General features: G+C 42.1%; 3 protein-coding genes, 1 long non-coding RNA gene, 1 other non-coding gene and 1 pseudogene across 11 annotated transcripts; 3 read left to right on the top strand and 3 right to left on the bottom strand.

Annotated features, from left to right (window-relative positions):
* Nucleotides 1-12,111: 12,111 nt before the first annotated feature.
* On the bottom strand, nucleotides 12,112-12,549 carry LOC139705822 (guided entry of tail-anchored proteins factor 1 pseudogene; annotated as a pseudogene).
* A 24,632-nt stretch (nucleotides 12,550-37,181) lies between these two features.
* Nucleotides 37,182-37,254, top strand: Trnaa-ugc (transfer RNA alanine (anticodon UGC)). Its single transcript has one exon. It is a non-coding gene; the product is annotated as a tRNA-Ala (tRNA).
* A 14,194-nt stretch (nucleotides 37,255-51,448) lies between these two features.
* LOC114080841 (zinc finger protein 809-like) lies at nucleotides 51,449-78,767 on the bottom strand. Of its 2 annotated transcripts, XM_071611909.1 has the most exons (4): nucleotides 78,689-78,767; nucleotides 66,186-66,312; nucleotides 61,341-61,433; nucleotides 51,449-51,516 (listed from the first exon to the last, which is right to left on the bottom strand). In XM_071611909.1, exons 1-4 carry the CDS (start codon nucleotides 78,692-78,694, stop codon nucleotides 51,485-51,487), a joined length of 258 nt encoding a protein of 85 aa, XP_071468010.1. In that variant the 5' UTR covers nucleotides 78,695-78,767; the 3' UTR covers nucleotides 51,449-51,484. The 2 variants fall into 2 exon arrangements, 1 of the variants encoding a protein (XP_071468010.1); XR_011707530.1 differs by lacking the exons at nucleotides 51,449-51,516; nucleotides 61,341-61,433; nucleotides 66,186-66,312 and adding an exon at nucleotides 68,506-68,582.
* Nucleotides 78,768-78,884: 117 nt separating this feature from the next.
* On the top strand, nucleotides 78,885-112,728 carry LOC114080820 (zinc finger protein 39-like). 5 transcript variants are annotated; one of them, XM_027922436.2, is made up of 5 exons: nucleotides 78,885-79,014; nucleotides 89,535-89,678; nucleotides 101,030-101,156; nucleotides 108,283-108,375; nucleotides 110,212-112,728. In XM_027922436.2, exons 2-5 carry the CDS (start codon nucleotides 89,664-89,666, stop codon nucleotides 111,969-111,971), a joined length of 1,995 nt encoding a protein of 664 aa, XP_027778237.2. In that variant the 5' UTR covers nucleotides 78,885-79,014; nucleotides 89,535-89,663; the 3' UTR covers nucleotides 111,972-112,728. The 5 variants fall into 5 exon arrangements, with proteins under 5 accessions (XP_027778237.2, XP_027778238.2, XP_071468005.1 ...); XM_071611904.1 differs by lacking the exon at nucleotides 78,885-79,014 and adding an exon at nucleotides 79,059-79,267; XM_071611905.1 differs by lacking the exon at nucleotides 78,885-79,014 and adding an exon at nucleotides 79,268-79,353.
* A 14,324-nt stretch (nucleotides 112,729-127,052) lies between these two features.
* Nucleotides 127,053-133,668, top strand: Btnl10 (Butyrophilin-like protein 10). 2 transcript variants are annotated; one of them, XM_027922425.3, is made up of 6 exons: nucleotides 127,053-127,432; nucleotides 128,115-128,201; nucleotides 128,427-128,780; nucleotides 129,358-129,639; nucleotides 130,116-130,334; nucleotides 132,618-133,668. In XM_027922425.3, the coding sequence occupies exons 1-6, from the start codon at nucleotides 127,396-127,398 to the stop codon at nucleotides 133,211-133,213; spliced, it is 1,575 nt and encodes a 524-aa protein (XP_027778226.2). In that variant the 5' UTR covers nucleotides 127,053-127,395; the 3' UTR covers nucleotides 133,214-133,668. The 2 variants fall into 2 exon arrangements, with proteins under 2 accessions (XP_027778226.2, XP_071468008.1); XM_071611907.1 differs by lacking the exon at nucleotides 127,053-127,432 and having other exon boundaries at nucleotides 128,113-128,201; nucleotides 128,431-128,780.
* Nucleotides 133,669-136,459: 2,791 nt separating this feature from the next.
* LOC114080818 (uncharacterized) lies at nucleotides 136,460-138,541 on the bottom strand. Its single transcript, XR_003580660.3, has 2 exons — nucleotides 138,073-138,541; nucleotides 136,460-137,037 (listed from the first exon to the last, which is right to left on the bottom strand). It is a non-coding gene; the product is annotated as an uncharacterized lncRNA (long non-coding RNA).
* Nucleotides 138,542-144,179: the final 5,638 nt, after the last annotated feature.

The following is a 144,179-nucleotide window of genomic DNA, read 5'->3' as shown; positions in this document are numbered from 1 at the left end:
GATGGTACAATATACGGAAATCAATAAATGTTATTCACCACATCAATAGACTTAAAGATAAGAACCATATGATCATCTCAATAGACGCAGAAAAAGCATTCGACAAAGTACAGCATCCCTTTATGTTCAAAACATTAGAAAAACTAGGGATAACAGGAACTTACCTTGACATTGTAAAAGCTATCTATGCTAAGCCTCAGGCTAGCATCATTCTGAATGGAGAAAAATTGAAGGCATTCCCTCTAAAATCTGGAACAAGACAGGGATGCCCTCTCTCACCACTTCTGTTCAACATAGTTCTCGAAACACTGGCCAGAGCAATTAGACAGAAGAAAGAAATTAAAGGCATAAAAATAGGAAAAGAAGAACTTAAATTATCACTATTTGCGGAAAACATGATTCTATACCTAGAAGACCCAAAAGAGTCTACAAAAAAACTACTAGAACTAATAAATGAATTCAGCAAAGTGGCAGGATATAAAATCAACATGCATAAATCAAAGGCATTTCTGTATATCAGCGACAAAACTTCTGAAACGGAAATGAGGAAAAACACTTCATTCACAATATCCTCAAAAAAAATAAAATACTTGGGAATCAACCTAACAAAAGAGGTGAAAGATTTATACAATGAAAACTACAGAACCCTAAAAAAAGAAGTAGAAGAAGATCTCAGAAGATGGAAAAATATACCCTATTCATGGATAAGCAGAACTAACATCATCAAAATGGCGATATTACCAAAAGTTCTCTATAGGTTTAATGCAATGCCAATCAAAATCCCAACGGCATTTCTTGTCGAAATAGATAAAGCAATCATGAAATTCATATGGAAAAATAAAAGACCCAGAATAGCAAAAGCAATTCTAAGCAGGAAGTGTGAATCAGGCGGTATAGCGATACCAGATTTCAAACTATATTACAGAGCAATAGTAACAAAAACAGCATGGTACTGGTACCAAAACAGGCGGGTGGACCAATGGTACAGAATAGAGGACACAGAGACTAATCCACAAAGCTACAACTATCTTATATTTGATAAAGGAGCTAAAAGCATGCAATGGAGGAAGGATAGCATCTTCAACAAATGGTGCTGGGAAAACTGGAAATCCATATGCAACAAAATGAAACTGAATCCCCTCCTCTCGCCATGCACAAAAGTTAACTCAAAGTGGATCAAGGAGCTAGATATCAAATCAGAGACTCTGCGTCTGATAGAAGAAAAAGTTGGCTCCGATCTACATATTGTGGGGTCGGGCTCCAAATTCCTTAATAGGACACCCATAGCACAAGAGTTAATAACTAGAATCAACAAATGGGACTTACTTAAACTGAAAAGTTTTTTTCTCAGCAAGAGAAACAATAAGAGAGGTAAATAGGGAGCCTACATCATGGGAACAAATTTTTACTCCTCACACTTCAGATAGAGCCCTAATATCCAGAGTATACAAAGAACTCAAAAAATTAGACAATAAGAGAACAAACAACCCAATCAACAAATGGGCCAAGGACCTGAACAGACACTTCTCAGAGGAGAACATACAATCAATCAACAAGTACATGAAAAAATGCTCACCATCTCTAGTAGTCAGAGAAATGCAAATCAAAACCACCCTAAGATACCATCTCACTCCAGTAAGATTGGCAGCCATTATGAAGTCAAACAACAACAAGTGCTGGCGAGGATGAGGGGAAAAGGGTACTCCTGCACATTGCTGGTGGGACTGCAAACTGGTGCGGCCAATTTGGAAAGCAGTATGGAGATTCCTGGGAAAGCTGGGAATGGAACCACCATTTGACCCAGCTATTGCCCTTCTCGGACTATTCCCTGAAGACCTTAAAAGAGCGTACTACAGGGATACTGCCACATCGATGTTCATAGCAGCACAATTCACAATTGCTAGACTGTGGAACCAACCCAGATGCCCTTCAATAGATGAATGGATTAAAAAAAATGTGGCATTTATACACCATGGAGTATTACGCAGCACTAAAAAATGACAAAATCATGGAATTTGCAGGGAAATGGATGGCACTAGAGCAGATTATACTTAGTGAAGCTAGCCAATCCCTAAAAAACAAATACCAAATGTCTTCTTTGATATAATGAGAGCACCTAAGAACAGAGCAGGGAGGAAGAGCAGGAAGAAAAGATTAACATTAAACAGAGACATGAGGTGGGAGGGAAAGGGAGAGAAAAGGGAAATTGCATGGTAATGGAGGGAGACCCTCATTGTTATACAAAATTTCATATAAGAGGTTGTGAGGGGGATGGGAAAATAATCAAGGAGAGAAATGAATTACAGTAGATGGGGTAGAGAGAGAAGATGGGAGGGGAGGGGAGGGGAGGGGGGGATAGTAGAGGATAGGAAAGGTAGCAGAATACAACAGTTACTAATAGGGCATTATGTAAAAATGTGGATGTGTAACTGATGTGATTCTGCAATCTGTATTTGGGGTAAAATTGGGAGTTCATAACCAACTTGAATCTAATGTATGAAATATGATATGTCAAGAGCTTTGTAATGTTTTGAACAACCAATAAAAAAAAGAGTGTGTTTATGGGAAAGGAAAAGAAAAAAAATAAATAAATAATGCAGCAATAGTGATGTGTGACTTTTCTTAACTTTAGCACCAAATAAAAGCCAAATATTTTTAGACCTTACATGGATATATATGACTAGGTTGATTATTTTTCTTAAGTGCTAGAAAAATAGACATTTTAATTATTAGTAATATCTTAATTTATATCATCATTATTGATATTATTTTTGAATAATCTCAAATTATTCTTTATTCATGACTCATGTGGCTATTTTATTTATTCTTGCATCTCAATACATAAATTCAATGGTATCTATGAAATTCTCCATTTTTATAATATTGTCTGTGGCTGGGGATATAGCTCAGTTGGTAGGGTGCTTTCCTCACATGCACAAGGCCCTAGATTCAATCCCTTGGGATATAAAGGTAAAATTGAGGTACTATTAACAAATATGGTAAAGTAAAAATGACAAATCAATTTTATAATAACACAGTAAACACTTAAAATTAAGTATACTGGAATAAACTATGTAAATTATTGAGAAAGTCAAAGATATTGTTGTATAAAAATCTAGTAAAGTTCCAGACAGAAACTGTCATTGTGTGTTTGAGAAACAGTTGTAAAAACTTTTTATTTACATGACAGTATTGAGGACAGTGAGATAACGGTTTGGCTATGTAGATATTTTCATACTTGGAAAGCCATAATATTAGGGAAATATTGGGATAAATGTGGTAGGCAAGACACAAAAACCATTTTTGAAGAGTGTGATGGTTGGAATGTAGTTAGTTCAGTTATTATAGAAGAAAGTATGGAGAGTCCTCCAAAAACTAAAAATAGAGCTACCACATAATCTTGAAATTCCACTATTGGGGGTACACAAAAAGGAATGAAATGAGCATGGCAAAGAAACACCTGCACTACCCTACTGATTGCAGCACTGTTCATAATAGCCAGGAAATGAAAACAACAGATGTGCCCATAAACTGACAAATGGATAAAGAAAATGTGATATATACAAAGAAATATTATTTGACCACAGAATTAAAAGAAGTCCTGTCATACACAACCACAGAGATAAACATGGAGGACATTAAGTTAAATAAAATAATCCAGGCACAGAAAAGCAAATATTACCTGATTCCACTTATATGTGAATTCTACAAAAGTCAATCTCATAGATGTTGAGAGAATAGTTGTTACCAGAAGCTGGGAAGAGTGTAGAGGGTGGGAGAATGGAGAGAGATTGGTCAACCAGAACACCATTACAGTTAGGATGAATAAGTTCTTGTGTTCTATGGCAGAGGAGGGTGAATATAGCATTGAATAACTGAAACTAGGTAGAAAGGAGGATATTTAAAATATATTTACAATAAAAAAATGATAAAAGTTGAGATAGATATCACCCAGGAATCAAAGTAATTACATTGTACATACTAATATGTACTTATGAGGTGTTAAACAATATAAATTTTGAGAGAAGAAATATTGCCTGGGACGTCAGAATAAATGAGCAGAAAAGCCAGGCACTGTGGTGCACACCTGTAATGTCCGTGAGTTTAGAGACTGAGATAGGAGGATGCCCTCTAGGGAAGAATACAGGTGATTTGGATAAGGCAGAGGGGAGTGAAGGGGGTGGAGGAGGGTAAGAGGGTAGGAAGAAGAGTGGAATGAATTAGACATTATTAACCTATATACATATATTATTACATGACCAGTGTGAATCTACATCATGTACAACCAAAAGAATGAGAAGTTATACTCCATTTATGTATGTCAAACTACATTTTATTCTCAATTATAACTCATATGAACAAATAAAACAATCAAGTATGCATCCCTTTTCTCCACTTATACCATCATCATTCTAAACCAAACCACTAGCTGGGGCTTGGAGGCCCTGGGATATGTCATAGAACTGCCGTGGGAAACCAAAATTTACACATTTAGTTTCCTCATGAGAGCCCTCATTTGCATTTGGAGGTATTCTAAATAGCAAAAACTATGAAATGAACTTATACAAATATAATCAACACTCAGAAAGGTGTTCTACATAATTGAAAATCAAAAGTGACAGGATTTCAAAGCATACACACACACACATATATATATATGTTGAGGTGTAGCCACAACCCCAGCCCAGGAATTCAGGGATACATATTTTAATGGAAATATGTAAGCTTGGTTGCATCTGCTACACTTAAAAACACTTCTAAGAAATGATACTCCTCATATATTCTCAATCCCACTGTGAAATCCCAAAAGTAAAAAAGAATTAATTATAATAGTGCTGGTTAATGTTAATATTCTTAATTGCCTACTTTGATGCTAACTTGTAAAACCCCTAAGTAAAACCTCGTTATGACAAATGACCTTGTGGTAAAAATAAAAATTAACCCTAACTTTGCTACCAGCTTCTTTTATCAGAATGGTGATCATAATAAATTCCCACCTATAGAACATGAACAGAGGCTCAAACATATCGAATGATGAAGTGAAAAAATAGAAAACCTTTTTTTACTAAAACTGGTTCTATGAACAAAAATATTGACATGAAATATGTGTGTTACTATAAAGACATGTACTTACAAAATGCATGTCTCAACAGAGCAAAATGTTACCAGAAGACAAATGCCTTAAAAACCTGACCATTTCAACTACAGTTTATCTCCCATTTTAAGACAAAAACAACTGATAATTAAATTTCCATGAAGCTTGAGTAACACACACTGGACCAAATACACATCAAAGTATTTCAGAATGAATATACCCTTTGCACAGCAAAAAGGGAAATGCCAATGGATGAGTAATTGTACTTACTGGGAAATAGTGAACTAAAAAGCAAAGTAAATGAGGACTTACAAAAATGGTTTCCATAAAAATGATTGATTTAAAATATGAAAGTCATTGATGTATAAACAATGAATCATTACAAATCACCTAACTGTAATAAAATATAAGGTACGAGAAAAACATATAAATTATATGTACAGAATGTAGAGAATAGACTTACACTGAAAACTTGCAATTTACTCTTTTGGGGGGACAAACAAAAGAAAACACTGGCAGATAAAGTTGAGAACACAGCTTTTAAAATGATACACCATACACACAGCTTTACAAATGATACATGTGTACGCCCATTTAAACCAGGTGTTCCACTTTCTCCCTTTAACATCCTCCCATTCAGGCCAGCCCCCAACCAAAGTTTCCCTTCACACTTACTCCCCCAACAAGGTCCCACTACTGAAGCCAGGTACCGGCCCTAAAACCTCCACCACACAAACTCAGCTGCCTCCAGGAGCACCCAGGAACAGCACCCAAGTGCCTCTGCCCCACTGCCCTGCAACCTCTGCCACACCCACTCAGCTCCTGCCAAGAGCACCCAGGAACAGCACACTAACTCCTATGCCCCACTTCCCCACCTCAACAGGCCTTATTAGCACTAGTGCCCCCTCCAGGCACTCCCTCACAGCAGGCACCCACTACCCCACCTAGCTGCCAGTCCCCCTGCACCTCTCCAGCCAGGGATGAGCCCCCAGAGGCCTCACGACGTGTGTCTGCCCCAGTCATCACCTTGCAGCCACAGGCACTGAGTGCCCCCTCCCCACACACTACCCCACCTAGCCTCTGGTCCCAGGACACCTCTCCTGCAAGGGTCCAACCCCCCACAGGCCTCAGAAAGAGGCTCCTCTCCAGGAACCACCTCAGAGGGGCCAGCACAGCATGCCCCCTCCACACACACTACCCCACCCAGCTCTAACTCATCCAGCTCCAGTCCCCAATGCCTCTCCAGCCAGGGCTGCGCCCGTCCCCAGGCCTCAGCATGAGCACCCCCTCAAGTAACTGCCTCCCAGAGACAGGCACAGTGTGCCCCATCACCACACATTACCCACCGAACTCCTTCACCACCCAGCTCCGGTCCTCTAAAACCTCTCCTCCCAGGGCCATATGCCACATACCACTGGGGACACTGGAGTCCTCCCTACCTGAGACTGTCCTCATAAGTCCACAAAGACCAACCGGAGGTGGTGATGAGGGCCATGCTGCCCCTGTGGGAGGCCCAACATCCTCACCCATGAATGAGAAAGGACGGCAAGGACACCTTCCCAGAGGGTGACATAGTTTAGGGGCAAGACTGGAGAAGCCCAGGCAGCCATCAGTAGAAAGGATCTCTGTGATTTGAAGGCCCCAGCTTCTCCACAATCTGCATTACACTTTTAGGCTGCCCAGAAATCCACTGTGCAGACGCAGTTTGGGATAAGTCCCTGCATGAATCAGTGAATGTGTGCAAACTGCATGCACATGTGTGTCGAGGGCAGGGCTATGTGCAGGGATGTTCCCAGGCCCTACCTCACAGTTATAGAAACAGTTCAGCCCTCCCAAGGTACTACCTCACCCAGCTCTTGTCCCCTAAGACCTCTCCAGCCAGGGTTGTGCCCCTACAAGCCTCAGGACGACTGCCCCCTCCAGCTACCCCCTAGCAAGAACAGGCACAGTGCACCTCTCCCCACAAAAGTTCCTACCCCACCAAGCTCCACCCCATTCAGCTCTGGTCTCCCAATAACTCTCCAGCCAGGACTGCACCCCCACAGGCCTCAGCACAAGCACCCACTGTAGGCATTGCATTGCAGCGACAGGCACAGCAAGTACCCTCCCCATGTACTACCCCATCCAGTTCCTTGTGCCCTAACACCTCTTCAGTGAGGGCCTTGTACCCACAGGCCTCAGCAAGAGCGCCCCCTCCAGGCATCTCCTCACAGGTACAAACACAGTGTGCCCCCTCCCCACCAACTACCTCACCCAGCTCTGTTCCCCTGAAGCCTCTTCAGCCAGGGCGGTGCCCCCAAAAGGCCTCAGCATGAGCATCCTCTCCAGGCACCACTTTACAGAAACAGCGTGCCCCCTCCTCACACACTACCACACCTAGCACCTACCCCATCCAGTCTGGACCCCCAACACCTCTCCAGCCAGGGCCATATGCCACACATTGCTGAGGACACTGGAGGTCTCCACACCTAAGCTCTGCTCCCAAGTTCAGCAGGAAGGATCTCAGGTACTTGAGGAACATGCTTCTCCACTGTCTACTGGTCACTTCTGATGCCTGGAAACTCAGAGCACAGAAACAGTTTGCAATATGCCCGCCCAAGCTTGTGTGCCCCATGCACTCGCTTGTGTGTTGAGGGTGGGGCTTTGCCCAGGAATGTTACCAGGTAATGAATGCCTAGTGGCAACAGGCACAGTGAGCCTCCTCCCCAGACACTACCCCACCCAGCTCAGGTCCCCTAAGATCTCCAGCCAGGACCCTTCCCCCACAAGCCTCAGCATGGTCACCCCTTCAGTCACTGCCTCTCAGGGACAGCACAGGGCATTCCCTCCCCTCCATTATCCCACCCAGCTCCTACCCCACAGAGCTCCTACCTCACCCACCTCCTACCCCACCCTGCTCCTTGTTCCCTAAGAACTATCCAGCAAGGTTCCTATCCCAAACAGGACTCAGCAGGATCGGCGCATCCATGAACCTCCTTACAGGGAGAGAGACACACTTTGCCTCTTCTCCATGCATTATTACCCAGCTCTGGTCCCATGACGCCGCTCCAGCCAGTGCTGCACCCCACAAACTGCTGGACACACTGGTGCCCTCCCTACCTGAGGCTCTCCGCCGGGATCCACAATGTCCAACAGGAGCACAGTGGTGAGCGCCAGGTTGCCTTTGTGGGAAGCCTCACATCCTCACCAGGAACCGCAAAGTGGAAAGCCGGAAGGGACTTCATCCCAGAGGGCGACAAAGCTTCTTGGCAAGGAGCAGAGCAGGCCAGGCAGCCTTCGGAAGGTAGGTCCTCAGCTACTTGAAGACACGTGCTTCTCCACCATCTGCCTGAAACTTCTAGGCCTCAGGAAACCCACTGCGCAGAAGTAGTTCGCAGTGCGTCTGTGCATGCGTGCGTACGTGCGTGCGTGCGTGAGTCGAGCGTGCGCGCGTCTTGCGTTCGTGCGTGTGCGCATCATGCATTCACTTATGAGTTGACAGCAGGGCTGTGCCCAACAATATAGAGGTGGGGCCATGTGGTGTGCAGGGAGGGTGAGCTGGAAGCAGAGTTCCCGGGAGGATGGCTTGTGTTGCAGGAGGGGGCGCTGCAGAACTTGCCCAGGAGGTGGCGTAGGGTGCCGGTTCCTTGTCTGGGCCAGAGTGTAGGAGGCAGTGCAGGAATGTTGTGTCATCCCCCCCTCCCCTGCAGTAGCGCTTGAGGTTGGGGTCCATGCACAACTTTTGCTGTTTGGAGCCAACCAAGGGAGTTGTCAGAGCCCTCCTGGCTTCAACTTGTGGGAGGACTGGAGTTCTGGCCAATGCGGTGCTCAGGAAATATCAATATTCATAAAAATGTATGTGTTGTGATATGTATAATAACATATATAAGCATGCAGGTTGTGACACAGGAAAGAGTCAAATGTTAGTCAAGTGATTAAAAGTTCTGTAAATATGGCGATGCAAGAATATATCTCATAAAATATGGGTAGTAATATAAATGCAAATTTAATATTGATACATATTATGATTACATATGTGAAATACACATAAAATTTCATATTGGTATACAAGATTTTAAATAAAATTTGGTTTAAGTACTGAGGTAAGGTAAGTTTTTATGTAAAATGTTTTTAAGTTAGGGTTAAAGAATTAACATACATATGAGGATATATGAATATTCATTAGAATGTACATGTGAAATTCTGTATGAAAACAGATACATACATGTTCTGACAAAGGGAATAATAAAATGTGAGTCATGTGTTTACATATTTTATAAATATGGGAAATGAAATGATATATACTATAAAGGATTTATTGTTATAAAATATGTATACTAGATATTGAAAATTGAGTTAGAAGTAAAAATACCCTTTAATATTGATATAGATGTACATGGATTTATATAAAAATTGGTTAATATGTAGAGGTAAGGTTAGGGTTAGTATGAAATTTTGGTTTTGAGTTAATGTTAGGATTAAAAAATTAGCATGTATATGTGGAAATATCAATAGTCCTAAGAATCTACATGAAAATATGTACAAAACATATATAAATATACATGTTGTGACACAGAGAAGTGTAAAATATCAGTCATATGACTACACTTCCTGTATATAGGGTGATTGGAGGATATATACTATAAATGATATATATTAATATATAAGCAGATTTAAATTTGATAATTAAAAATGGAAGTCAAAATACATTTTAAAATTTATATTGGTGTATTTTGATTCAAGTCAAATTTGACTTAGATATAGAGATAATGTAAAGGCAATATAAATTTTGGTTTGAGTTAGGATTAGGATATAGAATGGACAAATATGCTGGAAAATATCTGTATTCACATGACTGACATGTAAAAAAAAAAAAACATAAAAGATACATGTCCTGACACAAGGGAGAGTGTTTTGTAAATAATGTGATTAGACATTTTGTAAATATGGAGTTAGAAATAGATACCCTATAAATGATATAGTGATATGTATGTAAATTTATTACTGAAAATTGAAAATAGAAGTCAAAGTACACTCTAAAATTCTTATTGGTGTATAAAGGTTGAAGTAAAATTTTCCTTTCTTATAGAAGTAATATAAGGATCAATATAAAATTTTGGATTGTGTTAAGGTTTTAGTGAAAAAATGAATATTTGAATTGGGAAATATCCATATTCATAAGAATATACTGTGAAATTATGTTTCATAACATATATAAACACACATGTTGTGACACAGGCATGAGTAAAATGTAAGTCATGTGATTACAAATTTGGTAAACATGGGGATGAAGAATATATCCTATAAACAATATATACCAGTATATATGCAAATTTAATATTGATAATTGAACATATAAGTTAAAATACACGTAAAATTTTATCATAGTTTACATGCTTTTAATAAAATTTGGTTTAGTAATTGAGATAAGTTAAGTGTTTACATAAAATGTTGGTTTGAGTTAGGGTTATAATTAGCAAGTGTTTGTGGAAATATGAATATTTCTAACAATACACCTATGAAATTATTTACAAAAACATACATGTAGTAATACAAGGAAGAATTAAAAAGTGAGCCATGTAATTTCACATTTTGTAATGATGGGAATGCAAGGATACATATCCCATAAAAGATGTAGCATAATACAAATGCAAATTTAACATTGATAATTGAAAATAGAAGTCAGAATACACTTTAAAATTCATATTCTTGCCAGTCACCGTGGTGAACACCTGTAATTCCAGCCACTCTGAAGGCTGAAATGGGAGGATTATGAGTTTCAAGACAGCCCCAGCAGCAGCAAGGTGCTAAACAATCCTGTCTCTATATGTAATTTGGTTTACATATAGAGGTAAAATAAGGGTTAATATAATCCTTGTTTGTGTTAGGATTAGGGGTAAAGACTGAATATGTATATCAGGAAATATAAGTATTCATAAAATTGTAAAAGTGAAAATATGAATGAAAACATAGACACGTCTTCTGACACAATGAAGAGTAAAATGTTGAGTCATGTGATTACATGTTAGAAGTCAAATAAGTATCAATTCAAATTAATTTAATCAGATTCCCTATTTTGTTTCTCAAATTCATTCCAATCTATACAGCAGAAATATTAAATGTTTATAAAACATACTTAATTTGAAATGCTTTCAATACAAAACAATTCAATCACAAAACAATGCATTATGGTCTCATCAGTACATTTATAAAACACTGTAATGAAAAACTAACAGTTGCAAATAAGTAGATGATATACACTATAGAAATGTTCATCCAACTAATGACTTTAGACACAAAGAACACACACTGTCAATTAGTGTTATTCTTTCAATTTTACTACATGAGACAATAAACCAAATGTTCAAGTTCTAGTAGTTGTAATAAAATTAAGCTACTTTCTAAAATAGATATAAAAGTACTTAAGTTTGGGCTGCAGTTGTATCTCAGTGGTAGAGCACTTGCCTAGCATGAGTGAGGCACTGGGTTCTATCCTCAGCACCATCTACAACTAAAAAATATATAAATTAAAATGTTTTTAAAAGCATTCAAGTTTTTAGAAATTTTTGACTTTCCAGTTGGCAACAGGACCACAATGTGCCAATAGAGCAAATCAGGAGTAAGGCATGTAGACCCCCATCCTGTTTCAAATCTGGTGTTACTGTAGATTACTGTAGAATACTGGGATTCTTACAAGAATCTCACATAAAGCCCAAGAACATATTCAATACAAAACTACCCTATGTACTTTGGGTTTTTTTGTTTTGTATTTTTAAGCAGCAATCAGACTTTTAACCTAATAAGAGAATCATTTTAGAAGTCATAATAGCTGGGATAGGTGTGGTGGGGCACAAGTGTAACTCAAAAACTCAGGAGGAAGAGGTATGAGGATGGTAAGCTTGAGGTCAGGCTAGGCAACTTACCAAGAACCTGTCTCAAAATTAAAAATAAAAAGGACTGTGGCTGGGGTTAGGTGGTAAAGAACCTTTGAGTTCAACCCCCAGTTTAACAACAACAACAAAATCCCACAGTGGCATTCATCTTTCTTTTCCAATGAAAGGGTAAAGTACAAGGGGTCACCACAACTTGTTACAGACTAAAATCCAACTAGTAATTCCAACACCACCTGCTGTTCTAGCAGGGAAGGCTACCAGGTGGTCTAGTGGTGTTATCCATTTCCTCAGCACAACAGTCACAGGGGCAGAATAATACTTCCAAATGAGTGACATCATCAAGGTAGCTTGCAATGTATAGAAAGCAACACTTAAAAATCATTTTATCTTGGCTAGTTGAGCAGTCCGTGCTTTCACATAAGTCTTGAGCTGGTCCACCATCTTGTTGATCTTCCATTCCAGCCTGGCATATCTGGCAAACTCATCCATCTTGTTGACCATGGAGAACTCTTGCTTCATATCCTGGATCTCTGCCCTCATCTGCGGCTGTGGCTCTGCATCATTCTGCAGCACTCTGGACATGAAGGAGGACAAGGTCAGAAGGAGGATCAGAAGGACATTGCATCCAAACAGGAAGCAGAGGGAGGACCAGCAGGCACGTCCAGCTGTGGGACTTGGTCAAGTTCTTCCAATCTTCCCAGATACTCCCTGCAGCCCAGGCACCTCTAACAGAAGCTCCAAGGGGACCTCATCAATAGGCACACCCGCAACTGTGCAGTGACTCCCACTAGCCCTGCTTTCTTGAATGAGGTTTGTAAAATTTATTCCTACACACATTATATTTTTGATGCTTTCTTTAATTGTTATAGCCCAACTTAGATTATGGATCAGCCCAATAAGCACCCTATAAAATGGAGGATATTAATAGATAAGACAAGATTAGATAATAGGATAAATAATGTTAAGTTATCCTGACTGTACTTAAAAGAATTTAGCCTTTGGCTGGAGTTGTGGCTAAGTGGTACAGCACTTACCTAGCATTTGTAAGACACTGGGTTCAATTCTCAGCATCCCATATAAATAAAGTCCATTGACAACTTAAAAACAAAACAAAACAAAACCTTGCCTAAGTGACTCCATTTGGAAGTTCCAAAATGTAACCTTAGTTATATAACTTATTTCTTGTAAAAGTTGTTTATTTTTGTACTGCATGTGTTTGGAACAAGGATGTGGTTATATGCATTGGGTGGCTGATTGTTAACTTTAGCTTCTGTGTCCTCCTTGCTTGCTTGCATCTACATTTTCGAGAATGTTGATTTTCCCCTTATAAACCCCATAGAACTTGCACCCCGTACTATTCCTGGCAGAAACAGTTTGGGTCCATCAGGGAGCAGTCGCCAGCTAGCTAAATAAAGACTCTCCAATTTGGAAAAAAATCAGTTGAGAGTGTTTTCCGAGCTATAGACCCACAACAGAATAGTATCTTTTTTTTAATCTCTATTTATGAACATACACTTCTACCATATATAAATTGATTTTTATTTGTATGTTGATCTTGAATCCTGCAATTTTACTATTACTTCCAGACATTTTTAAAAGATTCAGTGATTTTTACTATAAATGTTCATGTTTTCTGCAAATAAAGTTAATTTATTTTTAAATTTTTCATTAGTATGATTTTTAGTGTTTACCCCCCCCCCCTTAACTGAGTACATCAACAGACTCTTTAGTAGCAAACCAAAAGAAATGATATGTACAAAACCCCGTTTGTTTCTGAGGATTTGGTTAAGTATTCGGTCTATTGTCATTAAGTATTGTGTTTCTGATAAGTTTTTAATAGATTCCCTGTGTCAGACTGAGGCACTTACTTTCTATTCCTAGTTTGCTAAAATTTTAAACAGAAGTTGATATTGGGTTACTAGGAAATATTTTTCTACACTTATTGATTTTACGAATATATATGTGTATATGTATATGCATATTACATATATATGTCATTTTATATCATTGATATGAAATTGCATTGATCAATTTTGGAATGTTAAATCAACTTTGCATCTCTATGAAAAACTTTGGTATGATATATTAACCTATTTCGTATATTGTTGAATTTTCTTTGCCAAGTTTTGCTTAGAATTTTTGCATCCAAGATCATTGTGTGGGGGGGGTGGGGTGGGAGTGTTGGGGGGAATCATTAGGGGATTAGTGATCTTAGTTTGTAATAATATTCTCTTGCAATGCTCATTCCTGTTTTTTGTTTTTCATGAGAATAATACTGGACCCATTAAGTGAGTTGAAAAGCACTTCATCTTCTTTATAGTTTTGTGTAAAATTTTATTACTTCTTCCTTTTGTAATTGGAATTCAATATTTTTGCCACTTGAGATTGGATTGGTATTGGTAGAAGGGTTTTTAACTAAAATTTCTATTTCTTTTATAGATACAAGACAATTGACCAAATCTATTTCTTCTTGAGTAAGTTTTGGTTTATTTTGAACTTTGTAAGAATTTATTCATTTTATAATAGTTGTCAAATTTATTGGCATAAAGTAATTCATCAAATTTTCTGATTCTTTTTTTTGAGGGAAATGTGGTTGAGTGCTTGTTTGTAGATATTCTGTCCATGGAAATAGACATGGAAGCATTTCCCCTGGTGAGCAAATTCCCAGGGGTGTTAACTGGTGCCCTGATTCCCACAATTGGCATACCCAGCCTCCTCCCTGTGAGGTAATTAGACAACTAAGCAGTCACTATCTATTTATAATCCCACTAGAACTAACTATAGATCCTGTTTCCTTGTAAATAAGAAGTTCTAGGTTGCTTGTGGTGATTCAGCATGACATAAGTCTGTCTACATGAAAGTATGGTTGTCACAGAATTTAAAATGTGACTCCTATCTGAAGTTGAGGGTTGGTAACCAGAAGTAAACTTGAAACACTAGAAGACATTAGCCTAATCCTGGGTAGTCTTGAGAAAAATAGATGTGTCTCTTTTTACCTGACTTTCAAACCTACATACTCACAGATTATCAAAATACAGACAGTCTGGGACTTAGAATAGTTTGACTTATGATTTTTTTCAGCTTTATGATGATGCAAAAACCATATACATTTGGTAGAAATCATACTTTGAAATTTTAATTTTGATCTTCTCCTTGCCATGCAGGTTTATTGCAAATGCTGTCTTAGTACTAGGCAGCAGCAGCCAGCTTTGTCTCCTAGTCAGCCCTGTGATCACAGGGGAAACAACAAACACTAACACCTTGCAGTGTTCTGTGAGTTCAGTGGGTTTTTTGGATACAGGCATTTGATAAATTAAATGAGATATTCAATGCTTTATTATAAAATGGGTTTTATACTAAAGGCTAAGGTACATGTTCTGAGCATGCTTAACTTAGGTGAGGGTAAGTTATAATGTTCTGTAGATAAATTAGGTTTGTTAAACAAATTTTCAACTGTGATATTTTCAACTTATGGCAGGTTTACTGGGAGGTAATATCATTGTAATTTGAGGAATACCTATAATTTAAGATATATTTCTCCCCCTTCTGTCAGAGCAAGTACCTCAGATGGAGTCTACTTGTTTTAGATGCAACCTCCTATACCTGTAGAGTATATCTTTGAACATTGGGAATAATTTTTCATTTGAGCATTAATGACAATTTGAACTCAACTTGAACCAGGGCATGTCACTCCATGAATGTTAAATATGGAAGGAATGTCTTGCTTATTGGTCTGAAAAGCTGGGAGTGAAAATAAATTTTCTTTTTCCTTTTATAAACCAAAAGTTCTTGACCACCAGCATGCTGAGTTCCCTTGAGAACTGAACTGAAGGCACTAATTCAGTCAGTGTTTTGCCTATATCTTGATTCATTTAGCATTACAATCTGTATGCAATATTAGCTGGAACTGTTGTTTTCTCATGGATACAGGTTACCGTGTGTGTGCACGCGCGCATGCATTCGTGTATGTGTATACACACATATTTATATATTTGTGTATACATATGAATATATACATATATGTGTGTGTGTGCGCATATATATATATATAGCTTTTTTGTTGGCCAAAACTATTATTAAACACTTTTTTTCTTTTGTTTTGGGAGGGTGGCACTGTAGACTGTGAACCCAGGGCCTTGCACATGCCAAGAAAGTGCTCTGTACTGAGCTACACTTCCATCCAGGTTGAATGGCTTTTAAACTTCTACAATGCAATATGTACTATTTTCTCCAATTAAACAAAATAAAAGCAAATCTCTCCTGATATTTGATGCTTAAATTTGATATAGATGAAAAATAAGACTGATTACAAATTTTTTACCACATTTTTAAGTTAGAAGCATTACATGGAAAGACTACAAGAAATTTTTTTTTCCATTTAGAGTTCTTCTCCTAGCTCTAGGGTTACACAGTTTCTTTCTGAATTCTATTTCAGAGTTAATGTCATCAAATATATTTTAAACATCTAACCTAAATACTCTTATTCTTGTTTTAGCTCTTCTAACTCTCTAGAGCAGGATCTATGATTTTGGGGGGGTCACATTAGAAATATGACGTACGTAAGAGAATTATGAGTCCCCCAAACCAAGTCACTAGTGAGAGATCAAGCAGAAAGGAGAAAGCTGGTTTGAAGGTCATTTGTAGGACTTTATGTGCTCATTGGACAAGGAATACTAAAATATGATAATTAGATGTAAATTGAACTTCAACAGGAAGTAAGACCATATTTTATTTGGAGATTATCTCTCCACTGGGCTATTAAATGACATCTGGCTGGGCATGGTGGTGCATGCCTATAATCCTAGCAACTTGGGAGGCTGAGGTAGGAGGACATGAATTCAAAGCCAACTTCAGCAAAAGTAAGATATTAAGCAACTCAATGAGAGCATAACTCTAAATAAAAATAATACAAAATAAAGCTGGGAAGTGGCTCAGTGGTTGAGTGCCCCTGAGTTCAATCCCTAATCCTTGCCCCAAAAAATAAAAAATAAAAGATAAATAACTTCTGTTCCTATCCTTATAAAACTGTAACCAAGGAGTGAGATAGCTGGGTCAAATGGTGGTTTCATTCCAAATTTTCTAAGGAATCTCCATATTGCTTTCCAGAGTGGTTGCACCCATTTGCATTCAGTCCTGCAAGCAATGTATGAGTGTACCTTTTTCCCACTTCCTCACCGACACTTATTGTTTGTATTCTTGATAATTGCCATTCTGACTAGAGTGAGATGAAATCTTAGAGGAGTTTTGATTTGCATTTCTCTAGTTACTAGAGGTGTTGAACATTTCTTCATATATTTGTTGATCGACTGTATATCAGCTCCTTAGCCCATTTATTATTGGGTTATTTGTTTATTTTTTTGGTGTTGAGTTCTTTATATATCTTTATATATCCTGGAGATTAGTGCTCTATCTCATGTGTGTGGCAAAGACTTTCTCCCACTCTGTAGGCTTTCTCTTCAGATTATTGATTGTTTCCTTTGCTGAGAGGAAGCTTTATAGTTTGACTCTGTCCTATGTATTGATACTTGATTTACATTATTGTGCTTTTAGGCAAAAAAAAAAAAAACTTCATTCTTCATACATACCAGAAACATATTTGAGGTTTACAAAAGAGAACTGTCCTTTTTTGTGCCTGATTACTAAATATTGTGCTGTTGTTAAAATGTCCTTTGGCGGAAGTTGGTCACATGCTCAACTTAGATTCAAAGCCGAGATGTAGTCTGTGCCTGTGTATGGAAAGATCTGCAGTGTCACATCACAAGGGTGTGAAAGGATGGAGTGGAAATGTGTATCTGCCTATGGTCATTGTAAGCAGTTTATATCCTGGTCATGTATGAAATCAATCTTATGATTTTGTGAGAAGCAAAACATTTTTCTGATAAAGAGAAGCATTGAAAATGTACCTGTCACGAATGCATGAGAATTGGTAGCATGTACTGCACTTACTGACTTGTGGTTGAAAGTTAGTTGACCTTGAGAATAGACTCCACAGTCTTTGGTCCTGTTGAAATGTTTCTGTTGACTGTTATCCTTCATCTTTTCCTTTACTATACTAGTGTGAGATGGACATTTTATTATGACTGAATGTGGAAACAGAAGTGTGTCTATACTTCTTTAGGTGTTTGCCAAGCTACTGTGAACATGGGGGGTAAATGTTCCCAGTCTTGGGACACTTACTTGCACCTACACTCACATTCGCTATGTGGGAACCACCTGCCATTCCTGTAAGTTCCACTACCCACTGACTCTCCTTTCTGTTCTAATGTCCCATTCATTATTTGGTACATATGTGTTTGTGTCTGTGCACCTATGTACCAGAAAATAAGAAGCAATAGTTTTTCACAGACTCATTTTTGGCTGGTTTAATTTGATCAATTTTATTTCCCAATGATATTAAAGTAGCTTCAAAAATTAATAGTATCAAATACAACAGCATAGGGAGAAAAAAAGTTTAAAAAAAAAAGAACCAGCAAATGGAAAATAAGTGTAGTAAAATAAAATACAATGGGAAGTTAAAAATAAATAAACTGCAACCAGAACACACAGTGGGATATCTTGTTCTATTCCTCAATCTGAGCACACAGACAAGGTGTGGCCAGGATGTCAACATGAAGTTGAATGAGGAACACCTCAGAAGTACCAGATAGGGTGCAAATGTGGCAGTAGCTCTCGATGATGAAGAGAAAACAGGTAAACTTTCAGATCCTGTCCAGTATTGCTCTTGTTTGATGGCGAAGGAGATGGAAAGAATTAACACATCTGCAGAATTTACCGTATGCCTGCCCAGTTTTAGTCCTCTGCATATTTTAACTCCTTGAATCCTCAAAACAAGCATAGGAGGTAAAGTCATTATTACTTACACTTTGCACATGAGGGAGGAAGGAGGCTGAAGAGATTGACAGCAACTCATAGATCTGAACCTGGAGCCAGGGCTGCCACCCTGGCTGCCACCCATCTTCTTCCTCAAGAATTATTCTGTCAGTTTTCAAGCTAACAAAACTTTATTGACCACTAATTATTAGCTTCTAGAAGCATATGACAGAGCCCCTGAAATACTCATGTTTTTCTAATTATTGACTTTTATTCTGTTCGCTTTAGAATTTTTTTTTATTTCTTTGTTTTAAATTTGTGTATCAGTCCTGATGTTTGGAGTCCTGTCTCTACAGCACTTCCCCTCTTCTTTGGTCTTTAGAGGAGGAGCATGACATTTCAAGACTGCCTCCTTCAGTTCCTCCTGCTGGGGGAATACCACCATTGTACCATTAAAAACCCTTCCATGGACCTGGTGCATTAGTACATACCTGTAAGAGAATAAGACAAGATGACACTAAGTTCAAGGCCAGCCTTGGCAACTGAACAAGAGCCACAACAACTTAGTGAGATCCTATCTCAAAATAAAACTATACAGGACTGGAGATATAGCTTAGTGGTGGAACACTTTTCTAGTATGTATAAGGCCCTGGGTTTAATACCCAGAACTGGGGGGAGAAACCGAACTATCCCATGTGAATGAATTCTATTCCCATATAAACTGTGAGATGTAATGCAGAGAATGTATCATCATAAATCTAACTTTGTAGGAACTGAATCCCAGGAATCTAGTGTCAGTTTGGAATGAGACCCCTGGGTTTCCAAATGTGGGAGTTCCACAGAGAAGCAAAAGAAGGTGACTCACCCCACTACATATCCAGTGATCAGTTCCATTTGTATGTCCACTTACTTTTACTTTTCTAGGTAAGAATTTGCTAAGGAAATCCTCACTTAAAAGGGACTGGACATCTGATCTCGGAAACTTTGGGCTAAGGATATGGCCACAGTCGCAGAGTTAGAACTAAGATGGTTTCTTTTACTCACAGCCTCTCCCATCACAGTAGAAAAGTGTCTTAGACAAAGCAGATACCTACTAAATGTGTTTGTTATCAGTAGCTGATCTAAACATAATTCCATGTAACACTGAGGAAAAATGAAAACTTGACTGATAAATGTGAAGGATCTTCCCTCTATGGCCCATGATTTGGTTTGTTAACTGATTCAATTGTGATTCTTCTAATGGTATACCAAAATAAAGTTGGATAATGCCAAATCAAAACCAAGTGATCATGGAGCCATTATTTTTTGGTGGAGTACAGGACAGGGATTGGAGTTCCAAGTATAAAATTAATGCATACATAAATTCCCATTTAGATTATTTTTTCCCAATCATTCTTCCTCTCCCTTTGTTCTTATAGGCAATTTGAACCCCAGCCCAAATGTGTGCATGCATCACTCTGGGCTATTTTCCTAGGTGGTTATTAGCATGTTTCTTTACTCATAGAATGTAAGTGGCCAAAATTCAAGCATGATGGGGGAGAATCCATGTTTTCTGTACTTCCATCAGTTGGAGATGGTATTAGTTGGACTCCTGATTTGGAGTTCTCTGATTTGACACATTGGATCATTCCTTTGTCCTCCTTATTCTGTGAGATAAAGAGAAAAGTAATTTCTATACACATCCCTGGGTCATTCTTAACTATTTGAAATGAGGGGAATATATATAATGTTAAACTATATATATGTTATAGTTATATATGTTATATATGTGTACATATATAATATATGCAGATGCATATATTTATGCATATATAAATACACAGTACTAAATAAATACATACTATGTGTGTGTGTGGATGTATGTTTATATTGTATATATACACATCTGCATAAACATACAGAGAGACAGGGAGAGCAGTCACTGTGGAATGGCCTAAGTTTGTATTCTAGTCCTACTAGGATCTCTTGTCTTGATGTCACTTGCATAACCACTGCCCAAGTCTGTCTGTGTGGACACCTCATCTGATGCTTTTGGCAGCTATGGCCTGCATTTGAGGTTTTCCAAAGTGTTTCCTGGCAGCTATGGCCTGCATTTGAGGTTTTCCAAAGTGTTTTCCCATCAAGGCAATGTGTGACCCACACAGGAAATGTCATAGGTTGACTATTCATTTAAAATTATGCTAAATATTAATTAGGTTCACTATCTGGAGATTTTAATCACTTGCCTTGTACATAGCAAAACATTTATTGGTTGTGAATCAGGATAAATTAAAATGAAAAAGAGACAAAAATATTTTTTTATTTCATTTTTTGATAATCATTTGCAAAGCATTTAAGAAAGTATCGTTTTAAAATGAACTTAAAAATGGCATGAAGAGTTGCTAATGTGTACAGTTCAACTCATTGGAAAATTTGTTTTAACATATAAATTGTTTTAAGTAAGCAAAAGGTGTAATTACTGAGTAAAGTGTAAAAAAAATCAATCATCATTAGATAATAACAGTATTTAGGCAGGTTAAGCCAATGCACTTGAGATCCTTGGACTAGACTAGAATAAGTCTAATTTGCTTGATTTTGAAAATAAGGATATGTAGGATTCTGATCACAGTGATACCCCAAATCTTTCACTCTGTGCCTCTGAATCTTCCTGCTGCATAATTGAGATGAAAGGACACTGTCCTAGAGAAGATGTGACCAAGAATAATGCAGGATGAGTCTTGTAGGAGAAAAGTTCCACTCCATGAGCAACATGGAGGGGCCCATTTTCTCAAAGCCCTCTGTAACACTGTGTCTTCTTTGTGTCCCTGTACAAGTGGTCATCTGAAGTCTACAAGCACAGCAGAAATTCTTCAGGCCTCTACTACATTGATTCAGATGGAAGTGGCCCTCTGGGACCAGCTCTTGTGACAGGTATGTTAAGCTCTTCTGTAGTAGTTAAATTCCTATGAGTGTTTGGTGTGTGCAAAACCAAAATTAAGAAAGTCAAGCATTTACTTAGTTGACATGCTTGTTTAGATGTGCATTGTGATTACAATGTAATGGCCAAGAAATATTAAGAAAATGTTGGAAAACAGTTAAAATGTGGTATTGAAGGACAGTTTGGGTGGGTATTTTATTATTGGTCAGAAAGTTTACTTTTGTTACTGTTGTTTTGATGCCAACACTTTGAATGCTTTGGTTAATAATCCACTAATATTCCTTTAAATATTACCTTGTATTTGATGTTCTCCTTTTAAAGTTTTTTCTTTGCCTCTGAGAGTTGACAATTTGATTGCCATCTGTTTTTGTTTGTATTTCTTTGGATTCATGATATCATGACACATTGAATTTTTTGAATTTCAATATTCATTTTCTCCCCCATATTTAGGAAGTTTATAACCACTATTTCTTTTTTTTAAGAGAGAGAGAGAGAGAGAGAATTTTTTAATATTTATTTTTTAGTTTTTTGGTGGACACAACATCTTTATTTTATTTGTATATGGTGCTGAGGATCGAACTCAGTGCCACGCGCATGCCAGGCGAGCGCACTACCACTTGAGCCACATCCCCAGCCCACCATTATTTCTCTAAATAAAAAAAAATGTGGTGTTCAAAAGGTTGTGTCCTTATTTTCTGCAAATGTCCTTTCCTTGTAAAATAATAACTGATACATCTTTGCTTACTAGTCTAAAAGGAAAAAGGATAAATGAGTTTTATTACATCAATAAATGTGAAAGACTTCAGTGAATCTTTACTATTTTTTTTCTATAGTGATGGAATGGAGATGGAGCTTGCAGCTTCACATGTGCTAGGCAAATGCTTTACAGCTGAACTTCATTCTGAGCCCTCTATTCACTTTCTAGATTAATGAAAATGTCCTCTTTACTTTCTTTTGAACCTTTCTAAAATATTTTATTTCATTCTCTGGATTTATTGAGGTATAACTGACAAATAAAGTGATATGTACTTAAAATATACAACCAGACATTTTGAAATGTGTAAACATGGTGAAATGCTTGCCCTTGTTAAGCAATTAGCATAGTTATCACCTTATACCTTTTATAATTCTTTATTTCATTCTTTCTTTTCTTTGGTGAGACAATTGAGAATTACTCTCTTAGTAAATAGCATCTAAACACTACAATGCTGTTATTATAGTCACCATACTGCAGATTACATTATCAGAGCTAATTTATTCTTCATATCTGAAACTTTGTACTCTTTGACCAACATCTCTCCATTTCCCCCTTGCTCACGCCTGGAAACTGCCACTCTACTCTGAGTGTCTTATTTAGATTCACATAAGCACATGAATTTTTCTGGAAGATAATAAATGTTTCTAAATCATACATACTTCATGTAACCATGTATTCATGTGCAACAATGAGTAAGTAATACCTAGAGAACCAGTTATAAAATAATTGTGTGGTAGAGAGCAATAAATATATGTTGTACAAAAATTCTTCACTCTTCCTATTTGACATCTGCTTCTATAAGTACAGGAGCTCAGAAGGACTAAATTATCAAGTCTAGTGGATGACAACTAACCTAACTTAATTGGTGTGAGCCATTGCCTCTTTGAACGTACAGTTCTTGTCCATTCCTCTGTAACTGTATCTGTGTGTTCTTCTCCTCCTCAAAATTCTTTTTTTAAAGAGAGAGAGATTTTTTAATATTTAATTTTTATTTTATTTTATTTTTTTAAATTTTTTTAATATTTTTTTTTTTTTAGTTTTTGGTGAACCCAACATCTTTATTTTATTTTTTATGTGGTGCTGAGGATCGAACTCAGTACCCTGCGCACACCAGGCGAGCGCGTTACCGCTTGAGCCACATCCCCAGCCCCTAATATTTAATTTTTAGTTTTCAGAGGACAGAACATCTTTATTTGTATGTGGTGCTGAGGATCGAACCCAGTGCTGCACACATGCCAGGCGAGCGCGCTACCGCTTGAACCACATCCCCAGCCCCTCAAAATTCTTTCACCAACCAAAAAGGAACAACCCTTCTTTGGGGAGATGTTTCTGTACTACCCTAGTGGTATAGAAACAGGTATTTTAACCTCTGCAGAATTTGACACTGCACATTCTGAGATAATGTTCAGAAAAATATCAACTCTAGGTGATACTAAGGTAATTATAAGTTAGCTATAATTTGGTATTCCTGTTATTACTACTATTTACTGCCCTGATAAAGTTGCAATTTTGTTTTGCTGTTCTTTCTTCCAACAACAACAACAAAAAAAAAAAAAAAATGCCACAGCCTTACCATGAAATGAGACTGTTGAACAACAAAGTACAAATGCTCAGAACCTGGCTAGGTTGCCTTAATAGTATAACATGTCTAGAATGATAACTTTGGATCTTTAGGTGCCTCTTGACCCAGTCTCTTCATTTACTAAACATGGAAATTGAGGCTCAGAGAAATTCATATTTTCTTTTCTAAGATTATAGATAATAAGCCATACTTTTCTATTGACAAAGACATGGTGTTCTGTCCATATCTAATTTTATAAGTGTATACACAGTATTCTCTATCAACAAATGGTTTTGCTATAATGCCATATGGAAAGTTGAAATTCAAAGGGTGACACTAATAATAATACCATCTGATGTTAACTGAGAATTTGGGATATGCCAGGCCTGGAAAGAGATCAAGCACATATGAGACTGTCTCAAGAAAGCAGAAATCCTTCTAAGTGTAAAAGTAGACAATCACATGTATGAATGACCAGACCCTCATAATTTTTTTCAAAGTGAAATAACTAACCTTTGAATGTCCATGGAAATGAGGCTGTACTGAACAGAAAGCTTTTCAGGAGAGAGCTGATGAGTGATAGTGATATCTAGGTGCATCTCATAGCATCTACCTGTGCTGAAAATATTCAGGTAAATCATGGAAAATCTCAAGACTCCAGAATTATGACAAGAAGGGCAGTCCTTGAATGGCCCTAATATAAATACTAATTTAGAAGGACCCCACGTGTGGGGACATGACAGGTGTCACCCCTGTGCTTTCCCAGGGCTCTGGGGTCAGAGCTGGGATCTGAAGGCTATCACTTAGAGCCTGAAAGCTATCACTAAGAGCTGATACCCTTCAACTCAGTAAGGCACAGATACCAAATCATTCTTGGCTTTGATAAATGGACAATGTGGTGGGGCCCAGTAGCTCTGAGATTTAGGACAGAGACAGGAGTGGGTTGACCAGTGTCTTTATGTGAACATGAATGTACATGATCTAGTTCAATTTTCTGTTTCCTCCTGGAGTTTTGTCATATGAAATATAGGATAGGGCTTAGTTGGAGAAGATACCTAGGAAGTCCTCAGACCTCTGCCATCTTTGAACATCTTTACTAATTCAGAAAGCTCAGTGACTAGCCCTAGGTTGCCCAGAAATGTGTGGTGGAGTTGAATTATTTTGTTAAGTTGGGTGAGTAAATTTTTCTAGGCCTCCATTTTCTCATCTGTAGAGTAAGAGTTAAGCTGAATAAAGGATATCAGCTGGTGTGGGGCTGTATTTCTCAAAGGCACAATACTGGGACCAACTTTTCCTTATAGATACAGGATAGCTGCTAGTGATTTTATTATCGAGTCTCTGTTAATGATTCTGAGCGCAAGTTTTTGACCAGTTCTTCATCTTAAGATAGAATATGACAAGTTACATCATCTGAACACACTGCTGTCCTAGCCTTCTCTAAACTTGTACACACCTTCTCCATCAGAGGAAATGTAGGCAGGTGGCTTCATTTCCAAAGAGGTAATGTGTAGAAATATATTGGGCTTCTTTTTTATATACCTTTTTTTGAATCAATTCCCAAAGTGACAGAATCAATTTCCAAGATTGACAGATCCATCAATTTTAAAGACATCGTATTTTTTTAATGAAATATTTCTTCTTTCTTTTGCGGGAGGTATACATGAGCATAGCAGGTATGCTTTGAATGTATGTTTGTCTGAATGCATAAAATAAACATGTTTCTTTGTCATTAAGCCACTTTTTTTCCTGTAAATGTTCCTTACATAACTCGAAGGTTTATTACTCGGTGTAGAAAGTTTCAAAAATTGGAAAGCAGACATACTTTAGCAGAATAAACAGAAACCAATGGATGTTGTATGATACAGGATCAGTGTTGTTATTTATATCTGGCTTAATCAAACCAAACCATCAAGTTAAATTAGCTGCAAGTTTATTTGCCTGAACTTTAGAGAGTGGATTAGGAGCCGCCAGTGGTCATCCTGTATGAGTGCAGATGAAAGGGGCTCCAGTGAGTTGGAGGAACATGTTTTCATGTGGTGGGATTTGAGGATAGTTCAAAAATCCTTTAAAAATTTGTTCACAGTTACAATCAGTTTCTTCAGTCTTAATTTGCTATTCAGACTACAGAGCAGCTATTTGTTGTTCTAAGGTGTTTTTCTCTTTAATTATTTGGTCTGTTTGCTCATCCTTGAAAACTAAGAACAAATTATGTGATCTCAAAGTTCTCTGATAGGTAATATTTTTTTGAGATTTGTGAAAGTAATGTGTTGTGGAAATGGTGTGTCTTACTTGGGGTCTTTTAAATAATATCACTAGAAAGGGAAATCATTTAAATTATGATTTTTTTCAGAAGAATAGTTTGAGAGATTATTATCAGTCTTCTCCTCTTCTGTATGAAGGTATTTTTAACATTTTAACCATGCAAGATCATAAATCTTTCGCACTGACCACTAGTCTGTATGATATGTTTAGGCACATCATTTTTTATATGTCAAAAACCATGCAACTAAATGACAGTATGGCATTGTAATTGATGAGCTCCTAAGCCTCACACAGTCTTCTCCCTATTTTCTTTTACACTGGTAAATCCTTCTGCAGGTGGGGTAGGTAATCACAGAAACTAAATGCCTAGCTCACTTAATACAAATTGCCCAGTGAAAATATGATTAAAGGGGAAAAAAGTAACTATGGAATTCAAGTGGCTATGGGAATGTTCACAGCCTCCTTTAGCCAAGAGAGAGAGAGTGAGATAACCTCTTAAGTCTTTTTTCTAATGCAATTGAATATAAAATGGACATTAGTCCTGCTAAGTTCAGTTTATTCCAGTTCTTACTAGTTTTTGGATATTTTGTAACCTTGCTCTTCACAGGCTTTGAGCCAAAGTTCTTTGCCCTGGCCATTGGAGTTCTTGGATTTCTGATTGTATCTGCTGCATTTTAGGCCTGTGTAAACAGCAGTGTTGCTGAAAGATTTGTCCCTTGCTACATGGTATGGAAGATGAGCCAGGCATTGGGTCTCCACAGCAGGGGCAGTGTCCTGTGGGGACTTATCAGAGGGATCCTTGCAATATTGTTTTGGTGTTTTAATCTTGTTCATGTAGAAGTGATAGCATTACATTTGTTCATATAGCAGCACAAACTCTGCACAGCTATTTTGTGTCTTCAGTAACTTGGAATGTTTCTATACAGAGAAAAATTCATCATTTTACCAAGTTCACATTACATAGAAGTGGTCATGTGACTTGGTATTATAGACAAGAGTTAAGGCAACTTCAAGTCTCCTTTATACCACTGAAATATAGTTCCTTTATACTGTGTAAGCTTTTATAGGTTTATGATATAAGATGAATTGGGGGGAAAGTGAGAGAAGTCAAAAGTTTTTTCTTCTGTAAATATTTTGGAAGGCATTTTAATTTTTTCTAATTGTTTTCATTAAATGAAACAAGAAATATACAGGTAATATAACAGAAATCTGTCAGAACTTTGCAGCTGACGTTTGTGTCCCTATGGTTATTACCAGGAATAGATATATTAGATGTTCAAATGTCTCATGTATTTTAGTGTTGGCCACAGAATGAGTTGCTGATAGCTTTTTGGTCAGTTTTAGTCAAAAATATTTATTTTAGGGCTGGAGCTGTAGCTAAGTGGTAGAACACTTTCCTAGTATCCACAAGACCCTGAGATTAATTCAGCACCTCAAAATAATTACTTTATATTGTGTTTCATGATCATATAGCCTTTTTGTTCCTTAGATGTATCTGTTATACATATATTTGATTATTCCAGAAAAAAGATACTCACTTCAGAAAGGACTATGATTATTCAAAAGATAAATATTCATAATTTGTGGTATTAGATCACAGAAATTCAGAAATGGACCCTTTTGTAATGTTGACTAAATTGTCAAACAGATTTCACCAAAGATAATTACTGCAAATATATGGTAATGTAAATTTCAAATTTTAATATTGGTATCTTAAGAATTCCAGTTATGTTGATCTTAATCTCAAAGAGATCTGGTGATTAAAAAACCTTAATTAGGATAAGAGATGCCTCTGATGTTTATACTCATTTCATCCTAGTCATGTTCTGCTTCCTCCCTCCCCACCCCTTTCTGCCCACAAGACCCTGAATGGACTTGAGTGCAGCATAATGGCTCCCACCTGAGTCAAAATCTCTCATGGGAGAAAGCCCACAGCCTGTGATTTTCAATTACATGGCTTGCAGGGACCAACTCCAGGCTGTAATTAACCAGGTGGAGCACTGCCAACAGGAGCTGGTTTTCCACTGCAGGAAATCAAGACTTTCAGCTCACCTTGGTAAGTCATCAGCCATTGCAGACTTTACTTCCCAGGAGCTTTCAGGAAGCAGCTGTAGATTCATGAGACTCCTGTATCCACAGCACGAAGGTCACAGCCTGGAAAGAGCAAAAATGCTTTTGCCTGGGGACAAAGAGCCAGGGCAATAGTTGCTCCTCTTTTCTGAAAGCTGTGAGTGGTCTGAAGTTTCTTCCCAGCCTCATTTGGGGAACTGAGTAATAAAGACCTTCTGATAAGGCCCTTGGTATGCAGTGTTCATGCACTATGAGGGGCAGTGTTGCCTCTCTTGTGTTTTATCTCAGAAAATATTGCTTACAGAATGGCTTAGTTATTTGAAGGTGATTATTCCATGAGATTCTCTCTCAGACTGAATGCAATTAGTGTTCTGGATACTTGGTAATTAGAGAACAGAGTTAGTGTTGTATAGTTCTTTCAGGACTCCAGGTAATTCTGTGGATGCCTGATTATTTATTTTTAGTCTAGCCTGTAAAATTCTATTATGAGTTTTATATCTTCTTTCTTTGAAGCCATCCAATTTGTGAATATGTCAAACCCTGCTGCCTTGATGAAACCTCATTGGTTTTCTGGAGGCTGGTCTGTGTTCTCTGAGGTCATATTTAAAGTCTGTTACTCAGCAGCTTGAGTTTGGTGTATCCTAGGATCTTTATGAATTTTTAGAAGATACCCATCTCTCTAAGATTTAGTAGTGTAGCATCTATAAAGCATGTGAAGTAAATGCTGCTTATTCACAGCTCTGCAGTGTGTTGGATTTATAGTTACTGCTGGGAGTCTTAGTACTTATTGTTAGTTCTGAGAGGCTTAGTACTTATTGTTAGTCAATTGCTACCACATAGATCACTGAACTAAGATTGTATATTCCCAGAAGAATGAGAAAGTTGGCTCCTCGAGAATAAATCAATGCTATAGAACAATCAAAGTTGGGTCACTTAAACAGAGAAAATGAGGTAAATTGAGTAGTTTTTTTTCTGACTATTAGTTAACAAATAACAGTCAAAAAGAAAAAAATCACCCAGTGAGTCAGGGAGTCAAATTCATGTGTCTCCCACATGTAATCTATTCCATAAGTGGAGCAGTGCCCAGATAGGTAAAGAATTACTGCATGAAGGACCAGTGTGTTCCTAGTGATTTGCAAGTGTTTGTTTGATTGTTATCATTTCTATGTACATATTTAAAACAACAAGAGTGACAACCAAGTATTTTGTTGGGCTTAGGAGAAAATATAGACAGAGAAAAGAATTTTAAATTTGTTAAAGAAAATAAAGGCAGTACATTATACACACTCAAAATACATGAATTTTTTACATGCTGTCTTTGGAGAATTTTTAATAGACACTTAATTCAAACAAATTCAGTTACAGACCCATGTATCTCCAGAAGCTCTAAACTAGAGATAAGATAGGCAGCTACTATAGCCTAAAATTCCTTCAAATCCCTGCACTAATTGGCTTTGTATCATCAATCAATGTAAATAGGTGTGCAGAACATTGGATGCTACTCTTGTTCAGAAGGAGTAATGTCAACCAAAGTCTTCAACTGGAGCCTTCCTTAGAATGCTGCAGAGTGAGAACACCACAGGATGACTGTGATATAGGGAGCAAATAATGTCAGGATAGATGGGCAGATGACATTCAAAATATAGTTCCATTTTATTTCCAGAAATTTTTATGAAACAAATTCTCAGGAAGTATTGGAAAAACAATACCTTGAATAATCACAAGAGGAGACTCAGGAACAGCAAGACTACAGCCATAATTTAGCGATTTTTTTTTTTTTTTTTTTTTGCGCAACTGGCCTAGAGAGGAAAGGTTGGGCACCAAGAAGGTGAATCTTTATTAAGATTCCAAATAAAGAGCCAAGCCATGCCATAAAGGAAAAAGAATTAAAAAGAAAAAAAAATGTGTCTCTATGCAATTTTTAACACACAATAGGGAATGTCAGTGTTATAAAGATGCTTTTTGTCTTCCAGCATCTTCCAGGTCTCTGTTTTAGAGTTTCAGGGGCACAACCATGGGTGGCTGAAGAGGAAGTGTGACAGTGTTGACACAGTGGAATAGTATTTAATCGCCACATTGTGAAGAGAATCAACTCAGGGCCAACATACTTGAGGAAGTAGAGCAGTATTCCTTGTCCATTGATACCTTTCCTATTTCTCTTCATTTCAGCCTCTGATTCCTTTTGATATCTTTTTAAATTATTCTCCATAGAAATCCTCTTGGTGAAATAAATCTTGAATGGAGTCAAAGGCATTCTGTACCTTTAAAAACATTCATTAATTCTTAATTTATAAATAAAATGATGAACTCCAATATAAACACAAAATTGTTCATTTGTATATAAGGATTTCTTTGCTGTTCAATCTATGAAAGAATAAATATGGAATAATTATGTTTTTAAAATAGAACTTTAGAACATATATACCAAATATGTGTTAAAATATCTGCTCCCTAGCGATAAGTTTGCAGCACATTTTAAAAAAGGAAAAAGGTGGTTGGTACTGATTCTTTGCACATGCTTCAGCCACTGGTCCACAACAAAGATGTTGTGTCTGCCAAAAACTAAAAAATAAATATTAAAAAAATTCTGTCTCTCTCCCTCTTTAAAAAAAATTGACTAAAAAAAATAAAAATAAAGGTATTTTGTCCATCTACAACTACAATATTAAAAATAAAAAAATAAATGCTATCATACTTAACATATTTGCATATGTTAAAGGCCACACTATACATATTAAGTTATTTCATGATAATACATTATTAATATAACATTAATAACTAAATACCACAGGTATATAACATGGATTTTGTTATGTACAGTATAAAAAACCACAAGGCAGCCACATTATCCATTTTTTAAGCTATAATATGGATATTATATCAGTATTGAGGGCCACAAGGCAGCAAGCTTTAATGTTTTTGATGCTGTATTGTGGATTTCATGAGTATAAAGTCCATAGGGCAGCTATGATGTCATTTTTATGTGCTATAATTTGGATAACATCTCAGTATGAAAGGCCACAATGCAGCAATTTTATTGGTTTTTGATGCTAATTTAATTTGATGCTAGTACTGAAGAGCACAGTCCTGTAAACAAATTGTTATTTTAGTACGAATGTCTACAAAACATCTCTTTTCTTAAATTTGGATGCTATAACATGAATATTATATTAACATTAAAGGCCTAAGGGAAGCTATAGTATTAATTTAACTTGCTTCATATTGATAACAAAGTACTACTAAAACCAGGATAAGTTATTAAATTATTTTTATTTGCTAAAATATGAATATTTCATCAATATCAAAGCCATAGAGAAGGTATTGTATTAGTTTAGATTCTGTAGTTTGGATACTATATTAATATTAAAGACCACAGGAGATCCATAATAATATATTTAGAGGTCACAGTATGAATATTATATTAATACTATAGCCATATTCTAGCAGTTACATTAGTTTATAGTACTATAGTATGGATATCATGTTAGTATTAAGGTCCACAGGCAGGTATTACATTAATTTTATATACCACAATATGGATTTAATATTATATAATATGAAAGGCCAAGAGTACATGTTATATTAGTGTTAGATGCTACTACATGAATATTACACAAGTACTACAGGTCACCATGTGGTTATTATATTAGTATTAGTGGCCAAAGTGTGGACATTATATTAATCTCAAAGTGAACAAGGAAGCTATTAAACTAGTGTTAGATGCTTCAGTATGGATATTGTATTAGCATTAGAGGCCACAGTGTGGACATTATATTAACATTAAAGACAATATGGCAGCTGTTATATTAGTGCTCAAGGTCATCTATGGACATTGTACTAGTATCACAGGCCACCTATGGACACATTAGCATCAAAGTTCACTAGAGATAATGCATTAGCATTAGAGACTGCATATGGATGACACATTGGCATTATATCACCACCATATCTGCTAAGAGCCAAGTATATGATGCATGGCATTTTTAGTCTAAAGGTGACGCCAGCTAGCCATTGAGATGATATGATTATGTTAAGATTTGCATTCATATGGATATTGGACTCCTGCTGTTCACCTAGGCCGGCTACGGGACTCCTGGAGAGTTCCCATTGGTTGGGGAAGTACAGTAGGAGGGAGTTCCGGGGGAGGAGCTCTCTCTGCGGGTCCGGGAGGAGGCCGCGTGGGTGGAAAAAATCTTCCCAGGCGGTACCAGACATTGGCGGCAGTTTCAAAAAATAAACTTTGTTCCTGCTTGAGTGGCTCGTGATTTTGTGCCCAGCCAGACTGCGGCACATATCCATATTATTACACAGCCAAGTCTGGGAAGGTGGTGTGCACCTTCTGGTAGTCACTGGAGCTCAGCACAGGATGCTGCAGTTCAGTGGTACACATGAACTCCATTCTAGCATTCCTGAGAAATGAATGATATTCAATACTGTATTTGGTTTATTTAAGACCATGATTTTGTAAATTCAAACTGAAATGAAATGTATTACCCATGATTTTTCAAATAGTGGTGTTTGAACAAGTTTTTGAAAACTAGATTAAATGAATTAATGTATACACAAACTGAAATTCCTACAAAAATTGACTCATAATAGCCCAAAAGTAAAATTTGAGAAAACTGAAAAATTTCTAGAAGAAAATCTATGTAATCTTAGACTTAGTGATGAAGGTGTTCTGGTACTAAGGATCAAATACAGGCCCACATACATGCTGGACAAGCTCTCTAATACTGAGCTACATCCCCAGCACTTGGTGATGAGTTTCAAGTCACAATACCAAAAGAAAATGGATAGAAGAAAAATATTGATAACATGGACTTTATAAAAGTATTTACTATTAAATATTTATTTAAGTGGGGGTGTTGCGTGCCTATAATACCAAGTTCTCAAAAGGCTGAGGTAGGAGTATTGAAAATTTGAGGCCAGACTGGGATGGATTGTAGCTCAGTGGTAGAACATGTGCCTAGCATGTTTGAGGACCTGGATTAAATCCCCAGCACTACAAACAAAAAAATTAAACTTTTTATATTCCATGAGAAAGAGAACAAAAAGAAAAGTCATGCAGGGACATAGTCATATCAATGTTTATAGCAGCACAATTCACAATAGCTAAACTGTGGAAACAACCTAGATGCCCTTCAGTAGATGAATGGATTTTAAAAATGTGGCATATTTACACAACGGAATATTACTCATCAATAAAAGAGAATAAAATCATGGCATTTGCAGGTAAATGGATGCAGTTGGAGAAGATAATGCTAAGTGAAGTAAGCCAATCCCAAAAAAATAAATGATGAATGTTTTCTGATATAAGGTGACTGAATCATAGTTGGGTGGGGAGAAGGAGCATGGGAGGAATAGACCAACTCTAGACATGGCAGAGGGGTGGGAGGTGAAGGGAGGGGGCAGGGGGTTAGCAATGATGGTGGAATGTGATGAACATCATTATCCAAAGTACATGTATGAAGACATGAATTGGTGTGAACATACTTTATATACAGAGATATGAAAAATTATGTTCTATATATATAATAAGAATTCTGATGCATTCTGCTGTCATGTATTTAAAAAATAAAAGCAATTTTAAAAAAGATTAAAGGGGCTGGGGATGTGGCTCAAGCAGTAACGTGCTTGCCTGGCATGTGCGGGGTGCTGGGTTCGATCCTCAGCACAACATTAAAAATAAAATAAAGATGGTGTGTCCACCAAAAACTGAAAAATAAATATTAAAAAAATTCTCTCTCTCTCTCTCTCTCTCTCTCTCTCTCTCTCAATAAAAACAAGTCACAGATATATTATTTACAAAACACATTTCTGAAATGGAATTTTTATTCAAAATACACAAAGAATTGTTAAAAGCCAACAACTAAAAACCCAAATAAAATTGGCAAATATCTGAACAGACACATGACTAAAGAAAATACAAAGATGGCAATAGTTATTCAAAATGATGTTCAGCATTACATATCATTAGAGAATTACAAATTAAAATAATATGGAGTAGCATGGCATAGCTATTAGAATAGCTACACTCCAAGAAATGGCAGTGCATCAACAGCTGCAGGATGCAGGACACCAGCACTTTCAGGCATTTCTGGGAGAATATGTGGAACAGCCACTTTGGAGGGCAGTGTACCAGGTCTTTCCAAAGCAAAAGAATTCTAATCTATGACCCAAAATTTTGCCGATAAATTATCTGCATTTAAATAAGTACTCTGAAAAATCATGTCCAAAAAAAACAGGATGTCATTATGCACAGCAGCTCTGCTGATGCCAATCAGATCAAAAATCAGAATGTCCCTCCATAGCTGAATGCACAATCAACATAGAATGTAAAGAATGAACCGTGAACCTACACAGAGACACATATGAATCCTAGCTGGTGTGCTACTAAGTGAAATAAATCAGGCTGAAGAGGTATGACCCACCTTTTTTGACATTCTAGAAAAGTCAGAATTACAGTCAGGATATGCACAGAATGAGGCCCAAGAGGGTTCCTAGTGCAGGAGCCTCTGTCCACATGGAGTTGGGGCACACAACCTTCCCTGTGCATGGAAGTGTTCAGCAACTCAAAAACTCCATAAGTCACTTTTTTTAGAGAATTTGGTGAAAAAAATGAATTAAATCATGTAGATATGATGTATTATTAACTTAATCTCCAGATTCTTTCCCCAAAGGATGGGGCAGGGGACTGAAAGTTCCAAGCTTTTAATCATTGCTTGGTCTTTCTCATGACCATCCTACAACCTGACGCTGCCCTAGATCCCAATAAGAATCCTTATTAGAGCAGAAGATCCTTCTCCCACCCAGGAGATTCTAGGCAGTTTAGGAGTTTTGTGTAAGGAACCAAAGTCAAAGTACAAATGTTAAGACAAAAGATTATTTTCATACCCTTATTACTTGGGGAATATGAAGGTTTTAGGAGCTCTGCACCAAGAACTGAGGACAGAAACCAAATGTGTGTTTCTTATTATGTCAAAATAGTACATATAAGTCATAAAAACTATAATATAATAACCTATAGTATGGAACAATAATGAATTAATTGCTCGTAACTGAAGGATGAATTAATTAAATGGCAGAAGCTAGGAGCCAGGTTTCTCACAGCTGGAGTGAAAAGTTACAGATAAGCAAGGAGTGAAGGCACAGTGATCTATATCATAATGGATAAAAATCCACTTACTGCAGATAAGTATAAACTCATGTTTATCTTAGTACAAACACAGATGGTTCCATATAAACAAATTTATAATGGGGGGGGGGGGTATAGATTATAACACACATACACTTCCTTGCATTGTCAGTTGTGAGGGTCAAGATACAATGAGCACATTCAGCTGCCAGATCAAAGCTTTTAATATCACTTTCTAATACAAGGAGCCAGGGCTCTTTACAGAAGTGGCTGATACTAGAGCTGAGACAGTAATACATGAGTAAGGGTAATCTTCAAGTATAAGAGAGGAATTTGGGTCAAAAACAGAAAATATGTTAAAAGACAACAGGAGGCAATGTAAAAAACTCCCAATGGCTAAAGCAGGAATGAATTGAGCAACAAAATACTAAAGAATTTGATAATAAACAACAGCTTAAAGTAACTATCCAGACATCTACACTGGACTGAACACATAAACAAATGGGGTCACCTAGAAACCTCTTGTGCAAAAAAATTCCAAATGATTGAGGTAGATGCTTATCCATCAAAGAGGTGGAGCTAACTCCCTATTCCATAAGTATGGACACTGCATAGTGATTTCCTCCAGAAAACACAGATAATGAGGAATGTAGAGAACAGTACCTTCACAGTGAGAAACTAGTGAAAGATACAACCTCAGCCAATTGAGACAATCAGAGCTAACATGACATTCACCTTGAGGGCATGAGATAACAAAGCAGTTCTCCACCTCTCTGACCTGCTTCCCCCAACCCACAAGCCCAGTCTAAATATAAAAAAATAAGGAAACCCCAATGGAGAACAATCTTAAAAAATACCTGACAGGTTTTCCTCAACACTAGCAAGGTCATTAGAACAAGGAAGGTGAGAGAAACCGTCACCCAAGAAGAGTTATGGAGACATGATGTCATGTGAGGTCCTGGATGGGGTCCTGGAACAGGAAGCAGCAGAACTGAGAATCCAAAGGAAATACAACTTCAGTTAGCAGTAACATACCAGTATTTGTTCTTCAGGAAAAATCATCTAAGATGTTAACACATCCAAGATAGTACACATAAGTCATAAAAAGGGAAAAACCAGTTGAAGCTACTGGGGAAATCTCTGCACTTTGAATTTCTGTATAAAGACAAAACCACTCTACGGGCTGGGGTTGTGGCTCAGTGGGAGAGCTCTTGCTCAGCACAGGAGAAGCCCTGGGTTTGATCCTCAGCACCACATAAAAATAAATAAGTAAAATAAAAGTATATTTAAAAAAAAGATAAAACTACTCTAAAATAAAGCCTTAAGACATGGTCATATTTTTTCAAACATCTACTTGTTTGATTATTTATACAGTTAATTACAGGTAACTGACACTCAGCCAGTTCTATATTTTATTACGAACACAAAATTAAATAATTTATGATGACACAAAATTAAATGATTCAAATATTTAATTCAAGATATGTGCCTGTTTTATATGTTTTATGTTGAACTAATAACACAAACTTATTGAAGTAATGTGCAAACTTATTATATTTTTATACTTCCACTAGGTCCTGGGTGTGCCTTCTAAAAACCTGATCACTTTAGAGAAAAAAAAAATAACATTTTAGACACTATTTCAACTTATGGCTAAACTTTCTCAAAAGAATGACTGTTTAAAAAAAAAGTTCCAAGGGCTGGGGATATAGCTCAGTTGGTAGAGTGCTTGCCTTGCATGTACAAGGCCCTGGGTTCAATCCCCAGCACCTCCAAAAAAAAAATTGGGGGCTGGGGATGTGGCTCAAGCGGTAGTGTGCTCACCTGGCATGCGTGTGGCCCGGGTTCAATCCTCAACACCACATACAAACAAAAATGTTGTGTCCGCCGAAAACCAAAATAAATAAATAAATATTAAAAATTCTCTCTCTCTCTCTCTCTCTCTCTCTCTCTCTCTCTCTCTCTCTGTCACTTTCTCCAATGATAAATTGGCTCACTGTGACTTTGGATCCCTTATCCCAAAGAATCCTTGTCTTTATTTTGTTTCTATTCATACTCTTGGGCATAATAGAATCAAATAATTGCCACTGGGACAAATAGTCAAAGAAAAGAAAAAGGCAAATGGAAATTGCAACCACCACTAGTGATGCCTCCCAAGCAGAAGAGTTTAAAAGGACACCAGCATCCATCTCTTCCATGATGTTCTGCAGGAAGTGGTGAGCCCAGAGGAGGAGCCCAGGAGTGACCTTAGATGCTGCTATGCTGTGGGAAAACACTGTACCTTCTAGAAACCACAAAGAACTGTATACCCAAACTCTTGTATGATTCCAAATTTAGTTTAATTTCTAAGTGATTTTATCATCTCTATATCCTATCATGAAGCTAATGATAATTAAGCTTTGGGGCTTAGTAAAAGAGTGCTTGCCCAGCATGTAGGAGACCCTGGGTTCAACCCCTAGCACCACCAAAAAAAAAAAATGAATGAATGAATTTTTGCCTCATTTATATACAAATAAAAAATGAATAATCACTGCTCCTTGGAAACATGTTGACCTAAAACACAGTTCAGACTATCAGAATCAAAATACTCTTCTTACTATTGTGAACTAGCACAGATAGCACAGCTAGACTATCATGAACAGCAGTGTCACATAGTAAAGTATGTTCACATTAAGCAAAGCATCAAAACAAAATAAAAGCTTTATTAATATTGAAAAAAGAAAAATGAACATAGTTTAGCTTATGAAATTATTAATACTTTGGAAACTTATTATACTAATATCAAAATCCTCCAAGACAAGCCAAACACTTTGACACACACCTGGAACCCCGGGTACTTGGGACACTAAGGCAGAAGGATCACAAATTTGAGGCCCTCCTGGGCAATTTAGCAAGAAAAAGGGCTTGGAATGTATGTAGCTAAATGCTTGCCTAACATGTGCAAGGCCCTGGGTTCAATCCCCAGTGTCAAAAAATTCTCAAGACAGACATCTGATCACAGACAATCATAGCAGGTGTAGAACAGAGCAGAAACCATTATGTCAATCTCCTCAAAATAATTAAACTAAATTAAATTAAACTGGGAAGACATGGAGGATTTCCTCCTAACTAAAGACATTGCAAAATGATACTAAAATAAGAAAATTACAAATCAATCAATTAGAATAAAAAAGCTTGGACTGGTACTTAGAGATCTCCAGATGGAAAAGACCCCAGTATCACCAGGGTTTACAGCTAAGTGTTACTTGACCTTCAGCAAATTCTGATTTTATTTCAAATGTTTATGATCTAGAGAAAAGAGAAAGAGGTGACTTAGCTAAATTAAGTTTATAGTATATCAAAGCCTGATACAATCAAGACATTTCATTCAATGTAAGATGTCAAAAATGTTTATACAACAGACATTACAAACATACTGCCAATTAGTTCACTGAGGGTGGCAGCAAGGGTAGGGGTGGCAGCGGGGGTGCCCCCTTGTCTTGGCCCAACAGAGCTGGACCTAGAGGAGGGGTGGGGTCTAAATGAGGGGAAGATTATAGGGGGGTGGGGTCAAGAGAAGAGGTGGGCCTGGAAGAGGGCAGGACCTGAAGGAGGGGTGGGAGGGTCAGGTCCTAGAGAAGGGGTGGAGTCTGGAGGAGGGTGAGGCCTGGAAAAGTGAAGGGTCTGGCAAAGTGCCAGGGGCCTGAATAACAGCAGAGCCTGGAAGAGGGACAGGGTCTGGAGGCGGTGGGTCTGGAGGGATTCTGTAAGAGGAGGCTGGAGGAGGGTCAGAGGGACCACAGATGGTGAGGAGCAGCGGCCTTGATGGTTCCTAGCTCAGAGCCCTTCAATCTACAGCCTTCCATCACCATATCCCACCCAAGGGAAACAAGCTGGAGCTGGGTGGAGGCAGTGACAGCCTGCCTGACCAGCCACCCACCATCACACTAGTCACCAGCAGCCACCCTGAATCTGGAGACAGTAGACCCTGAGCCATCCACCACCTCTACCTGCTCTCTACCAGCTGGTCTAAAAGTGCTATGGAAGTGTCAGGTATTCATTACATAATGCTAAGAGGAGAGGAGCCAGATATGGTGGCCCATCTATAATACCAGCTGCTAGGGAAGCTGAGGAAGGAGGATTGCAAATTTGAGCCAGCCTGAGCAATTTACCAAGATCATGTCTCAAAGAAGAATCAGGGATGTTCACTGGTAGAGCATTTACCTAGGATACATGAAATCCTGGGCCCAATTCTCAATACTGCAAAAGAAAGAGAATGCATTGTTTTTTAAGCCCATTTCCTTTTATTCTACCTTCTATGTCATTTTAATATGTTTTTAAACTATTTTATTTATTTACTGTTTTAATGTGGTGCTAAGGATTGAACCCAGTGCCTCACACATGCTAGGCAAGTGTTTGCCACTGAGCTACAGCCCCAGCCCATGTTAATACAGTTTCATGTTCATGAACAATGAACTATTTGGGAAAAGCTATAGAGCTCTTAAAAACTAAAATGTAAAGTACTATTTGTTATAGATCAATCAATCCAACATAAAGAATTTATAAAATTAAGGTGTAAGTCAGTGGAAAAGCTTGATTGGGCTCACAGAAAGCTGACTTTGGCACAGACACCAAGTTCCTTAACAAGACCCATAAAGTTCAAAAAATAAAACTGACAGTAAGTGGGAAAACTTCAAATTATAAAGCTGCTGCCCAGCAAAGGAAACAGGAGCAAGAAGAGAGCCCTTTGGAAATAGAATAAAATCTCTGCCAGCTACTCTTCAATAAGGGATTACTATTCAGAATGGATAAAGAACCCAACACACTTAATAAAAAATTAATAACTCAATAAATGGGCAAAAGAACTAAACAGACACTTCTCAAAAGAATAGCCAACAAATATATGCATTTTTGTTCTAACTAAAAATAAAAAATGTTCTAACCAAAAATTCACTGAGATTTCATCTCACTCCAGTTATAATGGCAAACATCAAGACTACTAATAATAAGTGCTGGTGAGGATGTAGGGGAAAAGTACACTCACATGTTCGTGGGACTGTAGACTAGTGCAACAACTCTGGAAAGCAATATTGAGATTCCTCAAAACACTAGGAATAGAACCACAATATGACCCAGCTATCCCACTCCTAAGTATTTATCCAAAAGAACTAAAATCAGCATACTATAGTGATATGGGCACATTAATGCTTATAGTAGCACAATTCACAATAGCCAAGTTATGGAACCAGCCCAGGTAGGTGTTCATCAACACAGGAACAGATAAAGAAAATGTAGTGTATATACACAATGGAGTTTACTTAGACATAATGAATTAAATTACAGCATTTGCTGGTAAATGGATGGAACTGAAAAACATCATGCTCAGTGAAATAAGCCAGACTCAGAAAGGGTCAAATGTGTTGTCTCATATGCAGAAACTAGAGAGAAATAAGGAAATATAAAAGGGTATGATCCCATGAAGATAGAAGATAGGTCAGTGGAGTAGACAAAGGGGATAGAGGAGGAGGAAGAAGGAGGGATGGGAAAGGGAGGAACTGAGGAACAAAATTAATCAAATGATTCTATGTACATGCATAAACAGGCCACAATGAATTTCACCTTCATGTATATCTATATAGCACCAATCTAACAAAACAATAAATATATAGAATGAATACCAGTAAAGGAGGGGGAAAGGAGAGGGAGAAAGAGAAGAAAGTACAAGTATTAGGGATGAAATGGAGCAAATTATAGTTCATGCATGTATGCATACATCAAAATGAACCCCACTATTATGTATAACTAAAATCTGCTAATAAAAACATTTTTACAAGAGGGAAAATATACAATTAAACTGACTTTATCAACCAAAAAAAAATGTGGTGTTTGGTTCCATGAAAGCCTTGAAATAAATTTTTAATAAATTCTGACTGTGTTAGAAATAATATATTTACTTAAATAACTTTGTGGGTTTAATATATTTACTTTTATATTTTTTCAATATTTTTTCCTGCTACTTTAATACTGCAAGACAAAAAGAACCATTAAACCATTAAGAAAACAAGTAATGCAGTGTGCTGGGGCCCCCCCTCTCATCAAGATCAGGACCCTCCCTGAGAGTTCCTCCTTCCTCCCTGCCAGGTTCCCCAGAAACCACCCCTGGATCACTATGTTAAGATGATGAGGGTAACAGCCTGAGGAAGGAGCACTTCTGCACAGTGAGCCTGGATGAAATAGTGAAGGAAAAAGTGAGATTAACAGACAGGGTGCCCTTAGGTCTCAGGCCCAGGACAAAGCTCTCTCCACATCCTCTCTACCTTTACATAACCTGCCACCTGTTCATCCAGAAGCTTCTAGAACATATTCCTGAGGCTGGTCTGAGGAGAAGGGAGCTCTCTGTGGCAGGGAAAGAGGCATTCTTAGAGACATGACCAAGGAGGCTCCTGAAGCAAGGTGTCTCCCTCAGGTTGCTCTGAGAAGAAAACCCTGGACATCCTAGAAACAGGTCACACAGGGGTCCTGAAGCCAGGTACCTCTCTAAGACTGCTCTGAAAATAGGGGAGCTCCAGGCATCCTTAGAGACAGGACCCACAAGGGTCCCCAAACCAGGAACCTCCCTAAAACTGCTCTGAGCATAGAGGAGCCCTAGATGTTCCTAGAAACATGACCCATGACCCACCAGGGTCCCAAGGCTAGGTGCCTCCCTCAGGCTTCTCTGAGCAGAGGGGAGCTCTGGGTGTCCCTACAGACATGATCCACAAGAGTCTCCGGGCCAAGCACCTCTCTCAGGCTGCTCCAAGGAGAGGGGAGCTCCAGGCATCACTACAGACAGGATCCACAAGGGTCCCCAGGCTAGGCAGTTCCCTCAGGCTGTTCTGAGGAGAAGGGAGCTCCAGGCATCCCTAGAGACATGACCCATGAGGGTCCCCAGGCCAGGCATCTGCCTCAAGCTGCTCTGAGGAGAGGGGAGCTCCAGGAGTCCCTAGGGACAGGACCCACGAGGGTCCCCAGGCCAGTCGCCTCCCTCAGGCTGATCTGAGGGGAGGGGAGCTACAAGCATCCCTAGAGACAGGACCCACAAGGGTAACCAGGCCGGGCACCTCCCCCAGGCTGCTCTGAGGAGGGGGGAGCTCCGGGCCTCCCTAGAGACTTGACACACACGAGGGTCCCCGGGCCGGGAGTCTCCCTCAGGCAGCTCTGAGGAGAGGGCAGCTTCAGACATCCCTAGAGACAGGACCCATGATGGTCCCCAGGCCAGGTGTCTGCCTCAGGCTGCTCTGAGGAGAGGGGAGCTCCTGGTGTCCCTAGAGACAGGACCCACGAGGGTCCCCAGGCTGCTCTGAGAAGGGAGTTTGCCCCTCCGTGTGGGGTGACGCATCATGTCAATGAGCCGGGGCGCTCCAGGGTTGGTCCTTAGGAGGGAGCCAGATCTTGACCCAGAAGGAAGGGGATCAAAGATGGCAGTGTGGCCACGCCCCATCGGCCACGCCCCCGTCGGCCACGCCCAATGCAGCTGCTCATTGGCATTTCTGCTCCTGGCTCCAGGGTGAATCTCAGCTCCCTCTTCCACCCTCAGCTGTTACTAAATAAAATTTGTTTCCACTGCTGTAATTAGGTCTGGCTGTGTTATCTGTGGCCCATGAGGAGTGGAATCTCAGGAGAGGAGAAAAGAGTATTGTAAGGACAAATGAGGCAAGGCACTGAAGATAGCAGGAAATAGTTTTATTTGGCTGCAGCCAGGGTCAGAGGGCACAGCTTTTGCTATAATCAATAAATCCCCTGAACCCTGAGTTCAGGGAGTTTCAGAGTTTTATACCCAGCGTGTAAGGGGAGGGGCTCAGAAGTTCACAGTCTGCAGAAGTTCACATAAAAGCAGCTTTTTCTTTCACTGTTCTTGGCAAGTTAACTCTTCAAGGACAACACTTGAGAAGGGGAGAGCTTTTTCTTGAAAGAATTCCCCACGCAAAGACACTTGGCCGGGAGAATTCCAATTTTATTGCAAAAAGCTGTGTGCTTATATAGAACTAAGGGGGAGATGATAGGGCTTAGATAAATGGCAGGCAACCCATTTATTGGCAAGTTCTTTCAGATATCAGCTCCGGAGCCCAGGAATTAGTTCTCATTGGGGCTAAGATTCCCTGCCAGCAAGATTTGAAATTGGCGCCTGCGGGAGAGTTCACACGGGTGGGAACTTTTCGCGCCATTGCAGAAAAGAAGAAGGTAGGAAGAAGAGGTCCTTTAGGCGCCATGTTGGGGTTTTTCTCTGGGGTATGGCTGCCATTTATACTTTTCCCAACACTTCTCCCCTTTCTTTCCTCCCCCTGCCAGCTGTTACCATGGAGCCCATTTGTAACTTATCTTAAAAATGTAGACATCTTTTGAAGCCCCAGCTAAAGGCCAGAGGCCTTGATTGCACATTTCTTCAAAGTACTATACTGGATATGTTTGTGAAAATCTAGTAAGGGGGTGTCCAGCACCTGAAGTTCTGGTATCTTCTTGGCCAGTGGCCAAGTAAACAGGGCGACATGAAAATAGGAAGTTTATCTACAATGGACTCTTTTGCAGGGACTCTTTTGCTGACAGTCTTAAAATCAGCCATGGTGAAGAGGGCTTTTCTGAGGAGAAAGGGGGTGCCACTTCAAGAGAGTCCGGAGAGCCCCTCTCCACACCCCAGCCCTGCACTCCACGAGGCCAAGCACTGCTGCAGCCAGCAACCAGGCCTGCAGTGGTGCTGACAGATGCAGGTGACACTTCACTCATGTGCCCAAGGACAGAAGGCCAGAAACACACCACCACAGAGGTTCTTGGGAAGTGTAGTCTTTGAGACAGAGCAACATAGCCAGAGACTGTCCCATTTTAGAATCAGAGGTTTTAAGAAAAGCTGTTACATCCCAGCCCAGGGTGACCATTGTAGGGGGTTAGGAGAACCTAAACTCAGACCAAGCCCCCAGAAGCTTCTGGGAGCTGCAGGCAGCATCCACCTGCTCTGGAACATTCTAGATAATTCAGTCTCTCTTGCTTTCCCAGGTCTCACCATGGATGCCTCCGGGAGCTGCAGTCTACACATTCAGAGTTCCCAGGGATCCTGGACAGTATAATCTAGTGCTTTGCCCACCCAGTCTTTGTCCTGCAGGACCATGGAAGCTGTGTGCCTCACGCTGGCCCAGGCAGTGGTGGTAGAGTCTGGTGTTCTACCCATGCAGTCCTCACCCCAGAAGCCTAGGGGCTGCAAGTAGCACATTCACCCTCATACACCCAGAATTCTGGGTCTTCCAATTGTAGTTCTCATTGCTCTGAGGCTTTTTTTTTTTTAAGCACATGTTTTTTTTTCTTTTCTCCCTTCTCCTCCTCCCTAACAAGATTAGGGAAACAATGTTATCTTTTTCTTCCCCTAGTTAATTGCCCTTGAACACACCCACTATAGGAAGGAGATGCCTGCTAAGGATCTGGGAAGTGAACAGCTCCGAAATTAACAAGTGAATCCTAACAAGCCATCAGGGTGGCCACTCCCCATAGGAGCACAGAGGCTGAGAAGGGCTTCCTGCTTCCATCCAATCTCTTGCCATTACCAGGAGGTCCAGTTGAGCCAAGACTCAGCTCCAGGGACTTTAGTCCATTTCCCCCAAAATGAACATGATGTAGCTAGTGTAGTCATAGTTCTAGAACTTTCATGACTGAGCCTGTGGCGTGCCGGGAATAGAAGAGTGCTCCTCATGCAGTTCGTGCCTCTGACCATGACCAGCTGTTAGGATGGCCTTAGGCCTGAGCCTAAGCAACTCCATTTTAAAAACACCAGTTTGAAACCTGCAGTCTCACCAGGCAGCACCCACAGATCCCTCCAGCATGGCCTCAAACAAGTTACTTCCCTTCACCTGATAAACAGAGTGAAGCCCCTGGCTTCTGATCAGGCTGTTCTGCCTGATCAGAGGGAAAGGCGAGAAGATCAGGGTGGAGACCACCAGACCAGATGTTTCTGACCCCAGGGTAAATGATGTCACTGAGAAATCTAGTGGTAGCTGATAAGAATTAAAAGGGGGATCAAAAGCCCCCAAATTTAATATAAAAGATAGAGCAAATGAACAGGGATTCAGCCAGCCAGAACAAGGATGCACTCAAGTTGGAGAGTCACTTGGTCTGGACCCTGGTGAGAGCCACAACTTCTCCCTATGACCCTCTCCTCAACTGGTCATCCACTCCACGCCAGGAAAAGCCTGTCTTGGTTCCGGACCTGGTCACCGCGGTCTGAGTGAGTGTGCATTTGCTGGACTGAAAGCCTAAGGCTTAAGACATTTGAACTTAGCATGCTGAGGAAATGTCTGTCATTAGCTTATCATGATTAAGTGTGTTTTGCAGTGCTCAGAATTAATCTAGAATTGTTTGCTGTGAATGAATTAATTAATCTAGAATTGTTTGCCATGAATTGATTATTGCAGTGCTTAGCATTAAGGATTGTCATTTTCTTGATTAAGAACCTATAGAGTAAAATTATATTGAGTAATTTGAGTGACTAAAGCATTGAAAGGGGCAGAAGCGCATGGACATTCTTTATTTCTCCCCTCAACTGCATAAGTTGCAATTGTGCCCCCTCGTGACACCAGCTCCCTCAAAGGTATCTCCCTGATGGGACTCTGCACCCTGCTGGCTGCAGGAAGGTCCACAGGCCAAAGCTGGGATGTGCCACAGACTTTGTGTGTTTTCTGAGAGGGCCGAGGGCTGGCACCTCCTGTTAGCAGCCCAAGGCACAGTAGTCACTGCCTTCACCCTGGGAGTCTGGGGGAGCTGGCCTGGTGGGGTACCCAAAGGCCCAATCCTCCTATTACAGGCAGGCAGTTGACTGTTCTCCTAACTCCACACATCCTGCTAGTTGCATACCCACTGAGCCCAAGGCTTCTGAGAGGCTAGGACCAATGCCCTCCTCCTTCCCCCAGGCTTGAGGATTGCCTGAAGCATGCAAAGTCATAGGTGAGCAGTGTGATGGCCATCCAGATACTGGACTGTGAGGCTTCTTGCAGGTGTTGACACAGTCCTGAATCAGCTGTGAGCTGGCTCCCTGGGTCCCTATCCAGGTCTGGAGAAAGAGTATAGGGAGGAGGGAAGGGCTTAGGCAGCAGGTTCAGAGCTCACTCTGGGGCAGCTACTTTATCCTGGGCAGGCCCAGCCTTCTTCCTTCTCCAGGAAGCTCTCCTGCCATCCACATCCATAGGCCAAGAGCACCTGTGCCCAGAACATACATCAGCTTGGCATTGGCACAAGACCTTGAGTGCTCCCTCAGTGCTCCCCAACCTTGAGCCCTGTGCTCACAGCAGCCTGAACCAGGGTAAAGATGATGATAGGTGCTATGGACAAAGCTAACCTCTGAGAGCACACTGCAGTGCTTTCCAGAAGCTACAGAACCTAGGCACCCCCTACTGAACCCCACTTACACACAAGGCAGGAAATGCAGTCAAGATCCTCTCTGGGACCACTGGAAGCCCTTACCTCCAAAATGAATCTGTTCCCTCAGTAGAACAAGGAGCTTCCACCAAATGCACCACACACTACACACCACACCCTCCATCTGCTTCCTGGAGATCTGACTTGTAGCACCATACCTATACCCCCACCCCACCCCTGGAGTCTGAATAATGCCTGGCAACTGCTATGGTTCTGCAGTGAAGGGGTCAGTGCCTGTCACTGGGATGGCACAGTCCAAGGGCCAAACACTTCTGCCTATTCAGCCTGTCCTCTTGACAGGACACCTCCCTGAGCTCTTGACAGTCACATCCACTGGCTTGGGGAAGAGAAGGATTCCCTCCAGAGCCAAGTGCCCAGTTTTGATCTACAACTTATACTCTTGGACAACAGAAAACTGGACTCCCTATTGAGAGGAAAAGGGGTGTTTTTGCATACTAAGCTGGAGACAGTGTGAAGGGGACATCCCTGTCCACAGGGTGGAGCAAGACCCTGGCACATCAGGAGGAGAGACCCTGAGGAAGAGCAGGATCAGCTTGGCCTGGACCCTGGGGAAGGAAAATAACACTGAGAGGGAAAGACAGAGACCACCATGGGAGGTTTTCCTCTCCCCACCTCCTCTTAGGGAGCATGAGCTGCCAACCCATCAGCGATGGGGAGGGGGGGGGCTACAAAGATGATCTGATGTGGCCCTCCAGGTTGCTCTCACCTCCCTATGGCCTGTGGGAGCCCAACAGGCCCACAGCGGGAAAATACACGGTACAATCATGTGCAGTGGTACCAGGGAGTTACCCAGGGGCCCAGAAGGGGCCAGGCACTTCATGGTGTCCACCAAAGAAGGAGTCAGGGGTCCTGTTAGGGCCACATAGGGAGTACAAGACCCTTCCCCAGAGCCACAGGACAAAGACCTTTGGGAGGGAGGAGGTGAAAAGAAGGAAAGAGATGGGGTGAGTGCAGACAGCCCACAATATGCACCTTGAACTGAACATTTCCCTCAGTAGCAGAGCAGACAGATTAGTCCGGAGAAAGTTTAGTTTTCCCCTCAAGAATGGAACTGGAGCTGGGGCTGGGCTAGGGCTCAGCTCACCTTCCCTGACCTACCAGGGCCTAGCCCCTGGGTTTCACCTCAGGTGTCACCACTCAAGTCCCAGCCTCTCTGCCTAAGACACTGGCAACTCCCTCCATGGTGTTCTGTCTCCTCACCCTCGCTCAGTCAAATTACCCATATCTCAGTGGTCCATTCTAAACACATGAATCAATTGGCATGGCATCACATGCTGCGCTTTTCCAGTGCTCTAAGGAGAAGCTGACATCCTCTCCATCCCCTTCTGCCCTTTGTAAAACCCTCTCATTCTTTTCACCATTTGTCTGCAGCTGGACAGTCTCCTCCCCAGTCCCAGATAAGTCTCCTGTGACCTCATAACCTTATATGTGATACATAAGGTGTGGGGGCTTATCTTGCTCTCTGAGGCATCTGCCAGGACTGAGAAGAGGGTCCTGTGCAGCTCAGTTGCCCAAAATAGCACTTCCATACAACATGTGAACAGATGAGAAAACCAAGGAAAATCCCCAGTGCCAGGAGACAAGGACCTCAGGTTCCTGAGTTTCAGGGACTCTGTGTCTGTCCACAGTTGGTGGAGACTAAGCTGGCTACATGTTCAGCTTTACCACAGCACCCCCTTTTCTCCTCTCCCCTGTCAACTTGGGGACACACAATGGCCCAGTATGGACACTTGAAAATCCTACTACATTAAGGACCAGACAGTGGAGAGGGAAGGAAAGGAGGAGGGGGGTTGGCCCTGTGTCCCAGACACCGCATACCTACACATGCACAGACTGATATGCCCACACACATGCACACACACTAAAACATGCATGCACTAAGACATTCACATGTACGTACTCACGTGCACATGCTAAGACATTGTGTGTGCATGCACTGATAGACAAGTGTAAAGGCTCATGCACACACAGTAGCCACCTACCTGGGTGACAGCTTGAACAGGAGGTAGGTCAGGCCAGTCAGAAGGAGAAAGCAGGCACAGCAATAAAAGTGCTGTCTAGCCAGCTCAGGATAGGACCAGGAGGCCTGTAGGCAGGAAAGAAGAGATTCCCCCCAAGCCCACCTGACAAAGGGCCCCTATCAGTTCCCTGGGCCAGAGGAAAGAATTTGGGATGGCCTCAGAGGTTAGTGCAAAGCCTGATGAAGTCCCTGGGATGAGTCTCACCCTCAGCCCACCCCTCCATCTGCCACATCGCTGGTGGTCAGGTCGTTGAGCCTTCCCAGCACCACTGTGCACAAGGGTCAGCCTCACCCTCACTAAGGAGACTGAGTACTAGCCTGGCTTAGAGTTCCAGATCACACTCACTCCCAGTGGTAGCCACTAGATGCAGGCTCATGCTCAGGGTACGTTTCCCCTTGCACATCTCAGACTGCAGGAGAAGGGGCCTCGGGGTGGAGTGGAGAGGTGGGATGGACAGAAGAGTGGAGGTCAAGGCTGTGGAGGAGCAGCAGCCATGTGGACCCACCTCCTCACTGGGGCAAGGGGAAGCACGTAGATTGGCTCCATTCACCCCACTGGCCCCCATGATGCTCCTCCTCAGTCACGTCGTCCTCCAGCATGGCCATCCACACACGCAGCCTGGCCACACACGTAGACCCAGGGTCCAACTTGTTGGCTTCAAGGATGAGCCAAGTCATCCCCACAATGCAGTCCTTGTGCCAGGCCAGTTGCAGAGCCAGAGGCAGTGAGCAGGCACTTAGGTGTGGGGCTGGGTCCAGCTGGAGAGTACACACAGCAGGCCAATCACACACACACACACACACACACACACACATGTGAACACTCACACACAGACACACACCTGCTCACAAAACACAGGCACACACACAACTACAGGCACATTTCACACTCACATGCTCAGACACCCACCGCAGTGCACACACACATGTAGACACAAAGCACAGGCACACTCATGTACAGTCACAAACACACAAACACATCCACACATATGCATTCTCATGCCCTATTGTGAGTGTGTGTGTGTGCGTGTGCATACACACACACACACACACTGGCATACTTGTGTACATAGGGATGATGCATATACACACACTTCAGCTTCTGACCCCCTCCCCATCTCACTATTCACTGCAGTCACTCTGGGAGAGAAAAGACCCTGGGAACCAGCCAAAGTGTTACCTCCCAGGCCTCTTCCTGTCTCTTGAGGGTCAGCTTATAGCTGAGAAGCATGGTCATATGCCCCAGGGCAGGACTGATGGTCCAGGTCAGAACACAGGAGCAAGAGCTGATGTTGCTGTGCAGGTTAGAGGGAGGGTCCAGCTTTATTGAAACAGAATGGATATGTGAGGCCTTCAGGACACTGAGATCTGGAGCACTAAGATTCCTGAGATGCATGGTGAAGCCTCTCTCAGACCAGGGGAGTCACCGGAAGACAGGGATAGAACAACTATCCTAGCCCCTGTAGCAAGGTGGTTTCCCAATGCTGCTCCTCTTTCCTTCATACTCTGCTTCTAGACTCCTTCCTGCTCCGACTGGAGTGCATTCCTAGTGATGTGAACCCAACTCAGCCCCCACCTCAGCTGGCTCTGCATCTTCATCCTCTGCCCAAACCCTGGCCCTGCAGTAAGTAGCCCATGGCCATCCCCTCCCAGGATCATCTGCTTCCAACCCCAGGTCTCCCTTGGCAAGGATTCAAGACCACAGGGGTCACAGGCTGAGGGTCTTGCCCTCACCCACCAAGCAGCAAGACTGGCCCTGGGAAGGCACCCCTGCTCACCATGTCTCCTAGGCAGGTACTGTGGGTCCACCAGGCTGACCTGCTCCTTGCCAGAGACACAGCAGTGGGGAGTGATGGTGAAGTTGTCAGAGGGCAAGAGCACCTCCTCAGGGGGCAGCTCCAAGGTGCAGGCACTGCCCTGGAAGATGCATTTGTGCTTGCTTCCAGGTGCCGGGTTGCTGGGAAGGCCAGGCATCAACACCAGGGTGAGCTGCTTCCAGGGGGGCTCTACTTCCACCCCAACCTTCCCACTCAACTGGTGAAGAGGAGCCAGGGGCCAGAGCCAAGGCACATGTGTGGGAAGACAAGTGGCAATTGATCCTGAAGATGTTATTGGTGAGGCAGGTGAAGGTTCCAATCCATGACCCTGGGGATGGGACCATTGGAGCCTGCACCAGGTGCTTCAGGGCAGAGCTGAGGCAGGGGCAAGGGAGGGTCTGACAGCTGAATCCTAACAAGGCAGTCTCCAGAGAATGACAAAGGAGAATCTGTCAAAGGCATGTCTGGGGGACCTGTGGGCAATGGGCTCAGTCCATGCACACAGGGAAATCAAGACCAAGATTAGGGCACAAGAAGCCTAGGGTCAATGGGACCCCAGATGACAGGTCCTAGCAATCTGGGCCCTCACTATTCCCCAGGAATTCTCCCACTTCCAGCCCCTAGATCTCCAGCTGCCCCACCAGACACCAGTGCCCAGTACTCACTTCCTCCTTCATCAGGGACAGAAACTCCCCAGCAGGCACAGGTACATAGCAGGAGCCAGTTTCCCAGATCTCAAATCAAGGCCTCACTCTCCAAGGTCCAACCTGCAGGGGACTAGACTGAGAGGCCTTTTCTAGGCACCCCGCTCTGGGTGGGAAGTTCCATGGGAATCTACCTAGCAGAGGCACTGAATGGAACACTACCTTCACCATCACCATTTCCCATGAAAGAGACCAGGCACCTGTAAAGAATAACAATAGCAAAGAGGAAACAGAGACAAGATGCAGAGGCAGGGAAGGTGGCAGAGTGGCTGGGAGACCAAGCAGCCAAACTTTCTTTATAATCAATAGGTTATATTAGGTCATTAATACCATAACCACATTATTGTTTAGAGTATCAGTAAGGTTGCTTATTTTGTAATTACACTTCACAGTTATAATATGCAATGTTAGGAGCTTTGTGCAGTTCTCAAGAAAGTCTATTGTCTGAAGTTACTGTTAGGCAGGCAGATCCAGGAGCAGCGGAGCTTGGTGAAACATTGTAGTTATCAAGCAAGTAAATGTCTTTATTCCCAGGAGTTATGTGCCTAAGATTAAGGTAGAACTGATAAGACTCCAGCATAGAGGGCATTACTATAGCAACTGGGCATACTATGCCTTTGCACAGAAACTTTCCTAGGCACCAAGCATGCCACAGCCCTGAAGTCATCAGGAATCCCAATCCTAAACACAGGACTCCTACAGCTCCCTTTTTTTTTTTGTTTTTTAAGGCCTTTTTGGATTAATAATATTTGTTTTTTGCTTAATGCTGGTGGAGTCAAAAAATAATAGGGTAGACATTGAGAACAGCAAGCACAACATAACAATCCCAGCATTAGTAAATATCCACCTATGAATAATTGTTTGACCCAAGTAAAGTTGGGTAACCATGAAGTAAGCCAATCTAATAAATCTAAATCTCCATTATCTTGTCAGACTTCAGCAATGATATCTTTAAAGTAATCTAACTTCTTTGAAATAGAATTACTGTTATCACTTAAATTAAAGCAACACATATTATTGAATTCCTGACATCCTTATAATGTAATAATAAAAAATAATCAATTGTAGCCTGATTATCAAGTATGGTTTGATGGTGTTGTTTTGTTCTACATTAAGCATATTAATTGCCATAGAGAGATGATTTTTTATCATAGCACAGGCCAGTTTTTTAGTTGTTTTGGAAGCCCTAACAGCTAGTCCAGGGATACTCACTAAGGAAAATGTTAAGTTTTGCCTTAGAGAGAAGGTTTACTGAATTATCACAGTTTTTATCAAGGGGAATAGACCTTTATAGATACATTGCACTGGATGGTGGCCTATTAAATCCTATGGGGATAGTAAGAACACAGTCTGCTAAGACAACAATGAATACCATGAGATATTTTTGTAGGTATATAACAATTTTAGCCAAGTAAACCCAGATATTATTGAATTTTGGAAGTCAAGGAGTCTGACTGTACTGAATTTCCACAGCTAGGGTACAACAACAGAACAATGTTATCATAAGACTAAAGCATTTACAGAATTTTGTTTGAGTTTAGCAATCAAAGAAGTAATAAGTCTTCTGGAGTACATTTTAACCCCATTTGAGACAACAACTGTGGAGCTGATGTTAGACCAGGATGCAAAGAAAAGACCACTGACTCCAGTTAAAATCAAATTAAAGCAAGCTTATTATTTCCACTGGCTGGGCTGCCTCTCTCACCAAAAACCATGGGAACAAGACAGCACTGCAGCTTTCTTCCAGCCCAGCTTTATACTCTACTCACTTCCTCCCTCATCAGGGACAGAAATTCCCCAGGAGGCACAGATACTCAGCAGGAGCCAGTTGCCCAGAAAGTTACACAAAGGGGGTTACAGATAACAAAACTCTAAAGAGCATAATACAAAGGCTAGTTTACATTTTTGCTGGCCCTGAGATCAGAATTTATGAAGGTCATTATAGCCTCAGAGAGGGTCATTATCTGGCTAGGGAAGGCCAAGATTTGTGAGGCATCACTAAAGTTTAGAGAGAGCTGTTATCTGGTCAGAGAGAGCCAGGCATGGGTGAGTTCAAGGCACAGGCAGGCATTCCAAGCAAGTTCGGAATTTGTAGTAATTTATAGTAAAGCCAAAATTAGCTTTTCATGGCTTTGTGGCAAGATGTCTCCCAATTTTAAGAGGGAATCAGGCTGGGTCTATCACTGATGTTAATGATTTTATATCCCCCCAAGTCACTGGAAGTCTAGTATCTTGGGATCCTCTTTCAGTATATTGTTTATTTTGAGGAGAGTGATCATGTGGGATTCTCCTCATCCACAATCAAACAGAACTTGGGAATCAGGTTCCTGATCTCCATTTATAATTGATAAGTCTCACACATCAAGCTAGAATCCAAACTGGTCCTGTTGGTGTAAGCATAGCAGTCTATCCTTTCCCCTGTGTGATCAGAGGCATAGGATCTTGTTGTCCTTTGTCTGGTAGAAACCTATATATTACATAAATTTTTGGTGATGGCTGTTTGGGAATAAAATGTCTATACAAAACAGATAACCAATTGTGATAACCAATATAAACTTTGTATTGCATGTTGAGTGCATTAACTATAAATAAAACAACATCTAAAGCATTATTAATATGAGAGAGGCTAGATCCCCTTTCTTTCCTTTTTTTAAGGCAAGTTTTAAGAGTACGATGTGTTTGTTTAACCAAAGCCTGTCTGGTAGGATTATGACAAATTTTATGATTTAAAATTATATTTTATTGATTACAAAATTATGTAAAAGCATGAGATATACATGTAGGGCATATCCATTTTTAAATGAATAGGCTTGTCCATGGTGGCAAAACAAAGTAATAAATGATAAATGTAAATAGATACCTCATTAGACTTTTGGGCACCAGCCCAGATGAACTTAGAAAGAGCATCAATAAAAATGTGAAGAAAGGAGTAAGGAGTCTGTGGTTGTGGCTCAGTGGTAGAGTGCTTGCCTAGCACATGCAGGGCACTGGGTTCTATCCTCAACACCACATAAAAATAAAATAAAGATATTGTGTCCAACACAACTAAAGTAAAATATTTTTTAAGAAAGAAAGAAGTAAGAATGAAAAAGAGGGAAATGGGTAAAATTCATTTGTCAAAGTGTATTAGAACATAGGACTTGTGTATTTACAGAGTTTTACATGGGGTCCCGAAAAGTGGGGACAGTTGTTGACTGTAGCATGAACTGTTAAGAAGAGATGGAAAACATTTTTATTAGTGATCAAGCATTTTGATGAAGAAATCCATAGGATTTTACAGTATCTGAAGATAAAGGACAAAGGGATTTTACAGCTTTATCTGTATGAGCATTACCTTCCATCAAATGTCCAGGAATCGTGGTGTGGCTATGTATATGAGAGAGGAAGATAGAAGGCATATGACACTGTAAAATAGTTTAAAGGGTTAAAAAAAGAGATAGTAAGTTGGAATCCAAATGAGGGCATAATATAGATATACAAATACGAGGAACAATTTTAGTTATAGAATGAGAATCTGTAATAATGTTTAAAGTAGTAGAAAATAGTCTCAGTGCCAGGACAATTGTAGCTAACTCAACCTGCTGTGGAGAGATTTGAGGTAGGGTATAATAATTAGTCAATTTATCATTAATACGAACAGATATTACTTTTCTTTGTTTACTTTTATCTGTATACACCTTTAATCCATCTACAAGAGGAATGTAGAAATTAAGGAAGAAAAGAAATGTATAACCTTGTTGTAGGTACAGATGAGGCAAGGCACCGAAGATAGCATGAAACAGTTTTATTTAGCTGCAACCAGGTTCAGAGGGCACAGCTGCTGCTGTAATCAATCAATCCCCTGAACCCCAAGTTTAGGTAGTTTTAGAATTTTATACCCAGCATATAAGGGGAGGGGCTCAGAAGTTTACAGTCTGCAGAAGTTCACATAAAAGCAGTTTTTTCCTTTCTTTCACTATTTGTGCAAGTTTCAAGAACAACACCTGAGAAGGGGAGAGCTTCTTCTCTATATTTCTTCCCAGCCAGTGGCCAAGTAAAACAGGGCAAAACGAAAATTGGAAGTTTACCTACATTAAACCCTTTAAAGAGACTCTTTTCCTGACAGTCCTAAAATCAGCCATGGTGAAGATTTCTGGAGAAGCCCAGTTAAGACTTTTCTATGGAGAAAGGGTGTGCCACTACAACCTGATATAACAAAGATAATTGTCCATCATGAAGCATGTGGAAATCAATTGGTGCTAAAAAATGTGTTAATACAAGGGCTGGGGTTGTGGCTCAGCAGTAGCATGCTTGCCTAGCATGTGTGAGGCACTGGGTTAGATTCTCAGCACCACTTACAAATAAGTGATTATAAAAGTCCATCAACAACGAAAAAAAATTTTTTTAAATGTGTAAATACAACTTGATAGTAGAGAAAAAATTTAAGTATTGGAGATATAATGTGTTTTCATAAGTAAGGAATAAAACATGAATGTCCATGTCTATTAAGTATAAAATTTAGTATGGTCATCATACTAAATTAATTGAGTATACATGTCAGTAAAAGTCAAAATATCATAGACACCATTTGACCCAGCTATCCCACTCCTTGGTCTGTACTCAAAGAACTTAAAATCAGCATACTATTACAGCCACATCAATGTTCATAGCAGCTCAATTCACAATAACTAAACTGTGGAAGCAAAGTAGATGCCCCTCAATAGATGAATGGATAAAGAAACTGTGGTATGCATACACAATGGAACATTCTCAACATTCAAAGAGAATAAAATTATGGCATTTGCAGGTTAACGGATGGAGTTGGAAAATATCATGCTAAGCAAAGTAAGCCAATCTCAAAAAACCAAAGGCTGAATGTTCTCTCTAATAAGTGAATGCTGATCCATAATGGGGTCAGGGGAGGCATGAGAAAAATGGAGGAACTGTGATTGGGCAAAGGGGAGGGAAGGTGGTGAGGGTGCATGGGGGCAGAAAAAAATGGTGGAATGAGTGGACATCATTACCCTAGGTACATGTATGACTGTATATATGGTATGATGATACATCATGTACAACCAGAGAAATAAAAAGTTGTACTGTAATTGTGTACAATGAATCAAAATGCATTCTTCTGCCATATATACCTAATTGAAATAAATAAATTAATTAAAAAATTGGCTAAGAGTTACAAGTGTGGATTATGACTGCATGAGCCTTAGAAAATAAGAGTGTACAGCAGCCAACACATGAGCTGTCAAACAGTGTTAGGCGTGTGTTCATATGTACAGAGTTATGTATAGCAATCGCTTTACTTAAGTGGACATGTAATTGACTCACCTTTTCATTATTTAGCAATTTTGTACAAAAATAGTAATTAATTTGTAAACCCTACCAGAATATTTCCTAGCTGGTTTGTAGTTTTTTTAAGAATGTCACCTTGTTTTTGTATTTCATGTGGTTCTTGTTTTCATATGTGTGGATCTATAAATAGAATTGCAGTGTTTAAAGCTTTAGCTTTTGGGAAAGAGGAAGGAAGAACTCTGCATGCCAGGGCCAAGAGGGGGTGCAGAGCATCTGGAGGAAGGGGCCGTACGGAGCAGGTCAGGTGGTATGCGTCAGGGTGAGGGGGTTTCTTCATATGGGGTATGCCATTTTGTAAAAAAGGAAGTATTTCTCCCAAGACTTGGAGTAGGCAAATTACAATCAGTTTAGCTTTGTGTTCTACGCTAGTTTACAAAAGAAAACATGTAATATAATGTTAAAAAGAAAACACCAACAACACAAAAGCTTTTATGATGGATTTTGTAAATAGATTCAATACGGGTGACCTGTTCTCTAGCTGTGATCTTACCACTTCAAATAGATGTAATTTGAATAAATTTTGTATGGTAGAGGATCATTAAAATGATTTTTTTAAGAGTTCAAAAAAAGAGAGCACCCTAAGAAGACCCATCTCTGACAGCCACCTGGGAGCTCTCCTCTGCACTAAGCTCTGTTCTTGGACCATTCAGCTCTTACTAATTCAATCCTTTTCACCCCATGAGCAGGGAAGTGACTTGCATAGTCATCTAGCTTTGTCCTGAAGCCTGAGCTCTTCAAAAGAATCAAATGTTTTATATTGAGGTAATTTCAGTTACACACCAAGTTAGAAATGGCGATGAGAGACCTCTGTGCCCTTTACCCAGCCTTCCCTGTTGACCTCTTGAAACCCTGTGTTGTGGCCTCATCAGGTGCTCACAGCTGCAGTCAGGATGCAGAAGGCCTCCAGTGCTGAGGGCCACTCCTGTCTTCCTCTTGTTGTCACCTTTGCCCCTCACCAGCCTTGCCACATCCTTAACCGCTGACAGCCTTGATGCTGCCCTCCGCTGTATCATCTGATCATCTCACCGGTGTTGCTTGACTAGACTCAGGCAGTGTGTAAGCTTTTGTATTTTTTAGTGTGAATTTCTGAGGAATCATCCAAACTCCTGTGTGTTGACAATTTATTTTTCTTTGCTAAGTGTTGTCCTGGGCCTTGGATGCACTAGTCTCTTGGCTTGACCATTTGCTCACTCATCTTAGTTCAGGAATCCCCAGGATGTTGAATGACCTCCCTTTATATTATATTCTCTTTAATCAAGTCTTCTCAATTCTTTTGCCATTCTCTGAAAGGACTGTCTGTTTTCATCATTGTAGAGTTTTAAGAATACCTTAAACACTCAAGGTAGTAGTCCTTTGCTCAAAGTGTGGTTTGCATTTTCTTTTTCTTTCTTTTTAATGTGGAGATACTGTGGATTAAACCTGGGGCACTTTATCACTGATCTACATCCCAGTCCTTTATATTTATTATTATTATTTTTTGAGACGGGGAGTCTCACTAAGAGCTGAGGCTGAGGTGATCCTCCTGTCTTAGCCTCCTGAGTAGCTGGGAAGACAGGCATGGCCACTTGCTTGCATTTTCTCTCATTCTCTAACTTGTCTTTTTATTTTTATTTATTTTATATATTTATTTATTTATTTATTTATTTTTGGTATTGGGGATGGAACCCAGGGGCACTTAACCACTAGCCACATTCCAAGCCTCCTTTTTTAGTATTTTATTTTGAAACAGGGTCTCAATAAATTTCTTAGTGTCTCACTAACTTGCTGAGGCTGGCTTTGAACTCATGATCCTCCTGTCTCAGTTTTCAGAGCCACTGGGATTACAGGCAAGCATCACCACGCCCAGCTGTAACTTGTCTTTTTATCCACTGAACTGGTTGAGCAGAAGTTTACCAGTTTATTAATTTTTCCTAAGTAGACACAGACCATCTAACAAGTCTGTGGCTTCTAGAAGGTGGCAGAGAGGACAGGGATTCTCCGTGAGCTGAGACAGCCCTCAGGTTCTCTTTGGAGGGAGAGCAGGTACCAGCTGAAACCAGATGTCAGGAGAACCTTTTGCCCTCCCTGTGCTCAAAAAGGAAACAAAGAAATGTGGATCACAATGAAGCAAAAGGTGTTCAGTGATATCTCCTCAGACCCTTCGATCCCACCTCCACTTCCCAGGGCACCACCTTCTTCCTCCCTCAGCCCTCACACTTGCTTCCTGTGGGGCATCCTCAGGGAAACCCTCCTGGGTCCTCCTCTGTCCAGCCTCTGTAGTTAGTCTTGGCCCTCTTTCCTCTGTGATGACTGTTGATGTACATTCCAGGGCTCCTCTACACCCACCTAACAGAAGACAGGTGTGGGGGGAGTGGTGATTCATATTTGGGTTTTGATAATAGGTTTCTTTAAGGAATGCTAAGACCACTAGGCTCCTCTCCAGCCTGCACCTCCTCAGGCTCACTAGGGAGAAGCTCCTTCTACCACACATCAAGCCCCTCTGGCCCACTCTTTGGAGCTAGACTTGAAACCTGCTTTGAGCTCAAATTAAACCTTGTTCCTAATGTGAACTTCTCCTCAGTTGAGGTGCTGCTGTTGGGGAGTCCAATTTGCCAGAAATGTCTCTCTTGCTTTTCCTGGCTTGTCTCATTCAGACCATTCACTTTCTGTTCATCTAAAATTATATACAAATCACCATATTCATTAACAACACGTGAAACTTTCTTACAGAATTCTAAAACAAAGGTAAAGAAGCTCCTTATCCTGATGACACAAGATTGCAAAATAATTATATTGAATTGTGGGACTTTGTCCTTACTGAAGGAATGGCAAAAAAAAAGTAACTTAATAAATAATAACATATGATGTTTGCCTTTGTTGCTCTAAGTTGTTCTATTCTTTAAAAGATGCAGATACACTTAGTTAAAACATTAACCTACTGGTTAGCTGTGAGTTTTAACAGAGTTCTTTTCATCTACCATTTCTTTTGTCTATTTGTTTGCTTTAGTTTTTTCTTATGATGACAACAGAGGTGATCTCCTCTACTTCACTGCTTTTTCAGATATGGAATGGAAGAATTCCAGGATTACCTGCTGTTGGGATGCATGCACAGTTCACTTGTCTGCCATCTGACCACAAAAGGATTGGTATCTGTGTTTGTTTAGTCTTTATTCCTCCAGGGGAAAGGGGATAGACATCTAGGGGGCTGTACAAGCACAAATTGCCTTCTTCCCTACTCTAGAAGATTGCTTCCTCCAAAGACCTAATTTTACCTGAATTAACCATAAAGGGTACAGAAATCTGCAGTATGTTTCCTGATGGAACTAAACGACTTGGTTCTACAATCCACGCTGTGCCCTTCATCTTTGAAATGTATGTCTTTCTGGTACTTCAGATCAGTAGCCCTGGAACTTCCCCTTAGTTTCAGGCACATGCACCCAGCTTGGTAACTCACTGCTTTGGCAGACTTTTCTTTTGTGCTTAAAGGTTCAACTGCCTCTGCTTTGATAGAAAATGGAATGTCCTATACAAATTAATTGTGTTCATTATTCTAGGATTATATCCACAAAGAGAAAGGCAAATGGCTAACTAGAAATAAAACTCCCACACAAAATCTGAGCCTTTAGCCACCTGGCCTCTAGTTGTCAACTTGAGCCAAGGGCCAGCCCTTTGCATGCTCTTGTGCCAGCTCTCCTCAGTCACGTGGGTTCTGATGCCACCTGAGGCTTGATTCTTGGTCTCTCTTTGCAGTTCCATATCAATTCTCTAAGTCCTTGTAATGACCATTATTTAAATATTTGTTTTAAGCTGCTGATTTCCAAATTTGTTTCTTCAATACAATGACCATTCTCAAGTCTAGATTTTATATCCATCTATTGTAGCATGTATCACATTTAGAAAATAGTTATCTCAAAATTAAACTAAAGCAAACAAATAATTATCTCCTTAAAACTGTCTTCTCCTTAGACCTTTCCTAAAATAACACCTTAGAAAATAGTCATCTCAAAAAAGCTCAAGTAAATAAATAATAACCCCCTTGAAGCTGCCTTCTTTTTAGACCTTTCCTATTTTTTTTTCTTTTTCTTATCCAGGTAAAATATTATTTGTGTTCTTAATACCAAATATAAATGTATTTAATTTCAGTCTCAACAAAATGTAAGCTCTATTGAGAGATTCATTTGTTTAATTTACTACTGTTGTTCCCACAATTATAAAAAGGATGGTGTTTATGAGAGATCAACAACAAGTACTGAAAAATTCAGCACATAAATGAATGCTTGAAAAAGAGGCTATGAAGATGGAGGAAAAAAGAAAAAGTGAGAATTTACAAAAAGTACCTAACCAATCAAAATGTCAAGAAGATCCATATGGGGGGTGGGGGTTTGGGAAAATTGAATGAAGTATACATTATGAGAACATAAACATGGGTGTACATGAGAGAGTACTCCTTGGAGACTGTACAAAGGAAGGGGCTGACACACAAGCCCCGCTTCCTTAGGATTGGGACCTGAGGAAACACAGATGAAAACAGCTCAACGTGGCATCCTGCGCAGCATGCACTGACTGACCTGGGAGGCACTGGTGCGGGGCTTCGCCTACTGTCCACGGCCCAGCACCTTGCTCCAGCTTGAAGATCACCTCAGGTTTTGCAACGCAGTGCCCTGTTAACAGAAAACAGTGAAAGATTTGTGCCAGGCTGCTTGTCAGGTGCACTTAGGAATGACACAGCCTCTCAGGAGCTGTGCAACGATGAGTGTCTCACTCACATTCTTAGGGTCTGGAACAGTGTACTGGGGCAGAATTAAACAGCTGGAGAAAGAATTCAAGGGATGATTTTTAAGAAAACTGAGGAGACAGAAGAATACAGATGGACAATAAAAGAAGTTAGAAACACACGTTATGATATGTAGAAGAAATTGGACAAAGACATAGATGAAATAAAAAAAGAACCAATCAGAAATCAGAGGAAATAAAGAAAGAATTCAGTTAATTAAATACAAAATTACAGTTCAAAGTTTCAATAACAGAACTAAAGAATCAGAAGAAAGAATTTCTAGGGATGAAGACAGGTTTTGATATAATCTTGTCAGCTAAAAAGAATATAAATTTAAAAGAATGAAGAAAGCCTTTAAAATTTAGGGGACATCATAAAGCAAGGAAACATTTTCATTATAGGTGTTTCCAAAGAGAAAGGAAAAGATATTTTCTAAACTTATTAAATGAAATAAATGCTGAAAGCTTTCAAATTATGATAAAGATGTGAACATCCAAGGCTAGGAAGATCAAAGAATTTTAATAAATTTGACCAAAAAAGATCCTCTCCAAGGTATATTGAAATCAATCTGTTGGTAGAGTACTTGTCTAGCACATGTGAGGCACTGGGTTCAATCCTCAGCACCACATAAAAATAAGTAAATATGCATTAAATAAAATAATTTGAGATAAGCAAATAACCAAAGGATCAATAAAATGAAGAGTTGATTTTTAAAAATAAAATACAATTTACAAACCTTTAATTATACTAACCAGGAGAAAAGATCCAAATAAATAAAGCAATAATGGAAAAAACAGATGTTACAACTAATACAACAGCTGAAGATCCCTAGGGAATATCTTGAAAAACCACACACTCATAATTGGAAAATCCAGAAATGAATGAATTTCCAGACACACTTAACAACCAAAATTGAACCATAAGGACCTAGAAACCTTAACAGAACAGATGTACATCAGGAACAGACTTCCAACAAACTAAAGCCCAGGGGCAAATGGCTTCACTCCTAAATTTTATCAAAAGTTTACAGAACAACTGTCAATTCTTCTCAAATTATTTGGAAATATTGAAATAAAGGAAAAATCTTCCAAATGTATCCTATGAGACCAGCATTGCCCTAATATCAAAACCTGCACAAGGAACACAAATAGCCTGATGACCATAGATTTAAAATTCTCAGTAAAACACTAGCAAATTCAATCCATCAGCACAGCACAAGGTTTAAAAATCATGACCCCATGTGAACCACAGGAATGGAAGATGGTTCAATATATGAAAGTCGATACATGTAATTTCATTGCATAATTATTATGGTCTGTAACAGTGTACTGGGGCAGAATGAAGGATTAAAAATCATATATCTTGCTGGACATGGTGGCAGCCTATAATCTCAGCAACTTGTAAGGCAGAGGCAGGAGGGTCTTGAGTTCAAAGCCAGCCTCAGCAATTGAGTGAGGCCCTAAACAACTCAGCAAGACCCTGTCTCTAAATAAAATACCAAAAAAAGGGTCTGGGAATGCAGCTGTGTGGTTATGTGCCCCTGGGTTCAGTCCTCAGCACCAAAAAAACTCATATATGTCAACAGACCCAGAAAAGGTATTTGATAAAATTCAACACAGTTCTATTATAAAAACCCTTGAAAAGCTAGAGATAAACGTAATGTTCCTGAACACAGAGGCTGCATATTAAATCCTAACCCACATCATACTGAACAGGGAAAGCCTCAGATTGTTTCTGGCAGGATCTGGAAGAAGGCAAGGTGTTGGCTTCCATTGTTCTTCAAACAGGACTGAACACATTTACTCAAACAGTAAGAAGAGAGAAAGAAAGAAAGGGCATCCAAGTAGGAAAGGAGGAGGTTAACTAATTATTAGCAAACACCATGAATTTGTATACAGAAAAAACAGAGATTTGTATACAAAAATTCCTCCAAAATAAAAAAAACTATTAGAACTGATAAATGAATGCAGGAACTGATAATGAATGCAGTGGTATCCTCAGTTGGAAAGTACAAAGTCAACAAACAAATATCAGTAGCCTTATTATACATCAAAAACAGAATTGTTGAGAAAGAAAACATGAAAGAAATCTCAATTACAATAGTTAATTTTAAAAAAACTACCTTGGAATAAATTTAATGAAAGAAGTGAATGATCTCTACAACAAAAACTTCAAAACAGTGATGAAAATAAATTAAGGAGGACACACAAAAGAAATACATCCTATTTTCATGTATTGGAAGAATTAATATTGCTAAAACCCTTAATACCCAAAGCAATTGACATATTCAATGTAATCCTCATATAACTTTTCTTCACATAGCTAGAAAAATAGTCTTAAACATCATATGGAAGCACAAAAGACCTCAAATAGTCAAAGCACACTTAAGCAAAAACAACAAAGCTAGAATCATTCTAATATCTGTCTTCAAAACAAACTACAAAGGGATAATAATCAAAACAGCATGGTGGGTTGGGGTTGTAGCTCAGTGATAGATAAGAGTATTTATAGCAGGTGTGAAGCACTGGGTTCACTCTTCACCACAAAAAAATAAATAAATAAAATAAAGATATTGTGTCCATCTACAACTAAAAATATTAAACCACAGCATGGTACTGGCATAAACAGACTCCAGACCAATGGAACATAACAGAAACCAATATTAAACCATTATTAAGATATATATATATATATAATCTCCAACTGATTTTCAGCAAAGTAGCAAGAACATATGTTTAGAAAGTAAGCTCATCAATAATTGTGGGAAACTGATCATCCATATGCAATGTTAGACCCCATTCTCACCATACAGAGAAATCAACAAAGTGGATCAAACACTTAATACCTAAGACCTGAAATGATTAAACTACTAGAGGAAAATACCAGTGAAACACAGGCATTGATCTTGCAAAAAAAAAAAAAAAAAAAAAAACAACAAAAGCAAAAATTAACCAATGGAGTTTACAAACTAAACACTGTAAAGAAAATATTTGCAAAATGACAAGGGATTGCCTTCTGGAAAATATAAGAATCTCAGACGTTTCTCAAGAGAACTGCAGAAGAACTTTTAAAATGTATTATCTACAGTGAAAGTTCTTATGTGTATTTAATGCAGGAATGCATTTAATATTAAGAACTATCCAGAGTGGAAGCTCAAACTATCTAGAGTAAAAATTTAACCTACAGAATGGGAGAAAATATTTGCAAACTATCTGAAAAGGGATTAACTTCTGGAAAAAATAAGGAACTCAATTCAATGGCAAAAAAAAAAAAAAAAATCATATAGTTAAAAACCGGACAAATAACCTGAACAGGCATTCTCAAGAGGACACACAAATACCCATGAGCACAGGAATAAATGTTCAACACCATAATTACCAGGTGAAAGATCAGAACCTAAACAAGCCATCATGACACCACTTTTAGGTGCTCATTATTAAGACACAGAACAAAAAGCTGGCCAGGAGGCACTAAGAGGAAAACCTCCACACTGGTTCTAAAAGTGCAAACTGGTGCAGCCACTATGAGAAATAGTCTGCAGATCCCTAAAACCTAGAAACAGAATGACCATATTTATAGCAGTATGGTGTATATGTATTCAGGGAAAACTCATTCCTTGTTTTGAAGAGGAACCTGCACTTGCACATTTACTGTGGCACTGCTTACAAAATCCATGATAGGTTATCAACTCTGATGTCCATCTTAGATGAATGGGCAAAGAAATTGTGATATGTATGCACACGGGACTGTTATTCAGTTTTTTAAAAATGCATTTGCAGCAACATGAATGGAACTGGAGGACATTTATGTAAAGTAAAATAAGTCAGGCACAGAAAAACAAATACTGCATATTCTCATTTATTAGTGGAAGCTAAAGTTTATCTCAAAGATACAGAGAATGGTGGTTACTGGAGCATGGAAAGGTTGTGTGGGAGGGAGAGTGGAGAAGAGATGGTAATGCATGTGGTGGTGCACCTGCATAGGAGGAATAATTTTAATATTCTGCAGCAGAGCAGCATAATTAAAAGAGCAGAGCAGCTCTTTAAATATTTCAAAATATCTATTAGCTTTTAAATGTTCCCAATACAAACCTGCCTATTACTGATAATTTGTGTAATTCACTATATACATGTACTGAAATGCCATACTTCGCCCCATAAATATGTGCAATTACTATGTGTCAGTTAAAAATATATAAGATACGCTTGGAAAGGCTGTGTGGGAGGGAGAGTGGAGAAGAGATGGTAATGCATGTGGTGGTAATTACAGGTGCACCTGTAACAGGAGGTGGTGCATACCTGTAATTCCAGCAGCTTGGGGGGCTAAGGTAGGAGGATCACAAGTTCAAAGCCAGCCTCAGCAAAAACAAGGCACTAAGCAACTCAGTGAGACCCTGTCTTTGAATAAAATTCAATAAAAAGGAAGTTGGGGGACTGGGATGGTGGGGGGCACTAGGGATGTGGCTCAGTGGTCAAGTACCCCTGAGTTCAATTCCTGGTACCCAAAATTAAAATAAATAAATAAATAGATAGATAGATAGATAAAATAAGATAATAGTAGTATTAAAATTTAAAAATGATTCCTCTAAATACTGACAATGAAATTGCTTCTAATAAGATCACTGGGGCATTTCACTCACCCAAGGACACCAGGCTGCTATAGGTCTCCAGCATCACATCCCTATAGAAGGTTCTCTGAGCCTCCTCCAGGTCCTGCCACTCCTCCCAAGTGAAGTCCACAGACACGTACTTGAAGGACACCATCCCCTGTAATGGAACATGTCTCCTCAACCCAAGCCCTCCACCCTGGGTCAGAACAGAAATACAGAATTCACTATTGTGTGAATGTGTGTCTTACATATGTCTTTTATAAGATACAGCTTGATTTGTATTATGGGAGAGGAAAATACCAATAAAAATACCTTGTCTTTGTATTAATTTGGTAATCCTACACCACTATTATAGAATTTCCTTTATAGATTTAGAAGTGTCCTTGTTCACAGCAGAAACATGATGAAAAAAGTTCTTTTCCTAAAAATAGATAAATCTAGTGTAAAGACTTCAATATGAACACATACTTGAAATACTGTGTTAAATAAACTAAGCCACATATTTGTAGTAAGATAGGGTGGGGAAGAAGAGGAAAAGCAGATTGTTCCATGTTCCCAGCATGTATTTCACTTAGATGAATGTGTCCTGGCCCTGGAATCAGACTGTGAAATTACAAAGAACCCACGCCAGGCTAACGGAACTACAGTGGTGTCAGTCTAGGTGAGGCTGCCTAGGCTGTGACATGTGGTAAAGGCAGCAAGTGTGTCGGGGACTGACAACCTAGTGATGTGAATATAAATGTTTTGCCTAATTCCAACAGTTAAAATCTCATGTGCTCACTCTTCTTAGAAACTACTGATAGATTATAAAGTACTCTCACAGTGGGGGATGGAGGGGTTGGGGTTGTGGCTGGGGTTGTGGCTCAATGGTAGAATGCTTGCTTAGCATGTGTGAGTCACTGGGTTCGATTCTCAGCACCGCATATAAACAAATGAATAAAATAAAGGTCCATCAACATCTAAAATTTTTTAATTAAAATACTCTCACAGGCAGTCTTGTATTTTCATTCTAGATTAAACAGATCTGCATTTTTGAAATGTTCCCCTAAAGAGAATGGAAAAACTTAATAGTTGAGAGTCAGAGAAGAAACTGGTGACACATGACCACCTATACCAGGGAACAGAGCATTAAGAATGCAGCATAGAGAACTCACCCTAGAAAAAGAAAAAAGAAAGGAAAAAGTAGAAATAGAACACGGTACTAATTTTAGCTTGGAAGTAAATGCCTACTGCAAAAATAGGCATTTACTTCCAAGCTATCTGTACAAGCAGCTGTGTAGACCCAGACTGGAAAACACAACAATGGCCATGATGGGCAGTCTGACCTCAGACATGCTATGTTCGAAGTCCCTGTGATCAGATGTGTAGGGGTGCCCACCTGGTAAGTGGATGCATGGTCCACAACTCAGAAGAGAGGTCAAAGGTAAATATAAAAATTCAGAAAGCAGCAAGACCTCAGGGACTGCTGAAGCCATCTAAGTGGATGAAATGGCTTGGAGAAAACCTAGAAGTTGAAAGAAGAATTTGGTGGGAAGATAAAGACATGAGAACTGCAGAAGAACATTTAAAATGTATTTCTGCATTAAAGCCAAGTTCAATATTAAGAAATAAATTAATGTATTTCATCATACACATAGCACTGTGGAAAACCAAATGTCACCCATTATAGACTCTGAGGAAGTGTCTTTAAAAATAATATCCCACTTATAATGAGCACCTTCAATATGATGGCATGACCTGAATGTGAACATATGTGTCTTAGACCCAAGGCAGCATGACAGTTCAAGTGGACACAGGGAGGAGAAGCATTCTCCATCATCACAGCACTGAGTGCTACTTGAGAGGCATTCATACAAACAAAAAGGGAAAAACAAAAGTGAAGATTGTAAAAGAATCTCCTGAAAAGTGACTCAAAATAGTAATATTCAATAAAGTAGAAGACTATATATACCACATATTAAAGTCTTTATTTATGTACAACATCCATAAAATAATAAAAACATCAAAAAGAAAAATCTTCCAGCAAGACAACAAAAGGTAGGCAAGTGGATGAGAGGAGAATAAAAATGGAAGATGAAAAAAAGCAAATTAAAAAGACATTCATAAACAGTAAAATTGTTCATAGGGATATCAGTGTTCCCTAAGCCAGTCACTGTGATTATCTCATATAAACTACACACTTGTAGATGCAAACAAGTTGATTCAAAGTTGCTATGAGAAAGTAAGCAGGCAAACACAGATAATGTATGATAAGCAATCTTTGTGTCCCTTCCTGCATCAGCGGCTGGGACTCCAAGACAAATACCACAGACTGAGCTGCTCCAGTGGAACTTGGTTCTGGCAGTTCTACAGGCTGGGAACCCAGGTCCAGCAGCCAGCTGATTCAGTTCCTGGTGTGGTCTCCTCCTGGCTTACACATATCCTTTCCTGGAAGAAGAGAGAGAATTCCATCTCCTTTCAACACCATCAATCCTATAACCCACTTTGAGGACTTCATTTTACCATAACTATCTCCCAAATGACATCTCCGTGAGAAATGGAAAGTCTGTTGGTCCATTTTCAAAATACAGTATTTAGCCTTGAATATAAATTCGGGAGGTAAGAAAAGCAGCAGGAGAGAACAGAATGGAAAGTTACAAGCAGGTAACACTAGAGTGTGGACAATTCACAGTCCCTTTACAGATAGGAGGTGAGGGGAAAGGGCCTGCTGAAACAACAAAGAGGTAAACTGCAAGATGCACTCACCTTAAGAAGGCTTTCCAGCTACAAGAGAACAAAGGGAGGTGGGGGACAATTAAAGATGCATTTCTTTAAAAAACTCAATCGGAGACAGTAAAACCTAGGTGATGGCATACCCCACAGTAGGGGTGCAGGGGCAAGGAGGGGCTTGTGTACTAAGGGATAAAATGCTTATTGCAACTGCTCTGGGTGTGCCTGCTCCCTCAGACACCAGATCCTGCAAGATCATCATTAAAGTCTTGCTTTCTCCACACCTTTGTCTCTCAATCCATTCTTTGGGTTTGGACAGGTGAGTGTGTTTCTCACAATCTCCAAATACAATCATATTTGGGTTTAGAATAAGCTTCCCACATAGAGGGGGGCTGGTGGGGGTGGGGCACGATTCTTACATAGTATTAACTGTGGTGGTTTTCTATGACAAAGGATTACAGATCCCCTCACAGTGAAACTCAAAGATCATTTATAATCTTCCATTTGCCTTGGTTGGCCAATGGTGTATAAATGGAAGTGATACATGCTAAGCTATGGCTTGATGTGAAATGTCCCCCCAAAATTCATATGTTGAGGGCTTTGTCCCTAGTTCAGCAGCATTCAGAGGTGAGGTCTTTGGGAGGTGATAGGATCGTGAGGGTTCTGCCTCATCAAAGGATTAATCCATACATAGATTCATAATGTGAGAAACAGAAAGTTTGGTGGTCCACTTTCAGAACATAGTACTAAGCCTTAATTGGTAAGATCCAATTGTACCCATTTTAACTTTAGCCCTTCCCTTTGCCCACCCCAATTTTAAAATTAGCCAACTGATAGAGTATAACCCAGACCTCCTCCTATCAGGGCAAGGGGGGACACTGTTGGGAGTCTCCCTGAGAACTCCCTGGACCTTTCAAACATGGCGGTGGGCAAATTGCCAGTGGGCGGCTAGAACTCCCTGGACCTTTTAGATAAAGAGCCCCTAATGCAACATGGCGGCAGGCAAGTTGCCAGTGGGCGGATAACAAGTTGTTTTGAAAATTTTCTAATTGGTCCTCCCGTCTTCCGTGATCATGGACAGCTCGTGCCCCCCATGAATCTTATGCAGGGTGGACGTGCGTGCACCATAGGTGATGATCTGACCTTTACTATGATTGGCCCCGGGAGCTTCCTGGTTTAAGATAACTCTCACTTTCTATATAAGCTAGAACCAGCTTGCAGTAAAGTACTTCATCTTTGTCACTGCTATCTGTGTGTGTGCATTTTAATCTCCGACGACGAACCTTGGCCTTTCAGACACTGTGTCAGGGATAAAAGCAGGCGGACTGCCCGCCCAGCACTTGACCACCAGGTTTGGTGGCACACCCTTCTGGCAGGAGTAGAGTCTGCCATGCCCATCTACATGCCTGAATTCTTGTGGCACCTCAGTGTTTCTAGCAATGACACATGGGCTGCTGGAAAGTAGTAAAACCTTAACAGGTGGGGTAGTTGGGGAGGCAGGTCACTGAGGGTATAACCATGAAGAGTATCTTCTGTCTCTGTGCTTTCTCTCTGCTTCCCAGTCACCCTGAGGTGAGCAGCTCAGCTCAAGCATGTACTCCCACCATGACACTGACTCACCAAAGGCCCAGAAACAACAAAGCCAAGTGAACTACAATTAAAAAAAATAAATATTTTTGTTTAAAAAAGAATTTTTATGGCTTTTTTTTTTTGGTTTGTTTGCATGCTGGGGATGAAACACATAAACTCATAGGCTATAGGCAAAACCACTATACCACTAAGTTACATCCCCAGCCCAGAATAAGTAGTTTTGTTATTATTTTTTAACCTTTATTTTATTTATTTATTTTTATGTGGTGCTGAGAATCGAACCCAGGGCCTCGCACGTGCTAAGCGAGCACTCTACCACTGAGCCACAGCCCCAGTCCCTTGTTATTTTTTGTGAATAATTTTGTACAATTTTGGCATCACTTCACTATTGACTCAAAATGAGATGAGAAATGCATCTACTATTCATGTTTTAGAGCACTGGGGAAGAACTAATATTACATCTCCCAGTGTTTGGTAGCATCCTCCAGTGTACTATAACAGGGACATGAGACTTCTTGGTGTGCAGCCGATAATTATTGCTGATGAAACCCTCTGTACTTGTGATAGGTCTCTTCACATTATTTTCTATCTTGTGTCTAGTCTGTGTTTCCAGATACTGGCCCATTTCATGTGAATTACCTAATACAATGACATAATCACACTGTTCATATTACTTTTCTCTAAATATAATCTTGTTTTTCTAAGGGAGATAGTAACATCTCCTGTGTAATATCTGAATTTACCTGAGTCTTCTATTTTTCCCTGGTGTTTTGCCTTTTGAAAAAGCTGAGAGGTAAAAGGTATTTATGAATTTTGTCATCTTAACCTTATTTATTATCCATTGTTCTCTTAATTTGAATTTTTTTCTTTCTTTTTTTTCCTGATTTATCACCTGGAGTCACATTAACACATTACAGCTTCACTGCCACCCAACTTCTTTGTATTCTAATTAGCAAATATGTTACATTTCCATATGGTATAGGAAGAAGAGTATGTTTTATTTGTAATTTCATACTATTGCTTTCTAGCTCAGTTAAGAGTAAAAAGAAGAAACTGAGCGTTACACTGCCTTTTACATCTTCATACATCCTGGAACCATTCCCAATGAATGCACATGACTGGCTGTTGCTGCTGTTGCTCTGTTTAGCAATTTCCTGTCATTTTGCTGGGGGTTGGGGGTAGATCCACAGAGCTCTTCACAGGGCATGCTGGAAGTCCTAGAATTGCACAAGCTGACTGACCTGGGAACTATGTTTGTAATGGACACTAGGCAGTGATGCATCAACTCGTAAACAAAGTTAAACTGAACCAAGTGATGGTAACCTCTGAATAGTTCTGTTACTACCTGTGAGCTTAGCGGGCTTTGCACATGCTGTGATGATCTGGGTGGCTAAAACTTAAGTTTTTTGCTTTGCTTTAAATTCTCCAATTGTCATTCTCATGTTCACAGGGAAATGCTGAAACTGTCTGAAAATAATTCACAAAACTGTTAAATATCATAAAATTCTGCAACTGCTAGTTGATATACCATATGGTTAGTAGAAAATGCTAAAAGGTGTGCTGCAGCACATGCAGATGTGTGCTTTCTCCTACAAGTGTCCCTTCCCTGTGTGCCACATAGCCCTAAGTGCGAGTGTTCAGTTGTGCCAACTTAAAACTGAAGATCTGTAGGAAGAAGTCACATCGGGTACAGCCTCAGCACCAGCTACAGCAACAGGACCGTGATTCTTCTACTAACCATTCCAGCTGCTGCTCTACTTGAGAGAGTGCTGCCAGCCTTGAGGAGTTAAGAGGAAAGCGAGACTTGCAGTGGGGTTTGAATGCCACTTTTAAAGAGCACAGGTCTTCTGATGGCCCCAGCTCTGCCCCTCAGCCCAGCTGCTGATTTGGAGGACAGACCCCATACACAGGGACACAGCCCCAATTAATTTAAGCCTTGACTCTTGATTCTTCTGCCCCAAGTATTTCCCAAGTCCAAGAGAGCTCACTTGGCTCATTCACAGGGAAGTCAATGTGGCTGATGGCAACTGCCACATGAGAGGCAGAGGTGTCAGCTTCCCATGGCTCAGGGGATCACTGAGATGCCTGCAACCTGGACCCTCAGGGACTATTCAGAACCCAGATTTCTCACAGTGGTCCCCAACTCAGCAGCACACCTTTCACTGCCTTTTCCTCCCTTCCTGTCTCACTTTTCCTACTTCCTTGCACCTCCTCTTTGAGATTACTTTCAAAAATACCCTCCTTACACACACTTCTACCTCAGGTCTTATAGAGTATTTGCTCAGTAAAAGGTGACTCTGATGATTCAGTCCTAATCCCCAGGGAAATGTCTGGCTCAGTTTCCTCCACTGCATTTGTGGCTCTTTTGATTAGTAGATGTTATTTCTGAGCAGCATGCTCAGCTCTTGGAATATCATTTTCTTCATTTCTCAGTTAAAAATAAGGACTTATACTACATGATGTTGTGAAGATAGAAAGAGGTGTATGATACATCTTCTGATATAGTAGATGATGTATGTATGTTCTATTAAATTTTTAGTTTTTTGCTTTTTCACATTGTTATCAAACTTTCAACCAATGTTGCTAAATCAAATGGATATAAACGAAGAAAAATAAAATTCTGTCCCTATATACCTCACAAAATAATCATAGATTGAAGGCAAGAAATAATTAAAATCAGAGCTGAAAACAATGAAATCGAAACAAAAGAAACAACTGAAAAAATTGACAAAACTAAAAGTTGGTTCTTTGAAAAAATAAATAAGATTGACAGACCCTTAGCCATGCTAATGTAGAGAAAAAGAGAGAGAACCCAAATTACTAGCATACTGGACGAAAAAGGCAATATCACAACAGGCACTACAGAAATATATAAGATAATTAGAAATTATTTTGAAATGTTATACTCTAATAAAATAGAAGATAGTGAAGGCATCAATAAATTCATTAAGACATATGATCTGCCCAGACTGAGTCAGGAAGATATATACAACATAACAGACCAATATCAAGTGAGGAAATAGATGAAGCCATCAAAATATTACCAACCAAGAAAAGCCCAAAATGATATACAGCTGAGTTTTACAAGACCTTTAAAGAAGAACTAATACCAATACTCTACAATCTATTTCAGGAAATAGAAAAAGAGGGAATACTTCCAAATTCATTCTACGAGGCCAATATCACCCTGATTCCAAAACCAGACAAAGACACCTCAAAGAAAGAAAACTTCAGACAAATATCTCTAATGAACATAGATGCAAAAATCCTCAATAAAATTCTGGCAAGTCTAATACAAAAACATATCAAAAAGATCATGCACCATGATCAAGTGGGATTCATCCCAGGGATGCAAGGATGGTTCAACATACGGAAATCAATAAATGTAATTCATCACATCAATAGACTTAAAGGTAAGAACCATATGATCATCTTGATAGACACAGAAAAAGCATTTGACAAAATACAGTACCCCTTTATGTTCAAAACACTAGAAAAACTAGAGATAACAAGAACTTACCTCAACATTGTAAAGGCTATGTACGCTAAGCCTCAGGCCAACATCATTCTAAATGGAGAAGAACTGAAGGCATTCCCTCTAAAATCTGTAACAAGACAGGGATGCCCTCTCTCACCACTTCTATTCAACATAGTTCTTGAGACACTGGCCAGAGCAATTAGACAGATGAAAGAAATTAAAGGAATAACTTTAGGAAAAGAAGAACTTAAATTAGCACTATTTGCTGATGATATGATTTACTTAGAAGACCCAAAAGACTCCACCAGGAAACTTCTAGAACTAGTAAATGAATTCAGCAAAGTGGCAGGATATAAAATCAACACCCATAAATCAAAGGCATTTCTGTATATCAGTGACAAATCCTCTGAAAAGAAACTGAGGAAAACTACCCCATTCACAATATGCTCAAAAAAATAAAATAAAATAAAATATTTGGGAATCAACTTAACAAAAGAGGTAAAAGATCTATACAATGAAAACTACAGAACCCTAAAGAGAGAAATAGAAGAAGTCCTTAGAAGATGGAAAGATCTACTTTGCTCATGGATAGGCAGAGTTAATATTATTAAAATGACCATACTACCAAAAGCACTATACAGATTCAATGCAATTCTGATCAAAATCCCAATGGCATTCCTCATAGAAATAGAAAAAGCAATCATGAAATTCATCTGGAAGAATAAGAGACCCAGAATAGCTAAAGCAATTCTAAGCAGGAAGAGTGAAACAGGTGGTATCGCTATATCAGACCTTAAACTATACTGCAAAGCAATAGTAACAAAAACAGCATGTTACTGGCACCAAAACAGGTTGGTAGACCAATGGTATAGAATAGAGGACACAGAGACTAATCCACAAAATTAAAACTATCTTATATTAGATAAAGGTGCCAAAAGCATGCTCTGGAGAAAGGATAGCATCTTCAACAAAAAACTGGAAATCCATATGCAACAAAATGAAATTGAATCCCTTTCTCTCACCATGCACAAAAGTTAACTCAAAATAGATCAAGGACCTAGGAATTAGACCAGAGACTCTGCATCTAATAGAAGAAAAAGTAGACCCTAATCTTCATCATGTGGATTTAGGCCCCAACTTCCTTAATAAGACTCCTATAGCACAAGAATTAAAACCAAGAATCAACAAATGGGATGGATTCAAACTAAAAAGTTTCTTCTCAGCAAAAGAAATAATCTGTGAGATGAATAGAGAGCCTACATCCTGGGAACATATTTTTACCCCTCACACATCTAGGGTATATAAAGAGCTCAACAAGATAAGCACCAAAAAAATAAATAATCCAATCAATAAATGGGCCAAGGACCTGAACAGACACTTCTCAGAAAAGGACAATCAATCAACAAATATATGAAAAAATGCTCATCATCTCTAGCAATCAGAGAAATGCAAATCAAAACTACTCTAAGATACCATCTCACCCCAGTAAGAATGGCAGCCATTTTGAAGACAAACAACAAGTGTTGGCAAGGATGTGGGGAAAAAGGTACACTCATACACTGCTGGTGGGACTGCAAATTAGTGCAGCCAATATGGAAAGCAGTATGGAGATTTCTTGGAAAACTGGGAATGGAACCACCATTTGACCCAGCTATTCCTTTTCTCAGACTATACCCAAAGGACCTAAAAATAACATACTACAGGGACATAGCCATATCAATGTTTACAGCAGCACAATTCACAATACTTAAACTGTGGAGCCAACCTAGATGTCCTTCAGTGGATTAATGGATAAAAAAATGTGGCATTTATACACAATGGAATATTACTCAGCACTAAAAAATAACAAGACCATGGCATCTGCAGGGAAATGGATGGCATTAGAGCAGATTATGCTAAGTGAAGTTAGCCAATCCCTAAAAAACAAATGCTGAATGTCTTCTCTGATATAAGGGGGGGGGGCGGAGGACTCAAAATGGGATAGGGAGGAAGACCATGAGAAGAAGATTACCACTAAATAGGGAAGAGAGGTGGGAGGGAAAGGGAAGGAGAAGGGGAATTACATGGAAAATGGAAGGAAACCCTCATCGTTGTACAGAATACATGTATGATGATGTGAGGGGGAAAAAAAGAAGTGTGTCACATTAGATTGGGTAGACAGAAGTGATGGGAGGAGAGGGGAGGGGAAGGGGGGATAGGAAAGTCAGCAGAATAAAATAGACACTAGTATTGCTGTGTGTATATACGTGACTGTATGACCAATGTGATTCTACAACCTGTACACTCAGAAAAATGAGAAATTATACCCCATTTGATTCAAAAAAAAAAAAAAAAGAACTCAATCTACTTTATTACTGCATAGGCAAGGTTTTTTTTAATGATATTTATTTATTTATTTTGCATTACAATTCTTAATATACCATTATACAATAATTTATCATCTCTCTGATTATATATAAGGTATGTATATCCTGTTACTGGGCAGACTCATCTGAGGGTCACATAACCCAATGAGCTAGCAACACGCTTAGGAGTGGCGACCCATGGACTAAAAGGTCAATGGCAGAAAAACAGCAGGAAAGGAACAGCTGAGCGCACAAGGGAAGCCAGGTTACCATGGTGATAAGGCTGAGCATGGGTTGTGTGCCAACTGCAATATCTGGGTTCAGCACTCAGAGTATGAGTTCCTAACATAGGCTGCTTTCCAACTTATGGGCCCAACAAGGTCATATCAACTTATTAATTATGTGAATGTACATATTATTCACAAATGGAAAGAATGTAGTGAATATTATTTTTAAAGTTCCCATAGCTTTTCTGATCTTTGGTCTTGTGAGGCAGTAGCATGAACTTTGAACTGGGAAGCAATACCCTAAGGCAGCAATATCCAACACAAATAAAATGGGAGGCACTAGTATTCACATTAAAATACTAAAAGAAAAGATAAAGTTGATTGTAATAACAATACATCCAAAATATTATCATTATAGTATCAATATGTAATTATTGTGAAGTAAATATACTTTTGCTATAAATCTTCAAAGTTCACTCTATTTTAAGCCTCCTGCACATGTCAGATCAGAGCAGTCACATTCCAGCTTTGAAAGCTGACTCCTCCCCTGAACTCAGGGAAGTGCAGGACTTGAAGCTCCATTTCATGCCACAGGTGATGAAACACTTTTACCTACCAATATTTCTCCTCAGGGTCAAGAACAGGGAGAGACAATGCCCTGACAGATGGCAGGGAACTCCACCTGGAAGCCTCCAAAGGTATATCATTCTACCCATTTTCTGCTGGGCCAAGGCCCATCCCTCTTGCAGAGATGGGAGAGCAAACAAGGGAAGAGGAGGGAATCTCATGTCTTTAGATCTTCCCAAAGCCTTGACCTCCAGAGTTTAAACAGATTAAAGCAAACTTATTTTGCAGTTCAGCCTTGGACTTAATTGTCAGGCTACCAATGTGTGTTTCTCCTATAGCATGGGGTACTGTATAAGCTTAAGCCAAATCACATGCATGCAGTTCTACATGTATGTCTGTGTAACTCAACAGTATCTACCAAAAGATTGAACTTTAAATTATGGAAACAGGAAATGACCTTGGCAATGTGCTTTTACTGCTGCTTCCATCAAGAGACAGAGTCTGTTTACCAAACCTTATTTCTGGGATGGCCTTATTTGCTACAACTCATACAAAGCTGTGATGACAAAAGTGTAACAGTATGGTACCAGGGCTCAAAATGTCTCGAATGCTTTATCTTTTTCTTTTAGAACCCTGCAATCCATGAGAACGATCCCACATTGGCCTACTGGAGGATGAGATATCAAGGGGAAAATAGGTATCCCAGATGACAGCCAGATCACACTCTGAAGCTGAGCCATCTAGCCAGCCATCAGCTAACCACATACAGGAGGAGGAGCCCAGTTGAGCTCAGTATAAATTGCTGACCACTGGTTATAAGCTAATATATTTTTGGATGACCTATCATCTAGTGATAGATAAACTAATAGCCAGTGATAGGAAGGATGCTAATATTCAGTGACATGTTGATCACAAGTTGTCTGGCAAACAGTGGGTGTCTTATAGATTTTCTGTTCCCTCACCTGTGGTATGAAATAGAGGTCAAGCCCTTCACCTCCCTGAGGTCAGGGAGTTATAGCTCAAAAAGTTGGAATGTAGCTGCTCGGCTGGACAGTGCTAGAGCCTTACAACAATGTGAGATTTGAAGACTTAGTAGCAAGACTTAGTATATAGATGTCACAATAATTTTATGTTAATAACAATGATAATATTTTGGATTAAAATATGACAATTTCATCCCTTTTTGGTACTAGGGATTGAACTCAGCTGCACTCAACCACTGAGCCACATCCTCTACCCTATTTTGTATTTGATTTAGAGTCAAGTTCTCACTGAGTTGCTTAGTGCCTCACCATTGCTGAGGCTGGCTTTGAACTCGAAATCCTCCTGCCTCAGCCTCCGGGGCAGCTGGGATTACAGGCATGCGCCACCACGTCCGGCAATCCTCTTAATTTTTAATACAAAAATCCAAGAAAATTTTAAATTATTTGTATTGCACATAGTTTCCTTAAGTGACTGTTTCCTTCAAGTTCCTCCTCACAAGAATAGACACCAAAGTTACAGGAAATTTAAAAATTATTTTCATTGTACTCTGTCCATTTGTGAATAACATATACATACACATACAATTGATAAATGGAGATGATCTTACATACAAGGTTAAAAATGCAAATGTACCTGCATAGTAGGGGGAATGGAAAGATCCAGCAAAGAACGTTATTTTGGCCTCATTCAGCTGAAGGTTATCCATTCCCTCTCACTCAGGGTATAAGAAGGCGGGGTCTCAAGCTCTATCCAATCAGGGACACGTGCATGAGGACTGTCCAATCAAGTACATTTCTAGAAAGGAGAAGACAGGATTTCCTAACCTCGCGGATCTTGGTTCCGGGATTCCGCCATATTGGAACCCGTTCTTCCGCCAGGGAGGCCTCGGAGGCTCTGCCCGGCCCCAGTCGCCCTGTCATCCATCCCGAGTGCGCGAGCCTCCCCGGAAGCCGGATATGGTGAGTGTGCGGCGGAGTTCTGAGACCGGCGGCGCCAGTCGGGAACCGCGCGCTGGCTGTGGCGGGACCCGCCTCCGGGCGGAGAGCCCAGCCTCCTGCAGGCCGAGTCCTCCGGGGCGACCCGGGCATTACCCGCGGCCGTGGGTGGGCTGGGCGGCAGCCGCAACCCAGGGCTCCGGTCCCTCTCTGCGTGGCGACTTCGGCCCCACTGGAGCCCTCTGTGCAGTTGGGAGTTGTCCTCTCAGGCTGTGGGGTGAGCTGGGCAGCAGCTTGAACCGTGGTCTCTGGTCCGGTCTCTGCGTGGAGACTTCAGCCCTGCTGGAGCCCTCCCAGGCGGATGTGAGCCTGCAGCCCCGTGTGTCTCCCTCTATACACTGTGGGGAGGACAGGATGAGGGAGAATCTTCACTTTGTGTGTGGGGTTCCTGTGTTAGAGGACCTCTGGTCCTTAGGGTTCCCTTCTTTACCCCTGAGAGATCTTGCTTTTCTACAGAACTTGAAGATACTACCTCTGATATGTTCAATATCTTTAAATTTTTGTTTAATGAATTTGGGTTTCCTTTACTCTCGTTTTGTAAAATTTGCCTGTGCTTTTGCTTTTTTTATTTCTTTTTTTTTTTTTTTAATTTTAAAACATGCCCGTGTTTTTGTTTTTGAATCTGGCCAAGTTGCTTGTGAGCCTTGCTGTGTTACTGATGCAGGCCTGGAACTTAATGATCCTCCTGGCTCAGCTTCCTCTAGTTGCTGGAATTACAGGGTACACCACCAGGCTACATTTTGCTTTTAAATCTGTGGAATTTTTGTGTTATGATATAGGAACCAATTATTATTATTATTATTTTGATTGGCAGTGCTGAGAAATATTGAGGTATAACAGAGAGCTACCCTTCCAGGACCTCTGAAATAAAATTGGCTTCCGGATAAAATTCTCATATGGATTAAGTGCAGATATGTTGTAAAGTAGGAGAGTGACTCTTAGGCCGGCAAGATTAAACTCTGCCACTGGATAAAGGGGATCTGTTTGAAAATCAAAGTATGTGGTACCAAAGTCGGAAAGTCTTAGAGGAAAATGTAACATTGCCCATCCCAACACATAGAAGAAGATGGGCTGGCTTAGTGAGTTCACCATCTGGAACTGAGGCAGGGGAAGGTGGAACAGGCAGTACCTGACCATTGGATGCATTGTTCTAACTCAGCATTTTTTTTAAACACCTTTATTTCACTTATTTATTTTTATGTGGTGCTGAGGATCGAACCCAGGGTCTCGCATGTGCGAGGCGAGCGCTCTACCGCTGAGCCACAACCCCAGCCCTAACTCAGCATTTTCTAAAATTGCAGGTAGAGTTGACTCTGGGGAGCTGATGATTACTTATAATTGAAATAGAACACAATGCAAAATAATACATCAGAGAACTTCACACGTTCAAAGATAAGCTTTATTTTGTTTGAATGTCTTTGAAATTTTCAAGGATGTATAGGTGTGTACTAGGATGATATAAAATGTATTTCTTACCATGGGCTGCCTTCCAAAAATACCTTGAGCCTCAAATTGCTACTAACTCATTTTCCCTATGAACTGCCTTCATTGTGTTGTCCCTTGTTTACAATACACACATCTGCCTACGAGAAGGAAAGGGCCAGTCTTAATGAGTCTCATTTCTTCCCATGCCTGTGTGTGTATATTCGATATCTTCTTGTATGTCCTGTGCTGCAGTAGCCCACTGCTTCACAGCGCCAGGCCTAGAATAAAGATCTCAGCATCAGTGTATCTGCCCATATTATTCCGACAGAATCGGTGGGGGTGGAGTTACTATGAATTAAAAGTTGAAGATGGGTTGAACGAAGAGGAGACTAGGGTACCTAAAACTACAGAGGCAACTAAGGCCAATTCAGATGTCCAGCCAAAAGTGCTGGCTCCAACTATAGCAGGAGCTTTTTGTTCTCTTTATTCCAGAACCTCCTATTTCATCGCCTTCCCCTCAACTCTGACTGTGCCTCTCCTTTCCTTCCCCTAAACCTTCCTACCCCCTGCTTTGACCTCATGTGTGGTTCACATGCAGCATTGGAACTCCAGGAATTGCAGGCTGGGATCCGAATCCTTCAGTCTATTCAGAGCCCAGATTCTGGTTCTTCCTTCTCACTTTTGGGTTGTCAGACTGTCTCCCATCTCCTTTACTTCCACATTCAGTTTTTCTGCTTGTCATTATGTGGCCCCCAGGATGGTGATTTCAGGTAGAGTTAATGATCACCTTGGGGCAAATATTAAGAAGGCACTAAGCAGTTAAGAAGGAAATGATGATCAAGCAGAGGTTAGAGTTTCTCCACTTGCTTTTAAAAGGTTGAAGGGGGCACTTATGCTTTCTTATAAAATCACCTCTGTACAAATTGAAGTTGAATTTACATGACTCTTTTTCCTAGTGCAATAGTATATTACAGATTAAAACCATTCTTTGCCAATTTAATGACATCTGCTTTATCTTTCACAGAGGATTATTTTATCACCTGTTTACAGGCTGGGAGAAGGGACTATTGGATTGCTTTGAGAATGCAGAGGTTTCCCGGTAGGGGTCCAACGTTCATGCTAAGTATTGAAAATGTTATCATTTCACCCAGTTTCCACATCTCCAAGCTCCCTGAGAGTTTGGCAGGACCAGAGGACTAGCCATGTCCAATGAATCACTCCAAGGGAAGCAGGAATGTACCAGTATCCAAGCTGGATCATGATTCAGTGTTATAGGCTGGGGCCTTCTGCAATACTTAGGAAGCACCAAGTGCCCCCTTTCAAAACCTGATTCTTGTGGTCAAGTCAAGAAAGATTTCAGACATGTCACTCAGAGTAACAGGTATAAGTTTAATAAGGGTGGGAAAAAGTAAAGGACACACACTCAAGGGAGAAAGTTGGGTCCTCTCAGAAAGGAAAGGGACAGAGTGCCTCTCCTTCCCTCCAGTTTTATTGGGGGTTCCGGGAAGTTTCCAGAGAATCCTACCCACCCAGGTTTACCTCTTGACTTTTGACTAAGCAAGATGACAGCAGAGTTTCAAGTCCACACTGCCATGACAATTCTGGGTCACTTTGTCCTATGCTGACCAATTCTAATCGGAACCTGTTCTTACAGATTTTATGGTTAAGGGCAATTATTCTTAGCTTCCTGAGTTCTGGGATCTGATCTGTGTGTAGGTCACAAAAGCCTCCCCCTTCAAGCTAACTTTTGTTATTTTCAGCATTTGGGGGCCTGCATATAACAGGTAGTTTGCTGAGGAAGATAATAATACTCTCAACTTGAGCCAGGCAGGGCTATAGTAAATTGCTTCATAGGAAAGAAAGCATGTGGGCATCAGCAGTGGACCCAGTTTATAGAATTAAGCCTTTAACTTCTTGTTCCCAGTGCTCATGTTTGTCTGTTCCCTATCAACACCACTACCAGCATAGGTTCCTCTGTCAGTCAGGGAAGCACCATATACTCCAAGTTGCTCTACCTGAGGAGTCAGTCCTCTGAAGCCACTAAGAGGGCATTATTTTTTAATGGATAATAATTGGGTCAAATTGGGTAGGTCTTACAATTGCCTTAGCTTTGCAGAGCACATGGAAGAGAGCATGGAGACATGCTGATGTGACATGATGAAAGTGTTTGTTTCACAGAGATGACCACAAAAACTCGCAGTGCAGAGTTTCTGAGAGAAGGTTTAGGAGGGAATAATATACGCACAGAGTTAACTGACATGTATATACCCTGGCGTTTGAAGTAGATACGGTGTTCCACATGGGTTGTATGGGGAAGAACATGGGTATGCAAAGGATAACAGGGGTAACAACTGGGATGATCTCGGGCTTAATGGAGCTGGGTAAGGCTCCAGGGTCTGGTAAGAAACACAAGTATGGCCCTCAATCCCGACATGGTTCCGTCCTCTGCTCTCTTGTCTGGGTTTGCCTGTGTCCAATGAGCTCATCTGGTTTGGGATCTCTTAAATTTTCCCTGTGCAGGATATCAGAGGCAGTGTACGTGGCTGTCTTCTCCCCATGTCTCACTCTTTTGGGTCTTCCACCACCTACTCTATTCTGCAGTTCCAAGGTCCCCTCCCTTCCATCATTCTCCTGTGCATGGAGCTGCTTTTCCTAGTTCTGGCAAGCACTGGATGAGGACAGGTTCACTGGAGGCTCTGCCACGTATGTGGGGTTGGAAAAGCTCGCCTGTCTTCACACTTGAGGGCTCCCTCAAAACTTAGAGAAAGCAAGCACAGGTCACCATAAGCTAGACCAATCTCTTATACAGCCTCTGGAAAGAGTGCGGTCGTGTTAACACTGGTTTAGTGCAGCATCACTCATCCAGATGCACATCAGCCACCCCAACGAGAGTGTAAGTTTCTGTTACTTTAACCGTTGTGTTTGTGATGGTTTCTCTCAACAGCAGAAGAAAACCCAGCTTCCTTGCATCTTAAATCTGTGTGACCATTTGCATCATGCCAATATAGCCAATATCAAGTGGTAGCAGTCAAAACTGTGCAAATCTGGAAAACTATTCTGTCAGCAACAGCTTGACAAGGTGACCAATTCAGTCTGATTGTAGAAGTCACGTACTGTGATTCTTTCCTCCTTAGCAGCAACCTTGGAATGTAAGGTACCTGGTATACTTTGTGGCTGCATGTGGAGATATTCTCTTTGTTTTAAAGTACTTCTGATAACTGTTGCCTAAACAGATCTTTTCTAAGCTAATAGGCATGCATTATTATCTACAGTTAAACAATTCTGGTTTACATATGGGGAAGGATATTACTATCAGAAATTTCATACTTACTCTTGTAATTCGTTTTGGGGATGGGGTGATCTTTATAGCTCCTGTCTTCTCTTGATAGTTGCACAGTTTGCTGCCTGGTTGTTCTGTCATCTCATGTGTCAGGTGAATGTGTCAGCCTTAGAGTCCTGTCCTCCCTTTTTCTGGCTTATAGGGGCTAGTGTCGGGCTGAGGTTCCCACCAATATCTTGGAATTGGTTAAAGTAAGGGATGTTGTGATTTGCTTTGTTCTCTTGGTGTCTTAGTTTCGTTTTTCCTCCAAAGAGACCTGAGGTAGAAGTGTGTGTAAGGAGGGCTGAGAATGTAGCTCTGTGGTAGAGCTCCTCTAGGTACAATCCATAGAATGAAAGGGAGGGGGAATCGGAAGAGAAGGAGAAAAAATATAGAGAGAGATGAAAATACTTAAAAAACATAAGTGAACAGAACCCATCAACATATGACGATAAATATATACTGTCACCTAGTTTGTTCATCCCTGGAATATTCGATGGATTAGTATCCAAAAATCATTTAATATAATAGTCTATCAGTACAGTTTTTAACATATCACCTCAGTAGAGGGAGACAACAGGATGACAAAATTCAAAACCTATCATGATGATTCAACAATGTAGGAAGAAAAGGTACTACTCAAGCTGAAAATGACCTCATAAAATTCCATAATCAGTATTACACTTTATGGTGAAATCTTTATATTTTTTTTAAATTAAAATTAATTAGAATTAGGGGCTGGGGATTTGGCTCAAGCAGTAGCGCGCTCTCCTGGCATGCGTGCGGCCCGGGTTCAATCCTCAGCACCACATACAAAAACAAAGATGTTGTGTCTGCCGAAAATTAAAAAATAAATATTAAAAATTCTCTCTCTCTCTCTCTCTCTCTCTCTTTTAAAAAAAAAGAAATTAATTAGAATTCAAACCAAAGATCCAGCAAGTTTTTTTTTTTTTTTTAAGTTGTAGATGGACGTAACTTTATTTTTATGTGGTGCTGAGAATCAAACTCAGTGCCTCACACCTGCTAGGCAAGCACTTTGCCACTGAGCCACAACCCCAGCCCCCTTTATATTTGTTTTCTAAGATTACAAAAGATAAACACATGCTCTCACATCTGTTCTTAATTGTACTGGAGTAGTAGCCAGGACAAGAGGAAAATAATTCTAAGATATATAGACTGGAAAAAGAGTACTAGGATCACATATGTGCAGGTAACAAGTTTAACAAAGTAACAAGACACATAATCAATGTATGATATCAGTTGTTTCTGTACACAAATAAAGAACAACCCAAAAACTTAGTTTGGGAAATAATTCCAGTTATAATGATATCAAAAAGAAAATACTTAGGAATAATTTTTTTAAAAGATGTGAGAACTTGAACTTGAATAATAGAACCTGTGGCTTGTGCTGAGAGCACCTGGTATCCTCCCTGAGCCACCATGTCTTGCCTCTGAGGACTTCTCCTTTGTAGAGTAATGAGAGGGGTTGTATTATTATCCTTTCTGTTATTACAAACTGGCTCAGGGTGAGGTCTGCACACATAAGTGTATTGCCATCTCCAATTCTGTCAATAGAAGAACCAGGCCCACTAAGTAAAGGAACAACATCCCATATCCCAGAGGTGCTGCCAACTCCCCTCACCAAATGCCATATACCTGTTTAAAAGATCCCCGGGTACCATACCCATAGATGCTTAAGAGAGAGATCCAGGATCCACAGCTCTGAGGAAGGGAGATGAGAATTTCAAAGTATGAGGACAGAAGCCTTTGAGAGGATCCAGGCTGGGTTCCCTAGATCTATGGAAGAGTTGGGGTCATTTTAATCAAGGGAGACAGAAGCATGTGAACAATGTAGTGCATATATAGGAAAAGAGCCAGCCAGGGACAGACATTATGCAAGAGTCAAGCCTCTCACACCCCTCCCACAAACCTCATTCCCCTTTCACTAAATACCACTCAATGTGCACATCACCTCCGACTGCTCAAGCTGGGCTTTTCCCTGCTTGAGGAGAAACTTCATTGTCAGTGGAACTCTGAGAAACCCCATGTCCTTGTCTAGTTTGTAGCAGAAGCCACAGAAGGAATAGTTAGGGTAAATAATGTAGACACTGGAAGTTTAAACATGCAGGTGGACTGTGGAACACAGCCATATTACCCTGCCATTTATTCCATTATTTTCACAAGAGCAGTTTTTCTAACTGTATTATAATCCAAGGAAAACTCAAATTAGTGGGTTTGGTAGAGATTTGCCATTTTCTTGTTTGTTAGCAAATCTAACATTTTTCATGTTTTGGCATGCATCTGTAAAAAGTAAACATGGGTTCTGTGGTAGTGATACTAATATGAGTACTAAAACAAAGCTGGTTTTTAATGTCATTAAGTGTCTCAACATCCAGATTTCCTTATTACTATTGCAACATCCCAGGGTGTTAAACCAGATTTAATAAGGAATAATAATTCCACCTGGCTGTTACATGAATAATTGACCCTTCTTGGTTTATTAGGACCTGGTTTCCTACTAACAGGACACTCTATTGGGAAGATAACAAAACTTCCTGTTCCTAATGGAAGAGCTCGGAGTTTTGTAGGAAATACGGTGATATCTCTGGGAGAGGTCCAGGAGGGAGGAGGACTCTTCCAGGTTCCTTCTGTGTATGTGCAACTCTGTTCAGTCTACCATCTTCTGCACAGAAATTTTTTACTGTGTGGCTCTCCCTAGGATTCTCTGCAGACCAAATTGAATTCTGTGTCCCTGAAGATAGGTGAAAGTTGGAAGACAAGCCAGGGGCTCCGAGGAACCCTAGGGTTTCAGATAGCTGTCAGGAAGGGTGACATTGGTGTGGGATTTTCAGGTCTGGGGATGATGAAGTTGCAGCTGCACATGTTTCAAATTAGTGTTTTGCCAGAAAACAGTTCTGGGAGCATGCTTCCAGACATACAAAGTCTGGCTCAGAAACTCTGGAATAGTGTGGTTGAGTCCAAGATGAGGATGATGATGGGGTTTTGAGCCTGGAAGGTGTGCAGTGTGAGTTCACATTCTAGCTCTGCCACTGCAGGGTCTTCTCATAACCTGACTGACACTCAGTTCACCCATATGTAAGATGAGTGTATTTTTATTACTAGTGAATGCCACTGAATTCCCAGAGAAGCAGTTGTGAAGTGTCCTAAGCAAAGTTAGTATTTGTGGGAGTTTTATTGTTGTTTTTGTACTAGGGATCAAACCCAGGGCCTCGTATATGCCAGGCAAACACTCTATCACTGAACTATATGCCAGCCCATCATGTGATTTATTAATGTCTCTGGCAAGAAAATTTTGAATCTAATCCCGCATTTCATAGCCTGCCTAGCTCTCCTGGTGTGAGTTTACGGAGTTCATAGAAGACCTTGTTTCCAGGGACAGGGAGTTCTACAAGGCATATTGGGGTACTGGATGGTGGCCCTGTTTTTCTTTGGAACAAAGTACTCCTTGTGTAGTATGAGGTAGGAGGCCTCATGAATAGAAATTCCACCCTAAAGAATATCCTTGCAACTTGAATCCTCTCTCTAGCAGCCCAGGCAAAGGAGATTAAGAAAAGAGAAGGTCCTGCTTTGATGTGGACCAAATAATTATTGATAGTACCACCTAGTGTGAATAAGATTTGAGCAATACTACCTCATCCAGAGGCTATCAGAGACAGGATGCTATTTGGAAGTTCTGGATAACTTTCAGAAGAGCAATTTAAGGTGGGCTGTGACCATTAGGGAAGGGCCTAGCAAATATTGCTTATTCTTGGGACAGTGAGGGTATGCCTGGGGTGGAGGGACAGCCTGTCCTGTTTGGCAAATCCTATCTACATTGCTCCATAACACTTCTATAACTTTACTCTGTCCTCTTTATGTACAGAATTAAGTTCCCAAACCTCATCTTCACCACATTGTTCTCTAGACTTAGTGGTGTTCCCTATATCCTGGTGGTTCTTCCTAGTAATTCAGGAAGTTTGCCAGCATCTTGCTGGCTGATGAGAAAGGTAGAGAAAGTTGGATTTGTGGTAGTAAGTGAACAGTACCAGGTCTCATGTTTTGTAGGTGTCGGGCATCTTGGCTTTTTGACTAGTGTTACCTATTTTGCCACAATGAAGTAAAAGCTGTTGTTTTTGAGATCAGTTTCAGCAATTTAAAACAAATTTTATTTTAGAAGATTTTTGCCTTGAACATGCTTATCCTTTTAATCCCAGTGGTTTTCTGTGAATTGTATGAACCCAAGAAGATAATACAGATTTTTTTTAACTTAATGCCTGTAATCTATTCTTGAAATTCATGAGTGCTACAGCCAATAGGGGCCTATTTTTTCATTATTTAAAATGGGAAATTAAGCACAATTGCTTTTACTTCTAGTTTCTTAAAACAGTACACTAGCAACACATAAGTGATAAGATCACAATATAAAAATGTAGACATGATTGCCAGTTTCTCTGTTTGATTCCCATGGCCTCAGTGCCTAAGTCTTGCTGAGGTCTCTCTGGTTAATATTTATTGTGCTTATGAAATCACTCATGTGTGATTGTGAAGTTCTTTTAATTATTTTTGGCATATCATTAAATTATTTCTCACTGCTCTACCAGTATGTTAAAAACATTGAATACGGGGCTGGGGATGTGGCTCCAGCGGTAGCGCACTCGGCTGGCATGCGTGCGGCCCGGGTTCGATCCTCAGCACCACATACAAACAAAGATGTTGTGTCCGCCGAGAACTAAACAATAAATATTAAAATTCTCTCCCTCTCTCTCTTTAAAAAAAAAAAAAAAACAACAACATTGATTACTATAAGATTACAGGTATCTGTTCGTTACATAATGTATCACCAAAATTTTTCTGGGCTTAAAAACAAAATGGAAGCCTGTCATTTGTTCATGATTCTGTGCATCAACATTTTGTGCTAGATGCATCTGGGCAATGCTTTTGCTGGTGTTGACTGGGATCCCTAATGAAGCATTAGTCATCTTGTCCCTTAAACGACTGGCTCCTTGAAGATGGCTTTACTCTTGTCTGCTGGTTTGTGCTGGCCATATGTATCCAACAGATTAGCTCCAGGCTCCTTCACAAAATGTCAGGCAGGATTCTAAGAAGGCAAATTTTTTTCAAAAAGAATTTTTATCACATTTATTATTGTCCCATTGGCCAGAGCAACTGAAATGGTGAAGCCCAGAGTCATTGTGGAAGGGTTATAATATGGAGATGAAGATGCATGGAGACACACCCTAGGAGTGGTACTCAAAAAAGTGTACTATAGCAGATGCACAATATTCCCATGCTGTCTTTCGGAAAAGACAATAGGTTGTAAGATGCATGCTTTCTATGAAATTTAAATATGTAAAATTAAGAGATGTTCTAGCAGAAACACTAATACAGAGTGCTACATTATCCATCTGTATTGTTGGGAAAACAGTTAACACTGCCTAAGTTTTGTTGTGTAACTTAAATTTTAGTGATTACATAGTGTTTCTTTCTTTAGTTTCATTAAACATTCATCCTTAAAATTTTACATTATTTCTTCATGTTAACATTATTACTAAATCAATGGCAAATGAGTATTTTCATTAACCTAAGGATAAATTGTATGTTTAATCTCTACCAATAATAGAATTGCTAGTGTTCCTTTAACAAGATATTTTCAATAATTCTCACATATAAGGGACTACATTCATAAAAGGAGGCTTTCTTGTTATTGGTTTTTAGATTTTTTTTTTTTCTTTTCCACCAGCTACTGTGTAGAGATCTTTGTACAACAGAACCTAGGATCAAGGCACACCAACTCTCATGATTCCTTCCATTCACCTTGTCTTCCAACTGTAATTCCGTAGTCTCCTGTCTGTCTCCAGGAACAAAGAAAATGAATACCACTGTGGTAAGTTATATTCCTCAGCTTGTTTTAGTGTATTTTAGGAGCTTTTACTCCTTAATTCAAATGGGATTAGAATCAAATAAATTTAACATCACAAAGAAGATAAAAGTTGATATGTTGATAGAGCCAGATTATAAAACCTTGGAGCCATCTGAACTTCATGCAACTTGGTTTCTGATCTTTCTGATACCATGGCCAAAAGACCTATTTTATATGGCTGGAATTGACACTAAGAGGAGAACACGCTAAATTCTCCTGGTATATGTAATCTAAAACAGAGGCTTGCGTAGATGTTGACAGTGCTTCACTGCCAGACTGCAGTCACAGCATTCTGCCGTATTAGAGAATCTAGTGCTAAAACAAATCAATTAAAACAGTTTTCTGGAGTTGCTAAAACCATGTGGTCCCACACAGCTTTGGAAGACCTAGAATGTGTGGAGGACAGAGTCTGGTACAGGGCTTTAAATAACTGCCAGTACATTGCTACATTGTCTGTGTATGTAAGTCATAATGCAGAGTGTCCAAAGTTGTCTTTTCTGATAAATGCGTCTAGTGCTCATTTGCACTCTAACCTACCCTTCCTTAGTCTTAGTTCAGTTTTTCAAAAGTTCACCAGGAACTTAAATGGTAGTCAACTCCATAGCTGTTCTTGTATCTGCCTTATTCAAGTCTTCTGTCATGACCTTACTCGTGCTTTTTTCTTCTTTTCCCTGAATTCTGTTTTTTTCTCATTAACAAAGATTATCGAGGTGTTTTGTCCTGTTCCTCATTCACCTACTCTGCCATTCTTGTCTTATTGAGCCCTGTGGTATTAGAAGTACCAGGGTACCTCAAGGAATCAGACACATACTCAGAAGTAGCTGGGCAAGGCAAACTTTACTTCTGCAGAAGTGTGTGCTACTGACCAAAGTCCAATAAGCAAGCACAACTTGGTGGGCAGTCCACCTGTTTTTATCCCTAATGCAGTACTGCTCCTTGCTCTGGCAGGAGGAGCTCGGGGTCATGATCTATGCAATTGTGGTTAATTTTAAAATTGGGGAAGGTAAAGAGAAGGGTTAAGTTAAAATGGCTATGATTGGATACAGATTGGGAAGCTCCAGGTATTTAGATAGATAGGCTACAAGTTGCCTTTCTTATACCAGTTTACATTTAAGGCTAAATACTGTATTCTAAAAATGGACCCCTGGACTCGTATTTTGCACACTGGTTTGAGACTCCTACATATTTCTCTGTTGCGTGGACCTCTTCCCCAGCCTTTAAAGCAATGGTTCACTTACTTGAGGGCCCCTCAGGCTCTATGAATCTTAAGTGAAACCACATCCTCCATTCTTCCCTTCTATATGGTATTTCCATCAGCTACACCTGAAACATCAAAGGGAACTTTGCCCTGGTTCCTCCCGCCCCTCTCTGGTCTTGGAGTCATCAGTTGTCAAATCCAACTGTTTTTGTTTCTTGTTAAATTTTTATCTTAGTGCCTGTAGTGCACTAAATTAGGCCTAAATAGGAGATATTAGTCTAAACAGATATAGTAGTAGCCTTTTTTACACTGGAAATGTCACTGTTATGAAGACATGAATAGGTGTGCTTGCTTAGTGACGAGGTTGGACTCTCCTGGGCTGTGCTAATAGCAAGCAGGTGTGGTGAGGTCTAGGAGTACGCACTTAGTGGGTACAGTTTCAGTGAGAGTCGAGAGAAAGATACACAGAGAATAAACAGGGAGCAGTTCTTAATAATACCTTCCTTTTGTTTTTATATCATTATTGTTTTTCTGGTTTTAGGGATTAAACCCAGGATCTCAGACATTCTGGAAAAGCTCTCTATCACTGAGCTACAATCCAGCCCTTTTTAAAAATTTTATTTTGAGACAGGGTCTCCCTAAATTCTCAGACTGACCTTGAACTTGGCAATCTTCTGCCCAGGCTTCTGAGCAAATAGGATTTGAGGTAATGTGTCTCCACATTCAGCTAATTTTTCAGCTTTTATCGTGGAAAGAATCTTGCTTTATATTAAATGCCTTGTCTACATCTGTTGATGATCATATGGTTTGTCTTTCATTCTGTTGATGTTATATATCACACTCATTGATTTGCATATATCAGACCATACTGCATTCCTGAGTGTAATCTCACTTGATAATGGTGAGTCATCTTTTGTTTGTTTATTTTGTGGTGCTGGGGATTGAACCCAGGGCCTTGTGCATTCGAGGCAGGCACTTTACCAACTGAGCTATATCCTCAGCTGGTGAGTCATCTTTTAATGGGCTTTTGGATTATGGTTGCTAGTATTTTGTGAAGGATTTTGTTTATTAAGGATATTGGCTTGTAGTTTTTATGGTTTGTGAGCTCACGCACACAAACAGTTAAGTTTTGCTGTGCTTAGCAATACAAGGAGTTCTGTGAGAAAGTATGAACTCTTTGAACTGTGTCCTTGTTGCTGTCTTAAGATAGGAAAAAAAATGTTCTGCCAAGTGTAAAATTTTTATGTATATATATATATATATATATATATATATATATATATATATATATATATGTGTGTGTGTGTGTGTGTTTGCCTAGAAATAACTAATCACAAATTAATTGATAAAAATATGGAACACTATGATCATAAACAAAGTTTTCCTAAAAATGTTTATCCATGCTTATAAGGATTAAGCTGAAAAAAGGATGTTTTTTCTTTCCCCTTGTTTTAATTAACAGTGCTGTATAAAAAAAAAAAAGTAAAGATGGTACTCATTTTCTACTAAATACATATGTGTACGTGTGTCTTTCTTAAGCATCTCTGCTGTACCAAAAATTACAAATTGTCAACGAGTCTGATAATGGTTGTGTCCTCATCTAGTTTTGGTGTTCTCTCCAGGTATGCTGGTCTTATAGAATATGCTTAGAAGAATTCCTCCTGGTTTTATTTTGAGAATAATGTAAGGAAAGTGATATTAGTTCTTGAAAGTCAGTGCTGAAGCCATCTGATCCGAGCTCTTCTTTGATGAGAGACTTCACTGATTCAGTCTCATTACTTGTTTAGGTCTGTTTAGATTTTGTGTTTTTCCTGATTTAGTCTTGGTAAGATGTATGTGTCTAGGATTTTGTCTGTTTCTTCTAGGCCATCATATTTTTTAGTGTATAGTTATTTTTAATAATCTCTGGTGATCTTTTGTGTTTCTGCATTGTCAGTTGTAATGGTCCCTTTTTACCTCTGATCTTATTTGTGTCATCTTTCTTTTTTCCTTAGTCTATGGGATTGACAATGTTGTTTATCTTCTCAAAGAACAAGTCTTTGTTTCATTTGTTTTTTATATTCTTTTTTTTTTTCTTTCTAATTTCTTGAGATGCAATGATAAGTTGTTTAGTTGAGGTCTTTCCACTTTTTGCTGTGGGCATTGATTGCTATAAACTTCCCTCAGTACTGCTTTTCTTGTACCCCATAGATTTTTGTATGTTGTGTCTCCATTTTCATTTGTTTCTAGAAACTTACAAATTTCTTCTTGAGCTAATGTTTGTTCTGAAGTAAGTTGTATAATTTCCATGTATTTGCATAGCATTCCAAGTTTTTCTTATTATTTCTTTATAGTTTTATTACATTGTGGTTACTTGGTATAATTCTAGTGTTTAAAAAATGTGCTGAGACTTGTTTTGTGGACTTTGATGTAATTGGTCCTTGAGAATGTTCCATGCACTGCTGAGAAAAAAATGTGTTTTCTGCAGCTGTTGGGAGAAATGATCTATAGATGCCTGGTGTGTGCATTTGGGTGTGCACATTATGCAGGCACCACCTGAAGTTAGAAGCTTTAGCAATACAGACCCTTTTTCTTACATCCCTGTGGACAGTGATAGAGGGAAGTTTTGCAGAGGGCAGAGCTTTGGGCACTGTGCCTGGTGGTACATTTTGCTTGAAAGGAAATAAGGCCAGTGTGCTGCTATATACCACTAGCTGCAGCTAGTGGTTTGGTTGCATGATCAGGGACTTGGAAGCAACATGTGTTAGTCATCTATTTGTCACTATGACAGAATACCTGAGAAAGCCAACAGAAAGACTAAGAAAAAATAAAGGGTTAGGGTTAGGGTTAGAGGTTTCACTCCATGCTCAGCTGGTTCCCTCATTTCTGAGCATGAGGTGATGTGGTACATTATGGTACAAAAGTGTGGTAGAGCAAATCTGCTCACCCCATGGCATCTGGGAGACGGTGAGAGAGGACAGGGCAAGTTAAAGTCCCCAAGGGTACAACCCCAAGGACCCATTTCCTTAAGCCAAGCCCCACCCACCTCCTATACTTTACACAATTTATGTTTACATTGGACTACTTCCAGCATGGAAGGGTCAGCACTTGGTTCTTACTGGAATAGTCAATATGCTGGGTATGGATTCTGTATATAACACTCTGCCAAACTACCATCGGTGGACTTAGCAAATGCTCACAGTTATGGTTTATTGTTATGAAAGGATCCACTAAAATTGACAAGAGACCAGCACATATAAGAGTCCTTTTGCATGAGCTTCAGATTATTTTCTGTCAGTGGAAGCCTGTTGTCTTTGGCTCTTTCTCCAAACAACAGTGTCCTGTAACAGCCATGGGATAGTAACAAGAAGGCCATCGTACCCAGGCCCATTTCAAAGTCTTTTTAGGATTCAATCACATTAACACCTTAGTCTCCAGTACATTCAGAGTTCAAGCTGATATCACATGACTCAAGGCCTGTCCCCACAGATCACATTGTATGCTTGGACTGTCTGTGTGTCCAAAGGCTTAAGGTGAACAAACATTCATACCAGCCAAGATACTCAGGGACAGAGAGAAATTCCCCGGATCTGGGCAAAGGCAGAACCTTTCTTTGGGAACAGTTCTTCACTATATAGTTTGTGACCTGTAGACAGGGCTTCTTGGTTCAGCAGGTTCTCAATTTTCATCACATTTGGAAAATGTTTCCTGTGGTTGGATCCATGGGTGCAAGGCACACAGACACAGAAAACTCCCTCTCTCAAGGTAGAACCATGAGGTTGGTCATGTTCTCCCTACTTCACAGACTGTGACCTTTTTAAGCTGTTGGAATTTTGTTAATTCTTTTAGGTGAAAAAAATGCATTGCAGTGTATTTTTAATTTGTGTTTTCAATTTTTGTCAGAATTTGAGCATGTCTTCATACTTTCAAAACTTCATATCTATGGAGGGTGGGGAGTGCCATGTCAGTTTGGGCTCCTTACTTTTCATTGAAATGCTCACTCTTTCTCTGTTTTTTATTATGAACATAATACTAATTACGGGGAAGGTAGGTTTTATGTGATGTGGCTTGTTTTTCTTTTGGCTTTGCTGTTTGTTTTTCCTTTTGTCATAAGAAGAAATGTTTTTATATTTATACTCAGGTTTCTCAGTTTTTAGTTGATGCTGATAAAATATCCTTTCCTAACTGAAGATAAAAAGCAGAGTCATTTCATCATGTAATTCTTTTACTTTTTTATGCACTTACTAAATACAGGTACCACTTATTAAAGTGCTTATCTGTTCATCCCATGGATTCCCTGTGAGTTTGAGTTGTCATCCATACACTAGAATGGTCTTCTCTAATTGTTGCTTTTTTTGTGGGTTTTTAGAATATCAGGGGCAGTGACCTAGGTTGTGTTTTGGTAATCGCAAATTATCGAAGGATCACACATTTCCTGTGTGCATCAAATCTCTGTGGCTATGACAGCTCGACAGAATGGTGTTTCTGGAGCATTCTGACCATAATGACTGGAAGGAAAAGAGCAATGAATTAAACACCAGCTTTTACTGCTCATCAGAAGTGACAGTTCACTTCTACTGACATTTCCTCGGCCCAGTGTGAGGTTTCTCTCCTTGCCAGAGTTCCTTCATCATGAAAGTGAGAATATACAGTCTTTTCTCAAAAACAGCAATGAAAAACATATGGGCTGGCATCACAACATCTGGAATTCCTCTCTTACACGTTTTTCACTTCCTCTTTTTGTCACAGACACCCCTGTAGTCCCAACTGTTCAGCACTTTGCACTGAAAGTCCAGGATCTCTGACTGAGGCCATGTCACCCAAATGTGAGCTATCATGTTCCAGGGACTTGTGACCTAAAAAGAAAAGTTGCAGTCTACTCTGTACCTAGTATACGAAGGTGGTGGGTGGGCAGGACAACAATAAACTGGAGGGGGGAACCACTAGAGACATCTCCATGGCATTTGAAACCCTGGGTTGAGTCCCCTCTACCAAGAGTGGACACCTTACTTCATGAGGCCTGGATTCTGCACCCAGGGACTCCCAGACACTCTTCTTCATGGCAGCTCTCTCTGCTTCTGTAATTCTTCTGTCACCCAGTTTGGTCTGTCTTGATGAATGCCTTTAAATCTGTTATGTTCAAAGGTAGGGTGCCTTTTAGTTTTGGGTTTGGTTTTAGTTTTTTGGAACCCAGGGGCACTTTAACACTGAGCTATATCCCCAGTCTTTTTATTTTTTATTTTGAGACAGGGTCTCACTGAGTTGCTAACGATAGTCTAGAACTTCTGATCCTCTTGCCTCAGCCTCCAAGTCACTGGGATTACAGGTGTGCACCTCTGCACCCAGCTCGGGTGCCCTTTAGACATACTTACTGTTCATATCATTAAAAAACCTTTTGGGGGGCTGGGGATATGGCTCAAGTGGTGGCGTGCTCACCTGGCATGCGTGAAGCACTGGGTTCGATCCTCAGCATCACATAGAAATAAAGACATTGTGTCCACCTAAAGCTAAAAAATTTTTAAAACTTTAAAAATTTTTTTAAAAGCCTTTTTGCCTTAACCCACCATCAATTTTTCTTCAGTTTGATTGGTTTGGTGGTAGTTTTGTTTTTTGGTACTGGGGATTGAACCTGAGGTGCTTTACCACTGAGCTGCCTCCCCCACCCTTTTAAATTTTGAGATAGGGTTTCCATAAGTTGCCTAGACTGGCCTTGAACTTGCATCCTCCTGCCTCAGCTGTACCTCAGAGTAACTGGGGCCACATACATGCTCCACTATGCCAGGTTGACTGTTTTTATGATGTTATGACTCTTAGAAAGCATAGATAGATTTATGTCTTTATCATTTCACCTATTTCTGGGTTTTTGTTTGTTTGTTTGTTTGTTTTTGAGATTTGGCTTTGTGGGGTTTTTCCCCCAACGTTAATGTGTTTTTTTCAGCCTCAGTTTTCCTAGGAGGACTTCATTCTAAATCTGTTCCATTTTACCTCTGGAGGTAAATTTAATCTATTCATAGGTCTTAACAATGTCATAAAATAATTTTTTACTTATCATGAAGAGATTTGTTACATTTTGAAGGCATTTGTGTATGTTTTTCTGTGAGAACTATTAGAGACAACCTTAAAAGTTTTTTATATAGTAAAATAAGAAATGAAAAACACTTTCAGAGTTTTGGAATCTTACATGTCCTCACATTTCTAATAGTTCCTTATTCTTTTTTATTCCTGCCTTTTCTGTGGCTTTTTCTTTCATGAATTCGGCATTATGGTATTTTCCTAAATAATGAAAGTAACTGAAATATACTGCTATCATTCTACTTTTCAGCCTATTTTCCTTGAGCTGTAGGTAAACACATGACTTAGTAATATATTGCATAGTTGCTGTCATTCTAAGTAAGTTCATGAGTGACAGCTGCTTAAGTAGCACTGTGGGTAGGTAGTGAGCCACTTGGTACTGTTTTAGCCCCTTCAATTAGCTTTAAGAAAGCATGGATCACCAGCTTTGTCTTGGTCATTGTCATTGTTCATGGTGTTGGTTTTGTTTTGTTGTGGTGTTAATATTTCTAGGTAGATTAGAAGCAAATGTTTCTTTTTGACTTATAGTTCCTATGCTTGAAGGGTCAGAGAAGTGTTTGTTGCTCTTTGCTTCAGAGTACCAGAGAGAGGATTATTTCTTTTTGTAGCATTGTTAGCCCTCAGGAAAGAGGGAGATAGTAGAGACCTGTGTGTGGCTCCTACAACTTCTGAGATCACATTTCACCTCATCCAAATGCCTTTGATCAGCTAAAAGCAAGTGAGGAAATACAAGCCTGCTTGAATTTCACTGCAAGAGGGTACTTAAACTTTTTTCAAAGAAAGGTATAACAATGCAATGGATGAAGTGTGTCCCCAAGGAATTTATATGATGAAGCCTGCTCCTAAAGCCTAATGTTACTTCATTTGGAGATGAGGCTTTTAGGAGGTAACTGTGGCTTAATGAGGCCATCAGTGCTGGCCCTAACCTCATAGGACTGGTGACCTCCACTGTGTGAAGATACATCAAGAAGGTAGCTGTGTAAGCCAGGGAGTGGATGGGGATACCTTCTCAGGACTAAACACTGGCCCTTGGATCCTAGGCTTCCTGAGGGTGAAATTACTCAGAGAACCTAAGAGAGGGTTAAGGAAAAGATAAAGACGTTAACAGCAGCAAGACCTCAGGGACAGCTGAAGCCACCTGAATGGGTAAAATGGCTCAGAGAGAACCTGAGAGACTGAAAGAAGAATGGAAACCTGATGGAACCTATGGGAACATGAACAGCAAGGAAGGGAGAAAAACATGCCATGAAAACTGAAGATTTATAAATATGTGTTCTGGGAATTAAGAAAAGGTCAATATTAAGAAGTCAATTAATGTATTTTATTGTATTCATCATTCTATAGAAAAAAATCCTATGATCCACATAGATATGCAGAAGGTATCTAAAAAATAAGACCCTCAATAACAGAACTCAGGACATTCTTTTAACATGATAAATGTAAATCTCCAGGCCTAAAAGGCAGCATGACCAGGGAAGCAAGAAAGGGTGAAGTTGCTGCTTCACTATGACTATTTTCCACTGTAGGAAAAGTACTAATTAACTTAAATGAAAAGAGAAACTCAAAAATGAGAAAGATTATGATGATACCCTTGTAATTTATACCTAAAAACAAAAAAGAGTATCCTCAAAACTATTCCAGTAAGAACATTCAATAAATTAACATTCAACAAGATAATAACAACAACAACAAAAGAATAGGAACTGGGATCAGATAATCAGATAGCTTGGTTTGGGGAGATGGGATCAGGTAACCATGTAGCTTGTTGGAAATCTTAAGCAAAATTTTGAAACATTCAGTAGGAATTCTGGCATAAATCTTTTATTTATTCATTTGTTTGTTCACTTGCGCTGGGGATCGAACCCAGGATCCTAGCCACGTACTCTATCCTGGCCTCTGAATCTGAATCTTTTATAATAAATCTGCCATTTTTGAAAATCACACAAGAAAAATATGTTCCATATTTAAAAATGAAATGAAAATGTAAATAATTGAACTTTATTCAACCTACCACTGTTAACATTTTGGTATTTTATGTGCTATATATAAATATAGATAGAAATTTATAGATTTGGATATAGAATAAGGTGGAATCATACTACACAGAAAGACACCTAAATATATAATTTCCTGATTAAAAGGAATTTGAATTTTAGAAATCTTGAATCATTTTGCCAAATTGTCTCTCAGAAAACTTGTACCACTTTGTACTTGGGTGAGAAATAACATTTCTCATTTCAACCAGTGGTTTTCAGGGGGAATTCCCTTTGTGTTTTGAGATCTATCATTTTTAACTTCTATCATATTTCCACCAAAAATCCTCCTTGGACATCTTTCAATAATAGAGGAGATAAAACCTAAGTCTCAAGAGCTTTCAGTCTAGAAGATGGATTTTGAAGCCGCCTTCTTTTTTGCAATTTGTTTATTAAATCATCATTAGAAAAAAAAATCCTCATGTTCAAGAGAACATTAATACAATAACAGAAACACCAAAGCAAAAAAAAAACCAAAAACTTAGCAATGCATTTAAGAAGAAAAATATATGAGTATATGAAAGGGAAAAAAGTAAAGGATGCAAAACAGAACTGAGCAAATGAAAAGACTACCATATTCATGGACAGTAAAATTATACATCGTAAGGACATCCATTCTCCCTAAGCCAGTAACCTAGTTTTAACATTATATTAATGGAAGCATCATGTTCTCAGGTATAGATAGGTTGATTTAAAACCTGTTATGGAAAAATAGTGTGAGATAGGTCCTACTTATGCCCTCCCAACCCAGTCTCCAGCGGGCTGAGACACCATGACAAACACGACTACATCTTAAAAAACACAACTTTTGTCTCCCAGTTCTTTCTGAGCCATTCCACCCACTCCAGAGGCTTTAGCTGCCCTGTAGTCACTGTTTCCTGAATCTTTATCCTCACTTTAAATCTCTCCTCTGAGCTCTAGAGCCAGTATTCACTTGCCAGTTGGCCTTCCCCACATGTCGATGCAGAGACTTGAACACTGTGCTCACATTTCATCCCATCTTAGTCATTATCTCTTCCCTCAATTTTAGTTTACACTCAGCTCCTTTCTAGCTGTTGCCCAGACACCTTGGAAGTAGACTCCCATTTCCACTCTAGGCATAACAAATAAGCACCAAATTCTACTCCTGATTCTGTTTTTGTGTCCCCACACCCGCACTGCCCAGCTCTCCCTTGAGTCCTTCTGCATTCTCCTTTCACCACACACCTTTTCAGGTAACTTACAACTTTTTACTGACCCCTCATTATTTACATGCTGTGTAAGAAGTGGGTGATGCTCACTTTTATGTGGACACTAGTATATCTTTTGAATTTGGGAGGGAAATATGACTATGTACTTTAATTTGTAAGTGATTTGCCAACAGTGGGCACATGAAATTTAAGGCGTTGGAATGGTGCTAGGGGTTGAAATGCAAAAGCACCCTGTTGTGAGTTATCTGAACACATTTCACTGGTCAACTCACACAGGAATATTCACCTGTATATGTTGTTGTTTGTAGTTCCATTAACCTGCATGTTTTGTGGCTTTCACATCTTGACTTCTGTTGCTTCATATTCATGAGAATTCAGATAGAAGATATAACAGTGAAGTTCAACCTGGTAACAATCTGGTTTTGTCATTTTCTATTTCTTTATCGCCCTGTTCTATGCCGAACATGTGGCTTAGTTCAACTAACACATTATCCCTAATATGTGTTTATGTCTTCAGACTGGATTCAGCTCTTTTCAGGAGTAGAATCGTATTCATCCTGTTCTTGCTAGGAAAAAAAGAATAGTTATGAATCTATAAGAATTCTTTAATAGTATTTTTTTTAATTACAAGACAGGGTCTCACTAATTTGCAGAGGCTAGCTTTGAACTTGGCAGTTCACCTGCCTCAGCCTCCCAAATTGCTAGGATTACAGGTGTGCACCACCACACACAACATAAGTTGCATCTTACCTAAGATACTTGTTCACACACAAGAGTGAGCTCCATATTCCTTTTCTGACCCAGGGTGGAAGGCTTGGGCTAAAGAGACATGTACCATTACAGGGGATGGTGTCCTTCGAGGATGTGTCCGTGGACTTCACCTGGGAGGAGTGGCAGGACCTGGATGATGCTCAGAGGATCCTCTACAGGGATGTGATGCTGGAGACCTACAGAAGCCTGGTGTCCTTGGGTGAGTGAAATGCCCTGGTAATCTTACTAGAAGCATTTTCTTTGTCAGCAAATATAGGAATCATTTTTAAGTTTTAATATTACTATTATGTGTTTTTAACTGACATAGTAATTGCACATGTTTATGGGGTAGAGTGTGACATTTCAATACAGGTATATAGTGTGTAATGATCAGATCAGGGTAATTGGCAAGTTCATCACTCACATATATATCACTTCTTTATATTGGGATCATTTAAAATTCTTTTTACTATCTTTTTTTTATTTTTATTTTTAGTTATAGATAGATACAATACCTTTGTTTTATGTATTTTTATGTGGTGCTAAGTTTTGAACCCAGTGCCTTAAGCGTGATAGGCAAACACTCTACTCCTGAGCCACAATTCCAGCCCTTTACTAGCTATTTCGAAATGTTCAGTTAATTGTTGTCAACCATAGTTGTTCTTCTATGCTACAGAATATTAGAAGTTATTCCTCCTATCCTAAAGCAACCCTGAACATACTAACCCACCTTCTTTCCCCTGTACCCTTCCCATGCTCTGGTAAACACAGTTCTCTCCACACATGCCAGAATATGCAGGATTTGTTTTTCTCCTCCTGACTAATTTTAGTTAACATAATGTTCTTTAGTTACATTCATGTTGCTACAAATGATGGAATTTTGTTTTCTAAATGTGTATGTGTACCGAGTTTTCTTTATCCTTTCATCTGTCCATGCATACCGAAGTTGATCCTCATCATGGCTTTTGTGAATAGTACTGCAGTAAATGTGCTAAGCATAGTTTCAGCCACGCGACCAGCACGCTAGCTTCATAATAGAGGTTCGAAGCATAAAAATTAACTAGTGAGTTTTAAAATTAAAGAGACATAATTCTCATTTCCTTATTTGCCCAGCCCAGAGACAGCTCCTCCTAGCTCCTGCCTCCAGCCACCTAATGTGGTGGTGAGGTTAACATGAGAGGCCAGCGAGAGAGAGGGAACATGCCAGGGAGTGAGCTTTTATTGGGGAACAAAAAATTCAAGGGAAAATTCCATCCAGTGAAGGTCGAGGGGTCCAAGGTAAGGGTCATTGATTGGTCTTCGGATCAGTGGTCAGGCACACCCTCCACACGGACAAGCCCTCACACCTGGGACAGGGTGGGGAAGGCTCTGACACAGCTGTGTCTAAGCACCTCTCATCCAGCCAGGGAGGTAACTCAAATCACGTGCGAGAATGGCTTCCCACAATAGTTTTCTCTTCAAAGCACTGGGTTCGCCTCCTTTGGCTATGGGTAACTGACTGTATCATGTGGTAGTTCTATTTCTAATTTTTTGAGAAAACTTCCTACTGGTTTTCATAGCATCTCTCTTTCTCATTCCCACCCACAGCATGGGAGAGCACTTCTTCCTCTGTATCCTACAGGCCTGTGTTACATTGTATCATTTTGATAATAGCCAGCTGACTGCTGACTGCTGACTGCAGACTGCAGTGCATTAATGCCTCCTCCGGGTTCTGATTAGAGACCTGGAGGTTTAGTCATATACTTGTGGATTGTTTGTGTCCTCTTTTGAGAATGCCTATTCTGGTCATCTGTTCAGTTTTTAATTGGTTTATTTCTCTGCTGTTGAATTCCTCATATATTCCAGAAATTAATGTTTTTGGGGTAAATGGTAAATATTTTCTGCATTAGATGCATTGACTATACACTCTGCTAATTGTTTTTTTGTCAGAAGCCTTTTAGTTTGACATAATCTTTTGTTGTTGTTGTTTTGGTGCTGGGGATTGAATTTAGGGACAATTGACCACTGAGCCATATCCCCAGCCCTATTTTGTATTTTATTTAGAGACAGGATCTCACTGAGTTGCTTAGCACCTTGCCATTGCCGAGGCTGGCTTTAAGCTCAGAATCCTTCTGCCTCAACCTCCTGAGCTGCTGGGATTACAGGCATGCACCACTGCACTCAACCTACTTTGATATAATCTAATTTATCAGTTTTTGCTATTTTTGTCTGTGCTTTTGGGGTCATGTCAAAAAAATTTTTTGCATAGGGCTTGCTGGTGCATGCCTTAGTCCCAGCATTCAGGAGGATAAAGTGGAAGAGTCAGTCCAGCCCAGGAGTTTTGAGACCAGCCTGTGCAAACATAACAAGATCCCATATCAAAAAACAAAAACTTTGCTTTGATCAATGTCCTGAAGTGAAATCCCCTGTTTTCCCTTTGCAGTTTCATAATTTCAAGTCTTAATATTGAAGTTTTTAATATGTTTTGTGTTGATTTCTTTATGTGGTGAGAGGTGGGGTCTAATATCTTCCATCGTCACGTGGATATCCAGTTTTCCGAGCATTTACTGAAGAAAGCTTCCTTTCTCAATATATGCTTATGCTGCCCCTCGTGTAAATCAGTTGGCTGTAAATATATAGATTTACTATTGGTTTCTCTCTCATGTTCCATTGGCCTATTTGTCTTTTCTTATGCCAGTATCCTGATGTATTTGTTATTGTCACTTTGTGGTGTGTTTTGAAGACAGCTTTTATACTAATTCCAGATTTGTTCATTTTGTTCATAATTGCTTTTACTATTCAGGATCTTTTGTGCATCCATATAAAGTTTAGAACTCTTTTTTCCCAGTAAATGCTCTCCCAATTTATAACACTGGTTTGTCCTTCTCTGCGCATGTGCGCGCACACGCGCGCACGTGTTTGTCTTTAATTTCTTTCAGTATTTCATAATTTTCACATAGAGATTCATCAGTTGCTTGGTAAAATTTATTCTAAATGTTTTATTTTTCAGTAGCTATTATGAATGGGATTGTTTTCTTGTTTTTTAATCTCAGCAATTTCATTATTGTATTTTAAAAACTACAGATTTTTATGTTGATTTTGTTCCCTGAAATCATACTGAATTCATTTATTTATTCTAACAGTTTTTTTTGTTGGAATCTTTAGGTTTTCCTGTAAATACAAAATCATGTCATTTGTATATAAGGACAGTTTGACCTCCTTTCTGATCTGCATGCCCTTTATTTTGTTCACTTGTCTTATTTCCAGTACTATGTTAAATAATTGTGGTAAAAGTAGACCCTTTTCTTACTACATATTTTAGAGGAAACAATTTTAGGTTTTCCCCATTCATTAAGATGTAGGCTGGGGCTGGAGTTGTAGCTCAGTGGCAGAGCACTTGCCTAGCATGTGAGGCACTGGGTTTGACTCTCAGGACCAGACAAAAATAAATAATGAATTGGGGGTGGGGATGTGGCTCAAGCGGTAGCACGCTTGCCTGGCATGTGTGCGGCCCGGGTTTGATCCTCAGCACCACATACAAACAAAGATGTTGTGTCCGCCGAAAACTAAAAAATAAATATTAAAAAATTCTCTTCTCTCTCTAAAAAAATAAAATAAAATGAATAAATAAATAATGAATAAATAAAATAAAGGTATTGTGTCCATTAAAGAAATAAAAAGATGTAGGCCATGGGTTTGTCATATTTAGCCCCTATGGCACTAAGGTATATTCCTTCTAAGTTTTTGAGAGTTGTATTAATAAAAGGATGTTGAATTTTATGATCTTCCTTTTTGTGTCTGTTGAGATATGCATATTGTTTTGTGGGGTTTTTTTGCTACCCCCAAGTCTCCTCTCTGCCCCTCCCTCCCCTTTGCCCAAAGTTCCTCCATTCTTCCCATGCCCACCCACACCCTGCCCCATTATGGATGAGCATCCCCTTATCAGAGAGAACATTCGGTCTTTGGGTTTTGGGGGTTGGCTTACTTCAATTAGCATGATATTCTCCAACTCTATCCATTTACTTGCAAATGCCATAATTTTATTCTCTTTTAATGCTGAGAATGTTCCATTGTGTATGTATACCACAGTTTCTTTATCCATTCATCTATTGAAGGGCATCTAAGTTGCTTCCACAGTTTAGCTACTGTGAATTGAGCTGCTATAAATGTTACGTGGCTGCATCACTATAGTATGCTCATTTTAAGTCCTTTGGATATAGACCCAGGAGTGGTATAGATAGCTTAGTCAAATGGTGGTTCCATTCCCAGTGTTTTTAAGGAACCTCCTTACTGCTTTCCAGAGTGGTTACATCAATTTGCAGTGCCACCAGCAACGTATGAGTGTACCTTTTCCCTCACATCCTTGCCAACACTTATTGTTGCTTGTGCATATAGTTTTAATTCTCCATTCTGTTGATATGATGAATTACATTTATGGATTTGCATATATTGAGCCAGTGTTGCATCCTTGGGATAAGTCACATATGATCATGGTGTATGATCTTGTGTCCTCTTTAATTTTATTTGTTAACATTTTGTTGAGAATTGCGTTCATGTTCATCTCCTTGGATTATTGGTCTTTAGTTTTGTTTTTTTGTTGTTGTGTCTTTTGATATCAAGGGTAATGCTGTTCTAATTTATTGAGTTTGGAGGGTTCCCTCCCTTTCAAGACTTAGGAATAACTTTAGAATTCATGTTAGTTCTTCTTTAAAAGTTGACACAATTTACCAGTGAAACTCTCCAGTCCTTCCTGGGCTTTACTTTGTCAGGAGCTTTTTCATTCGGGATTTAGTCTCATTGTGAATTATTAGTCTGTTCAGATTTTTTATGTCTTCGTGGTTCAATTTTGGTAGGTTGTATGTCCAGCAAGTTATCCATATTTTCCAGGTTTTCAATTGGTGTATAGTTGCTAATAGTCCTTTGTGTTTCTGTGATTTCACTTTAAATGTGTTCTTTGTCATGTCTATTGTAATTTATTTGAATCTTCTTTCTTCCTTGGTTAGCTTAGCTAAAAATTTGTCAGTTTCATTTATCTTAAAAAAGAAAAGAAAAACTTTGTTTTATTGGTCCTTTGTATTCTTTTTTTGTTTGTTTTGTCTTCAGTCTCAATTTTTTTTATTTTTGTTTTGTTTTGTATGGATGTAGGTACTTATTGCTGTAAACTTCCCCTTTAGTGGCATTTTTGCTCCATAGTACTGATTTTGTACCCATAGGTTTTGGCTACTGTGTTTTTCAAATTCATTTATCTCAATAAATTCTAAAATTTGCATTTTAATTTCTTTCTTACCAATCAGTCATTCAAAGACTATTTAGTTCCACATATTGGTAAAATTTCTAATGTGTATTTTATTGTCAACATCTGTTTTTTTCCATCATAGTCAGAGAAGGACACATAGCATGATTTTAATTTTTTTTTAATTTGTAGAGACTTATTTTGTCTCCTAACATTTTATCTACCCTAGAGAACATTCAGTATGCTTATGAAAAAAATGTATATCTTTCAGCCATTGGGTGAGATGCTCTGGAAGTGTCTGTAGGTTCATTTTGTCTGTGGCCTGGTTTAACACCAGTATTTCTTTGCTCCTTGATTACCCAGACGACCTGACTGTTGAAGTCCCCATGTATACTGTATTAGCGTCTGCTTCTCCTTTTAGATCTAGTAATGTGTGCGTTATAAATGATTGCTCCAACATGGGGTGTATGTGTCCTTACAGTTGCTGATTCCTTTATCACTGTGTAGTGCATTCTATAATGCAGATTTGATTTAATATGCTTTGTGTGATGCAAGTATAGGTGTATCTTCCTCCAAGTGGTTCCTATTTGCAGAGCATATCCTTCTCCACCCCTTCACTTTCAGTCCCTGTGCTCTGCCCTTGTGAAGTGGTTTTAAGGCAGCATATCATTGCATCTAGTTTTCTTTTTATCCCTTCAGTCATCTCTTGGGAAATTTCTTCTTTTTACACATTCAGGGTTATTACTGATATGTACAGACTTACTCCTGTCATTGTTATTTTCTTTCCTGGTTGTTTTGAATATCCGTTTCATTTCTTCCTCTCTGGTTAATTCTCGTTTGGTGATTTCCTGTATTGATAGGGATTTATTCTTTTTCTTTGTATGCTCTGTACTCTGTGTGTCTTGATGGTAGTTATCATCCTTTCACTTCTAGTGTAGGACTCCTCCTCCCTTAAGCACTTTTGTACATCTGATGGTGAAGAATTCCCTCAGCTTTTGCTTGTCTTGGAAAGTCTTTCTTCTTTATTTCTGAAGGATAGCTTTTCTGGGTACATAGTCTTTTTTTTTTTTTTTTTTTTTTTTTTTTTTTTTAAATTTATTTATTTATTTTAGTTCTCGGCAGACACAACATCTTTGTTGGTATGTTGGTATGTTGGTATGTGGTGCTGAGGATCGAACCCGGGCCGCACGCATACCAGGCGAGCGCGCTACCGCTTGAGCCACATCCCCAGCCCCAAGGGTACATAGTCTTGGCTAGCATTTTTCCCCCCAGAACTTTCAATGTTATCCTGTGAGGTTTCTGTTGAGAATCTACTGCTTCTCTAATGGGGGTCTCTCTTTATTTATTTATTTTTTGTAGGTAACTTGATATTTTTCTCTTGCAGTTTTCACAGTTCCCTTTGTCTTATAGTTTTGACAGTTTTACTATAACATGACTCAAAGGACCATTTTTGCTAAAATTCATAAGGGAGCTTCCTGGACTGAATGCCCATATGTTTCCCAGATTAAAAAGTTTGACAAGTTGTTTCATTGCATATATTTTTTAAATGTCTGTCTATTCTCTGTCTGGAATACCTATAATGCAAATTTTTGCTTTCTTTATGATGACCAAAAGTCTTAAAGGCATTCTTCGTTTTTCTTAACTTTTTCTTTTTAAGATCCGACATGATTATTTTAAAATACCTGTCTCCAAGATCAGAAACTGATTCTTCTTTCTGATCAATTATGCTGTTTACGCTTTTAGATGACTTGTTTGCTTATGTTTTTCCCTTTCTTCTTTCTAATTTTATTGAGTTTTTTTATCTCCCCTGATTTCTGATTGGTTCTTTTTTATTTCATCTATGTCTTTGTCCAATTTCTTCTACATTTCATAACGTGTGTTTCTAACTTCTTTGTATTGTCCATCTGTATTCTTCTGTCTCCTCAGTTTTCTTAAAAATCATTCATTGAATTCTTTCTCCAGCTGTTTAATTCTGCCCCAGTACATTGTTCCAGACCATAATAATGTGAGTGAGATGCTCTCACAAAGTGTTTAGATCAGTCTCATCATTGCACAGCTCCCGAAAGGCAGTGTCATCCCTAAGTGCACCTGACAAGCAGCCTGGCACAAATCTTTCACTGTTTTCTGTTAACAGGGCACTGCGTTGCAAAACCTGAGGTGATCTTCAAGCTGGAGCAAGGTGCTGGGCCGTGGACAGTAGGCGAAGCCTCACACCAGCGCCTCCCAGGTCAGTCAGTGCATGCTACGCAGGGAGACCAGAAGGAGAGCCCCACAGACACCAGCCACGTTGAGCTGTTTTCATCTGTGTTTCCTCAGGTCCCAATCCTGAGGAAGCAGGTCTTGTGCTTCAGCCCCTTCCTTTGTACAGTCTCCAAGGAGTGCTCTCTCATGTACACCCATGTTTATGTTCTCATAATGTGTGCTTCATTAAATTTTCCCAAACCCCCAACCCCCATATGGATCTTGACATTTTGATTGGTTACTTTTCTTTCCTCCAGTTTCATAGCCTACTGTTTCAGGCATTTTATTCACATGATTTCTTTAGCACTTGCTAGTTGATCACTTTATAGGCAGTGTTTTTTTAAACTGTGGGGATAACAACATTAATGAAACAAATGCATCTTCTCTTTACATTTTGTTGAGGAAAAAAATATAACACATGTATATAATATTTGGCAGTAAGAGCCACAAAGAATATTTTATTAGGATAAGAGAAAGAAAAACATGTTGTTATGATTTTAGAAACGTAAAGAGAAGAAAGTTTTAAGGAAATTGTCATCCCTTGGGCTCATTTTGAGATGATGTTTTCCAAGTTTGGTATATAAAACATAGGTAGATGTAAAATCTAGATTTTGAGACTGGTCATGAGTATAATGGAGATACAGATTTGGAAATCAATAGCCTAATGCTAGTATTTACATCATAGTTATTCAGGTTGTCACCTAAGGAATGGATAAGAAAATCAGAAGAGAGGTCCAAGGCTGGAGCCTTGTGCACCACGTCAGGACTCATGAGGTGAGGAACACCCAGCATAAAAGTATGCGAATTGATAGTCCTGGACTGGGAGGACAACCGGGAGACTTTGGGTCTGCAGGCCAAGGGAATCAGGAACTTCATGTTGAAAGGCTTCAGTGTCTGTTGGGAAATGGAATTTGTACTTAGCCTTTACCCTTCATGCTGTGGAAATCATTCAAAGACAATAGATTTGTACAGGAGACTCTCTTTTCTGTGAAAGTAGAAGACAGCTGAACATCCAAACACAAAAGCCTACAGAAGCAGTGAGCTGCCAGCCAGGGTACATGTGCCTGGGACTGGGAGAGGATGCCATTAGTGCTGAGCCAGAAAGGCAGTAGCAACAACTGATACAAACAACATACATTTCAAAGATGGCAGGTTCAGCTTGGTTTACTGAGCCAAATCCTTTATGTTCCAGCAAGAAGATGGATTGGAGCTTCCTGAGAAGCATAGATACATTAGATTAGGAATTAAGTGGAAGCTGTCTTTAGTGTGGGAAGGGTAACTTGAATTCTTAAAACCCCAAAGGTTTCTACTACATTTCCTTAGGGAAAAGTAAAAACTAAAACACAAAGATAGCAGTTCTTTCCTAAACTATATTCCTGCTCAGGTGAGAGACAGATCAGCCATGCCTGCATGATGTAAGTAGCTAACCCAAGAAAACTTGGCCACTAAAAACCTGAAAGAGAAGCACAGCAGGGTGGAATTATATCTACAAATGTTGTAAGAAAGAACTAGAGAAAAAGAACAGAACAAATAACAGATGAAACCAGTGAAACCTTCAGCTAGGCATTCGGTGAGTGTTTTAACCAAATATCTTCCTACATTTCAGAAGAATAAAGTAACCTCAAGCAACAAAGTAACATGATAGATACTAAAATTATTAATTATAATTTTTACATTCATTAGGGCCAAAACACTCATAAATCAACACAGTTATTTTGCAGTTTCACGTCATTAGGATAAGAAGGCACTTCTTTGTGTTTGAATTTCATAGCAAATGCTCATGTGTTTTTCATGAATATTGTTCTTTTTTGTATCATTTTAGATGTCCAGAAAGTGAATGGCCTGAATGAGACCAGCCAGGAAAAGCAAGAGAGGCATTTCTGGCAAATTGTACTCCCCAACAGCAGCACCTCAACTGAGGAGAGGTTCACATTAGGAACAAGGTTTAACTTGAGCTCAAAGCAGGTTTCAAGTCCGGCTCCAAAGAGTGGGCCAGAGGGGCTTAATGTGTGGCAGAAGGAGCTTCTCCCTAGCAAGCCTGAGGAGATGCAGGATGGAGAGGAGCCTAGTGGTCTTAACATTCCTGAGAAGCCCCCCAGGCATCCTGATCAAAGAAGTCTACTAAAGGTTCAAAGTAGGCAGCAGCAGTTCCATCACGGTGGACAGGGGAAATCCTTCACAGTGAAGGCATTGTGGACACTGAAGAAGCTTCATGTGGGAGAGGCCTCCAGCACACTCAGTGGAGGTGGAAAAACCCTGGATAAGGTGGCACTTACTGCCCAAGAGATGACTCAGGTAAGAGAGAAAACTTCAGAATGTAATATGTGTGGGGAAACTTTCTGTAAAAACTCTAAAGTCAATGCACATAAGAAAATACAGAGAAGACTAAAATGTGATGAATGTAGTGGTGGCAAGAAGCTATTGGTTAAGAAGCCATACCTTACGAAACTCCACAGGTCACAATCAGAATCAGAGGGAAAGCCCCATACAGTCAATGAATGTGAGAACTTTTGTCAGAAGACACGACCTACTGGGCACCAGAGGACTCACAGAAGAGCAAGACCCTTTGAAGGTTACGAATATGGAAAGCACTTTCCCCAGAAGTCACACCTCAGCAGGCATCAGGGAACTCCCATAGGGGAGAAGCCCTATGAGTGCAGTATGTGTGGGAAATCCTTTTCCCGGAAGTCCCACCTCAGCAGGCACCAGGGCACACACACAGGCGAGAAACCCTATGGGTGTAAGGAATGCTGGAAGACGTTCTACCATAAGTCGTCCCTCACGATTCATCAGAGAACTCACACAGGTGAGAAGCCCTATGAGTGTAAGAAGTGCAGGAAAAGCTTCTACTGTAAATCAGATCTCACTGTGCATCAGAGGACTCACACGGGTGAGAAGCCCTACACGTGTGAAGCCTGCAGGAAGACTTTCTACTCTAAGTCACACCTCACTGTGCACCAGAGAATTCACACAGGTGACAAGCCTTATGCCTGTAAGGAATGCAGGAAGACTTTCAACCGCAAGTCTAACCTCACCGTGCACCAGAGAACGCACACGGGTGAGAAGCCCTATGAGTGTGATGTGTGCGGGAAAACCTTCTATCAAAAGTCCCACCTCAGCACACACCAGGGAACTCACACAGACGAGAAGCCTTATGAGTGTGAGCACTGCAGGAAGGCTTTCCTTCACAAGTCATCCCTCACTGTGCATCAGAAAACTCACTCGGGCAGCAAGCCGTACACCTGTGAAGAGTGCAGGAAGACATTCCTGCATAAGTCTTCCCTCACCGTCCATCAGAGGGCTCACACAGGCCACAAGCCCTATGTCTGTGAGGATTGCAGGAAGGCTTTCTACTGCAAGTCACACCTCACTGTGCATCGGAGAACCCACACAGGCGAGAAACCCTATGAGTGCGGCGAGTGTGAAAAAGCCTTTCACCAGAAGTCATACCTCAGCAGGCATCAGATGACTCACCAGAATGAGAAGCAGTATGAATGTCAAGAATGCAGGAAAACTTTCTACCGTAAGTCATCCTTCACTGTCCATCAGAGAACACACCTGGGGAAGATGGCACGAATATGATGTATATGGAGAGCTCTTCCACCAGGCATCAGAAAATGCACACAGGGGAATCCTCCCACAGTGAGCAAGTGTGGGGACAGAGTTAGCGAGAAGGCACATGTCAGCAGATGCCAGGGATGCCAGAGAGAGAAGTCCCCGCAGCAGGCTCTGTGGTCCCCAGAATCCAGTTCTCTCTGGGGTGCTCAGCCTCCAGGGGGCGCCTCTCCTGTGTGGGCCCTGGAGCTGAGTTGCACAGCAGAATGTGTACCTGTGACAGTCATTCCCCACAGCCCAGCCCAGCCCAGCCCAGCCCAGAACTTCATCAGGTTCTGCTCCCTGAGTTCTCATGCATCCTGGGCCTCATGTGAGCATGACATACCAGGTGGCTGGCCTTGAGAGCCAGAGATACAGGCACTGGGACTTAAGAGAAATGTAATTTATTGGAGAGAGCAGAGGTCTTTCTACTTGTATCCCAGAATGCTCCATTCTTATTTCACATGAGCAAGAAATACTCTGTTGGACCAGTGCATGAGCTATTTGCATTTCATTGCAAACCCACTGTAGTTAATTCACTTTATAAAGTTTCTGAGAGAAGTTACCTCTCTTTTTATATTGCAAAAATTCCCACATGAGAGAAACCTGTACTGTCACCTTTGATTCCCAAGTCAGCTTATGGAAAATAGGAACAATCATATGGAAAAATAACAAATTGAGAATGTCTTATCAGGCAGGTAACTTTCATGAACACTTTATGAATAAAGTAAACCTTCATACATTTCTTTAACTTGTAAAAGCTTTTAACACACCTGACTTTTTATGTATAAACTTTGTAATGAAGGAAATTATCAGTATATGTAATTTGTATGTTAATTTTCCAATGAAAGTGTTGAATATAGTATTGGAGATTATTTTAAAATATTTGACTATATACCAGAAAATACTGCCTGTCAGAGGGTCCTTATCATTATGTACAGAGTCACTGCAGTTGGAAGGAGGCAAGCAGGTGGCATAGCAAGATCCCATCTCAAAACAAAGAAGCAGATGGATGCTGACTAGGCTTGCATCAGGAATGCCATAGAGGCTACTCAGGGCCTTTCTGAGTTACTGTGGCTGGCTTTGAACTTGTAATTCTCCTTCCTTGGCCTCCTCAGCAGCTGGGATTACAGGAAGGCCTGTGCCACCTCACCCAGCCAGGGGGTCTCTCACATTTCCACTGTCCCTAGACTCCGGGTCCCACTGCTCTCCTTCATTTCCTGAAAGTTAATAAGACTGCTCTGGAAGGCAGGCAGATCTAAGTCCATCAGAAAGCCCCCTGAAGCATTCCTAGTCCCATCCTCACCACCCTCATGCCAGGGTCAGGAGATCAGACAGTGTGAATGAAAAGGCCTTGGACTTGCATCCAGCTTTGGGCTCTGTAGAAGGGACCAGGGAAACTGAAGCCTCAAAGAAACAGTGCCCATACTGTTGTCCACATTGGACCTTCCTGACTTTGGAGTACCCACCTGAGTCTCCTTCCCTGGGCACTGCCTGAGAGGCACACAGCCCAGCTTAGCCGCTGTCCTGTACTTTTTTCCTCAGGCAGCCCTTGATCTTCTCCATGAGGAGAGCAGGCTGGTGTCATGTGCAGGCCCAGCGCTCACAGTGGGCAGGCTTGTGTGGTGTCTGTGAGGCTCAGGGAGGATGTTCCAAGCCCTGAGACCTGAGAGCAGGCTAGTGTTATGTACAGGCCCAGCAATCACAGTGGGCAGGCTGGTGGGGTATCTGTGAGGCTCAGGGAAAAGGTTCCAAGCCCTGAGACCTGAGGGCTCTGTACAGGCTCCCTAACCATCAGGATCCTATCCTGACTCCTGCCACATCGCCCCCAGTCACCTCCACCATGGATCCCAGCCACACCTCACCCAAGTCACCATGAGCCAGCTCGCCCTGCTCCTGCCCAGTTTCTTTGCTGGAGGCACCTCTCCTAGCCACAGCAGAAGGGAAGAGCTGAAGGAGAAAGCTCACCTGCTCTCTTGATCTGGAGGCCTCTCCCCACCTCAAGGCCCTCACCTGCTGCTGCTTTTTCTTCTGGACTGCCTGGGGTTCATCCCTAGGGGGTCCAGGTTGAGGTGCTCCACAACCATGGTCAGAGAAAAGGTAATGAAAATTCCCTGCACTGGTTAGTACTTGACCCTTGACTGTGGGCCCTGGATAAGTGGGTGAGCCAGGTACAGTGATGCTCCCAGATCCAGCACTCGGAGTGTCACCTCAGGCTGTGGCCTGGTCTCTCCAGCCTGACCTCATCTGGAACCTGTGATGTGAACTCACACCTGCCTCACGGTGCCACAGCCCTGAGAGTACCAGTAGCAAGCTCTCTCGCATGTTCTCCCGCCTAAACCTAGTGCCACACGCCATGCCTGCACATCAGGGTCATCAAATACCCATTTTTCAGATGAGAATCAGAGACCTAAAGGAAGATGGTGACTTCCCTCCCCTAGGAGTACATCCCATCTCAGCTATGTTCACCCCATACCCTGGCACCACTAACTACAGTCCCATCCTCTGAGCTCTCGAGGTGTGTGCAGGGCCCAGGAAGGCACAGCCATGGTAGGAGAGGGGCAGGGTGTCCCAGGCAGGATAAATGGCCCCTACTGTCCTCACCCCAAACAATCTTCAGAAGCAGGCCCTGAGGCCATGTTCAACTTCACCTCCTGAGGGAGTTTGCAGAACGGAACACTCCCTCTCCACTCAGGAGGTGCTCTCCCAAAGGGCCTGTTCTCACTGAGGGGGCTGAGCTGAGATTTTACTCTTTGACATGGAAATGTCTTAACATCTGGTCAGGAAGGATCCACTAAGCATGCACAACCTCACAGATACTCTCATAAAACATCTGACAATTGCATTGCTGCTAACGGGTCATCAGTGTAACAGTCCTGGGATGGTTACCCAGCAAGTCACCTGAGAAATGACCAGTGGGACCCTTGTGCTGATTCCTGTATGGAGCAACCTCCCCGCATGTCCTCCTCAGGTGGCCCTCACAGGTGGAGGGGCCAGTGCAGGAAGCATAGGCAGACACTCTGTTTTCCCACTGCAGGCTTGTACACAATGGCTGATGCCCCCCAAGGAGAGGGTTGTGCCCTGTGGATCCTGCCCCTGGGTGTCTGGCACTCCCTCTTCCACTCACTCATTCCGCAGATACTCTCTGCCCTGCTTTGAGTCCAGCACTGTGCTTCCCCAGCCATCCTGACCCCTGTGAGTTTCCCAGGTGAGCTCAGGCCCACTGTGTAAAGGAGGAAGTACGGCCCTGGGGTAGGCAGGGAAGGTGGGCACCAAGAATCACTCATTTTATTGTGTGGGAGGTTCACAATTTCAGGAAGTGTCAGAGATTGATCAAACTGGTGTATAGATTCAACTCCATCCCTAGGAAATCCCAGGGAGGCTTTTTGGTTTTATTATTGCAGACTTTTACGAGTTAATTTTACAATCCATATTACTCCATGATGGCCAGTAACAAGTATTGTCAAGGATGTGCAGACAAGGAGACCCTTGGGGTTTGGGAATGGGAATGGGGGCACTGTGAGCACGCTGTGGAGCCCCAGGTGGTTTGACAGGCAGTTGCCCTGTAAGCAGGCAGCTCCTCGGTTGGACTGCATCCTGGTTGATGGAAAGGGCAGGCACACCTAGATCCTGGGAACACTGAACAGCAGAACTCTTCAAGCAGCCCACAGTGGACGTATTCCAGGGGTTCATGAGCTGAACAGGTGAGTTTATTCCATCCCAGAGGGAACCTGAAGTCTGTCAGCCAAAGGAGAAACTAACTGGTCCACCACAGGGTGGGCTCCTTCAGCTGACAGACTTCAGCTCCCTCTGGGTTGGAATCAAGACCCACCATGTGAATAGACCATAGTGGGTGGGTGGCTGGGCTGACTGTGGGTTTCACGTCCAAGGCAGTTGTGGTTCTCTCCCTCCCTGGGGCAGGAGGCTGGCACTCTCCATGCTGCTTGGTGTTGTTAGGTGGTGTGGGCACCTGCTTCCTCCCTACTATATTCAACTGAAGCAGGCAGAGGACCTCTCACCCCATTTCCTTAGCCCTTGTGGAGGTGGTTTGGTATGAACAGTTCTTCAACTAAAAGTCTTTGGGGAGTTGATCATCAGTCTTAGTGCCATCTTGCTCTGCATCCTCTGACCTATTATTTATTTCCTTCCACTAGTGTTGGGTTGGTTTGCTGTCTCTCCTGGAACTTGAGACCAACATCAGCCTTTTATTTTGTGTCAGGCTTTGTTAATGCACCACGTATGGCTGCATTCTTCCCTCTTGGTACTTCTTTGAGCATTCTGTGAGTTTTCACATGTTGTGTTTCTGTTGTCATTTGTTTCAGCACACTTACAATTTTCCCTTTTTATTTTGTCAATGGCCTGCTATTCATTCAGTAGCATGTTAAGTTTCCATGAATTTCTATAGCTTCTTTTGATGTTTATTTATAGTTTTATTTCATTTTGGTCAGAAAAGATATACAATATGATTTAAATTGTTTTGAATTTCTTGAGTCTTGTTTACTCAGCCTTACCCAATGTTATGTGTTAAAATAAGACCAGGAAGTTCACAATTTTATGAAGTACTGTCATGTTCTCATGATGCCAGCTCCCCCGACTGGGCGGCAAGTCTGTCCTGAGACTTCCCTCCAGCTGGAACGACCCTGGATGACTAGCCAGGTCACAGTTGCTGGGGGCTTGTTGCCCGTTCTGTGTGCTGTCCCTAGTCTCCAAGGCTCCCAAGGTCCAGCCTCTCCCTCCCTCAGCTACAGTTCTCACACAGTCACCTACCTCAAGATGCAGCTTATGCACCTACTACCTTGGTTTTTGGAGGAGGAGGGGAGCTTGCGGTTTCAATTAGGCCATCTTGGAACTTGTGATTTTTAATATGCAGAAATGCTTTTATTTTCTCCTGGATGAGTTCTGAGTTAGTTCCTCAAATTTTCCTCCAGTTCACAAATCTTCTCTTCATCGGTGAAGAAGTCTGCTGCTTAAGTTTCCTATTAGGTTTTAAATTCAGTGAGATTCAAGACCGTGGATTAGATAGAGGAAGGTTTCGTTCCTAGTTGCTCCATGTCTTGGGATTCAAGCAGCATGAATACTGCTGCTCCGTGAGATGGGTGAAAGGAGATATCATTGAAATTCATCAACAGACAATCTTAGAGACTCAGAAACGGGTACACTGAACAAAGGACAAGAAAGAGTACAAGGGAGCCAAGCCAGATGTAGAGCCATGGGGCACTGGTTCACCTCAGAGGAGTGGGCTAGCACACAGAAATATGGGGACTGATTGGCCTGGAAGCACCTGTTGATCAGAAAAGCAGCTGAGCTTAGCTGATCCAGAGCCTACACAGTGAATTGGTCTTTGGAAAGTACTCTCAACCAGCAAGTGGAGAGCTGAGGTGGGGAGCCGCCTGGGCAGACCTTGCTGCAGCCTGCTGCTGAGAGAACCCAGGAGACCAGAGCACACATTCATTCTCCTGAGCACCCACTGTGTGGCCAAGGGTGTACCACGCAAAATGCGAGTGAAGTGGGCACAGAGAAGGTTGTACCCAGGGGCTCAAGTCAGAGACACAGTGGGAAGCCCAACTCACTCTCCCTTTGGGTCTGAGGGCTCCTGTGGCCAGCTGAAGAGAGACGGGAAACTGAAAAGGCAGGTGAGAATGCCCTGGGGGACTAAGCCCAAGGCCTCACTGTGGCCAGCAGAGTGTGGAGGACTGGCTCCCTGCCCCAGGAGTAGGGTTATTGGGGGGGCTCCTGAGATGGAGACCCCAACAGAGATCAGCAACTGCTAGGCCCTAGTGGTGTGTTGATCTAATCTCTCCAAAGGTGGTATCACCCAACAAAGCCCCTGAGACCTCTTCCTCCTCTTTCTCCTCCTCCTTCACTAAGCCCCAGCTGCAGAAATCTCCACTTAGAACTTAGAACACTGTAGCAGCAGCAACACACTGGGAATGTTCTATCTGATCTGTCTAGACAAAGGTCTAATGAAAACAGCCCAGGCCATCCTACCTTATCCTGGACAGAAGGGGAGATGAGAGCCTTTCAACCCACCTCAGCTTCAGGCCACTCCATCTGGCAGCTGGGTGAGCACCAAAAGGGAAGTTAAGAACTCCTAGCTCACCCCCATCTAAACATAGCCCAAGGAAAAATGGAAAGAACAAGGGGCAGAGGCAGTGGTCGATATCCATTCTCATGGAAAACTTTTACCACCTCAGTGGGAAAATTCTTTCATTTTTCATTAAGAATTTTCCTCCTTCTTCTCCTCCTCTTCTTTCCCCTCCTCCTCCTCCTTTTCCTCCTTTTCCTCTTTCCCCTCCTCCTCCCCCTCGTCCTCCTCCTCCTCCTCCTTTCCTCTTTCCCCTATTCCTCCTCCTTTTTCCCCTCCTCCTCCTCCTCCTCCTCCTCCTCCTCCTCCCCTTTCCCCTACTCCACCTCCTCCTCCTTTTTCCCCTCCTCCTCCTCCTCTTTCCCCTATTCCTCCTCCTCCTTTTCCTCTTTCCCCTCCTCCTCCTCCTTTTCCTCTTTCCCCTACTCCTCCTACTCCTCCTCCTATTTCCCCTACTCCTTCTCCTCCTCCTCCTCCTCTTTCCCCTCCTCCTCCTCCTCCTCTTTACTCCTCCTCCTTTTCCTCCTTTTCCTCTTTCCCCTATTCCTCCTACTCCTCCTCCTCTTTCCCCTCCTCCTCCTCCTCCTCCTCTTTCCCCTACTTCTCCTACTCCTCCTCCTCCTCCTCTTCTCCCTCCTCCTCCTCCTCCTCTTCCTCTTTCCCCTACTTCTCCTCTTCCTCTTCCTCCTTTTCCTCTTTCCCCTCCTCCTCCTTCTCCTCCTCTTCCTCTTTCCCCTCTTCCTCCTCTTCCTCTTTCCCCTACTCCTCCTCCTCTTCCTCCTCTTTCCCCTACTTCTCCTCCTCCTCCTCCTCCTCTTCTCCCTCCTCCTCCTCCTCCTCTTCCTCTTTCCCCTACTTCTCCTCTTCCTCTTCCTCCTTTTCCTCTTTCCCCTCCTCCTCCTTCTCCTCCTCTTCCTCTTTCCCCTCTTCCTCCTCTTCCTCTTTCCCCTACTCCTCCTCCTCTTCCTCCTCTTTCCCCTACTTCTCTTCCTCCTCCTCCTTTCCCCTCCTCCTCCTCCTCCTCTTTCCCCTCTTTCTCCTTCTCCTCTTCCTCTTTCCCCTCCTCCTCCTCCTCCTCTTCCTCTTTCCCCTACTCCTCCTCCTCCTTTTCCTCTTTCCCCTCCTCCTCCTCCTTCTCCTCCTCCTCCTTTTCCTCTTTCCCTTACTCCTCCTCCTCCTCCTCTTCCTCTTTCCCCTACTCCTCCTCCTCCTCCTCTTCCTCTTTCCCCTACTCCTCCTCCTCCTTTTCCTCTTTCCCCTCCTCCTCCTCCTCCTCCTTCTCCTCCTCCTCCTTTTCCTCTTTCCCTTACTCCTCCTCCTCCTCCTCTTTCCCCTACTCCTCCTCCTTTTCCTCTTTCCCCTCTTCCTCCTCCTCCTTCTCCTCCTCCTCCTCCTCCTCTTCCTCTTTCCCCTCCTCCTCCTCCTCTTCCTCCTCTTTCTTCTTCACATTTTCTTGCTGTGATGATTGGCTTGTGGATATATATACGCATACATATCTGTTTCTTTTTTTTTTCATTTTTAGTGACAGTTTTCCTTGACTTTTGAAGATTAAAGAATTTTGTTTGTTGGTTTTGCTTTTGATTGCTTGTTTCTCTTATTTCACTTTCTCTCCTTTCTTCTGCTAACAGCCAAATTCTATTCTCTCTTTCTCCCTTTACTTTGCTTTTTTTTTTCTATATTTTAAATTATTATTTGTAGCATCACCTGCTACATATTCTCTACTTTCTCTCTTTTCACATTTTGAACATTCTAAACTTTCTTTTACTTTCCTATCACATTTTATTTTCTCATAATAAACTGTGTTTTAAAAACCTTTTAGAATCATTTGGTTTATGTACCTTCTGCCCCCACCATTCATTTGCAGTTATTAGTATGGTATTTGGCACCAGATGAATGGGGGAAAAATGTAGTGGGTTTATTTAGCCATAAAGAAGAATGAAATTATGCCATTTGCAGGAAAATGGATGGAACTTAAGAACATTATGTTAAACAAAATAAACCAGACTCAATGTCACGTGTTGTCTCTCATCTGTGGATGAGAGGAAGAGGGAAAAGAAAGGTGGGAGAGGGCGGAGATCTCATGAAAATCAAAGGGAGATCAGTGGAACATAGGAAAGGGATACATAAGGGAGGAGGAAAGGGAAACAGAAATACTGGGGGTTGATAATGGCCAAATCGTATTATTGTGTCATGTGCATATATGGATATGTAACAGCAAATCCCACCATTATATGCAACTGTAGTGCACCAATAAAAAAAATAACGATGAAGAATTTAAATCATGAAAAAAATAAAGTCAGTGACGATAAATTTCACTTCTCTAGCCTTTATTTCATATTCATCTTTTGGATATATTTTCTCTTTAACATATGGCTTTGAAAACTCATTTTAATTCTTTAAATTATGTACTTTCTCTGTTAGTTTATCATGATTTATTATTGTTTCTGTTGTCACTGCTGATTTTCTTCTTGCGGGTTTTTCCTTACTGGTTAAATGAGTCTTTAGTAGGTCTTACCTCCCTGCCCTGCTGAGCCAGGTCAGCCCTGGATTATAGATGTGCTTATGGTAGGAACTTTGTGTGTTTGGGGCCTCCAAGTTCTCTCTTTGGGTATCATAGACAGAGATGATTGATAGATACAAAACAGACAATAGGTAGGTAGGCATAGATGATAGGTAGGCAGATGTAGATTTAGGTAAAATACAGGTATAAATGTAGATTTGTAGACACTGGTGATTTTTCGGCTCCTCAGCTTCCGGGTAGCGTGAATCTGAGGCTGGGCCTGGCATTTTCATTTCCCAACCAGGTATCTTTATTTTCCACACAGAATCTTCCTGCCTGCCTCCTAAAGAACTGGAGGAGCTTTCTCTGGTCTCTGCTGTGGGTGGGTGCTGAATGTCCCCCACAGGCCCATATGTTAAAGGTTTGGTCCTGCGTGGCCCTAAGGAGAAGAAGTGGACACTTTAACGGGGCCTCACCCAAGGTCTTTGGTTATTGGGGGCTGCCTGGTAGGATCCAGCCCACTACTCCTACTCCTTCTTTCTATGTCCTGGTGATGAGATGGGCAGCTGACTCGAGGAAGTGTCCACACACCACAGTCATGGTGATGAGCCAGTCTTCTCTCAGGGCATGTTGATGGTTTCAGATGTTTTGCTGTGGTGATAGAAAGGTGATGAACACAGTCACATTCACAGTGTGGACAGTCCATCCTTGGCCTGAGGGTGGTGTAGGTGTCCTTCTTCCAGCTGTCAATCTAATCCTAGCCCAACTTATGATAATGGCAACTGCAACCCGCCTGTCAGACTGTCTGCCTGTCCCACCCAGCCCAGGGATGCTGCAGCCCCTGTCTCTGCACCTGAGTTCCTGCTTCCTGCTCTCAGCTTCATCCTCACTCCTCTGAAGCTGCTTCCCTCTCAGTGTTGACACCTACAGATGGCCCTTGATTTCTTTCAATCTCCACTATGAGTTTTAATGCATTATTTATGAGAGTTTTGCATATTGGGGAAAATGTCCACATCTGTAAAATGAGAACAACAGGGCCATTTTCAAAATCAAGGTGACAGTGCATATAAAATATGGAGCACTATACCTGGCTTGTCACTGATTTCTAATGATAACAATGGCAATGATGACAAAGATGGTGTCATCTCCAGCCCCACCTCTCAGACTGTTTCCTCCATCTCTACCTAACAGACACCTACCTATGATACAGACCAGGTATCCCCCATCAAAGAGACCCCCTACCATAACTGTAGCATATAAGTTTCTCTCTTGATCAACAAGATCTTTACAGATGTTAGCAGGATTTCTGCAGACAGCACTGTGGTTTGAAGGTTCCTTTTCCTTGTAAGTGCCTGGTTTGCAGACTAAAGTTGTGGTGCAGTCTGTCTCAAAGAGAGCTTGTTGCTATGCTACAGATACTATCTGTTTTCTTGGTAAAAACTTGTGAAACCTCTGTCTAGCCTGACCCATTGTCATGTAAACACCCCACTGAATATAAATCCAAAAGAATTTCCAGACTCAGGGTCCAAAGATGCTTAGGTATTAGCCCTTCTGGACTGCTGTGGCTTAAATAAACCTACTCCCTGAAAATTCCTCGGTGTCCCGCCTCATCTGTCCAACATCACCTACTTTTCAGGAGTGTCTTGAAAAATGCCCCTGGACCCTCCCATGAATTAGTCACTGCCCCTGGTTTCTTGCAGCACCTTCTGTGAGCTTGGTCTGTACAGCTTGGACGTTTCTGTGAGACGTGGTAAAGTAAGTCTCTGACATGACACTGACAGCCCAGGGCATACCTGTCAGCCGAGCATGTTCCCCGGGAGCAGGATCTGGTTCGCAGTCTTTGCGCTGCTTCCAAGCCACCCCCAGGGCCTTTTCTCTGCTGGTCTTCACCTGTCCACCTCCTGGTGATTTTCTACTCTTTACTCTGCGAGGCTGGGTTCCTCTCTTTCGCCTACTCCTTTACATTTTCTCTGTGTTTTCTCCTTGTTTTTACCTCACAATGCAAGTGCTATTTCAGGAGGTTATTATCCCTCACCCTGCTTTAAGGACTGGAATAATGGGGACCTTGCAACACTTAAGCTATGAAATGACCTGTCTGGTTTCAACATGCATTTGGCTCAATTGAAGCAATGGTGAGCCATGGTGATAATAAAAACAAAACCAACTCCGATATTGAAAAGTCCTTGAAATACATCCACGTCATTCTTATTTTACATGGGTTTTGCCTTTTTACTTCATGACTCTTACTTTTATTGAGACAGGACATCAGTACATCCATGGTAGGTGCAGTAATTGAAAACAGAGATCCAGGCAGCAAGTGAGATTCCTCATCCTCAGCACCCTTCACTCCAGTCCAGGGAACAGACATTCTCTTGGTGTTAGCTGAAACACAGACAGCCCAGGTTCTTGCAGAAGATTCTGCAGATCCACATTATTTCCATTTCCTTTATTTATCTGAGGCCTATAAAGATTAATATGAAACATTAATTAGTCAAATTGACTACATATAGCTTTTATTACAACCGAATCTTGACTCACAATCAATTCATTGCTTTTGATTCAAAAAGCTGAAGGATGCTTTAGTTTTAAATTTACAAGGACAAGTCTTGGCCAAAGGAAACAGCTGCTAGAAACTCAGCCAGATGTGGCCCTCTGGTGGCTGTGCTTGGGAAATGCGGCTCCCCTCCTCTAGTTGGCAGGGCTCTGTTGAATCCAGCCATTCATTGTGTAGGGTGCCTGTAATCACATCCAACCAAAGACCTAAAGCAGAGTGGTTCAAGAAGAGAATCCTGAGGTGAGTGGACCAGACCTGCTGTCACTATTTCCAGTGTGTGACCACCTACAGAGGAGAGAAAATGCTAGAATTCCTCAAGGACATTACATTCAATGTGCTGAAGAAACATAGGAGGAGCCAGGGCTAAGGAGGAGGGAGAGGAGAGGAGGGGGAGAAAGGGAAGAGGAGGAATAGGAGGAGCCAGGGCTAAGGAGGAGGAAGGAGAGGAGGTGGAGAGGGGGTGAGGGGGAGAGGAGGACCTGAGGCTAGGGGGGAGGAAGAGGAAGAGGGGTCAGAGCTAAGAAGGGGAAGGAGATGGAGGAAGAGGGGCCAGGTTGGAGTGGGGAGGGCTGGAAGAGGATCCAGGATCCCTGCAGAGGGCACCCAGAGAGAGCTCACAGGTCTGTTTAGGGGAAGTTGCTGGGAAGGGTTCTTTTTTCTTTTCTTTCTTTTTTAAAAAATTAATCTCATCTTGAGTGGGTAATCATGTACCTTTTTAAAAATTTTTTTCCTTTTTTGATTTTTTTCCTTATTCTGTTTTATCCCTGTTTTTCTTTTTTAAAAAAAATAGAATTGAAATTCACATAGCATAAAATTAACCACTTAAAGTATAGCATTCCGGGGCATTTATGACACAATGTTTTCTACCACTGTTGTAGGGACAAATGAGGCAAGGCACTGAAGATAGCAGGAAATAGTTTTATTTGGCTGCAGCCAGGTTCAGAGGGCACAGCTTTTGCTGTAATCAATCAATCCCCTGAATCCTGAGTTCAGGTATTTTCAGAGTTTTATACCCAGCATGTAAGGGGAGGGACTCAGAAGTTCACAGTCTGCAGAAGTTTACATAAAAGCAGCTTTTTCTTTCACTGTTTTGGGCAAGTTAACCCTTCAAGAACAACACCTGAGAAGGGGAGAGCTTCTTCTCCCCTTTCTTTCCTCCCCCTGCCAGCTGTTACCATGGAGCCCAGTTGATAACTTATCTTAAAAATGTAGTCATCTCTGTGAAGCCCAGCTCAAGGCCAGAGGCCTTGTTTGCACATTTCTACAAGCTACTTTACTGGATATATTTGTGAAAACTAGTAAGGGGGTGTCCAGCACCTGGAGTACTGGTATCTTATCGGCCAGTGGCCAAGTAAAACAGGGCAACATGAAAATAGGAAGTTTTTCTACATTGAACTCTTTTGTAGAGACTCTTTTGCTGACAGTCCTAAAGTCAACTACGGTGAAGATTTCCAGAGAAGCCCAGTTAAGACTTTTCTGTGGAGAAAGGGGGTGCCACTTTACCATCTCTGATTTCAAAACATTCTCAGCATGCTCAAGTAAAACCTCCAAACCACAAAGCAGCTGCACTCATTTCCACTTCCACCTCCTGCCCAGTCCCAGTCCTTGACACCCAAAATTAATTTTTGTTGGCTTTCTGCCTCTGTCCTTCTCTCTCTCTCCTTCTCCCTCCCTCTCTCCCTCTCACCCCCATGTCCCTCTGTCTCCCTCCCACCCTCCCCCATATCTCTCTCTCCCTCCCTCTGCCTCTGTCCCTCTCCCTTCCTCTCCCTCTCCCTCCCTCCCTCTCTCTCTCACCCTCTCACCCCCAATGTCCCTCTCTCTCCCTTCCACCCTCCCCCTCCCCCATGTCCCTTTCTCTCTCCTTCCCACTCCCTCTCCTTCTCCCTCCCTCTCTCCCTCTCTCCCTTCTCTCCCCCTCTCCCATGTCCCTCTCTCCCTCCCTCTGTGCCCCTCCTCCTCTATCTCCCCCTCCCTCTCTCCTTCCCTCCCTTGCCTCCCCCTCCCTATCTATCTTCTTCTCCCTCCCTCTCTCACTCTCCCTCCTCCCCTTCCTATCTCCCTCTCTCCTCCTCCCTCCCTCCCCTTCCTCCTCTCCCATCTCCCTCTCTCTTCCTCTCCCCCACTCACTGTTTCTCTCCCTCTACTCATCTTCCTCTCGCTCCCTCTCTCCCCTCCCCCTCCCCTTCTCCCTCTCTCTTCCTCTCCCCCTCACTCACTGTTTCTCTTTCCCTCTCTCTCCCTTTCCCTATCTCCCTCTCTCTCCTTCTCTCCTTCCCCCTCCCTCCCTTCCCCCTCTCTCTCCCTCCCTCCCCTTCCCCTCCTTATCTCCCTCTCTCCTTCTCCCTCCCTCTCCTTTCCTCCTCTCCCCATCTCCCTCTGTTTCTTCCTCCCCCCCACCCCCCACCCCCACAACTCTTTCTCCCTGGACTCACCCCTTCTGATCACTTCATGGAGATGGAGTCCCACAGATGATGGTGTTGAGTTTGTGGTCTTCCTGCCTTAGGACTTCAAGCCTGGTACCTAAGACACCTGTGTCTGGGCAGCTTTTGCTGGAGGCTCTGCACCACAGTGAGCCCCTGCTCAGCAAGGAGCACCCTCCCTGGGCCTTCAGACAGATTTCCACTCCATAGAAAGAATGGTTCCCAGTCTCTCTAGATGTTGCTGGCACTTAGCCCTTCACATCTGCTTCTATCACAATTTGCTCTGCTAATCTTGGGAGCACGCTGTGTTTCCTTAAATGTAAAATTTGTAAATGGTATATAAAGTGACACTTATCCCTGGGGTGTCAAGTGATGTTTGGGTGCATGTGTATGCTGTGCCATGTTTGAACCAGGGGAGCAGGTCTTCTCAGTTATTCACCACCCTTTCTGCTAGCTTCTAAGCACCAACTGTGCCTCCCCACCCCTCTGCCCTGCTCTCCCCACAATGGATGCCCTAGGCCCTGAGCTCCCACGTCTGCTTGAGACCCTGCAGGGCTGGTTTTGTGTGCCAGTTCTGGTCACTTGGTATGAGGATCTCTGGTTCCATCCATGTCAACACAGAGGACAGGACCTCTTTCTTAGATGGATGAGTGTCTCCTGTCCTGTGAAGTCTCCACATTTCCTTTAGCCACCCATCTGCTGGATGCCTGGCTGCTTCTAGGTCTGGCTGCCATGAATAGGGCTGCAGGGAGCATGGCAACCTGGTGCCTCTCAGGCATACCATCCCATGTCCTCTACACCTATGTGGAGTGGGTTGATGGATCTCTGGTGCTTCCACTATAGGAACCTCCCTACTGTGCTCCCTAATGACGGCACTGGAGCACTCTAGGTGGTCAGGACCCAAGCCCTCCTTCCCAACTCTGAAGGACAAGTGAGAGAAGTTGCCTGGTGAGAGCCACTCACAGGACCACATAAACAAGGTGTGATCCTTGTGTTTCTACCTGAGAGGGGACAGCTGACTTACAAGAGAAGGTTCCTCCTGAGGAGGTAGGGAGGCATCAGGGGCTTAGACTTTCTCAGCAGTAAGTGAGCACCTCAGAGCCCCTAACACCTCTGTTGGGTGAAACCAGATACGCCCCCCCCTCGATGCCCAGGCAGCCTTCCCAGTGGCTCTTCTCCCACCAAACCTTTCAGGGGTGTGTGAGGCTTGAGGGGAGAACAGGCAGAACAAGGGGGTGGGGGCAGGCCTTACAGCGGTGAAGGGAACCCAGTGAAAGATCTGCAAGCAGCCCAGGGAGGACAGACTCCAGGACACACAGTCTCAGCGACTGGGAAGCAATGAGGAAGGGTGTCTCCAGGGACAATGCCAGAATCAGACCGAGGTCACCATGATCTGGAGAACTTTCCCGAAGGAACTGCAGCCCTCGGCAGCTCTGAAGGTCTCCAGATAACCATGGAGCTTTATCTGAACTCTCTGGCTCTGGAGGTTGGCTGGGCTCCCAGCCTTGGCGATCTGAGCCCCTCCTGAGGGCTCCTGGTGGCCCCAAGCTGGTCCTGCTGGCCATCTTCCAGGGGCCGTACTTGATCTCAGACTCTTCCCTTATCTCCTGCTACCAGCATCTTCATCCACCTTCAGGACTCTTGGCCACACCCCTGCCTGTTGGAATCTGTTGTAGCTGCCAAAAAGGCACAGTTGATTATTTTTGCGAAAAGTAATAAGGGCTCTGCAGAAGCTCTGGAGCTTGGCGCTTCCTCGGGATCTCCAGGCTCTCTCTCTGATCACTACTTGGAGACATTGTCCCTGCCTGGGATTTGCCAAGAACCAGGCTGATCCCCTCAAAGTCACCAAGATGTCCCCAGGAAGCAGGGCAGCTGCATCAGAGCAAGGTGAGTGTCCTCTGTGTAAGGCCCTCCTGGAGTCTTTGCCTCCTCACTCTCTCCCCATGCTCGGGGGGCACAGAGCCCCATGGGCTTTCCTCCAAGGCAAGAGCCAAACTTCGCAGGCCTCCCTGTTCATCCAGACATAAGAGCAGACCCCGTGAGGCTGTGTCAGAATCCGCCCAGGATGACAGAAGGCTTCCACACCCCTGCTCTCCCAGTCAGTTCAGGACAGCCAGCAACAGTGGCTGAACTCCTGTCAGGAGGGACCATGTCCTGCACCCAGCTGTAGAAGTCCTGTAGGACAACAGGCGAAGGGGCTTTGGGGGGGGCGGGCTGTTGTCATCCATCTGACCTCAGATTTGCCTGGTGGGAATTTGGGTTTTTCCACATACCTTCTGGTGATTGGTGGGTGTAAAGAGCTACTTACTGGGTGAAAACCCTCACACGAGCAGGAGAATAAGGCCTGGGATATCTCCATGGCATTCTGCAGGGGGCGCACACAAGAGGAAGGTGATCTCGAGAAGGCGACATGAGAGAAAGGGTCGTTGGCCTGCTTGCTGGCTACATGTGGACCTGATGGACCACCTCTCTCTGCCAGGGCAATTTCCCCTTCTTTCCTATGAGAAGGGGGCTTCTCTCCCTCCACGTTCAATGCACGTCCCACCTCATGTGTCTCTGTCCCCAACAGGGATGGCAAAGACACGCTGTGGACGTGCATCTCTACTGCGCTGCACTGTTGCCTTCCTCTTCCTGCAGCTCCCACCTCCTGGAAATGGTAGGAAGTCTCCCTTGCCAGCTCTGGAGGGCACCAGGAGGGACATTCCCAGGTGGGGACGAGCTGAGGTCTCACTGAGACCCAGGGTGGAGGGACAGGCCAGCTGAGGCCTTGCTGCAGCGCAGGGTTTAGAGGACACTTGCACCCTCAAAGGCCTTGTGGGGTAGGGAGCACCATCTCCCTACACGAGGCCTGACCCCATCCTCGTGGATCTGTCTCCCTAAGGAAGAGCTGATTTCCAAGTCCAAGGGCCTCATGCCCCCGTGCTGGCCCTGGTCGGGGAAGATGCAGAGTTGTCATGTCGACTGGTCCCCAGCATCAGCACTGAAGGCATGGAGCTGAGGTGGTACAGGAACCAGTCCAGCCCAGCTGTACTCGTGCACAGGAATGGGGAGGACGTGCATCAAGAGCAGATGGTGGAGTATCAGGGAAGGACGAGCTTTGTGAGTGACCATGTAGCCAGGGGCGAGGCCACACTGAGGATACATAACGTCACTCTGTTTGACAACGGCACCTATCACTGCCTCTTCAAGGAGGGCACTTCCTCCAACCAGGCCACACTCTGGCTGACGGTGGCAGGTAAGGGCAGCATGTGGCCATCTGCCCTGCTGGGGAGCTTCCTCACACCTGGCCCCAATCCTGGCGGTGTGACCAGAGTCCTACAGCTTGAGAACCTGCTGGACACACAGTCCCAAGCAAGGCCACCCGAGGGTCTGCACATCACTGCGCTTCTCAGGGAACATAGTTCTGGAAGCACAGCTGTTTTCTGATCTTTCCCTTTACTATATTATTGCACTGATAAGAGGGAAAGACGGGGGAGCTGAGGCAGGCTGAGAAGGAGGGCATGGAGGGACAAAGGCATTTGGGGTACAGTTTTCCTGGGTGGCTCAGGGCTGTTCTTTGGAGGCAGGCCAGCAAGCTCCTTCTTGTTCCCTGCACTCACTCACCTGTGTGACACGGGAACCCCTTCTGTCTTGCTGAACTGTCTCTGCCCCACTCTGCTATTTTATCTAGGACAAAGGCGTACCTGTTAGGGATGCGCTTACTTCAGGGAGTGATGGCTTGTGAACAGTTGGTAATACACACTAAAGTCTTCAAGATGTGTTTGAATGGAGCAGCTGTGGTGGCAACGTCCCAACTGATGTTTCTCCTCCAGGGCTGGGCTCAAAGCCCAGAGTGCAAGTGGTGGATGACCAGGGCACAGGTATCCAAGTGAAATGCACCTCAGCGGGCTGGTACCCAGAGCCCTTGGTGGAGTGGAGAGACCTCAGAGGACAGCCAGTGCCTGCTGTGACCAACTTCTCACTGTCGGCCACCACGGGCCTCGTGGCTGTGGTATCCAGGGTGACCGTCCAGAATGGGGCTGTGCAGGGTCTGTCCTGCTCCATTTCCAACCCCCTCCTCCCCAAGAGGAAGGGGGCTGAGAGCTGGCTACCTGGTGAGTGTCTGTTCAGCCCTGACAGCACAGTACTGAGACCTGTGCCAGGACTCCAGGGTTCCAAGTAAGATCTGGTGGGAACTGGTCCCTGTGCACAGCCTGGCAGAACTCTGGGGATGCAGATTTAAGTAATTGCTGAGGATGGGGCAGAGATGGGGTACAGGGAGAGTACCAGGGGAGCTTTGCATTTATGTGGAAACAAGAAGTTTCACCCCCATGTTGTTTTTGTAATTCTTAACTCTTTACAAAATGGGCTATTTTTAGAGCAGTTTTAGCTCACAGCAAAGGTGAGCAGAAAGTGCATAGCTCTTCCATATACCCCCAACATGTGTAGCTTTCTCAATACAAAAGTCCTGCCCCAGAGCAGATTTCATTACCACCCGGCACCCACAATTTACATCTGGGATCACTCATGGAGAGCCCCCCCCATTCTGACCTCAGCACCATGTACGCTAATACAGAACTTCTGTTCTCAGTTCTTATGTCCTCAGCTCCCCTCTCCAGGTCTCCTCTCACAGAGTGGCAACTAGCTCTGTCTCTGGCCCTCGCTGCTCTGGGATTCCTGGTCTCTGGAGTACTCTGCTGTTTAGGGAAGCAGCAAAAGGAAAGTTCCCAGACACTGCTAGAAGAAACAGAGCAAGAAGAAACAGCACAGAGGTCACAAGCCAGCAGTACCAAGGCTGAGCTATCCCACGGTGAGTAGGAGGCTTAGCAAGACACGTGATGCCCCCCAAGCACGGGGCCTCAACACGCAGCCCAGAGCAGAGGCTGTCTGTCCTCAAACCCAGCAGGAACAGAATGATCAGTAGGGATCCCAACTCCAGAGCTACCCATATGATCCACACAGTGGAAACCCTTATCTCTGAAGGAGTCTTCACTACATAATCCGGGCAGCCTGGTTGGTCTTCCCAAATACCCAAGGCTGGGTGATATATGAAGAAAAGTGGTTTCCTTAGCTCCCAGTTCTGGAAGCTGAAAGCTCACTCGGGGCCTGGGGAACCTGTCCCTAGCCTCAGGCTCCTGTGTTGGAAGTAGAGATTGTCCCCTTGCTGGCTGTCAAGGCTGTGTCATGACAGACTGGGGAAGGCTGAAGGGCGGCTGTGGACAGTGGTCCTTGGCAGTGAATGCCTCCCTGTCGTGTCACTAGGCACCAGGCACAGTCTCCAGCTCTCATCTCCAGTGACACTCTGAGAGGAGCCCTGTGAGGCAGACTAGAGGCTGCAGTACCCAAGTTCAGCCCCATTTCATAAGCAGGGCCCCACAGTATAGGGTCTTTTTGTTTCCCTGTGGGTTAGAGAGTGTGACTTCAGGTACAGCCTCCAAACCTCATGCATTTGTAGACCAAAGATCCACCCCTGACCAGCTCCCCACAGGGAGAAGACCCAGAAGCACAGACCTGAGCCCATCTGGCAGGGATGAAAAATGACTAGTGACACCAGGAGACCCTGAAATCAGAGCTAGTCTCAAAGAAAAAGAAAAGGGTAGGATTCTTAGTAGCTTATGGGTCTTGTTTTCTGACCCTCACCCACTCTCACATGACAGAAATAAGAAATTCCAAGGGGGTGGTGAGAGAGGGACACACATGAGGACGTCTCTGGCTTCTGTCTGCTTTCTGATGTTCATCCCCACATGTATACACAGACCACCATGTCTGTGCATGAGTGTATACATATATGTGTGTCCACACATGTGTGTATATGCATGTGTACAAGCATTAGTGCCTGTGTGTGCAGTTTTCATGTGTGCTTGTGTGTTTGTGCACACATATGTGCATGCAGGCGAGTGTGTTCATGTGTGATGCATGTCTTTGGTTTGTGTGTTTGCACATATGTGTTCACATTGGTACCTGCATGAGTGGGTCATGCATGTGAGTGCATGCCTTTGCAATCATGTGTGCATGCATGTGTTATGAAGGTGCACATATGTACGTGTGAATGCACGACGTGTCCATGCATGTGCATCCAATTTCATCTGTGTGCCTGTGTGCACTGTCTTGATGTGTCAGTGTATATGCATGTGTGTGTACATTTGTGTGGTATGTGTATGTGTGTTGTGTATGCATGTGCATGTGTGTATGGATCTGTGAGGTGCATGCTTATGTCTGTGAATGTATTTCTGGATGTTTGTGTGTGTGTATGTGTGTGCATTCATGTGTCTATAAGAGATGCTTACGTCTGTTCCAGAGAGCAGAAGCACTGTGTCAACTGCTGATGCCACATCCTTATAAGTCAGACTTTAGCTGCCCCAGGAGACCTTAGTTCCTTTCTGAGCTCCTGGGAGAGGGAGGTGTGCTGACAAAGGCATCCTGCATGTGGCAGATGCTGGGAGGAGGCTGTTTTTTTAAGACTGGGCACCCAGGGGAGGCCATTACCATGACAGTGGAGAAACAGTGACCTTCCATCTCCGGGCACAATCTCCTTAGTGAGGACTGAAGAGCAGAGAGGTGGGAAGGGAGAGCCAAGGCTGCTGGGCATCAGAGAGTGATTGGAGGACTGGAGACATCTGGGAACTGAGGATGTCCCGCAGATTTCATGATGGCATTTAATAATATTGCATCCATGTTAGTATTCAGGTTTTGGTGTATTGCATTCTCTCTCACTTCTCTGCATTGCTGTCTCTGTCTCTGCATTACCATCTCTGTCTCTCTCACTATCTCTGCATTCCTGTCTCTCTCTCCATCTCTGTCATTCACACACAGACACTAGCCACAAAGGAAGCCCAGGGCACATGTTGGGAACTAGCAGGGCCACACTGGGTGTAGTCGTGCCCACAGCTCCCAGGAACCCTTCGGCTCTGCCTCCCAGTCTGGTGTGCTCCTCTGCCAGGGAACAGGCTGTTTGGACAGGCTTTTGGCACAGGACTGGGACAGTAGTGGGATTCTAGAGCAGGGGACACCCTGATGTAGGAAACAACCCTGGGAGCCCTGGTCTGCAAGGAACATAGGGTGCAGACCCACTGACCCTCTCCTCTTTCCACAGTGAGCCCCTCACTGGACCCTGACACAGCAAGTCCCAAACTCATGGTGTCAGAGGATCAGAAAAGTGTGAAGAGGCTGATCTTCGACCAGTACCTGCTCCCCAACTCCAAGAGATTTGACCAGGACCCCTGTGTCCTGGCCCAAGAGCGGTTCTCGGCTGGGAGATACTACTGGGAAGTTGAGGTGGGAGACAGACAGGCCTGGATTCTGGGGGTTTGCCTGGAGAACTTAGGTCGAGAAGGCTGGATTCCCAAATCCCCCCAGCATGGCATCTGGGCAGTGGAGTTATATAAGAAGAGATTCTGGGCTCTCTCCTATCCAAGGACTCGCCTCTCTCCTTCCCAGCCCCTCCGACAGCTGGGCATCCTCCTAGACTGGGACGCAGGGGAGATTTCCTTCTACAATGCCACCAAGGGGTCCCTGGTCTACAGGTTCTCTGGACTATCTTTTTCTGCCCCCCTGCAGCCATTCTTCTGCCTCTGGACCCATGATCCTAGACCCCTGACCATCTACTCAGTGGCCAGAGAGACCCAGGAAGACACAAGCCCCCCCTGGAAGCCTGCCCTTTCCCCCAGAGGTCCCGGAGACTTCTGCTGAGGGAGAACAGCACCCATGAGCCCTGGCTTCTGCCTCCTGGTGACATCAATCAGATTCTGTGTGCATGAGGGCAGTGTCAGGGCTGGCTTGCTGCCTTTCCCAAATCCCTATGCTTAACTCCTAAGCCCAGGACCTCAGAATGTGACTGCCCTTGCAGATGGGCCTTCAAGAGGAAATCAGTGCCTTCATGTGAGTGGCCCTGATGTCACAGATCTGATGTTCCTGTGAGAAGAGATCGGGACCCAGGCACACGCAGGGGAAAGCCTGTGAGGACTCAGACAGGCGCTCTCACAAGCCACAGATCTGGCCTCAGAAGGAACCAAGCTGCCCACACCCGGTCTCAGACCTCAGCCTCTGGAAGTGAGAGGAAAGGGCTTTCTGCTGTGTAAATCACTCCATCTGCAAACTTTGTGATGGCAGCTCTGCTGTGATAAAACCACACCATTATCAGCTCAGCATTGTCTACTTCTGCCACATACCCGGGGGCATATGTAAAATATCCAGCTCGTGTTGGACAGGTAGTAGTCACACAGTAACTGCCAGCCTTCCCCTCCTGTCCTCCCCCTCCTCCTTCTTCATCATCTTGGCCATTCTTCTCTCCTTCTCCTCCTCTCCTCTCTTCCACCTCTCCCTCCTCACCTCTGCTCCCTACAGCAATCACTCAGACATCTGGTCTACCTCAAGTCCCTTCCTCCCTCTCTGTGAGAAGTCAGAACAAGCCAAAGATTCCTGGGCATTGGTCAGCATTCAGCCAGGACTGGAACCACATAAGCCATTTGGCAGAGAGAGTAGACTAGAAGCAAGTGTCAATGAGGCACTGAAGAACCCAGGAGATCAGAAACAAGGAAACATGGGAGGAACGAGCTGCCAACTACCATGGCTGAGGGCAGAGGGGAGAGAGAACAAAGGAAGGCACAGAGGTGCTGCTCAGGACACCCAGGCCAGTGGGAATGCAGTCTGGCCAGGTGCCATGCTGCTGGGTGGCCCTGAGAGGGACAGGCTCAACTGTGTCTAGCCATGACCCTCCTCCTGCTGCCAGTGGCAAAGCCCACCAGGCAGCAGTGGGGGGTGAGCTTTTGGAGCCCAGCCCACTGTAGGAGGCCTGCCGTGTGCCCTGGGGCTGCTGCAGAGCCAGACACGGGGCTCAAAACAGGGTCTGTTCTTCCCAGTTCTGAAGCCCAACTTTGAAATCAAGGGTCAACAGAGCTGGTTTCCCCTGGAGGCTATGAAGAGAATCCAGGCTGGGCTCATTTGCAGCTTCTGGGGCTGCCAGTCTTCCTTGCCTCATAGAACTGCTGCTCCGAGCGCTGCCTCTTTCGTCACACCACTGACTTCTCCCTGTGTTTCAAATCCCCTGGCCTTTCTCTCAAAAGGACACGTGTCGTTGGCATTAGGACTCACCTCATGCAGGGTCATCTCTTGTTGAGGTTCCTGCCTTCATTACTTCTGCAAAGACGTTTGCAGATGAAGTCCTGTTCTCAGAAGCCAGGGGTCAGGACCTGGACATGTTTGGGGGTCCTGAGTCCACCCAGAGTTCTGGCCAGATGATTGGCACACCGTTCCACGTGTTGGCACCTCCTCAGAATGGCAGGGACGTGTAGTGAGCAAGGGCCCTGAAGGGATCTGTAGATGTTTTGAGACACAAGTTCTTCACACACAAAAAAGGAACTCCTAGTGCTCTAGGTTTGTAATCCAGAGCACAGACGTGGATTACCAGTGGAGAGACCAGACAGTCCAGGGAAGCAGGGGTCCAGACTCAGCCTTTGGGAGAGGCCAGGATTTGTATGGACAGGAATAGGAAGGGTGACATAAAAGTCCATCTCCCTGCCCTCCTCATAGCCCTCTCACTCGACCTCAGGGTAAAGCCTTTCTTAACAATGTTCTTCTCTTATGAGTGTGATGCTTGTATGCAGTGAGTGTGCTGGTTCTAAGGGCACATGCTAGTGGATTTGGTCACAGCATACACTGATGCTATGGCACCATCAAGAGACTAGACATTTCCTCAAGTCTGGTAGAAATGGAGCCCCTCTTCCACTCCCACCCCTGCCAGTCCTGATCTGCCCTCCACAGCTCTAGTTGTCTTTTAATTATCTTTGGTCTCACTTTGGAATATCCATTACATTTAGTGACATCATTCATCCACCAGTTTTCCTGATTTTTCTGACACAGCTACGTGGTGTTCCCTTCACCCCATGCTGGAATTTCATGGAAGCAGACCCTGCGTTTGTCCATTGGACTCCCATGGAAGTCCACTGTCCCCTGTCATACAAGACACCTGTGGCTGCGAGACTTGTAAATAAGAGGCTCCTGAAACTCTCAGTGCAGAGACGGAGGTCCACACAGCATGGTGCTGGCTCTGGGGGACTCTCTGGCCTCATTCTATCTTGGTGGGTGGCATTGAGACAGAAAGAAAGACCACCCACAGGCAGCCAGGAAAAAGGTCTTGGAGAAGAAAAGGGGGAAGAGAGAATTGGGAAGTTGAGCTTCTGACTCCAGCTACTTGTAGCCTCAAGGATAGCTCCTTAGCCCCTAGACAGGACCAGCCATCAATGGTACTTTCTCCTGCAACAGAGCCTCACTCCAATTCATGTGCTGATTAAGGCTTAGAGATCACTTTTCTCCAGATTTGCTGAAGAAGGCAAAATAGAGTTGATTGCCCCCTTTCTGAATCCTCTATTCCACCAATCATCTATAAGGACAGACCAGCCCAGAAAACCAGCCCAGATAGCCGACATCTGTGGACACCCCTCTCTTGGGACCCCTCCCCTTTTGGAGCCCTGCTTGCTTCCTATTTCCCTAATAAATCCTGTTAATTTTCTCTCACCCTTGTGTCTGTGGATTTCATTCTTTGAATTCATGAGACAAAGAACACACCTGACATCCATGTTCCATGTTACAGCATCATACCAGGAGCCATGTGAGAGGAGAGAGGCTCCTGAGACAGGAACCCTGTGGGAAGGGCAGGCTGGCCGCTCTCCAATGGCAACTTGCTCTTGTGGGGCTAGGTCAGTGCAAGCACCCATTTTCCCTTCTGAGGGCTTAGCCCAAGGACCTCAGCATCTTCCACCAGGCCCCACCTCTCCAAGGACCTCTCACCTCCTGGCTCCCACCCTGGAGCCAAGCTTCTAGCACGTGACCCCTGGAGTCACACTCAAACCCTGTCCACAACATAACAACTTCCCTCCCTCAACATAGCCCTTGAGATTCACCCATGCTGTTGCCTGTTGCAGAATAAAATCCATCACATTCATCACTGAGTAGTTTTTTGAGTTGCCATCAGCCATTGGGTATGGTAAGTAACAGCGTCACAGGTCCACATACAGGTTTCTATGCAGATTCATGCTTCACTTCTCTCAAATACTCAGGAGATGACAGTTGACATTTAATTTGACAGGAGATGGCCACGCTGTTTTCCAGCATGGGTGCAGGGCCTTACCTTTTCACTAGCAGGCACCAGAGTCCTGCGTGCTCTGATTCCTGCCTGCACTGCAGTCATGGTGGCCCGGATCTCGACCCTAACTTTACCTGAGACGCTGCATGTGTGATTTGGTCCTCAGTGGGAATGCGGTTTGTTTCCTCTATTGACATCAGGTCTGAGGGCTTGTTCCTGGGCTTATGAAGATCCATATATCCTCTCAGCAGGATGTCTGCTTCCGTTATCTGCCCATGGCTTAGCACTGGGTTCTGTTTCTGCATGACCAGATTATAAGAACTCCTCATGTGTTCTGCATACGAGCCCTTCACTGAATCTGTGTTCTGTAAAATGTTCTGGCACACTGTGGCTTGTCTTTTTGTTTCCTTAATTATTCATCTAGAAAGGTGGGCTGGGGAGGGAAAGGGAAGGTGTTGGTGCAAGAGTATAAACTTTCAGTTATAAAATGCAGAAGCTCTTATCATGGTCTGGACTGGGACTGTCCCCCAAAGTCCCTGTGTGGAAGGCTGCTCCCCTGTGGCAGTGTGCAAGGTGGGCCATGAGGCCTGGGGCCTCGCCTGGGTGGGCCTGTGCATGGCCTCCTGACAGTGGACTACTGGGAGGTGTGGCACCACAGGAGATGGCCTCGCGGATGGAGCAGATCACGGGGTGTGCCTGGAAGGCTGCCTCTTGTCCCCATGCTGCCACTCTCTCTCCGTCCTGATCCAAGCTCAGCAGTCTTGCTCCACCATGTCCTCTGGCCATGATGTGCTGCCTCACCACAAGCCACATGATGGAGCCGGTGACCATGACAAAGACCTCTGACACCATTTCAGTTGTCTATCTCAGGTATTTTGTTAAAGCAATGAAAACTGACCACTGCTCTGGTGGCCTAACATAATGCTGCACAATGACCCTGGTTAATAACAATGTATTGTGTCCTCAAAATTTGCCAAGAAAGTATATCTTAGAACTGTGTGATGTGATAGGTATGTTAATTAGTTTGTGATAATCATTTCATAATTATACATATAAATATATACATATACATCAAATCATTAGTGTGTGTATCTTAAATATATACAATCTTTTTATTTTTTAATTTGTTCTAATTAATTATAGATGACAGCAGAATGCATTTCAACTCATTGTACACAAATGGAGCACAACTTTTCATTTCTCTCGTTGTAGAGTCATTCCATTCGTGCAGTGATACCCATACATAGGGTAATAATGTCTGTCTCATTCCACGTCTTTCCCACCCCCATACTCTGTCCCCTCCCCTCACACCCCTTTGCCCAATCCAAAGTTCCTCCATTCTTCCCTTGATTCCCCCCATATATAATCTTTCCTTGCCAATTGTACCTAAATACATCTGGAAAAATAAAATAAAATTGCACCATATACTGAAAAAAAATGGCAAAAGCCCTTTTGTTACCAAACTCACCTTGGAGGTTCATCTCACATTAAAATCAATGTCTCAGACACTAGCATTGGAGAACAGGAAGGGCGTTAGCGGCCAGAGAGTGGAGAAGAAAGTGCTCTGCTAACCAATTAGCTGCTCAGCTGCAGGTGTGGAAGGCCACAGGTGCAGGAAGGGAGGGACTGGCTAATGGCTCCAGGTGCCCAGGGCCACAGGTGCAGGAATGGCAGGAAAAGGTAGGCTGATGGCTCCAGGTGTCAAGGGGCACAGGTCCAGGACAGGAATGGCAGGCAGCAGCAGGCTGGAAAAGGGAGAATTGTGTCTCTTTTCTGGAACTCTGTACCGCCTCTTTCTCACTCTCGTGGCTTGATGATTTCACTCATGGTGCTGGGGTGTCTTTAGCCTTGAAGTTTAGGGAGAGAGAGCCTGGGCAAGTCTAGGGCAGAACATTTCTGGACAACAGGTCTACATGCAGAGCAGAGCAGAGCAGAGCAGAATCTAACATAAAGGTGACCAAGCACAGGATATGAAGACAGAGAGGCCATGCCCTTTCCTCCCACCTATCAGACAGCACCATACCATGAGGGGTTAGGGTTTTAGCAAAAGAGGCCTCAGGTCCCAAGTAACCACAGCAACCATTATCATTTGAACCCACACTCCAGAGGTGTGGCCTACAGCAAAGCCAGCAGGAGGCCCATGGTGTGCTGCCCAGCAATTCCAGGTCAGCTGAGAGGAGTGACCTGAGATCGTTTGTTCAGGTTTTTCCTTGGCAATACCACCCACCCCCCTTTCTTCTGTTGAGTTACCTGCTTTTGGTGTACTCTTTAAAACTTATTTAATCTGATGTCACAAAGATTTATCCCTGTGTTTTCTTCAAGATATGTTATAGTTTGGGATCTTACATTTAGGCCTGTGGTGAAAGGAAAGTGACTATGACACTCAAAGCGACCAAGAGATCTTTATTGTGGCATTGTCTGATCGACAGGAGAAGGAAGAGAGAGAGAGAGAGAGAGAGAGAGAGAGAGAGAGAGAGAGAGAGCAGTGCGCTCGCAAAGTGAGTGGGGGAAGGGCCCAGCAGGAGGGAGTTTTTATAGCCAAAATCTAATGGGGTCTCTGGGTCTGCAAGCTGCCTTATGGTACAGTGATTGGATCATACAATAGTTGCTAAGGGTGTCATCTTCTGCCTTCAGCCAAACCAGGCAAAGGCCTGATGTAGGTTTCCGTTGCACCAGACAGGTGGAGGTCAAGTGTTCAGCCTTAAGTGGGGTTGAGTGTTCAGCAGCCCACCCAAGCAATAAGAAACCAGATGGGTGGGGGTCGAGTGTTCAGCCCACCCTGCAGCTAACATGTGGTTCATTGTGATTTGATTTTTCCATATACAGTGTGAGGTAAACACCAAAAGACGTTTTTTAAAATACAGCTGTGTACTTCTTCTTTGTTGGAAAGATTGTGGGTTTTGCCACTGCAGCCAGAGGAGACTTTTAAAACTAAACTCTGTATTTTGAGGTAATTAAAAATTGACTTGCAGTTGTAAGAAATAATACAGAGACCCCCTGTGTCCTTTAGCATCTTGCAGAACTGTACAACAATACCCCAACTGAAGGTGTCAACATTCCCACCATCATCAAGATACCTCACATTTCTCATTTCCTAAGATCTTCAGAGCAGTTTTAGGTTTGCAGCAAGGTGAGGAAAAGGTACAGAGAGCCCTGTGCACCCCTTGTCCCTACGTGTGCATAGCCTCCCCAATGGTTCAGCTCCCAGCAGAGTGTCCTTCTGTCAGGGTCAGTAAGCCTGCACTGCACATGGTCCATAGTTGGCCACAGAGCTCCTTCCAAGAGCTGGGCACTCTGTGACCTTGCAGCACGCAGTGCCATGCAGCACCATGCACTCCACCCACTCATCTCTCCCACTCTGTCAGCCCCTGGCAACCACTAATCTTCCCACGACCCGCTGGCTCTTGACCAACACTGGCCCTGGCAGTTTGCAGCCTCTCCAGCAGCTTTCTCCCTTAGCCATGCCTTGGGTGCCCCACCCATCTTCTTATGCTCCAAGGTCACCACTCTGAGTGCTGAAAGAATGCTCCATTATCAGATGCACCCAGCTTTTCCATTCACCTACCAAAGGACATCCTGGTTGCTTTGGAACTTTGACATTATTAAGAAAGTTTCTGTGAACATCTGTGTGCAGATATCCGTGTGGGTAAGTTTTCAGGTCATCTGGTAATCACCAAGGAGCATGGTGCTTGGCTCTCTAAGAAATGGCCAAATTGCCCCCCACAGTGGCTACACCATTTTGAATCCCTCCACCAGTGAATGAGAGTTCCTACTGTCCCCATCCTCCCCAGTACTGGGTGGTGTCAGAGTTCTGGATTTGGGCCATTCTAACACGGATGCAATGCTCTCCCACTGTCCTTTCAATATGCACTTCCCAGGAAGTGATGTTTGAACTTACAAATCCAGCAACGTTCTTCATCTGCCCCTGGCCACTTCTTCCTGCCCCAGGGTGCCCAGCGTCTTCTCAAGGCCTGTGTCCACCATCACACACCTGCTCCACCTCTGAGGACTCTCCTCTCCTTCCCACCTCAGGACATATCTAGGGGCTGCACATGGGGAAGGTCTGACCTCAGTCCACAGCATCCCTCCCATGTCCCTCAGGGAGCCCTCTGGGCTATGTGCTGTCCCAGTGGGCTGCTGTCTCCTTGTGTCCTGGAGTAACCCTGGTGACACTCATCTGTGCAAACACTGACAGGGATCCCCCATTGTGAGAAGATTTGCCTGTGCTGACAGAAACCTGCAGTGTCACAAAGACTTGGGAGGGGTGGGGTGCTGCTGCTATGTGAGCTACAGAATTCTCCGCTGTGAGATGGATCCAAACAACGCTCCATCAAGCAGATGGTTACTCCTCCTCGTCCTTTGCCACGACTGCTCGTTCTTCTTCTGCACACCTCTCTCTTCAGTTGTGTGGGCAGGGTGGGTGTGCTGGATGCAACCAGGCCTTGCTCCTGGTAGGAAAGTGCTCTAACTCTGGACACACAGCCCTTGCTGTGTAGTGCTCCCGTGAATGTCCATACGGGGGCAGCAGCGTCCTGGAAAGCCATGGGAATGGTCCTGCTACCTGAGTCAGTCCGCCCTACCTGTCACTCCAGACCCTCAGCATCAACCACATGCCCATTCTGCAGAGTTGGGTGCAACTCAGCTCTTGTTGGGACAGTCAGGCATCTGGGACCTAAGAATCAGAACACAGAAGATCTTTCTGTAGGTAGCGCCACCGCTACAAGTTAGAAACAGCTGATCACTGAGGTGGAGTTTCTGCTTCAGAGATGTGCCTAGGTTTCTTCAGCAGTCATAAATGGCTCCCAAGAGGAGAACAGTCCAATGAGGCATCTCCAGCCCCTAAGCCCAGGAGTGCCAAGGACAGCTCCCTGCCCCTGGCTACTTAGTGACCTCAGCTCAACTTCCTGGGGCCCTACCTAGAGGCCTCGTTGCCTCTCCCAGCATCCCAGCCCCATGCAGTGACCCAACCCAGCTGGCTCTCCCAGACCAGGCAAAGACAGGTCCCCTGACTGGTGAGGAATCTAATCTCAGCCCTGGCTCCACATATAGCTCCCGATTGAAATGCACAATCTCTTGCACCCTTATATTTTCCAACCTGGTCGTCGAACAAATCATTCAGAACAACAAGCACAAACTACCAAAATCTGCCTCTTAGAGTTCTGTCCATTCATCCCTGACAACTCACAAAATGATAAAATTTCCTATTCTTTATTCTTATTTTTATTTAAAACACTTTATTGAGACATGATTGACAGTTTATTGAGATATGGTATGACAGTTGTGTATATTTAATGCACACAGCTTGCTGTGATTGGGTGGGGATAAGTAAGCACCAATGGAATCATCCCCACCATCAGAGCCATATGCATGTCCCTCTCCTCCAGAAGTGTCCTCCAGAAGTGCCTTCTTAATCATTATTATTGGGGCTTTGTCTGGGTTTTGTTTTCTTTTTTTGTAGGAACTGAATGTAAGATCTACTGTGTTAGAAATTGTAAGCTTGCAGTATAGTATATAGCTATCAGCAGTGTGCTCTACAGTGATTTCAGAACTGACTTGTCCGTACTACTGAAACAGATCCCATTGGTCATCACCTCCCCACTTCCCCAGCCCTCAGCACTGGAAGCCACCATTCTAGTCCACTCTTCTTTAGTCCATGTATAAATGAAATAAAGCATTGGTTTTTCTGTGCCTGGCTTATTCCAGGTTCGTCAGTGCTGACAGGATTCCCTTTTTTGTCTTCAGGACATGTCTGGGGCACCCTGTGCCTACTGGGAGTAACCAGGAGGAGACTTCTCCAGTGGGTAGGGGGCTCTTTCACAGGTTCCCATCCATGGGAAGGTCTTGGGACATGTGGAATCCAGTGGAGGCTACCCTTTAGCCCCACACCCTCTTCTGGGTTATGTCTTGGAGTCTCTCCTGTTTGGGTTCAAATTCCCATGGGAAGAGAGGCTGCCAACCTCTGGACACTCAGGGATGTGTGCCTGAGGCAAGACAGACCCCAATGGTCACTTTGGCATCTCCAGGTCCTGACCAACTCTGGCATAGTTGTCAGACCCCAGCCTGTCAGCAAGGCCCGCTCCATGACAGTCACTGGGCTGAACTATGCCCCCAAATTCCTATGATGAAGTCTCAACCACCCTTGAGAGCAAACAAAGCCTGGACACACACAGCAAGAATTCCTGAAATACTAAAATGCTCAAGAAGTCTTTGAGGAAAAGCCTTCAGCACCCACTCAGAGATGAACTCAAGAATGAATAGGCACAGAAGCCTTTGGACATCACAAACTCACAATTCCCAGTGCAGAACATGCTACCTGCCCCCAAAACATACATGTGGACAGAAGAAACGAGCAACGAGCAAGAGAACCTGAAACAGCCTCCCTTTCTGGCCACCAGGCCACAAGCAGCTCCACGCCCCCTTCCTATAAATTCCCCAGCTACCACCTGATAGGAGAGGCAGATCAGTTGAGCTTTTTGCTCCTGGTCTCTCTGCCAGTCAATCTTGCAATGAAGTCCTTCTTTCTGCAAGAACCAGTGCCATGGTAGGAGCCTATGTGCACATTGTGCTAAGCCCTTGTTCAGTGTCACCAGTACCTGAGAGAGTGGCTCTTTGGAGACAGTGCTCCTGGAGCGTCAGCATAGAAACAGAACCAGCAGGACATATATGAGGATATTTTTTTATGACAATGTGCTCAGACAGTTATGGAGGCAGATAGGTCTTACCACCTGCTGGCTGCAAGCCAGAGACTAGGACAACAGGTGATACCTCTGAACCAGGAGGTCTGCTGGAGTAAGACCCCAGAGTACAAATGTAGCACAGGATATAGAACAGGAGCTTGGGTGTCCCAGGTTACCAGATGGTTAAAATATCAAGTAAAGAGAGCTTTGCCTTCCCACTGTCCTGGGTTCTATTAAGCCTTTAGCAAACTGGATGAGTGTCTGCCACATTGGTGAGGAAGGATCTCTACTCTGTTTCTGATACTTCTGTCCAAAACACTTTCACAGACACCCAGCAATAGTGCTTCACCAGCTGGCTGGGTACCCGGCCTCCAGACAAGTTGACACAAAAAGTTAACCACAGCAGGCCTGGGAGGGTAGGGGATTACATCAGTAACTGCCAGCAAGCAAGCTAGAGGGGGTCCAGAGGACCCCCCTCCCCTTTTTGCTTCTGGCAACATTTCACTTCCCTGTCTCTATGGAGCCTTTCTGGCCCCCTCCCATTCTCTCATTCTGGGTTAAAATATCCAGTGACCTCTGTACACACCTAAGTCGAGTCCAGTTCACATGCGACTCTTTACCACGGCAATAGTATGTTCCTGATGAAACTCTGTCCTGACCACTTCTGTGTGTGGCTTTATCTTCAACAGGGACATCAACCCACCACACCTTAGCAGGCACTCATTCTGAAGAGTCCTCTGATTTCTCGCCCCTCGGATGTTGAGGGTATCTTGTGTCCCCATGACTACTGCAGTCCATCTCACAGGATTCTGAAGCGGGCCATGGCTCTTGCAATCTTGGGAGCGAAGAGCTGTTCATAAGAGAAAGGGTGGTGCTGGTGCTAGCCTGGAAAGTGCAC

This window comes from Marmota flaviventris, chromosome 5 (assembly GCF_047511675.1).
Source record: "Marmota flaviventris isolate mMarFla1 chromosome 5, mMarFla1.hap1, whole genome shotgun sequence".
Taxonomy (NCBI): Eukaryota; Metazoa; Chordata; class Mammalia; order Rodentia; family Sciuridae; genus Marmota; species Marmota flaviventris.
Note: the sequence above shows the minus strand (reverse complement) of the source record. Positions and strands in the feature narration are given on the sequence as shown.

Excerpts from the sequence above, each read along its gene's own strand:
- Btnl10 (XM_027922425.3), top strand. The coding sequence starts at position 127,396 with ATGTCCCCAGGAAGCAGGGCAGCTGCATCAGAGCAAG. Across the intron at positions 127,433-128,114 it reads GGCAGCTGCATCAGAGCAAG|GGATGGCAAAGACACGCTGT; the intron begins GTGAGTGTCCTC and ends TGTCCCCAACAG. Across the intron at positions 129,640-130,115 it reads GGCTGAGAGCTGGCTACCTG|TTCTTATGTCCTCAGCTCCC; the intron begins GTGAGTGTCTGT and ends TTCTGTTCTCAG.
- LOC114080841 (XM_071611909.1), bottom strand. Across the intron at positions 61,434-66,185 it reads TAGCAGCCTGGTGTCCTTGG|GGCACTGCGTTGCAAAACCT; the intron begins GTGAGTGAAATG and ends TTCTGTTAACAG. Across the intron at positions 51,517-61,340 it reads CCCGCACCAGTGCCTCCCAG|GTTGGACCTTGGAGAGTGAG; the intron begins GTCAGTCAGTGC and ends AGTCCCCTGCAG.
- LOC114080820 (XM_027922436.2), top strand. Across the intron at positions 101,157-108,282 it reads CAGAAGCCTGGTGTCCTTGG|GGCACTGCGTTGCAAAACCT; the intron begins GTGAGTGAAATG and ends TTCTGTTAACAG. Across the intron at positions 108,376-110,211 it reads CTCACACCAGCGCCTCCCAG|ATGTCCAGAAAGTGAATGGC; the intron begins GTCAGTCAGTGC and ends GTATCATTTTAG.